The sequence below is a fragment of the Amblyraja radiata genome, chromosome 11, assembly GCF_010909765.2.
Source record: "Amblyraja radiata isolate CabotCenter1 chromosome 11, sAmbRad1.1.pri, whole genome shotgun sequence".
Taxonomy (NCBI): Eukaryota; Metazoa; Chordata; class Chondrichthyes; order Rajiformes; family Rajidae; genus Amblyraja; species Amblyraja radiata.
Window position 1 is genome coordinate 19,591,441 of NC_045966.1, and position 144,179 is coordinate 19,735,619.

Below are 144,179 nucleotides of genomic sequence, written 5' to 3' on the forward strand. Positions count from 1 at the left end.
GGTTGAGCAGGCTAGGACTTTATTCCTTGGAGCCCAGGAGAATGAGAGGTGATCTTATAGATGTGTACAAGATCATGAGAGGAATTGATAGGTACAGTAAATGCACAGTCTTTTACCCAGTGTAGGAGAATTGAGAACCAGAGGACCAGGATTTAATGGGAACCTGAGGGTCAACGTTTTTACACAAAGGATGTATGGGACGAGCTGCCGGAGGAGGTAGTTGAGACAGGTACTATCACACATTTAAGAAACATTCAGACAGGTACAAGGATAGGATAGGTTTAGAAGGATATGGGCATGTGGGACGTGTAGATGGGGGCATGTTGGTTGACATGGGCTTGTTGAGCCAAAATACCTGTTTCTATGCTGTATGGCTCTATGACTATACATCAAATCACTGCAACCTTGTGCTACAGGTGCACAACCTTTTATCCGAAAGCCTTGGGACCAGACACTTTTCGTAATTCAGAATTTGTCGGTCTTCGGAATGGAATTTTTTTAGCGTAGATTTTAATGGCTGGCTCAGTGGTAGAGTGCTCGGCTCATATCCGCAAGGTCGCGAGTTTGCGCCTTGATCCCGGCAGTAAACTCGGTCGCGAGTTTGAGTCTTCAATGTAGTTTTTTCTTGCAGAATAAATGTTTGTATGAAATGCAGTGTAGGAGAGGTGTACTGACTGTGTGGGCAGAACTTTGGAAGTGATTGCCCACCAGTCTAAAAAGCCGCTGTCTCCCTGTCCCTGGGATAGCAGGGGGCGATCAAACAGCACAATACCCCCCTCCCCCTCCAACTCCAGAGGAATCCGCTCCCTAATGGGCCGCTACGGCGACAAGTGGCAGTTTGCCCACAGCCCGAGCTGCGCCCCCTCATCCGCCACCCCAAGAACAAGACGTACCTTGCACACCATCAGCTTCTGCCCCTACGTGTTCCTCTGGAGTTGGAGCGGGGCTGGGCTGGAGTTGCTGCTGGCTGTGGGTCTCTGGGATCTCCGTGCTTGCAGTGGGCCTGGGGGTCGGTGTCCCGTTGGTCCTGACGTCTCCGGCCACCCCCCTGGACTGGAGCTGAGACTGGGAACTGTACCGCCCTTGCCCCCTCCCTCTGCAACGGCAAACAACCCCACTCTCCTGCAAGGGCGGTACAGTTCCCAGAGGATGGCAGGTGGCCGGAGACGTCAGGACCAACAGGAACCCGCTCCCCGATGGGCCCCTACGATGCCCCGAGCTGCGCCCCGTCATCCGCAACCCAGGTTCCTCTGTAGTTGGAGCGGGGCTGGGCTGGGCTGCTGTTGGCTGTGGGTCTCTGGGATCTCCGTGCTTGCGGTGGGCCTGGGGGTCGGTGTCCCGATGAGGGGGCGCAGCTCGGGGAACGGCTTCTGGTGGTCCTGACGTCTCCGGCCAGTTTGCAGTTTTCCTCTGGAGTTGGAACGGGGCTGGGCTGCTGCTGGCTGTGGGTCTCTGGGATCTCCGTGCTTGCAGTGGGCCTGGGGGTCGGTGTCCCGTTGGTCCTGACGTCTCCGGTGACAGTGCAAAGCCCCCGCGCCGGTGCAATGGGCGGGGAGCTGGAGAGGGGAGGGAAGGGGTCACACACATGGCCGGGAAGCAGAGGGGTGTAGGTGGGGTGAAACTGAAGGGAGCGACAATCTGCTGCTGCCTGCCCCGCTGAGTTAAAAAGTTCCCACGCAAGACTCACGAAACACTGTGTATCGTGAGTCTACCATGGGAACTTTTTAATTCAGCGGGCAGGCAGCAGCATATTGTCAATTATTAACCCTCCGGCGCAATATACCCTCACCTTCTCTTTTATGAATGGGGATTTAGTTCCCCTTTCTTCGAGGACCGACCGGAGGTTCCGCTGTCACCTCTGCGGGCCGCCCTCGGTGAACGTTTTCAAGGACCTTTCTTCAAGGACCGAAAAAATGGCCGCTATTCGGAGGTTTTCGTTATTTGGATCTTCGGATAAAAGGTTGTGCACCTGTATATCCAATGGTCTGGCTTGAGCTGCATCCTCACCATCGCTCCAATTAGCAGAAGCAGGTCAATTACATCTCAGTTGCAGTAGTCTAGCTGTTTATTTTAGTGATTTCCTGTTCCCTCCTATGTTTCGCTTGCACCTCTGGTTGCAGCTGGGACTGGAGTTCAAATCTGCCTTTCATGTCTTTGCAGTGAACGACTTCTCATTCTTATTCTACGGCATTATGGAAGATTAGGATGCTTAGATAAGGGGATTGAATATGCTAAAGTAACATAGTGGCTACCTTACTGTAGAGTTGCTATCTTACAGCGCCAGAGACCCGAGTTTAATCCTGACAACGGGTGCTGTCTGTACAGAGTTTGTATGTTCTCCCCATGACCTGCGTAGATTTTCTCCGGGAGATCTGGTCTCCTCCCACACTCCAAAGACGTAAAGGTTTGCAGGTTAATTTGCTTGTTAAAATTATATATTGTCCCTGGTGTGCATGGGATAGTGCTAGTGTGTGGGAATCGCTGGTCGGCGCAGACTCGGTAGGCCGAAGGGCCTGTTTCGTGCAGTATCTCTAAACTAATAAACTAAACTAAACCTTTACTGTGATCTCTGCTGTTTCATAACTTTGAGAAAAGTGAGTTGATGTCATGCAGTATTTAATATGCCAGCCCTGAAAGAATCTCACAAAGTTGTTTGATGAAAACTTTGGCCCTTTATCCCTTATCTGGCAATCTGTTTTATTTCAGCTTGAGTGGTGATGAGTGATTTTTTCTAAGAAGTCTATCTCCCAGAAAAATAATCATTTGTCACCAGTTACATTTTTTCATCTAGATTAACCAGGTTTTTTTTCATTGCTCTTTGGGATTTGACAAGAGTGATGTATTTGATTTAGTTGGTTCCTGTCTAAAGATCTGCAAGATGGAACATGATTTTAATTCTTACAGGAATTCCTGTATTTTAAATTCCAGTGGTGAATTAGAAGCTTAAGTGAAAAACAACTTGGAGTTCTAGGACCAGATGTTTACAAGCAGAAACTGGTTCAGTGTAGTTTCTCAAGGATAAGGGTCTGAAGTTCTCTGTGAGTTTTGAAGCAAAATCCACTGTATTGAAGCTAGCAAATGTAGTGCGATTATATTTTTGAGTAGGTTAATATGAGCAGCTATTACACCACTGAGAAAAGAAGCAGATACATAGGTGACAACGAGCTGCAGCCAAAGCTTGAATTCCAGTTGCTCTAACTGAATGACATAGCAGACATGTACTTTGACCTATAAATTGTTGAACAACTCAATTTGTATTTTGAATACCATTAAATAAGGAGAATTATCTTAAAATTATGAAGAAATGAAAAGACTTTCAGAGTTGATGACTCTCAGGTGAATCCTGTTGCAAGTTCAGTGGTAGTGAGGGACTTTTACATTGAGCAGCAGCTGTTCAAAACTAAAAATCTTTTCACTGTACCTCATCACACAAACTAAACTAAACTAAACTAAACAACTACTCTCTCTCCAGTACAAACACATTATTCCTACAGCTGACCAGAAGTGTGCACAATACTTCAACAAAAAAGCTTTTCAATGTACCTCGGTACACGTGACAATAATAACCTAAACTAAACTAAACTAAACTAAACTACTGCTCACTCTCCAGTACAAACGTCTCGTTCCTACAGCTGACCTGAACTGCACACAATACTTTGGAAGTGGCCTAATTATTCTTTATAAAATTACATCTTAAACTCCCATTAAAAAAAAATATTTTATGCTCTGACCATCTCTGTATGCTTTCTTCACCTCCTTATCTATATACGCTGCCACCTTCAGGGATCTTTGTACATGTACACCGGTCCCTTCAACCTTTAACACTCTATTATACTGAACAATTCATTGTGTATGTCCTGCCCTTATACCTCCTCTCAAAGTGCATCACCTGGCATCTATCTGCATTAAATTCCATCTCCCTATCTTAGCAAATTCTGGCATTATAAAAATATTGTTGTATTCCTTATAGAATGATAGAACTAAGAAATTGGATGTACACTTGCTGGAATCCAGCAGAGATAGTTGTGGTCTTTTAGTTTTGAAATTTATTGAACACAAAAATTACTCAATGTAGCTATAAAGATATGCATCAACAACACTGAATCAATGTAGTTGATGTGTATCTTTATGACATAGAAGGTTCATCCAAAGATAATGTTGGTTATAGTTTCACTTTGTCCAGTCCATCGGTTAAAGTCCTTCACACTACTTAAAAAATCATTAACTTACTCATTCTTCATATTATTTAATGTGCCGACATCTGCTTTGAATACTTCATGCTTCCAGGCTTTCAACTGAAACCAACACTCCTTTGGGGTTTTGCTGGTGCTACATTTTGGAAAGGATAGCGATTAAACCATAAAATGAAAAACATTTTGGCAACAAATCCACAGAAGGTAAAACTTTTGTCATTTTTATCATGACTTGGGTAAACTTGTTTGGAAACATACAAATGAAGTTAACATATTGGTGGCAAACATAAACTTCAAGTCCGGTGTCTTTAGAATTACAAATATTTATCATTCCTGCAATATGGTAAATAACTTGGACAAAGTTAAATGCAATTTGTAAATTACAGTTACAAAACAAGGTAATTTGCTACTTCAAGTATGAAAATTAATCTGGAATATCAATGTCTCTAAAGAAAACAATTTAGTTTGACAGAATTATCATCGTATTTTATAGTCACAGAAAGAATGATTTTTTTGCAGCTCTAGTTCAAATTGATATGTTGATATAGCTGCAATTATTTGGTTGCCATAAATCAATTATTTAAGATTAGCTAACTTTTCATTATATTTTGTGGCATAATTTTCACACATTGAAGTGCACTTTGACATATTTCATGTTTATTTTGTAAAAGAAGTATAAATTATACAAAATTGTGAACGCTATAATTTAACATACTTTAACATGAGTATAATTATATGGTGTTTCTCCATTTTAAAGGCATGTGATGGTTTTTGTGTTTTGTGTTTTAAGCATGGTGTGGCCCTGAGTTTACACTCAAGATAATGGTGATGTCACCAGCAGTTACTACCATTAATGAACAAATTTGGGCAGCAACTCTAATTCTAATTGGGCAGCAATTAATAAGTTTAGTTTAATTTTAGTTTAGTTTAGTTTATTGTCATGTGTACCGAGATACAGTGAAAAGTTTTAGTTGTGTGCAAAACAGTCAGTGGAAAGACAATACATGAATACAATTGAGCCATCCACAGTGCAGGATAAAGTCCAGTAAAGTCCAATCAAAGATAGTTTAAGGGTCTCCAATGAGATAGATAGTAGCTCAGGACTGCTCTCTATTTGTTGGTAGGATGGTTCAGTTGCCTGATTTCAGCTGGGAAGAAATTGTCCCTGAATCTGGAAGTGTGCATTTACACACTTCTATACCTTATGCCCGATGGGAGAGGGGAGAAGAGTGTGGTCAGGATGCGACTCGTCCTTGATTATGCTGCTGGCTTTGCCGAGGCAGCGTGAGGTGTAAATGGAGTAAATGGAATGGAGGTTGGTTTGTGTGATGGTCTGGGTTGCATCCATAATTCTATGCAATTTCTTGCAGTCTTGGATGGAGCTGTTCCTAAACCATCTCGATAAAATGCTTTCTATGGTGCATTTGTAGAAGTTGGTGAGAGTTCTTGGTGACATGCTGTACTTCTTAAGCTTTCTAAGGAAGTAGAGGTGTTAGTGTGCTTTCTTGGCCATACAACTATGTTCTTGGCCATACAAGTTGGAATGCAACTATCCTTGCTCCTTCTGTGTGGATCAGTACAGTTTCTAAATCAAATTGGTTAAAGATATGCAACATTGTGCCATGTTCACATTAAGCTCCAGATACCCATATGAAATGCTGCATTATAGAGTGATAGTCACAGAATCAGGCCCTTAAGCCCAACTTGCTCATGCTGAACAAAATGCCCCATCTACATGTCCCACCTGCCCACATTTGATCCATATCCCTCTAAAACTATCCTATCCATGTAGCTATCCAACTATTTTTAAATGTTGTTTTAGTGCCTGTCTTAACTACTTCCTCTAGCAGCTCATCCCATATACCTACCACCCTTTGTGTGAAAAGTTGCATCTCAAGTTCCCATTAAATTACCCACACCTTAAACATATGTCCTCTGGTTCTTGATTCCCCTACTCTGCGCAAAATACTTTGTGCATTCACCTTATCAATTCCCCTCATGATCTTTTACACCTCTATAAGATCAGCCACATACATTGCAAGGAATAATGTCTTAGCCTGTCCAGCCTCTCCCTGTAGTTCAGGCCCTCAGGCCCTGGCAACATCGTCATAACTTTTCTCTGCACCCTTTCCAGTTTCACAACATCCTTCAAAATAGCAGGATGACATAAACTGTATTGTTTTGGCTTTTTAATACCATAGCAAATTGCTGTGCAATCACCTTTATAAAGTCCAGATGTTATTGAATGATATGTATAGATAAGTATAATGAATAGCTGCCAGTGATGTTAAAATCTGGGCTACTGTAAATAATATGAATTTCTTTGGACAAATTTGACAATAGACAATAGACAATAGACAATAGGTGCAGGAGTAGGCCATTCGGCCCTTCGAGCCAGCACCGCCATTCAATGTGATCATGGCTGATCATCTCCAATCAGTACCCCGTTCCTGCCTTCTCCCCATATGACAGTCCCGCCATCCCGGGAATTAACCATACTGCACTCCCTCAATAGCAAGAATGTCCTTCCTCAAATTAGGGGACCAAAACTGCACACAAGACTCCAGGTGTGGTCTCACTAGGGCTCTGTACAACTGCAGAAGGACCTCTTTGCTCCTATATTTGATTCCTCTTGTTATAAAGGCCAACATGCCAATCGCTTTCTTTACTGCCTGCTGTACCTGCATGCTTACTTTCCTAGACTGATGTACAAGGACCCCCAGATCCGGTTGTACTTCCCCTTTTCCCAACTTGACGCCATTTTCCCAACTTCATCTGCCATGCATCTGCCCTCCCCCCCAACCTGTCCAAGTCACCCTTCATTCTCATAGCATTCCCCTCACAGTTCACACTGTCACCCAGCTTTGTATCATCTGCAAATTTGCTAATGTTACTTTAAATCCCTTCATCCAAATCATTGATGTATATTGTAAATAGCTGCAGTCCCAGCACCGAGCCTTGCGGTACCCCACTAGTCATTGCTTGCCATTCTGAAAGGGACCCGTTAATCCCTACTCTTTGTTTCATGTCTGCCAACCACTTCTCTATCCATGTCAGCACTCTACCCCCAATACCATGTGCCCTAATTTTGCCCATTAATCTCCTATGTGGGACCTTATCAAATGCTTTCTGAAAGTCCAGGTACACTACATCCACTGGCTCTCCCTTGTCTATTTTCCTAGTTACATCTTCAAAAAATTCCAGAAGATTAGTCAAACATGATTTCCCCTTCGTAAATCCATGCTGACTCGGACCGATCCTGTTACTCCTATCCAAATGTTCGGCTATCTCATCTTTTATAATTGACTCCAGCATCTTCCCCACCACCGATGTCAGGCTAACTGGTCTATAATTCCCTGTTTTCTCTCTCCCGCCTTTCTTAAAAAGTGGGATAACATTAGCTACCCTCCACTCCACAGGAACTGATCCTGAGTCTATAGAACATTGGAAAATTATCACCAATGCATCCACGATTTCTAGAGCCACTTCCTTAAGTACCCTGGGATGCAGACCATCAGGCCCTGGGGATTTATCAGCCTTCAGTCCCATCAGTTTATCCAACACCATTTCCTGCCTAATGTGGATTTCCTTCAGTTCATGGTAGGGCTCTTGGGAGTGTTGTAGAGCTAAGGGATCTCTGAGTGCAGGTACATGGTTCCTTGAAGGTCGAGTCGCAGGTAGATAAGGTGGTCAGAAAGGCTTTTGGCACATTAGTGCATTGGCCTTCATCAGTCAAAGTATTGAGTATAGAAGATGGGATGTCATGTTGCAGTTGTATAAGACATTGGTGAGACCGCATTTAGAATATTGCATTCAGTTCTGGGCACCATGTTATAGGAAAGATGTGGTAAAGCTAGAAAGGGTACAAAGAAGATTTATGAGGATGTTGCCAGGAATACAGGGTCTGCACTATAGGGAGAGGTTAAATAGGTTGGGACGCTATTCCCTGGAGTGCAAGAGGATGAGGGGTGATCTTATAGAGCTGTATAAAATCATGAGCGGATTAGATTGGGTAGATGCACAGAGTCTCTTGCCCAGAATAGGTGAATCGAGGACCAAAGGACAAAAGTTTAAGGTGAAGGGGAAAAGATTTAATAGGAATCCGGGAGGTAACATTTTCACACAAAGGGTGGTGGGTGAATGGCTGGGACTATCCCTACATTTAGGTACATGGATAGGACAGGTTTAGAGGGATATGGACAAAATGCAGGCAGGAGGGACTAGTGTAGCTGGGACATGTGGCCGGTGTTGGCAAGTTGTGCCAAAGGGCCTGTTTCCACACTGTATCACTCTATTACTCTATGGATACATAATTGGCTTGAAAGTAGAGACAAGGGGTGGCGGTAAAGTGTTTTCAGACTGGAGACCTTTAACAAGTGGTGTGCCACAGGGATGGGTGAGGGTTCCACTATTGTTCCTAATTTATGTTAGTAACTCAGATGAGAATGTACGTGGCACGGTTCACAATTTTGTACACCACAATTGGTGGTATAGAGAACCGTGAAGAATGTTGTCTAAGATTAATGTGGGATCTTGATCAACTGTGTCAATGGCAGATGGAGATTGATTCAGATGAATGTGAAGTGTTGAATTTTGGTAAGACAAGCCAGAGCAGCACTTACACAATAAATGGTAGGGTCCCAGGGAATGTTGTAGAACATAGAGACATATGGGTGAGGCACACGGTTCCATAAATGTGGGGGCACAGGTAGACAAGGTGAGAATAAATCCCTTGGCATGCTTGCCTTCTCAGGGTACTGAATATAGGAGATGTCATATTACAGCTACACAAGACATTGATAAGGTCACTTTTGAATTACCGTGTACATTTCTGGTTGCCCTGCGGTAAGAAGGATGTAATTCAACTGGAATGACACCAGGTGCATAATAGATTTACAAGGATGTTACTGGGTCTGGACGGTTTGAGTTAGAAGGAGAGGGTGGGTCTTTCATCCCTGGAGTGTATGTGGCTGAGGGGTGACCTTACAGAGGTATATAAAGTACAGTTTTGGGTATAATTATGACATTCCAAGGACACAGACAGGTACAAGCAAGGTTTCGAGTAATATGGACCAGGCGCAAGCAAGTGGAACTAGCTCATTCAGTCAACTTGGGTGGCTTAGTCAAGTTGAGCCAAAGGGCTTCTTTCTATGTTGCTCAGCTCTGTGACTCTATAACTCTACTTGATATTTTCATTAATCATTTGATACATACAAGTAAAACCTTAGACGGTAATTGACTGAAAATGCACAAATATTTATAACAATGTTCTCCATAGATGCTGCTTGACCCACTGAGTCACTCTAGCACTTTTGTCTTTATTGGTAAACCAGCAACTGCAATTCCTTGTGTCACATTTTGATTTCATATGGCTGTGGCAGTAACTGAGAATTTTCTGCTGAGTTAGTTTGAAAAGCATTACATTTTGAAGCTGTACACCCACTTTACAATTGGGCAGCTTTACGTGGCAAAGTCCCATGGAACAAGCTCATGGTGTTGTTGATTTATAGTAACTGATTGTTTTTGATGACAAACCAGATTGATTGCAGAACCCGAGATTGATTACAGAGTCTGAGTTAGCAAACGTGTATTGCCTGGACTTGAATCAACTAATTAACAAGAAAAATAACATGTTCACAAGGTTGGATGTGTGCCTACTCAGTGCTGAAATGAAGTCCGGCTCAATTCAGTGCTGTGAACAAAGTTGTTTACAATTGATATTTTAAATCAAAAACCAATTTCTAAATTTATAAATGTTATTAGATTATTGGGCGGCACTGGGTGGGTGGTGGATGGTCATAAATTGGTATCAATTATCTTGAAAAATAGGTATGTAACTTAGAAATTATTTTCAATGTAGATAACTTTGCAAGGACAATACACTACTTGGGGGAGAAATTCTCAATGATGTAGAGGAGAATAGGAATGGCAGTAAAAAACACACAAATCATTTAAATGTTGCAACACAGATCAATAAGAAAACCAACCAAACATTGGGATTAGTTCTGAATAGAATAAATTAAAAGGTGGAGATGTTTCATGCTAAGCTTGTTCATAACTTCATAAGTCCATAAGTTCATAAGTTATAATAGCAGAATTAGGCCATTCAACCCATCAAGTTTACTCTGCTATTCAATCATGGCTGATCTATTTTTCCATCTCAATCCCATTCTGCCTTCTCCCCATAACTTCTGACACCCGTACTAATCAAGAATCTATCAATCGCTGCCTTAAAAATATTAATTGACTTGGCCTCCACTGCCTTCTGTGGCAATGAATTCCACAGATTGTGTAGATCATGTATGGAGGGCTTGGTACTCTTCCAGTTGCAGTATAGAACTAGATCATGTTGATAAATACTGGCATATCCAAGCGTTTGAATGTACATGTTGTTGAATGCAGACATCCTGAACTTACTGAAAGATAATGTCATCTGTCAACGTGCTCCATTGCTGGATGAGTCCAGTGGTAGAACCCAGTTTCACCCAAAGCCCACGATGCAGAGAAATTATTTCTCACCTCCTGTGCCTGTTCATACTCAGGGTAAGATCCCGCTGGTTTCAATCGGAAGAAAAAATGTGACTACGTTTCAAAAAAGAATGTAAGATTTGTTTGGTTCAATGTTATTATTTATTTATATATATATGTTGAGATGTTTGAGATTAATTTATCTATTATTTTAATAATGTTTGTTGTGATAAAATGCCTGTATGCTATTCCAAATTCATCATAGTTTTGATAGTACACAAAATTGGGGATGGAGATTTGCTAACTGATGAACCCTTGGTGGTTGTTTAGGTTTAAGTTTATTACTGTCGCAAGTACCTAGGTACAGTGAAAAGCTTTGTTTAGCATGCTATCAAATTAGATCAGATGTACCACACATAGATACAATTAGTTCAAACTCAAGTGCAATCGATAGAGCAAAGTGGAAGATATAGAGTACGGAGTTTTATTTTCTGCATTGGCAAATCAGATCACAACCTGGTTTATCTAAGGCCTTCTTACAAACCCTGTGTACTGAGACAGCCTACAACCACTTTCAGAAAGTGGACACCAGAGGCCAGTGAATCACTGAGGGACTGCTTTCAATGCACAGACTGGGACATACTGATGGAGCCACAGGAATTAAACAGCTGTATGGACATCGACAGGATGGCTGGATGCATAACGGACTACATCAACTTCTGTAGGGATGTTGTTGTGCCAGTAAGAACTGTTTGTTGCTTTCCCAATAACAAACCTTGGATTACAAGCAACATTAAGAGCCTCATAAACGAGAAAAAGGAGGCTTTCAAGGTTGGTGATCGGGAAAAAATCAAGCGGGTACAGCACCACTTGAAAAGGAGTATGAAGCAGGCAAAAGGGGACTATAAAAGGAAGCTGGAGAAGAAACTGCAGTACAACAACATCAAAGAGGTGTGGAGAGGAATGAAGACCATCACTGGCTTCAAGGAGAAGAGAAGCCAGCCGTCAGGAGACGTGGACAAGGCCAATGAGTTTAACCTGTTCTATAACAGGTTTGATCTGGTATCCCCTCCAACCTCTACAGGTGCAGCCTCTCCCCCACCATCACCTCCACGAGGCAGCCCCCCCAACACCACAGCTGCAGCACTTCCTATACCGGCATCTCCTCAACTGCTCTTCACGGCGGACGAGGTGAGAGCTGAGCTGAGGAGGTTGCGCCCTGGTAAAGCAGCTGGCCCTGATGGTGTATGTCCCAGGCTACTAAAAGACTGTGCGGCTCAGCTGGCGGAGCCGCTCCAGACCATTTTCAACCTGAGCCTCCAGTCAGGGAGGGTACCAGGTCTGTGGAAAACATCATGTCTCGTGCCGGTTCCCAAAGCAGGGCGGCCGACCGAGATCAACGACTACAGACCGGTGGCCCTTACATCCCATATCATGAAAACAATGGAGCGGCTACTCATTCGTCTCCTGAGACCACAAGTCCGGCACGCACTCGACCCACCACAGTTTGCATACCAGGAGAACATTGGGGTGGATGACGCAGTCCTCTACATGCTGCACCGGATCTACTCCTTTTTGGACAAACCCGGTGGCTATGTGAGGATTATGTTCTTCGACTTCTCAAGTGCGTTCAACACCATCCAACCCCTGATTCTGAATGACAAGCTTAAGAAGATGGGGGTGGATTCCACATTTATCTCCTGGATATACGACTACCTGACGGGTCGACCACAGCTTGTCAAGCTGGGAGACAGTGTCTCTGGCACAGTGGTGTGCAATGTTGGAGCCCCACAGGGAACGGTTCTGGCCCCGTTCCTCTTCACCCTGTATACAGCAGACTTTAACTATAAGTCTGACACATGCCACGTACAGAAATATTCAGATGATACAGCGATTGTGGCATGTGTAAGGAACGGGCAGGAGGAGGAATACAGGAACTTGACCAGTGCCTTTTGTGCCTGGAGTGAAGAGAACTGTCTCATCCTGAACACAACTAAGACTAAAGAGATGGTGGTTAATTTTGGCAGGTCCAAGCTCCCCCTTCAGCCGGTCAACGCTGCAGGGGCTGACATTGAGGTGGTGCAGACATATAAATACCTTGGAGTGCACCTTGATAACAAACTGGACTGGTCTGTCAACTCTGACTCCCTCTACAAAAAAGGCCAGAGCAGACTCTTTTTCCTCAGAAGGCTCAAATCCTTCAATGTGTGTAATGATATGCTGCACATGTTTTACAACACTGTGGTTGCAAGTGTTATTTTCTACGCTGTTGTCTGCTGGGGCAACAGCATTAGTGCAAAAAACAACAAGAAGCTGGTCAAACTGGTTAAACGAGCTAGCTCAGTGCTGGAGGGGAGAGTAGACTCTGGGATGGATGTGCTTGAGAGGCGTATGAGGCACAAGGTGCAGGCCATCCTGAAAAACCCCGGGCATCCCCTCCATGTAATTCTGGAGAGTCAAAAGAGCACTCGGAACAACAACCGGCTCCTCTCCCTGCCCTGTAGAACGGAGCGGTTCAGGAGATCCTTCACCCCTGCAGCCATTAGATTTTATAATTCGGACCGCTAGGCTGTAGGGGGATGCATTTTGCAATTTTTAATTTTTAATTGTTAATTATTGGTCTTTTTAAGTATTTATTGCTCTCAGGTAGTGTCCACATTGTATTCTATGTATTTTCTGTCTGTGTTCGTTTTGAATCTGTGGGTTTGTTGGATGGGGGCTTCTGGACATCTGAATTTCCCTGAGGGGATCAATAAAGTATTTATTATTATTATTATTAATTGTAGCGTATCAGTTCCATAGACAAAGTCCAATGTCCTCAATGGGGTAGAGGTGACCCGGACAGTACCCTTACTTATGGAAGGACCGTTCAGAAGCCCGATAATGGAGGGGAAGAAACTGCTCCTAAGGGGCGTTGGTTCTGTACCTTCCACTAGACGAAAACAGGGAGAAGAAGGAATGACAGGGCTGGGACATGTCATTGATTATGTTGGCTGTTTTTCTGAGATGGCAAGAAGTATAGATGGAGTCATTGGTGGGACGTTTGATCTGTGTGATGGACTCAGCTACATTCACAACTCTCTGCAATGTCTTACTGTCTTGGGCAGCGCTATTCCCAAACCAAGCTGTGGTGCAATCGGACAATCGCATGCGTTCTATGCGTCGGTAGAAGTTTTTAAGAGTCACTGGTGACATGTCAAATGTCGTCATTCTTCTCAGGAAGTAGAGGCATTGGTGTATCTTCCTGGCTGTCGCATCAATGTAGCCCACAACAGATCATTGGTAATATTAACACCAAGGGATGTGAAGCTCTCAACCATTATTACGTCCGCACTATGTTGCTGACTGAGGCATGTACTCACCTTGTTTACTGAAATTAATGACTAGCTCCTTCGTTTTGCTGATTTTGAGGGAAAGGTTATTGTCCTGACACCCTGTCACTAAATTCTCTATCTGCTTCCTGTACTCTGTCTTGTCATTGTTCCTGGGACTTTGGGGGAGTGTTTTGGGGGGGTTTGCTTCTTCAGAGCACTGGTCTTCTTATCGAGTCCGCACACAAGATTAAAGTTGTTCAGCCAGAGCTGACAACACTTCTTGGCATCTGCATACAATGGTGTCTGTCTTGCGCTTCCTGTGCTTCTTGTGCGTGGCGGTGGAAAGATTGGTGAAAACAGGGCCGCGACGTGAACGCTCTTTCCTTGACCCCTTCAGAGCACTGGTGGCAGTTTTCTACCTTCCTTGGCCATGCTTTGGGGCAGTTCTCCAAATCTACACCAAGTAACTAGACCCATGGGGAGATGCTGAGTAGCAATTCCAGACTTCAGGCCTGGAGGTGCAAATTCAGGTTTATCATAGTTAGGATATAATAGGGCCACTCCAGAGGATGCACCAAAGATTGACTAGGTTGTTAGCAGAACTGTAGGATTCAATGTCAGTGGATAATGAATCATGTAGGTCCCTTTACTTTTAAAGAGAGCAGAATGGGAGAGGGTACATACATCTTCTATATTACTAAAAGTCTGTTCTTGAACGGTTTGGGCTTTCTGTGCTGCGATTTCTGAGAGTACGCCGCCACCTACGCCCATCATTTTTGGCCACCTCGCTTAGAGCCCCCCTCCGCCGCATGTGTGCCCAGGATTTTTCCCGCCGATGCAAATTGACAGAGATATTAATGTTTCTACAAAATTCCCCATTCACTCTGCTGCCCCTGCTGGAGGTAGGGGGATGGACTATAAAACAAGAAAGTGGTGTGCCTCAATCAGTCTCTGCAAGTGGTGTGCCTCAATCAGAGCTCTGAATTACACTGACAAATGTCTACAGCACTGTGAGTATCCTTAATTTGGTTTGAAAATAAAAATATGGTTAGAGGTAAAAAAGCACTGCCTGCAAATGGTTGTTTGGGTTTGGGTTGAAGTAAAAAGGCACTCTCTCTCCCCCCTCCCTCTCCTCTCCCCCCCCCCCTCCCTCTCCTCTCCCCCCCCCCTCTCCTCCTCTCCCCCCCCTCTCCTCCTCTCCCCCCCCTCTCCTCCTCTCCCCCCCTCTCCTCCTCCCCCCTCTCCTCCTCCCCCCCTCTCCTCTCCCCCCCCTCTCCTCTCCCCCCCCTCTCCTCTCCCCCCCCTCTCCTCCTCTCCCCCCACCTCTCCTCCTCTCCCCCCCACTTTCCTCCTCTCCCCCCTCTCCTCCCCTCTCCCCCCCCTCTCCTCTCCCCCCTCTCCTCTCCCCCCCCCTCTCCTCCCCCCCCTCTCCTCTCCCCCCTCTCCTCTCCCCCCTCTCCCCCCTCTCCCCTCCCCCCTCTCCCCTCCCCCCTCTCCTTCCCCCCCTCTCCTCTCCTCCCCTCTCCTCTCCCCCCCTCTCCTCTCCCCCCTCTCCTCTCCTCCCCCCTCCTCTCCCCCCCCCTCTCTCTCTCTCTCCCCTCTTCCCCTTCATTAGCGTGAGTGCGGGGGGGGGGGGGGGGTAGTCAGTGTGTGACGCTGCATGCCGCCTCCCCCCCCACAACCGCACGTTGGGGGAACAGACCCAACGGGTCTGCATTTGGTCTAGTCTTTACTAAATGTAGTAAATGTTTTGATCAAGAGGACAGAGGAAGTGGAAACTGGACACTATCAATATAGGAAACTAATCAAGAAATCAAGTAACTAATTTAAAAAAAAACTATATTAATTGAAAGAGGAGAATATGGAACTCGTTTCATTCTCAGGTGTATTGTCCTGTAACATTTAAAGGGGAGTTAGGTAAATGTGTCATGGAGAGGGAAATAATTACAAAATCATTTGTATGCATTGTTAAAGGATGGCCGAGGCTCCAGTGATGTGTGAATGCCAACATTTGGGATTAATGGCCTGTTTCCATGCTGCATATTTATTTAATTTTGCGTAAATCACTTAGCTCTACAGAGATTAGATTGACTGGCTGATGGACAGGGGTGACGGCCAAATCAACAATACTTCACAACAGAAGACATCAGTTTAGGCCATTGTATCTGTGCTTCTGATAGCTCAACATCCCGATTATTGGACAGAAATCCAATGTATTTGCTCTTTCCCTGTGGCAGCATTTTGGCTATCAAGGTGCTGGAATCAAAACTAAGATTTCCTTTGTTTTCAAGAAATGTCCCCATAAAACCCTTGTATTCTACTGGAAGCAATGGCAGGCAGATGTTGCATTTTTCTTTTCTATGTTAATTTATTTTTCATTTGCAGATTAACCTGGACCAGATTGCTTGTCTTTTCTAACCTTGTGTTTAGACAGTGATTGAAGTGAACATGTTACGATTCATCCAGTAAATGGAAAGACAATCTGGATGCGTGAATGCAGTATTGTTTTTCTCATCTATCGGGACAAGTAAAATTGTGATCCCTTTGGGAAAGCAAAATCACTGGACTGATTCATAGATTGTAAGTTAACACGCACACACTCACACACGTGTGCATGCACACAAAACACGTTTGTGCGCACACACACTTGTGCACACAGACCACATGCAGCATGCTTGCATGCAGACATGCATGCACACCTTTTAACAATTATGCTGAAACCAGAATCAGAAACTCTGCCATTTAATCATCTGATCTATCTTTTCCACTCAATCCAATTTTCCGTCCTTCTCCCCATAAACCCATAACCCATGACACGCATATTTGAAATGCCTGATTTGAGAAGAGTAGAGGAGATTTGTGATCATCAGTGCATTCACCTTATCTCTGTCTTAAATAAGTTAAACTATGATTTTAAATAGTGCCCTGTATATAGAGATTCTCCCGAGAAGAAACACCCTCTGCATAATTTTATATGTTTCAATCAAGTCACATCTCACTCTTCTAAACTTCAGCATATACAAGCCTAGTCAGTTCAGCCTTTTCTCATAAAATAACCTCCCTATTCCAGGTATTAACCTAGTAAATCTTCTCTGAACTTTCCTACATATTAACGTCCTTTCTTCAATAATTTGACCAATACTGTGCACAGCACTTCACGTGTGGTCTCACCAATGCCCCATATAACTGAATCATAACCATTTGTACTCAGTTCACAAAGTCTTGGCATCTCAGTCAGACAATTTTCCCCTATTTAGACAATATGTTTATCTATATTACTAAAAGTCTGATCTTGACCACTTCCTGTTGTTCTGTATATTGATTTTAGAAAAAAACGCTGCCACTTACGGCTGTGATTTTTGGCCATCTTACTCAGAATCCCCCTCCGCTGCGCAGGACAAGAGGATTTTTTCCATCGATTAAATATAAAAGAGTTATTAGTGTTTAAAAAATGTTGAGATTCTCTCTCCTGATGGCCACGCCCCTTCCGGAGGGACCATAAAACCCGGAAGTGATGAGTGCCTCAATCAGTCTCTGCAAGTGGTGTGCCTCAATCAGAGCTCTGAATGACACTGACAAATGTCTACACCACTGTGAGTATCCTTAATTTGGTTTGAAAATGAAAATATGGTTAGAGGTAAAAAAGCACTGCCTACAAATGGTTGTTTGGGTTTGGGTTAAAGTAAGAAGGCACTCTCTCCCCCCCCCCCTCCCTCTCCTCTCCCCCCCCTCTCCTCATAACCCCCCCCCCTCTCCTCCTCTCCCCCCCCCCTCTCCTCCTCACCCCCCCCTCTCCTCCTCTCCCCCCCTCCCCTCTCCTCCTCACCCCTCCTCCTATCCCCCCTCTCTCCTCATCTCCTCCCTCTCCTCCTCTCCCGCCCTCTCCTCTCCCCCCCCTCTCCTCCTCTTCCCCCCCTCTCCTCCTCTCCCCCCCACCTCTCCTCCTCTCCCCCCCTCCCTCCTCTCATCTCCCCCCTCTCCTCCCCCCCTCTCCTCTCCCCCCTCTCCTTCCCCCCTCTCCTCTCCTCCCCCTCTCCTCTCCTCCCCCCCCCTCCTCTCCCCCCCCCCCTCTCTCTCTCTCTCTCTCTCTCTCTCTCTCTCTCTCCCCTCCTCCCCTTCATTAGCGTGAGTGCGGGGGGGGGGGTAGTCAGTGTGTGACGCTGCATGCCGCCTCCCCCCCCACAACCGCACGTTGGGGGAACAGACCCAACGGGTCTGCATTTGGTCTAGTCTTTACTAAATGTAGTAAATGTTTTGATCAAGAGGACAGAGGAAGTGGAAACTGGAGACTATCAATATAGGAAACTAATCAAGAAATCAAGTAACTAATTTAAAAAAAACTATATTCATTGAAAGAGGAGAATATGGAACTCGTTTCATTCTCAGGTGTATTGTCCTGTAACATTTAAAGGGAAGTTGGGTAAATGTGTCATGGAGAGGGAAATAATTACAAAATCATTTGTATGCATTGTTAAAGGATGGCCGAGGCTCCAGTGATGTGTGAATGCCAACATTTGGGATTAATGGCCTGTTTCCATGCTGCATATTTATTTAATTTTGCGTAAATCACTTAGCTCTACAGAGATTAGATTGACTGGCTGATGGACAGGGGTGACCGCCAAATCAACAATACTTCACAACAGAAGACATCAGTTTAGGTCATTGTATCTGTGCTTCTGATAGCTCAACATCCCGATTATTGGACAGAAATCCAATGTATTTGCTCTTTCCCTGTGGCAGCATTTTGGCTATCAAGGTGCTGGAATCAAAACTAAGATTGCCTTTGTTTTCAAGAAATGTCCCCATAAAACCCTTGTATTCTACTGGAAGCAATGGCAGGCAGATGTTGCATTTTTCTTTTCTATGTTAATTTATTTTTCATTTGCAGATTAACCTGGACCAGATTGCTTGTCTTTTCTAACCTTGTGTTTAGACAGTGATTGAAGTGAACATGTTACGATTCATCCAGTAAATGGAAAGACAATCTGGATGCGTGAATGCAGTATTGTTTTTCTCATCTATCGGGACAAGTAAAATTGTGATCCCTTTGGGAAAGTAAAATCACTGGACTGATTCATAGATTGTAAGTTAACACGCACATACTCACACACGTGTGCATGCACACAAAACACGTTTGTGCGCACACACACTTGTGCATACAGACCACATGCAGCATGCTTGCATGCAGACATGCATGCACACCTTTTAACAATTATGCTGAAACCAGAATCTGAAACTCTGCCATTTAATCATCTGATCTATCTTTCCCACTCAATCCAATGTTCCGTCCTTCTCCCCATAAACCCATAACCCATGACACGCATATTTGAAATGCCTGATTTGAGAAGAGTAGAGGAGATTTGTGATCATCAGTGCATTCACCTTATCTCTGTCTTAAATAAGTTAAACTATGATTTTAAATAGTGCCCTGTATATAGAGATTCTCCCGAGAAGAAACACCCTCTGCATAATTTTATATGTTTCAATCAAGTCACATCTCACTCTTCTAAACTTCAGCATATACAAGCCTAGTCAGTTCAGCCTTTTCTCATAAAATAACCTCCCTATTCCAGGTATTAACCTAGTAAATCTTCTCTGAACTTTCCTACATATTAACGTCCTTTCTTCAATAATTTGACCAATACTGTGCACAGCACTTCACGTGTGGTCTCACCAATGCCCCATATAACTGAATCATAACCATTTGTACTCAGTTCACAAAGTCTTGGCATCTCAGTCAGACAATTTTCCCCTATTTAAACAATATGTTTATCTATATTACTAAAAGTCTGATCTTGACCACTTCCTGTTGTTCTGTATATTGATTTTAGAAAAAAACGCTGCCACTTACGGCTGTGATTTTTGGCCATCTTACTCAGAATCCCCCTCCGCTGCGCAGGACAAGAGGATTTTTTCCATCGATTAAATATAAAAGAGTTATTAGTGTTTAAAAAATGTTGAGATTCTCTCTCCTGATGGCCACGCCCCTTCTGGAGGGACCATAAAACCCAGAAGTGTTGAGTGCCTCAGTCAGTCTCTGCAAGATGGTGGAGCAAGAGGGTCACGGCTCTCAGTCTGAGCTATGAATAACATTGAACACATGTCTACTAAACTGTGAGTGGTTTTACTGACCTGTCAGTGCCCTTAATGTGGTTTGAAAATATAGTTTGCAAATGCTAAAGCTGTGTTGCCTTTGGTTTGGAAATACTAAAGCTGTGTTGCCTTTGGTTTGCAAATGCTAATGCTGTGTTGCCTTTGGTTTGGAAATGCTAAAGCTGTGTTGCCTTTGGTTTGGAAATGTTAAAGCTATGTTGCCTTTGGTTTGGAAATGCTAAAGCTGTGTTGCCAAATTAAAGTTGCCTTGCCTCATTAAAGTTGCCTTGCTTAATTAAAGTTGCCTTGCCTTCTATATAATTAAAAGTCCAATCTTGACCACTTCCTGTTTGCGCATTATATTGATTTTAGGAAAAACGCTACCACGTACGGCTGTGATTTTTTGCCATCTTAGAGTCCCCCTCCGCTCATCAATAAAGGTTATTAGTGTTTAAAAAATGTTGAAATTCTCTCTCCTGTCAATCATGCCATGAAGGCCACGCCCCTTCTGGTGGGAGGGGGGGAAGGACTATAAAACCCAGAAGGGTGGGCGTGGCTCAGTCTCTGCAAGATGGAGGAGGGAGAGGTCACGACTCGCTGTCTTTAGTGGCCTTGCACCCTGCTTGAAATGGTAAGAAACTGCACTTGAATTTGGTGGCCTTGCACCCTACTTGAAATGGAATTTCAAGGAATAGCCGTGAGTCAACTTCCAGCCCACCAGCCATAAGTGAGTGAGCTGCCAGCACAACAGGCTTGAGTGACTGAGCCGCCAGCCCAAGAATCCATTCAGCCCACAATGTCCATACTAGCCCTCTGGAAACCAGTCCCTTCAGCCCACAACACCCATATTAGCACTCCAGAAAGCCCCCCCCCCTCCCACTGGCCACCAATATTGGAATTGGTGGAGAGGTGGAATATTGCGTTGGGGGACAAGCCCTCCCGTGTGATGCTGGGATCCAACGGGTCCCACTTAGTCTAGTTTTATATATATTTCCTGTCAAAATGATCACACATGAATTTTCCATATTATACTTCATTTTCCAGATATTTGACCACTCATTCTGCCACTTATCTCTTCTTCACAACTTACATTTCTACCATTTTTTGTGTCATCGTTTACTTTAGCAACAATATCTTCAATGTCTTCATCAATTACATAGTTTGAAAAAAGTTGAAGCCAGAGCATTAAATCTAGTGTTACATTATTCATGACATCTTGCCAACTGGAAAAGCCCCATTTATGCCTGCTCTATATTTCATGTTAGCCAAGCACTCTTATGTCCATGCCATTATGTTACTTCCTACACCGTGAGCATTTTATTTTCAGTAATGACTTTTGATGCTGCACCTTTTCAAGTGCCTTCAGGAAATCTAAGTATAGTATATCCATCAGTTCCTCTTTATTCTCAGCACATGTTATTTTCTTTTTAGAACTCTGGTCAAACATGATTTCCCTTACACAAAACTATGTTGACTGTCTGATTACGTTGAATTTTTCTACGTGCTTTGCGATAATATGTTAAATAATAGCTTCCAACATTTTGTCTGTGACAGGTGTTAAGTGGAGTCGCCTTTAGATTCCTGCTTTCTTTCCATTTTGCCTTCTTGAATAAAGGGTCTTTTGCTTGCTGCCTTCCAATCCAAATGTAGGCAATTTTGGGAAATTAAAGCTGACACATCAACTGTCTCACCAGCCAATTTCAGTGAGATCATACAAATAAGTAAGTAGGACCGTGGACGTCATTTCTCTGCTTCAACAATTAGAAACATAGAAGCATAGAAAATAGGTACAGTAGTAGGCCATTCGGCCCTGCAAGCCAGCACTGCCATTCAATATGATCAGTGCTCATCCAAAATCAGTTCTCGTTCCTGCTTTCTCCATTTTTGGAGCATTTCCTGAGTTTCTAACCCCATTTTAATTTTTGATTTTGAATTATTTCTGGGATGTCACTTGTTTGTTCCATGGTAAAGCACCTTTTTATTTCATCTGCCGTCCTTTTACTTCACATTATTAATTCCAAAGATTCTTTTTTTTTTTTTTAAATGACCGCTCATTTTAATGAGGGAAATAAGCAAAGTACGAAACACAGCCAATGACAAATGTAAAGACTGACAATAGGAAGAGTGTGGGCAGCTTTGATGAGGTAATCAGCACCCTCTCTCTCAAGGTGAAAGATCAAATGATCTGCTTGATCTGATCTGTGTTGATGGTTCACTTGGTCTATAGACGACAGATGGCACAATGGGCTAAGTGTTCGGCTGGCAACCGGAAGGTAGCTGGTTCGAATCCCGCTTGGAGTGCATACTGTCGTTGCGTCCTTGGGCAAGACACTTCACCCACCTTTGCCTGTGTGTATCCTTGAGCAAGACACTTCACCCACCTTTGCCTGTGTGTGTGGATGTAATTATGTGAAGCACTTTGGGGTCAATGCAAGTTGACTAAAAATGTGCTATATAAGTAAAGAAATTAAAAAATTTAATTTATAGATAGGATAGACAGTCAGAATCGTTTTTCCCAGGATAGGAATACCAAATACAGGAGGGCATAGGATTTCAGTGAGAGGGGCAAAGTTTAAAGGAGATGTACAGTTTTTTTTACACAGAGAGCGGTAGATACCTGGAACATGCTGCCTGGGATGGTGGAGGCAGATGTGGTAGTGACAGTAAATAGACTTTTGGAGGGGCCAAAGGATATGTGGAGAATGTAGGGATAAGGAAGAAATGTTCAGATTGGTAAGAGTTGGTCTTGGCATCATGTTCAGCTCAGGCAATTTTCTATGTTCTACAACATTTGTATTCAGAGTTGTGGAGCCTTCAGGAAGATATCTTTATATTTTGTTTTTCTGTTCCTTGGCAAGGTACCATTACATATTCTTTATTATAATATTTTATTTATTTCGATTTCGATTATGCTGGAAAGCTAAATTCCACATCAGTTTCTATGAGACAAATAAAGATATGTTACCAGCAGATAGAATCAAATCAGGGATGATATCAATCTCCACACTGCATTTAAAAAAAAAAAAATACTGCTGTAATTAAACGTAACCAAGAGTGACAAAATACACCTGACAGAAATGATAAATGAACCAGCTTGTCTTTCATGATTGTACAAGGATTTATAACTAGTATTCTCAAAAAAGGTAAAAAACAATATATAATTGCTCCAACTGATAACCGTGATCACCATTTGTCAGACAAAAGTTTGAGTTTATGATATCTTAACAAGTTTTCCCTGTTTATAGGGGCAACATCTAAAAGTAGCAAAGGATGACGAAAATATGAATATAGGAAAAAAGTTAGATTATGATTAGAAATGCATTGGGGTTTTTCTGTATCTAAAAAAATTACAAAGCACAATCCATGGCTTTGGTATGCACGTCAGATAGGAATGCGCAAACTTCTTGACCAACTATGCAAGCTATGCTTTCACTTCTTGAACAAACCTGAGATGGGAAAGCTTAATATTAATCACCTTCCCTACACAATATTCTTGTACCTTACAGACTCTTGCATTTGGTCAAAGTCTGAAAGTCAAGTTCTAAAGCCTAAGGTATTGTGTTCTTCAGGCAAAATCTTTGAGTTTGAGTTTCTACTGACGGCTGCTGTGATGCTATCATTGCAAACATGCCCATTATTCTTCTTGAGGCCTTCCAGAAGCTCTGATTTCATGTTCCGTTAGTAAATTACCTTCAACATTATCATTGCTTCCCAACGTGCTGCTTCCATCTACAGTGTATGATTTTGACCTACAAATCCCCCAAATAAGTTCAAGTTCAAGTGAGTTTATTGTCATGTGTCCCTGTATAGGACAATGAAATTCTTGCTTTGCTTAAGCACACAGAAAATAGTAGGCATTTACTACAAAACAGATAAATGTGTCCATATACCATGATATAAATATATACACACATGAATAAATTAACTGGTAGTGCAAATAACAGAAAGTGGTTGCTAATAATCAGAGTTTTGTCCGAGCCAGGTTTAATAGCCTGATGGCTGAGGGGAAGTAGCTATTCCTGAACCTGGTTGTTGCAGTCTTCAGGCTCCTGTACCTTCTACCTGAAGGTAGCAGGGAGATGAGTGTGTGGCCAGGATGGTGTGGGTCTTTGATGATACTGCCAGCCTTTTTGAGGCAGCGACTGCGATAAATCCCCTCGATGGAAGGAAGGTCAGAGCCGATGATGGACTGGGCAGTGTTTACTACTTTTTGTAGTCTTTTCCTCTCCAGGGCGCTCAAATTTCCGAACCAAGCCACGATGCAACCGGTCAGCATGCTCTCGACTGTGTTAAACATATAATAAACATGTTTTGCTGTCTTTTGATATATTAAAAACTCTGGTATCTCTTAGCAGCTATTTCAGCTGGCTGCCTGTTTGTGAAATTACTTGCCCAGTCACAAAATCTGGTTCAATTTACTCAGTTTCTGCTGATTCTCCTCCAATGTGCTTCCTAATGCAATCTGCACAATCTGATAGGCCATGTCTCTGTGTCCAACCACCTAAGTGTTAATTGACTGGTTCAGAATTCACAATGAGGCAAAATAACAAAAAGGTCTCTCAGGACAAAAAAAATCATCAATAAGGCCACAGATTGTTGTGGGATGATGGGCCTGTGCTCATTCCGCTTCTTCTTCTTGTAGGATTCCGGCAGTGTAGACGCTGCTAAGCGTATTACTGCCCTCCACAGGTCAAAGTTTGAACTAAATCCTTACATACAGTCCTGTAACTTGCAGGAATTGAAGAATAGCCCTGGATATCAGTTGATGTTTCTCACTGTGTCCAAACAAAGATGAAACAGAAAAAGCCTCAACTCCAAGTCCTGTCAGTCTAACAAACAATACTTCTCTTTCTACCCTGTACTTTTTACATTCTAGGAAAACATGCTTAACTGTCTCATTACTCCCACATTCACACAAGCTAGAAACATGTTTCCCTACAATGCACAAATAGTAATTTAACCCACAGTGTCCCAACCTCAATCTACACAGTTTAACTGAGTCCCTACGGGACAGAGATGTACAGAAACATATTTTTCTAACTTCAGATTGTATAGAAAAGTAGCGTCTACCCCTGACTTCCATTTCCCATCCTCTCTGCCATTCTTTTGTTAAGCCCTCTTTACCTGTGCTCATTGCAGTATGTCTCTCTATTTATAGAACATTGCCCTCATTCAACGCACACATTAAATCAGCCAGATTTTAAGCTTCGAAATATATTTAGTTAAGATTTATTTATATACCCAATGAATATTTAGAGGTTTGCATGTTGGTAGTTGTCATGCTAAATAGTAAATGTAGTAAAATCATTAAATTAAGTGCAGCATTTGATAATTATTGAGGAACTGTGTATACCTCTCAGGACAATAAAGAGGTGTAATAATAAATTCATCTCCTACACCTGTTTCCTGACGGAGAACCAATGGGCTTCAAAATATTGCTTTTGACACCGTATTAAGAAAATAAAGATACTTATTTTTTATTGAATATGAAAATATGTATATATACAGCTTTTTAAAAATTGACTTGCTGTACCTTCAGTAAATGTATTATTATAAACGATCAAATTTGGAGCTTTTATTGTTATGGCCATTTTTCTCAGATGATTAATGTTGAAGAAATTATGACTTTCTAGCATGTTCCATGCGAGACATTAACATAATTGATGGATGAGTTTGTTGAGCACAGCTGTATTCAATTGTAAAATTAAGGCTTTCCATTGAGGTAAATTGGTCATTATTATTTAATTTGGAAAAGACAGGTAATTAGAGGAATTGGCCTGAAACATTGTATATTCAGGAGTTGTTAATTTGCTCTTGTAGTAAGTGCTGTGTAATGAGTTTTAAAAGTAACCTGTTTTCTTCAAATATATTCTACTGTGGTCAGATCAACTAAAACTAGTTTGATAATAGAGTATAAACATAGCATTGATATTTCAGGAGTTTTGATGGAACTGAGTAGAATACAGACTCCATTGAAGGATCAATCTTATCACACTGTCTGAAGAAGGATTTCGGCCCGAAACGTTGCCTATCTCCTTCGCTCCATAGATACTGCTTCACCAGTTGAGTTTCTCTCGCATTTGTGTGCACCTTCAATCTTATCACAGATGTTCACAAGAAGAAGAAGTGGTAAGTTTAAGGGTCCCAACCTGAAACACAGAACCTGAAGAAGGGGCTCGACCTGAAACGTCACCCATTCTTTCTCTCCAGAGATGCTGCCTGTCCTGCTGAGCTACTCCAGCTTTTTGTGTCTATCTTAAGTTTTTCAAGTGTTCTTCCCTTGAAACATATTAAAACAAGCTTCTAAATTTATGTTATTAACATGTTCCATACTCCACAAATAAATTGTGGGGTTACTGCAGTTAATATTGTAAAGAAAATACTTGTTTTTACTATTACTTACTTACTTATTATTACAGACTCAAGGTCCAGATAAAAGACAAGACATTAGATAGAATAGATTGCATACAACAGCACCATAAATTACACACAAAAGCACAATAAATGGTTTAAGATCACAAATTTTAAAAAATCGATTTCCTACAACGAGACAACTATACCAATGTCTCCACAGCTGGGATTGGTAGTGTATAGTGCTAAACCTTATGTTTGATAAGGCCAAGATGATTTCATTTTCAGAGTCTTTAATCTGGCAAGTAGATTTATACATAAGATTTCTTAAGACAGTTTGTAAAGTATTGACTCCTGCAGCCACAAACATTTCACTTGCACACCACCTAGGTCTCTTAAGTCATTTTCCCATGGCATCGTTATAAGCTACTTTTTAATGTTATTACTTTTTGAATTCTCCTCCACTGGCATCTGACATCCCTTGCTAGTGTATTGAAATCAAACCTGATTTATCTACTTAACAAACTTTTGGGTTTACTAGACAAAACAAATTTCTCAAACAATAATGGGTTTGAAGCATTTCTTGAACAACAATGGGTTTCTAGAATTAAACTCATTGTGCCAATGCAAACGGTTGATGAACCTGAAACTCATTTTGTGTTTTGATTTTATTCTAAACATTCTGTACTTTTTTTGGTCCAAAAAGTTGTGTAGTTTAATTAAAATCTTCTAGAAATACTGATTGTGTTGTTTAATTTGAATACATTGAAATGCACATTTGGATTAAATGCTTAATTATTTTTGGTTTGTGTGCTGAATATTGCAATTGCCTTGTCTGTAAATATGATTGTTGAACTAAATGATGTTCTATTTGCATCGCAACTTGAAAAATGCATTTGTTAGAACGTGTGCTCCTTTTTTTTGTGTTGTCTTTATAATTATGGCTCCATTGCATAGCATCCATAGTTTTTACAATTATAAGTATTATCTTTTTAAAAAGTTAAGCATTTTCATTTGCAATACAGTAAATAAGTTTAGTTTAGGGAGACTGTGAAAACAGGCCCTTCAACCCACAGCATCCACACTAACCATTGATCACAGGTTCCATGTTATCCCACACAGCACACTAGGGGGCAATTTGCAGAAAACCACTTTGCTTATAAACTTGCTCGTCTTTGGAATGTGTGAGGAGACTAGAGCACCACGATGTTACAGGGAGAATATATAAATTCTGCATATACAGCACCTGCAGTAGGGATCAAACCCGGGTCTCTGGTGCCGTGAGGCAATATCTCTACTGCTGTGCCACTGTGCTGCACTTTTTGGTTTATGTTTCTCTTTTTCTTGAGAAACAGTTGGAGGGAGCGGAGGAGTTGGTTTAAGGTGCTACCAGTTCAGTACTGAACCCATTAAGTTCCGGGTTCAGTACTTAATACCGAATTAAGTACTCATTTAAGGACTTAATTTCGTATTAAGTACTGAATATTTAATTCAGTTTTTTCCAGTAGAATAGGGGAAAGGAAAGAGGTGACCTGGCTTGATTCTGTTGATATGAATTTTATAGTCGGGACTAAGGATTTGGAACATCGCTATTGGGCGCAAATTCTTCAGCATCTTTAGTATTAAACAGTAATTGAGCAGCTAACCATCCAGTGGAATTATAGCAAACCAGGAAGTAAATAAAATGCTGTTATTTTCCACAAACTTTTAGTGTCAGTGATCATGATATGAATATTGGAATACACATATCTCATTGAGAGATACTGAAATTACATTTTTTTTTTTAAATGGTTAGATTTCAAAGTTTTATCTAATGGCAATCCACACATTGCCTTTTTTGTTAGAAAGGTTATCAAGTAGAAATTATGGCTTAATGCACCCGCTAAAATTGCCTTTCACATTACAGAAAATAAATCATTTTATAAATGCCTATTCTTAACATTGCAAAACTTTGCACACTGTAAAGGAATGGGGAAATCACAGAATTTTGGGATTTTAAATTAATGATAATGTGTTTAAAATGATGAAACATTGTGCTTTCCTGTTCCAGTTTTAATCTTCCTTGCATTATTTTGCTGGGTGGTGATGAACAGAGGTGGGTGTGTTGAATTCCGAGCCTCCTAAGTAGATCTGTAGATATTGTGAAATCCGTCCTTGATTAAGTGCAATAGGTAGCATTTTAAAAAGGGTTTAGCTGTAATCCTTCATGTCCCATACATCCAGTGATAATGCTATATTTACTACAGGTAGTTATCATCACTAAACCATCTGCACCTTGAGTCTTATTGTTGCCGCAGACTAATAGGCTGTGGGCCGAGCATCAAAAATGTGTCTAGAAATCGGTTTTCGTGACCTACGTCACAGAACTACATGAAATTTTCCACTGATTTAGAAGAAATATAATTGAGAAGGAAGTCATAACTCGTCATTGCCAATAGTTGCACATTATTTAATTAAACTAATTAGAAAATGAGATCGGGAAAGTAAGCGCCATCTAGTGGCCAATGCCCATATTACACCATGGGCAGCCTATTTCCGTGTTGCTGTCCATTTAAACTATATATTATTATACCTATATAATATATATGACGTAAATATGACTCTAATCATATATAATTAAGTATTCCCACGTTTACTGAACCCCACTGAATGCCATAGTGGGGAGAATGGGGGTAGCAGCCATAGTGGGACTGGGGCAGTTCCAGGCTGAGGGACAGTCCTGCAAGGCATCTTCCAGTCGCTTTAATAGGAAATGTAATGGGGAGAGTGGGGGTAACGGCCATAGTGGGACTTGGGCAGTGCCAGGCTGGGTGACAGACCTGTAAGAGTCCTGTCTTATTTCTGATGTAAATGTCACATCCTGGCCAAGAATCGAATGCTCTGATGTTTACTCGATGAGTATTCATTTTAAACTACAATGAGCCTATATATATGATAGAGATGGTGCCTTTGCAAATGTGGGTTATTACCGTTAACCTAATTTAACCTTAAAAATGTTGCATTGTTTGAGTATCTGTAGTTTGTGTGTGTGTGTCTGTGTATACCTGTCAAACATATATCTGTGGATGTAAGTGTGGATGTATGTGTGTGGATGTATGTGTGTGGATGTATGTGTGTGGATGTATTTGTGTGCATGGATGTGTACATGTATGTCTGCGTGCGGATGGATGTGTGTGTGTGCAGATGTACGTGTGCATGTATGTTTGTGCATGCATGGAAGTGTGCGTACGGATGGATGTGTGTGTGGATTGGTGTATTTATGTGTGGATGGGTGGGCTGTTGCACTGTTATTCACCAGCACATCATTATCATAAGTAATTCACTCATTGTTTAAATAATTTGACCAAATAAACAGTGAAACGATCGACACTAAAATAAAACTTTATATAATCATTTATTTCCAAAATGTATTTGTTTACATTACATCTGATATCTGAATATTCTTCATCAGATTCAAAATCTTTTGATAAGTTTTGATAAGCCCATTGATAAGTTATTTCAAGTTCAAGTGGAGGGTCAGGCAGAGGCTACAAAAAAAAAACATCTCATAGTCATTAAGTCTGCATGGACTTCAATTCATAACATTTCAACCTCTTCTTAATGTTAATGAGAATAACACTGTTACTACCATAGATCATTTAGTTCAAGTTCTATGTTTCTATGTTTCACATACACCAATTGATTTCTACATAAACATCAGCCATTTCTGACCATTTCTCATTCCAATGGCAGCCTATAAAGTGCAATGAATATTCCTCCGTTTTTCTCCCGCGGTCAGGGCCTGGAAACGGACGCTACAGACGGCATTATGTACAGCCCCCCCCCCACGGAGATGATCCGCGGCTCCGCGATCGCGAATCGTCCGCTTTTTAATTGAGACCGCGGCTTCGCTATGTTAAGTACATAGGCCCCGCGATCGGAGCACTTTTTGCCGGTAAGTTATTGCAGGCAGCTCCGAGATTAGATGTTAAAGACTTATTAGACTACAACAAGCTGGCATTAGTGGCAATGTTTAATTTACCTTGTGTTATGGATACACATAGTTTAGGCCCTCAACTTCATGAGTGAACGAGTGAACGAGTGAATGAGTGAATGAGTGAATGAGTGAATGAGTGAATGAATGAATGAATGAATGAATGAATGAATGAATGAGTGAATGTACAGCCTCCAAATCTCATTTTTTCATATTATAAAAGGGTGCAATTAAATTAATTAAAGTCCATACAGATTAATTTTCATAAATTCAGACTTTAGATCTTACCTTACACTGGTTTCACAACTTTGTGTTGCAGCACCTCAGCAGGGACTTTGTTTTCAAGACTTTCTTCCACTTCTATCCACTTAGCTGCACATTCTTCAGTCTTCTTAATGATTTTCTCACTAAATTCAATTAACCTGCTGCAAGTTTCCATGACATGCATTCCACAGAACTAGAAAGAACCTTCATCGGAATCTCCAGTAAAACAGGCATCAGTGAAGTCCTCTCAGCCATGTTGTGTGCTCCCTGCCTAGATAGCCTGAAATAAAGCGCGTGATTGGCCAACTGGCATACAACTCAATGTTAAACGTGCTTTGATTGGACTAAAAATACCTGAAGGTTTTCCTTTTGTTCTCTAATTTAATAAAAATGTGCAAGTCTTGTTCATGATGAGTTTCAGGGGTGATTTATATAATATTTTTACACAATATGTGAACATTTCATGTAGTTCTGTGACTTGGGTCACGAAACACTGGAATAAAGCTCCTCGGCCCACAGCCTATAAATGTTTCAAAGTATCCTGATATGTTATGATGCAGTAAAGCAGGTCCATGCATGACTCCTGTGCCAACAACATCACAATATGAATACACTCATAGATACAAAGAGTGGGACAGCGGTAGTTGCTGCCTTGCAGCGCCAGGGACCCGGGTTTGATTCTGAGTAGGGGTGCTGTCTGTATGGTTATCGGGAGAGATTTGGTAAACTAGGACTTTATTCCTTGTAGCATAGGAGGCCATAGGGTGATCTCTACAAAGGGTGATAATATCACAATGGAAATTGAAAGGGTGAATGCACAGAGTTTCTTGGGCAGGGTAGGGGAATCAAGAACCAGAGAACATAGGTTTAAGGTGAGATGGACAAGATTTAATAGAAACCTGAGGAGCAACCTTTTCCACACAGGGTGGTCTGTATATGGAATCAGCTGCCAGAGGAAGTAGTTGAGGCAGGTAAAATAACAAAGTTTAAAAGACGCTTGGATGCGAATGAATAGGAAGATTTAAAGCGATATGGGCCAGATGCGGGCAAATGGGAGATGGGACATTATAGTCGGCATGGACGAGTTGGGCTGCTGGGCCACTTTCTGTGCTGCATGATTCCATGAGGATGATCAAACTTGGCTGCATAGCCGAATCACAATACCAAATAATGTATGGTAAATTCACAGTCACTGCGATTTAGGATAACACGGATGTCTGCTGTGAAATTGAACTGTGATTCAATTTGGGAGAGTAATTAACAAGCAAGTTCCCCAAGCTGCTGGATTTCTAGGCAAGTAATCTTTCCAAATAATGGAAACAACAAGCAGAGCGTGCGTACCATGCTGAGCTGGCTATGCAAGAACTCGGAACAGACAGATGTTTAAGTATCTCCTTGATCACAATGGCAAAGAATTGTACCGTACCATAAAGCCCACAAATGATGCTCTGGGGAATGTATTAGAAAAATTGAAAGCACATTGAGACCTACTACAAATGACGTATTTCACTATAACTGGTTCATGCGCACAAAAAGCAGAATCCTTTTGTCGGTTAATGGATATAAAGCTGTTAGGAGGTAACAAGATGTTGGTAATTGAAGGACTTGGTCATCAGAGAGTAAATTATTTATGGTATCAGGAGCCCAACAAAAGCAAACAGACCTAGAACAAATTAACAGGAGAATGGTGAAGGCAAATGGATTAAATAAGTTGACTGGCTCATAAAACGGTGCAGTAACATTGATGAACAGGTGCAGGTTATGGGAAGTTGGCATTCATTGATTTAAAACATGTGCACACTTTTGATTTGGTTCAGGGTGGAGCAGGTAGAGATTTGATTGCACAAAGAGCATGATGGAAGGAGCACTTGTGAAATGCATCGGAAAAGCCCAAAATTGCAAATGTTGGAAAACTGAAATTAATCAGAAATGCTGAAATATTCAGCAGATCCGTCAACATCTGTGGAGAGGAGCAAAATTAACTTTTCATATCGATGACCTTTCATTAAAATTAGGAAATTTAAAAATAAATTAAACGTGTTTTAAATTGTGAAGAAAGGGAAGGGGCAGAGCAGGAGTAAATGTGTTGACACCAGAGTGCTGGTACCGATGCATGTATTACTAGTGAGGAGTGAAATATTCTCAAAAGCAACAATCTGGAGGCAGTGGAGTCATAAATAGAGTCCTAGTGATACAGGTGGAAACAGGCCCTTTAGACCAATCTGCCCACACTGACCAACATGCCTCATTTACACTCGTCCCTGCTGCCTGCATTTGGTCCATATACCTCTAAACCTATCTTATCCATGTACCTGTCCAGACGTTTTTTAAATGTTGTGATAGTACCTACCACTCTTTGTGTGTTTTTTTTAAAGGTTGTCCCTTATTAAATCTACCCCCCCCCCTCACCTCACTTTGCACCTGTGACCTCTAGTTCTTGATTTTCCCAGCATAAGTATAAGTTTATTATTATAATTAAAAGACTAATGAGTTGTATGGCATCGGTGTACCAGAAAGTGACTGAAGCTAGCTGGGAGTTGCTGTATGAAAATAGTGAATCCAAAGTATAACGAGATAAGACATCAATATCATTGCAGCTCAGTAAATATTGTGCCATAACAGGATTATTATTGTATTAACAGAACATTAGCTATGTGATTTTTATTTGCATAATAATCACGTATCTTTTTTGGCGTAGGGTAATATGAATGCAAATGGCATATTCTTCCCAGATAGTCTTCCCACAACAAAGATACCAGAGACTAGATCGCCAGTGTCGGAGCTCCGACCAGCACGGCCTGTGGACTTCGGGAGCCGCGGTCTCCGGGGAGAAACGGCCGTTCCAAATACTCCAATGCCGCAGAGGAGTGTTCTCCCGTCGCTGGAACTCCATCATCCGGCGAGAGGGCCTGTAACATCAGGCCTCAAATAGGCCCCAACCTCGGATTAACTAAGAGGAGGAGGAGGACTGGACTTTTTAGTGCCTTCCCTCACAGTGGAAAGTGCTGATTCTGCTGTGGGGGGACGTTCATGTTAAATTCCATAGTGTGTTGTGTCTTTTTTTATTTTTTTATTTTATATGGATGTGTGATAATCTGAATTCTTCTCTGTAAAGCACTTTGGCTTCAATGTGATTTGATTTAAAAGTGCTATATAAATAAAAAAATACTTACTTACTATCAGGGAAAAAGTAAGGGGACAGAGACCAACTTAAAGCAGAGATGTAGTCTTGGTAGATACTCAAATCATCAACTTGATATCTGTTGAGAAATTAAGTAGCAAGCTAAGAATTTGCCTTAATCCAAGGGTCCCCAATGGAGCTCTGAATAAGATCTGTTAACCTATGATTCAATGGAAGATATTTTGCTGGACATTCAGGAGACTAAGAATGCTCAGTGTACTGAATGAAAATGAATTCTGACAAGAAGAACTTGACCACAGAATCTCATTAACCAGTTTGGATTAACACGGCACCAGAGGAATTTTAATGAGCATTAATCTGTTGGATATTTCTGGAGTGCAGCGTTTCTGAGATTTGCCAAACACCAAAGCAATTTCTGCTGTATCCGAATGATATGCTGTGAACCACGGACATCTTGTAGTGGCCATTTGGCTTAATTTTGTCACTATTTCTGCCCGGTGGTGTGGCGGCGCCTATTGGCAGCAGCTCGACTACAGTCCGTCTGTCTCTTTTTACATTTTTCTCTTGGTAAATGTATGTCTTGAGTCTAGTTTTTATTATTTTTCTTTAGCTGTGTATATGTGGGGGGTGGGGGAACGTTAGGGGACCCGACTTTTTCCCTGTCGGGTCTCCGGTGTCGTTGGGCCTAATATCGTGGAGCCGGCGGCGCCCTCCGGCCGGGACCAACTGAGGACTCAAGTCGCGGAGTCAGCGGACCTGTCATCGTGGAGCTGGCCATCTTCAGAACGGGAAGAGCTGTGGTAGTGCGCGGCTGCGACCCAACTCCGGACCTTCGGAGGCTCCGGCCGCAGGCCCGGTTGACAGGGACATTGGAAGCTCACAGGTCCCTGGTGGGAGACCGCTTCTCGGAGCTCCCGCAATGGCAACTTCTCCCGCTGGAATCGTGGGGTTTAAAGGACATGGAGCCGGGCTTAATATCACCCGGCGTGGCTTAAACAGCCACAGGAATTACCATCGCCCACCGGGGGCTTTAACATCGGGAGCCCCGTTCGCCTCGACGCTGCAGTTGGACTGCTGGGCCGCGGGAGAAGAACAAAGGGAAGAGATAAGACTTTGCCTTCCATCACAGTGAGGAGGCGTTTGAGATCCACTGTGATGGATGTTTATATAAACTGTGTTAAGTGTGGATCTTGGGTTTTTTTGTAATGTAAGACTGTAGAAAATGCAATTTTGTTCAAACCAAGCTGTTTGAATGACAATAAAAGGCATTCTATTCTATTCTATTCTATTCTATATGGGTGGGATTTATTACATAGCCGGAGGTGTGTTTGCTGCTGGGTTTCTTGCGCAGAAGCTGTTAATTTTTTTGTTTAATTTTGGAGCCAAGATGGTAGGAAGGAATATCCTTCGACCATGTGGAGCTATGCTGAGACATGAGGAGTTTTCTAACATTTCTAAGCGACATGCTGAAGTTTGACGAAGATTAAAGTGTACGAGTCAAAGAAGAAGGTTGGATGAATATCTTTCCGTTTTTCTTCAACAATAAAGAAACTATTGATCAAAAAATGTTATGAAGATTTATCTTTCGAGAAGCTTTGAAAGTCTCGTGGAGAGCTCACATGCGTAAAACGACATTCTCCTAACCCCATGCTTTCTCCTAAGTGGCTCGAGGGTGCAATCTCTTGAACGATATAATAATCTGCCACTATACATCTTGCCATGAAAATTGTGGAATGATACTGTTGAATGCTTGGGAATAAGTGCTCAAACAAAGTTCAGAGAACAGTCACAGCAGGGCTTGCATTAATGTTCCTAGTGATGTAACTGATGTTATAGGCAGCCACACAAGCAAAAGACCTTGGAGGATTAACATTGCAGTTTTTAAGTATGTTAGAAGCAAAAAGGTAGCCAAGGAAGGAATAAATCCTCTGGGAGATGAGAGGGGTAATCCATGCATGTAGCCAGGGGAAATGAGCATGATGCTAAATGAATACTTCTCATCACTATTCACCAGGGAAAAGGACATGAAGGCTGGGGCAATTGTCAAGTCATATTTGTTGTCATATGCACAAGTATAATGAGGTATAGGTACATTGAAAATCTTGCTTATAGCACCATTGCAGACAATGCCAAACAAGGGTATGTGTATTATAAAGTACAGGAATTGCACAAGACTCGGGCAAAAGAAAGACTGTTTGTAAAACAAGGCATTAATGCAAAAACAGAAATCCATGGTAGTTCAAAAGGTGGTCTGTGGTGTTCCATTGACGAGGTTGGATTAGGGTTGAGCAAGTCAGTTTAATATCTTGATAGTAGTAAGAATGTAGCTGTTCCTGCAACTGGCAGTGTGGGGCATCTGGCTTCTGTACCTCTTGCTCAATGTTACATAGAGATGAGGACATAACCAGAATGATGGGGATCCTTGTTGAGAAATGAGAGCCATGTTGAGACAGCACCCACCATAGATGCTTTTGATGGTGGCGAAGGCTGTGCGATGATCCGGGCTGAGCACCTCATTTCTGTGTGTAAGAATAACCATTTCTGGCTGTAATGCAACTAGTCAGGATACTTTCTACAGTTCATTGATAGAAGTTTGTTAGAGTACTTGGTAACATGTCATATCTATAGAATTTGAAGAAATGGTGGTCTTTCACCCAGGGCAGTGAATATCTAGAATGAGTGGTCAGTGGTGTTGGAGGCAGATATACACTGTAATTGCAATTTTTAAAAGGCAATTGTGCAAGTATTGGATTAGGAAATAAATCGAGAGGTATAGGCTAAATGTGGGCAAATGGTATTAGCATAGATGAACGTAAAGGTCAACCTAGATGAGATGGCCCATGTGTGTGTGTTCATGTAATGAGTTAACAAGGATAATAACTCAATCAAAGATGAGCAATGGAATCCTTTTAAAGTGTGTTATAAACCAGAATGTGAGTAAAGCATTTGTTTTAATAGATTATTCAATGGCCAATGGTTATACCAAAGTACGCATGGAGCATAATAGCCTATTTTTCAGCTGAATGAAAAGTCTTGATTCCAAGTAGTGGCTTTCTAATGCGGAATAATATATTATTTTGAACTAGAATGTATAAATGTTGATGTTTATTGCCTTTTCTATATGTCCTTATTTTCCAATTAATTTTGAGTTTCTCCAAGTTGAAAAACCCTCCAAAGATTAACATCAGCTTTTAAACATGGTAGTGATGTGGTTAGCATTACTGCCATGTAAATCCAAGGATCCAGATTTAATCCTGACTTGGGTGCTGTCTGTGTGAAGTTTGCACATTCTCTCTGGCTATGCCATTTTCTCCTGGGTGTTATGGTTTTCTTCATCATTCCAAATGTGTTGGTTGATACATTAATCAGACATGATGGGAATGTAAAAGGAAAACATGGGACCAATGGGCTGGATGGTTGATCAACAGGGATGAATTGGGCTGAAGGCCCATTTTTGTGTTGTGGAGGAATAATTTGTGATTTGTGCATCAATGACTATAGTAATTGCCTGTAATCCTTGATCAATTCCAATCTTTGCTATTTAGTCTTGTGCATTTTCCTTCTTTTTCAATTGTGCACCTAATCCCCTTTTGAAAGTTGCTACTGAATTGTTTCATCACACTTTCAGTGTACATTCCATATCACCATATTTTAAACCCTTCATCTCTCTACCCTGATTTCTTGGCTAATTATTTCCCAATCTACAGTCCACAGGAAAAAGTTTCTCCTTTTTTTTTTCAAGCAAAATTTTAGCTACTTGAAGTATTAAATCTACCTTGATCATTACAGTTCAAGAAAAACATTCCTGGTTGTTCTTGTCACAAAATAGGAATGAAATTTCCATTTTCTTGATTGCTTCAGCTCTACTCTCTCTTTGGCCTCATGTTGGTATAATAAGATGGCCTGAATTAGCTCAATACCGAGGGCTAATTACACACAATTACAAGGGTCCTAAATACATTTTAATTAGCTGGTCTCATTGCCAAGAGTGATTTAAGTTAACCTTGGAAAATGTGCAAGCATGGTGCTGTTTGGGATTGTTCTTCCAAAGCATGAGTTCACTTTGTAGAAAGTCGGCAGTCTGTACGCAATAAGGAAGTGCCTGGTTTGGTTTAATGAGATGGACAAAGTACTGAGGGGATGTGCAAGGGTTGGAATGCACTTTGACATGATATGTGTTTATAAGCTTAATCACTTTGGAGAAAGATGATATGAATGTCTGTGAATGGGGAAGGAAAAGCTGTAGAACTTTGAACTGGGAACTTGGGGGTCAAAATTAGCAGTGACTTCTCTTTCCATAAAGCGTCCAGTTAGAAAAGGGTTACCATGCCTGGGCAATTTTCTTTTATGGCGTCTTATTGTAAACCTACATAACAGCTCCTTGCCTGGTAACTGGCGGATGTGAGTTCCTTTACCATTAACAGGATGCAATAGCAAACCTTCAGCTGAATTCTCCAGAGCTCTTCCAGAATTGCTCACAATGCAGATTTATTTCAGGATGCCAGTACTCCACTTCTAAGATTTCTGAAGGCAACATTGTTCTCAATGTTTCCCTGCACACGTGCCTCGGTTGTAAACGATTATTTGCCATGGTGATTGAAATGCAGCTGACACCGAGGTCTGCACTGACATTTTGTTCTCCAACTCTCCTCTGCATTTTGTAACTTAGAATATGCTCTCTTTTTTCTGCTATGGAAGTTTGACCTGATATGTTAACTCTGTCATAAACTCAGTAGGTCAGAGAGAGTATTTTTTGTTTGGTTCACAGTTGAAATGCAGTTGGTTTAGCGGACTGTCGGAGAACCTACACATTTTGATTTCCATTTGTAGTCATGCATCAGCTTGATAATGATATGGTGGAATCTACAATCTTCTTTTGTCAGAGGTTTTTGTGCATGCAAGGTATTGTGTATACAGTCAATGTGTACCATATTCCCATAGAAAATCTTACCAAACCTTGGAATTGTGAGAGAACAGTCCCACACTACAGGCCACACAGAATCGTGTGACCACCTGTTCTGTTCACCTTCTCTGGCTTGCTTTAGAAAGCGATCAATTTGATTCTTTGCATGGAGTGCTTCAGTGATTTCCCTGTGGAACACTCCTGCAGATTGAGAAATGTTTCCAGAAGTTGTTTGGAAGAAGTCTAGTCATGGGCACCATGGTCTGTGGCACACTGAGCTTGGCATTTATGACTGCTGCAGATGGCTGATTTCGATGACCCCTCTGTAGGGTAGAAGTCTTGGCTGTTGGTTGACCATGAAGTTTGTATTGATCCTCAAACACCTTCTGCAGACCCTTTGCCTCCTAATAACATTTAGTACGGTTCTGTTGGCAGGTACAAGCCGTTATACTGCATCCATATCCAGAGGCAATCACTACATTGCCAACATCCTTTTACTCAACTGCCACCACCTATCTCGATGCTATATCTCCTCCTAGAGTTGGCCAAGAGTATTTGTTTCATAAGAACCGAAGCAACGACATTTGTACTTGCTGCAATTCTACAAGTACATGAGACATAACAATAAATATACATTAAATTATTAGTTATTCTATGGAAGCTAGACTATGATATTGCAAACCCCCCCCCCCAAAGAACAGCATAAAAACATAGAAAATAGGTGCAGGAGTAGGCCATTCGGCCCTTCGAGCCAGCATTGCCATTCAATATGATTACGGCTGATCATCCAAAATCAGTACTCTGTTCCTGCTTTCTTCCCATATCCCTTGATTCTGTTAGCCCTAAAGGGCCTGTCCCACCAGCATGCGATTGCATGCGTCTAGCGTGACCAAACGTGGTGGCTTGAGGCGTACGGCCTCGCGGGGCCGGTCCCACTTCCAACCGCGGAGGCGTATGGAGTTGTGCAGGGCTGGTCCCGACATCATACTCACCAATCAGCTGGGCAGGAGGTGGGCCAACTGAAATTGGACGCCGCACGGCGTCGGGCGGTTACGTTATCACGCAACGGCACGCCGGGCGGTGATGTCATCACGCAACGCCGCGCACTAGTTGAGTCATTGAGTACGACGTCGAGACGCTGTATATGGCATCGAGATGCTGCGTACGCCCGTCGAGGCGCTGCGTACGGCCTCAATGCGGCTGATGACCGACAGGCCATTACCGCGCAGGATTTTTGGATAGTGTCAGTTTTTCGGAGCCCCGCTCGATGTCGGGACCAGCCCCGCACAACTCCATATGGCTCCGGCGATCGGTGGGACCAGCCCCGCGAGGCCGTAAGGTTCAAGCGACCACGTTAGGTTGCGCTAGCCGCATGCTGGTGGGACAGGCCCTTAAGAGCTTTATCTATCTCAGACTGCGACCATAGTAGTGCAAAGTCCATAGTGGTTTGGTGCTGAGGTAGGGTTGGAGTTAGTGTTGTGCAGGATGGTTCAAGAGACTGATGGTTGGTGTAAAATCTATTTTTGAACCTGGAGGCTTTCAGGCTCCTGTACCACCTTCCCAGTGTTAATAATGAGAAGCATGGTCAACGTATTGTGAGTCTGTGATATTTGCTGACGCCTTGGTGCAGTGGCTCCCATAGACCCCTACGATGGTTGAGAGGTCAATGTGCATGATTGATTGGGCAATGCTCACCACTTTCTGAAGCCTTCTACATTCTTGAGCATTCGAATTTCTAAACCGGACTGCAGTGCAAACAAACTGTATTCTCCCTACCATATATGTGCAGAAGTTCGATAGAGTCCATTTCTTCTTCTTGCGTATGGTGTGCACAGCCTAAAGTTGTAGGACACCTTGTTCTATTTGATCTTATTTGATTGTGCACGCCAGGTTGATTGTATTCGTTGAGACAGGGCCGCCCACGTGAAGGTTGCAATCTCCCACCCCTAGAGTCCACTAAAGCAGCATGAACCTCCACTGCTTTGCCAAGACTCTGAGTGGCAAATTTGCCCATTAAACGTGTGAGTCGAGATTTGGTGCAGGAGTCCCCATTGAAATGAATAGTTGCATCAGCTGCCATGGAGAAAGAGTAGTTTAAAAACAAATGTGATGTAGTTGGTTTTGACGATTTTCTGTGTTTGAATCAATTTTGTTCTAATTATTTTTATCTATTTATTTATTAAAACATGCAATGAAGAATGAAAGTTGATGGGACAGCCATCAATTCTAAGACTGTTCCTCACTGCATTTGGCAGAAGAATGCAGCCATGGTCAAAATGAAATGTATGGTGTGATGTAGGAGCATAAGGCTATGAGACAATCTGCTCGTGGCATTCAGCCGAGGAGAATTAAGGGAGGACGGAGGGTGGAGAGCGCAGTTCAAATGGAAATGTGTCCAATTAGTGTATATAATTGATGGCTGGATATAATAGTCATGATCTGTCCACTGTGCATATTGCTGGATGCATGTGGCAATTAATGCACACAATGACAATTACCGGACTTAGATTCTATCTTAGATATTTGACACTATGCTTTAAAAAAAAAAGCAGTGAGCCTAATTTTTCCCTTATTATATTTGAAAAGCAATTGTTATGGTGCAAATGATTTCTATGGAGAGGAAGGTGGTGACTCTTTTATTTTTAATTTATGGGTACATGTAGTACTTGGCAAACTGACTCTTGCAATTCTTTCAAATGTTTTGTGAATGGGAATGTATGTTTGTACACTTTTTTCTTTTCTGGAGAATTGAGTGTTTAATTGTCTTGTGTGCCAGGGTAATTAAATTATTCCTTGCTGCAGCTTGATAGGCACATTAACATGAGAACACTGCAAATATACAATAAACAATGATACTATAAATTATCTGCTATACTAGGTAACTTGACCATGATAGTGCATATGCAACTTTATAATGTAACCTTGTATAATGTCCAAAGTAGTTCAATCCCAAGTTGTTGGTTTCACATTGTAGGGTATAATGCTGTGCAATCGCTGCCATGTGTGCATCGTTAAATGCCCATCTGCTTCTTCACTTCAGGCCATAATTATCTTGTAGAAACAAAGAACTGCCGATGCTGGTTAATACACAAAGTGGCACAAAGTGCTGGAGATACTAAGCAGATCAGGCAGCATCGCTGGAGGTCTGAAGAAGGGTTTCGGCCCGAAACGTCGCCTATTTCCTTCGCTCCATAGATGCTGCTGCACCCGCTGAGTTTCTCCAGCATTTTTGTGTACCTAGCATCCCTGGAGAACCTGGATAAGTGACGTTTCAGGTTGAGATCCTTCCAAACATCTCAATGGGTTCTTGTTGAGCTGCTCTAGCTCTGTACCCGAGCTACTTGTATGATCCTATATTCGCCAGACTTGACTGCCTGAAATTTGGTTCTCTGTGGATTGTGGACCTCCCTTTTCCTAGTTTTAGTTTGTTATTTTAGTTTTACAGCCCGGGAGACGTTGGAGCAAGAGAAGGAGTTTCCGGGTGGTGAGTTTTTAAATCGGGCGCGGGGCTTTACTCCACAGAGGCCCGCGAGACGTTGGAGCAAGAGGAGGAGTTTCCGGGCGGTGAGTGTTTAAATCGGGCGCGGAGCTTTACTCCACAGAGGCCCGCGAGACGTTGGAGCAAGAGGAGGAGTTTCCCTATGGTGAGTGTTTAAATCGGGCACGGGGCTTTTACCAAAATCTGTAACATTCCACACTTCATAGGAAGGGTTCTGGTGGAAGCCGCTGATTGGTGGAAGCAGACTAGAGGAAGCAGCTGATTGGGTGCAACCTCAGGTTAGTATTTCTGCTTTCTGGTTAAAGGTACAGTGGTTTTTTTTTATTAAAGGTACAGTTTAAAGGACAAGAGGGAACAGCTGATTGTGAGTCAGATCCCTGCTGATTGTATTGTATTGTACTTGTATTGTATCCACGGTAAGGCGGGAGCATGAGGCAGGGCAGTTTACTGTTCGGGATGTCAGATGTGGGAGGTCATGGAGTCGGATGGCCCTCCAGACGTCCACATCTGCACCAGGTGCAGAGAGATGGGGCTCCTAAGGGACCGTATTAAGAACCTGGAGCAGCAGCTCGATGACCTCTGTCTGGTCAGGGAGAGTGAGGAGGCCATAGAGGAGTTATAGGGAGGTGGTCACTCCAAAACCACGGGAGACAGACAAGTGGGTCACGGTTAGGAAGGGCAAGGGGCAGAGGCAGGGACTAGTGAATACCCCAGTGCCTGTACACCTGGAAAATAAGTACTCCTGTTTGAGTACGGTTGGGGGGGGATAGCCTGCCTGGAGGTAGCGACAGCGGCCGGGCCTCCAGCACAGAGACCGGCCCTGTTGCTCAGAAAGGTAGGGAAAAGAAGAGGAGGGCAATAGTAATTGGGGACTAGTTAGGGGGTCGGATAGGCGATTCTGTGGACGCAGTCAGGAGACCCGGATGGTAGTTTGCCTCCTTGGTGCCAGGGTCTCGGATGTGTCTCAACGCGTCCAAGATATCCTGAAATCAGAGGGAGAGGAGCCTGAGGTCGTGGTACATATAGGTACCAATGACATAGGTAAAAAAAGAGAAGAGGTCCTGAAGGGAGAATATAGGGAGTTGGGAGGAGAGTTAAGGAAAAGGACCAAAAAAGTAACAATCTCAGGATTATTGCCTGTGCAACGCGCCAGTGAGAGTAAGAATGGAGCGAGGTGGAGGATAAATGCGTGGCTGAAGGACTGGTGCAGTGGGCAGGGATACAAGTTTCTGGATCATTGGGACTTCTTTTGGCGAAGGTGTGACCTGTACAGAAAGGACGGGTTGCACTTGAACCCGAGGGGGACCAATATCCTGGTGGGGATTTTTGCAAAGGCTACTGGGGAGACTTTAAAATAGAACAGTTGGGGGGAGGGACTCAAATAGAGAAAGCTAGTAGACAGAGTGTGAGGCAGGAGGCAGAGAAGGGAAGCACTCAGACCCAAAATCTAGGGGAGAAAGAAGAAAAAGAAAATAAACCGAGAATAAGAGGCGGTGGGTTTCTTAAATGTGTATATTTTAATGCTAGGAGCATTGTAAGAAAGGATGAGCTTAAAGCCTGGATTGACACCTGGAAGTATGATGTTGTGGCAATCAGTGAAACATGGTTGCAGGAGGGCTGTGATTGGAAACTAAATATTCCAGGATTTCGTTGCTTCAGGTGTGATAGAATTGGAGGGGCAAGAGGTGGGGGTGTTGCATTGCTTGTCAGGGAAGATATTACAGCAGTGCTTTGGCAGGATAGATTAGAGGGCTCGGCTAGGGAGGCTATTTGGGTGGAACTGAGAAGTGGGAAAGGTGTAGCAACACTTATAGGGGTGTATTATAGACCGCCAAATGGGGAGCGAGAATTGGAAAAGCAAATATGTAAGGAGATAGCAGATATTAGTAGTAAGCACAAGGTAGTGATTGTGGGAGATTTCAATTTTCCACACATAGACTGGGAAACACATTCTGTAAATGGGCTGGATGGTTTGGAGTTTGTAAAATGTGTGCAGGATAGTTTTTTGCAGCAATACATAGAGGTACCTACTAGAGAAGGGGCAGTGCTGGACCTCCTGTTAGGAAATGAGATGGGTCAGGTGGCGGAGGTATGCGTTGGGGAGCACTTCGGATCCAATGATCACAATACCATTAGTTTCAATATAATTATGGAGAGGGTCAGAACTGGACCTAGGGTTGAGATTTTTGATTGGAGAAAGGCTAACTTTGATGAGATGCGAAAGGGTTTAAAAGGAGTAAATTGGGACATTTTGTTTTATGGGAAGGATGTAGAAGAGAAATGGAGGACATGTAAAGGGGAAATGTTAAGAGTAGAGAATCTTTATGTCCCTGTTCGGTTGAAAGGAAATAGTAAAAATTGGAAAGAGCCATGGTTTTCAAGGGAAATTGGACACCTGGTTCGGAAAAAGAGAGAGATCTACAATAATTATAGGCAGCATGGAATAAATGAGGTGCTTGAGGAGTATAAAGAATGTAAAAAGAATCTTAAGAAAAATTAGAAAAGCTAAAAGAAGATATGAGGTTGCTTTGGCAAGTAAGGTGAAAGTAAATCCAAAGGGTTTCTACAGCTATATTAATAGCAGAAGGGTAACGAGGGATAAAATTGGTCCATTAGAGAGACAGAGTGGACAGCCATCTGCAGAGCCAAAAGAGATGGGGGAGATATTGAACAATTTCTTTTCTTCGGTATTCACCAAGGAGAAGGATATTGAATTATGTGAGGTAAGGGAAACAAGTAGAGTAGCTATGGAAACTATGAGAATCAAAGAAAAAGAAGTACTGACACTTTTGAAAAATATAAAAGTGGATAAGTCTCCAGGTCCTGACAGGATATTCCCTCGGACATTGAGGGAAGTTAGTGTCGAAATAGCAGGGGCTATGACAGAAATATTTCAAATGTCATTAGAAACAGGAATAGTGCCGGAGGATTGGCGTACTGCGCATGTTGTTCCATTGTTTAAAAAGGGTTCTAAGAGTAAACCTTGCAATTATAGACCTGTTAGTTTGACTTCAGTGGTGGGCAAATTAATGGAAAGGATACCCAGAGATAATGTATATAAGCATCTGGATAAACAGGGTCTGATTAGGAACAGTCAACATGGATTTGTGCCTGGAAGGTCATGTTTGACTAAACTTCTTGAATTTTTTGAAGAGGTTATTAGGGAAATTGATGAGGGTAAAGCAGTGGATGTTGTCTATATGGAGTTTAGTAAGGCCTTTGACAAGGTTCCTCATGGAAGGTTGGTTAAGAAGGTTCAATTGTTGGGTATTAATGCAGGAGCAGCAAGATGGATTCAACAGTGGCTGAATGGGAGATGCCAGAGAGTAATGGTGGATGGCTGTTTGTCAGGCTGGAGGCCGGTGACCAGTGGGGTGCCTCAGGGATCTGTGTTGGGTCCACTGTTGTTTGTCATGTACATCAATGATCTGGATGATGGTTTGGTAAATTGGATTAGGAAGTATGCAGATGATACTAAGATAGGTGGTGTTGTGGATAATGAAGTAGATTTCCAAAGTCTACAAAGAGATTTAGGCCATTTGGAAGAATGGGCTGAAAGGTGGCAGATGGAGTTTAATGCTGATAAGTGTGAGGTGCTATATCTTGGCAGGACAAATCAAAATAGGACGTACATGGTAAATGGTAGCGAATTGAGGAATGCAGTTGAACAGAGGGATCTAGGAATAACTGTGCATAGTTCCCTGAAGGTGGAATCTCATGTAGATAGGGTAGTAAAGAAAGCTTTTGGTGTGCTAGCCTTTATAAATCAGAGCATTGAGTATAGAAGTTGGGATGTAATGTTAAAATTGTACAAGGCATTGGTGAGACCAATTCTGGAGTATGGTGTACAATTTTGGTCGCCCAATTATAGGAAGGATGTCAACAAAATAGAGAGAGTACAGAGGAGATTTACTAGAATGTTGCCTGGGTTTCAGCAACTAAGTTACAGAGAAAGGTTGAATAAGTTATGTCTTTATTCTTTGGAGCGCAGAAGGTTAAGGGGGGATAGAGGTCTTTAAAATGATGAGAGGGATAGACAGAGTTGACGTGGTATAGCTTTTCCCATTGAGTGTAGGGAAGATTCAAACAAGAGGACATGACTTCAAAATTAAGGGACAGAAGTTTAGGGGTAACATGAGGGGGAACCTCTTTACTCAGAGAGTGGTAGCTGTGTGGAATGAGCTTCCAGTGGAAGTGGTGGAGGCAGGTTCGATTTTATCATTTAAAAATAAATTGGATAGGTATATGGATGGGAAATGAATGGAGGGTTATGGTCTGAGTGCAGGTAGATGGGACTAGGGGGAAAAAAAGTGTTCGGCACGGACTTGTAGGGCCGAGATGGCCTGTTTCCGTGCTGTAATTGTTATATGGTTATATGGTTATACGCCGGGGACGCAGGCCCTTTGGCCCACTGAGTCTGCACCAACCAGCAATCCCTGCACATTAACACTACCCTGCACATTAACACTACCCTACATTTTACATTTATACCAAGCCAATTAACCTACAAACCTGTATGTCTTTGGAGTGTTGGAAGAAACTGAAGATCTCTGAGAAAACCCACACAGGTCATGGGGAGAACGTACAGTCAAGCATACATAGTCGGGGACGAATCCGGTTCTCTGGCGCTATAAGGCAGTAGCTCTACTGCTGTACCACCCGCCATCCCTGGTTCATCAAAGACCTCGAGTTAAGGAACACCAAATGATTCTGGTTCGGGACCATTCGGACTTCAGTCTGAAGATGGGTCTTGACCTGAGATGTCACCTATAAGATTCTCCAGAGATGCCGCCTGACCCAATGAGTTACTTCAACAATTGTCTTTGTTTGTTAACCAACATCTGCAGTTCCTTGTTTCTGCCTAGATAGTTTTGGTAGGATCATGGTATTACATACATTTTCTTGTGAAGATGGTAACACCCACGGCGTATTAATTCAGGTCTGTTGATGAGTCTTTTCGATGAGCTGCCTTACGAAAGAAATGTGAATTTTACTTCGGAGTCACGTGAGTGACTACGTGAAGAACCCCGCCAGGACGCATGCGTGTCATATCACTACACGCATTGCGAAACGTCAGACGCGGTGGAAGGACGTTCCTTCTCGGCGGCAGTTTTTAAAAGCCGCTAATTGCAGGTAAGGGTTTACTCAGCGGTCTTTTTTGTTTCCTTTCCCAACTACAGACAGGGAAATGGAGAAAACAAAGAAGACAAGGGCTGCGACAAAGCTGGTGAGGGAGGACCGCGGAGCAGCGGGCAGCCAGCAAAAGCAGCCGACTGCACTTGGATCACCCGTAGTGGGATCAGCTGTGCCCGATGTCGCCACCGCACCGGGCAAATCCACGCGCCAGGCGGCAAGGCAAAATACAAAACTAACAAGGTCGAATGGAGCGGTGTATGGAGCATTTGCTCCAACGTGACAGACTCTGGGAGATGGAGTCGGGTCACTGTGGGCCCTATGACAAACCCACAGCAGTACCTTTTCAAGGGCTGCATAGTGTTTCCACCTCATCGGAGGGGAGCACTGCGGGTCAGTTCTGGGCTGACCTGGAAGAGGGGTCCGCAGAAGAACAGATAAGTGTGCATGGGTGCGAGAAAAAGAGAACTTGCTGGACATGGTGGCCAATTTTATACAGCCGGAACAGACTGGGGAAAAATCTGGAGCCAAAACTTGCTGCCAGTATTGACTACATGTCACTAAACCAGTTACAAGAGCAGGCTGTACTGGACATCACAGGAAGACATCTGGCACCGGGCAATTTCATTTCCCTGAACATTGCAATTATCAACAACTGTATATGGAAACACATCGGAACAGGGGTCAGGAGTATGGATGTAAAAAGTACTGAAATACTGACCGCAGGGATAACAGCATTTGCCCGTACAGTGGATGATAGGAAAATGTCCCAGGACCAACAAGATGCGCTGGCACTATTCTGTAACACCCAGCACGAAATAATAACATCAGGAAAAGTGCCATACAATCCACACTGAACCCAAAATTCGCGGGACTGTGCAAACCTGGGGCCACGAAACCACCCATACTCTTGTTCGGTGACAACCTATCGAAGCAGGTAAAAGAGTTCGATGAGGAAGCCAAAACCTTGGGATTAATAAAAGGAACACCAACAAAAACCTACTACAACCAAAGACAGCATCCCTACGCACCCACCAGCAGAACTGGTGAAAGCTCGAAGGCACGGTATTCCAAACATGAGTCTTTTTAGGCCATGGCCCAGGCTGGCCTTCTTGGAAGATGTGAAGAACCCCAACGCCAACACCAACCAACCCGAAAAACCAGGCACCAGCGCAACAACAACAGCGGAAGAACTACAAAAAGAAGTAAACCTGCCAGTGCACTTGGGTGGGGAGCCACCAATACCATCACCAGCTGTGGAGGTAGATGGACAGCAAGGAGACATCTTTCTTACTCACACTGGGCATAAACTACTTGGAAATGTTGGGTGCATTCCATGGCCTTAAGTCATATTGTACTGGGTCATATCACCAGCACTATTCGCATCCAGACTAAACAACCAGATACCTAACTATGTTTCATGGGAACCAGACCCCGGGGCAGCAGCAACAGATGCATTTTTGCTGCATTGGGGGAAATTGTTTATCTATGCATTCCCTCCTTTCTGCCTCATCAGTCGGGTATTAAGGAAAATACAACAAGACTCTGCGTCTGGTATTTTGGTAGTACCCGATTGGCCTACACAACCATGGTTCCCAGTGGTGCAAAACATGGTATTAGAACCATGTATTACCATCCCACATAGACCAGACTTGTTGCTACATCCCGTGACAGGGGATAGCCATCCATGCCATAAAAGCTTGAACCTGTTAATTTGTAGAGTTTAAAAACACCACTTCTACAACTGGGACTAACGGACCAAACAGCGAACATGATCTCGGCGGCCCAAATCAACTAAAAAACAATATCTGGTCTACATCAGGAAGTGGGAAATGTACTGTCATAAGAACAACATCACCAACAGAAACATGAACATCCCGTCTGTTCTGGAATATCTGGCAGGCCTCCACTATGATGAGGGGCTCAGCTACAGTGCCATCAACAGCGCCAGAAGTGCCCTGTCGACTTACCTATGGCAAGGGACAGAGCGTTACACTGTAGCGACTCACCCTCTGGTAACAAAGCTCATGAGGGGAATATTTAATACAAATCCCCCAAAAACCAGGTACTCCCAAATTTGGGATGTAAGCATTGTCCTGAAAACGCTCAGGAACTGGTCTCCAGCATCAACTCTGTCCCTACACAGACTAACTTTGAAAACAGTCATGTTAATGGCACTGGTCACGGCACAGAGGGTTCAGTCACTGCATAAACTCAGACTGGACAACATGACCTCCTCACCTGACGATATTACGTTCCACATCTACGAACTGGTAAGCAGAACAGACAGGGATCAGCAGGCCTCAATATACAATTTAGGTCATACCCTTCAGATGACCGTCTCTGTATAGTTAGACACCTGTCATTATACATAGAGAAAACAAAAATCCTAAGAGGCAATGAGAAGGGACTGCTGATCAGCCATAAGCAACCTCACAAAAGAGTGACGGTACAGACCACCTCGAGATGGCTGAAACAGGTGCTGACACAGGCTGGGGTGGATACTAACGTTTTTAAATCCCATTCCACCAGGGCTGCAGCTACATCGGCAGCAGTACAACTGGATGTGCCCATGGACCAAGTCCTCGAAGCAGCAGGATGGTCAGGGGAAAGAACTTCCAGTTATTTTACAATAAACCAGTGATGAAATCTGGAACATTCGTAGAACATTTTTTAAGTTCTGTAAATTAATTAAACCCATAAAAGTGGTTATAATTTGTGTTAACAAATTTTATGATTTCAATGACGAATCATGTCCAAATTATGTTAACACTATTCCTCCCACAGTCAGGGCAGCGTAATGCATGGACTCGTTTCCATGGCATGAAATCACAGAGCTTTAAAATCTTCACATAGTCACTCACGTGACTCCGAAGTAAAATAGTAAGATTAAACGAGAACTTACCAGTTTGAAGTTTGATCTGTATTTTATGAGGAGTTACGATGAGGGATACGTGCCCTCCACTCCCACCCTGATCATATACTTAACTGGTATCTCTTCTCTAATCTTACTATGTTTAGTCATTACAGTTATCTGTGATTTCACACCGCTGCTTTGAAGAATGACACGCATGCGTCCTGGCGGGGTTCTTCACGTAATCCCTCATAGTAACTCCTCATAAAATACAGATCAAACTTCAAACTGGTAAGTTCTCATTTAATCTTACTATTAACCAGTCATATAATTCACCCGTTATTTGTTTGATGCAGCAGTAAAGCCAGTTGGTTGGCTAATCTTCCAAAATGATATGTGGTAAGCTTAAGTGACCTTGACATATGTTGAAGATTGTATTTTGCTTACAATGGTGGATAAAGCAGTTCTTTTGAATTTCAAAGTTTCTGTATTATTGCCGTGCCGCTTGGCTCATAGTTGAGGTCAGCATAGCCTTGCTTGCTGGATCTAATTGTATAGTGCTTGGTGAACCCTTTACTGTTCCATTATTTTACATGAAAATCCAGAAATAAGCACCATAGGTTGCTCCAATATCAAAAGATGACAAAAATAAATGGGACCAGAGGAAATAATGCTAAACTTTGTCATATGTTTTCAGTTGAAAAATGCATCAGAAGCATAATCGCCCAGTAACAGAAATTTCACTTTTTTTCTGGTATTTTGAGTCCTATTTGCAGGTATTCTGCCACATTGATGTAGAACAGTACCAGGAAATACTATGAGTATTTAAATCTCATTAATATATGGCGAGTACAGCTACCATCACAGCAGGAACATAATTGTTCCAGAGTTGTTAGAGTACCATTCTTCTGAAACAACCATTATGCCAGTAATCTTCCATAACCAGTCACCCATATATCTGTAGACACAAGGAACTGCAGATGCTGGTTTACAAAAAAGACTGAGTGCTGGAGTACGATACAGATTTCTCAGCAGTTGAGCCTTGCAAGAGTTTTAAGTTTGTGCGATCTCCCCTCCATCATCTAAACTCTAAAGAACATAAGTCTAGCTACCCTCTCCTACTACTTCGGAAATCAGTCTGGCAAATCTTGTCTGCTCTCCCTCAAAGTATGTCCTTTGAATAAAGGAAGAAGACTTCACATAAATGTACTCCAGATATAGCTTAATACTAGACTAAGTGGGACCCGTTGGGTCCCATCATCACACGGGAGGGCTGGTCACCAACGCAATATTCCACCTCTCCACCAATTCCAATACTGCTCGCCAGTAGGGGGGGTGGGGGGGGGGTAGCTGTCTGTTGCGCTAATATGGGTGTTGCGGGCCAAAGGTACTGGTTTCCAGCGGGCTAGTACAGACATTGTGGGCCCTATGGATGCTTAGGCAGACATCCAACTGTTGCAAAGATTTTAAAAGCCAAGCCAAGGCAAACAATTGGGCTGCAGCCACCCGACAGCAAAATTCATTTTGTGGACAGAAACTCGTCAAAAAGGCAAGGGAAACAATTGGGCTGCAGCCACCCGACAACCAAAATTCACTTTGTGAACACAAACTTGTCAAAAAGGCGAGGCAAACAACTGGGCTGCAGACACCCGACAACCAAAATTCATTTTGTGAACACAAACTTGTTACAAAAGGCGAAGCAAACAATTGGGCTGCAGATACCTGACAATGCAGCCACTTTATAGCCGCGTCGAGGGGACTCACCGTGGAGTAGACATGCGTTCAGTGTCATTCGCACCTTCTCGCTTCCTGGTCTGGCACAGACTGAGTGAGGCACGAAACTTCCTGGTTTTATAGTCCCTCCCCCTGCCGCCAGCAGGGGCAGCAGAGAGAATGGGGAATTTTGTAAAAACATTAATATATCTCTCATTTTTCATCGACGAAAAAAATCCTCCGCACTCATATGGTAGAGGGGGGCTCTAAGCGAGGTGGCCAAAAATGATGGCCGTAGGTGGCGGCGTTCTCTCGGAAATCGCAGCACAGTCGACCAAAAGCGGTCAAGATCAGAGATTTAGTAATATAGATGTATTATTTTCAAGTTTGTTCTCTTTGACTTGCAATTTTCATGCTAGAGCATTGTGCTAGAAGTTATAGGTGTGCTTTGTTTTCTTGATGTTCTGTTTTCTTTTTAACTTGTTTAATTCTGATGGCCACTCTCAACATATCCTGCCAACTGCTTGGTTTGTATCAGTTGGGAATGCTTTAGTGATCTTTGTTTTGCAGACTTGTGTGGTGAGAATAAATCAAATCAACCAGCTAAAGTGGTGTATTTTAATGTAGTTAACTTATGTGCATCTGTCTAGGATAATACACTGTTTGGGTAAAGGTGAAAGATAATTTGGGGATGTCAGTTAATTTCCATTTGAGGTTGAAAAGCTTAAACACTAATGACCTCTCATTTGGTCTGAGCTAATATATGATGAGCCGTTGGTTAAAGTTCAGCAGTTCAATCGAAAGGTTAATTTTTAACCAGCAGAAGAAGAATGCTTTTCTTTCAAAATGGAAAAAAATGCAGCATTGTTTCAGAGTTTCTCTTGCATGCAGCTTGCCAAAGGGCTCTAGGTTTCATAGACCAGAATGAGGGATACTTTAAAGGTAATGGACTTCATCTCTTGATGTGCTGTTGTAAAGGACCTGTGTTAGATTGGATTCACTTTTCATGAAATTAACAAAACCGGGTAATTGTGGGAAGTTTGAGTATTGAAGTCCTTTTTAGTCTTTGTTTGCTTTCACTGTCAACCAGTGCACAATAGGAACTTGCAATCCTTTATAAAATGACTTCCTTAATTTGCTTATGTTAATTAATGCTTGTGATTCTGATTTTGCATATTTTGTATTAATGTACCCTACCTATTATCCCACTTTCCACAGTGGCCCCTGCCTCCTTGCACCAGAGACCCAGGTTGGGTCTGACCTCGGGTTCTATCTGTGTAGAGTTTGCATGTTCCTCCCTACAACTGTATGGGTTTCCCTCTGGTTTCCTCCCACATCCCAAAGATGTGCGGGTTTGCAGGTTGATTAGCTTCTATACAAAAATGTTCCTAGTGTGTATGGAGTTGTTGCGAAAGTGGGTAACATAAATCTAACGTGAATGTTTGATCGATAGTCGGTGTGCTCGGGCCTGCTTTTATGCTGTATCTCTAAACTAAACTGAAGCTGCGTTGTTTAACAAGAATTTTACTGAGGATCTATTTTTATGCACTCCAAGTGATGAGTCACCAGTAATGTTATGATAATAATCTAAGTGTGAGGCAATTGGTACCTTAAACGTTTCAGCTCAAGGCTATTTCAGAGTCTAATCCTATCCATGTCCTCGTGACCTTTCAAATTTCACTGTTGCCATAAATACCCTGTCGAGTAGGGGTTTAGTATTCGTCGTGTGTAACAAACAGGTCAGAAACTGCTTTCCTTGCAGCAAGGGAATTGCCTTTTTGCTTCTCTGTATTTCCAAAATCTACAACGCATGAGTTGGGACGGTGGAATACTCTCCACTTGCCTGGTGACTGCACCTTAGACAACACTTCACATGTGATGGCATTCAGAACAAAGCAAAGTTGGCGAATTCCATAATTGTGATGACATTAATTCATCCCCAATTGGAAGTGTGTTCTGTATTGTTTCTGAAATTCAATTTCATGGATTACTAGAACATAATATTTCAGCTCCTAACTAGTGCAACAAACCGGGCATGAATGTCTAAGTATGCCCTACATCCACCATTCACTCCCATCCCAGTCTGTGAACAATACACACGGCAGTATCTCTCCATACTGCGGCCTTTGTGGCTCAGAAGAACCAGGGGAACAGCTGCATGAAAGCACGTCCATAGACAAACTTTCTTTGTGATGTTGTATGCCATTCTAATTTGGAAATGCATCCGCTAATCATCATTGTTGCAAGTCAAAATCTTGACACTATCCCCTGCAGCAGTAAGGAATTATAATTGGGATAGGGATGTAATGGTGAAGCTCTAAGCTGCTGGTCAGGCTGCATTTGGAGTATTGTGGGCAATTTTGGGCAATTTTGGGTGCCATATCTGAGGAAGATATGCAGAGGGTCCAGAGGAGTTTCATTGGGGGTTCAGTATTGATGTGGATAGAGAACTGGCTGGCAAACAGGAAGCAAAGAGTAGGAGTAAACGGGTCCTTTTCACAATGGCAGGCAGTGACTAGTGGGGTACCGCAAGGCTCAGTGCTGGGACCCCAGCTATTTACAATAAATATTAATGATCTGGATGAGGGAATTGAAGGCAATATCTCCAAGTTTGCGGATGACACTAAGCTGGGGGGCAGTGTTAGCTGTGAGGAGGATGCTAGGAGACTGCAAGGTGACTTGGATAGGCTGGGTGAGTGGGCAAATGTTTGGCAGATGCAGTATAATGTGGATAAATGTGAGGTTATCCATTTTGGTGGCAAAAACAGGAAAGCAGACTATTATCTAAATGGTGGCCGACTAGGAAAAGGGGAGATGCAGCGAGACCTGGGTGTCATGGTACACCAGTCATTGAAAGTGGGCATGCAGGTGCAGCAGGCAGTGAAGAAAGCGAATGGTATGTTAGCTTTCATAGCAAAAGGATTTGAGTATAGGAGCAGGGAGGTTCTACTGCAGTTGTACAGGGTCTTGGTGAGACCACACCTGGAGTATTGCGTACAGTTTTGGTCTCCAAATCTGAGGAAGGACATTATTGCCATAGAGGGAGTGCAGAGAAGGTTCACCAGACTGATTCCTGGGATGTCAGGACTGTCTTATGAAGAAAGACTGGATAGACTTGGTTTATACTCTCTAGAATTTAGGAGATTGAGAGGGGATCTTATAGAAACTTACAAAATTCTTAAGGGGTTGGACAGGCTAGATGCAGGAAGATTGCTCCCGATGTTGGGGAAGTCCAGGACAAGGGGTCACAGCTTAAGGATAAGGGGGAAATCCTTTAAAACCGAGATGAGAAGAACTTTTTTCACACAGAGAGTGGTGAATCTCTGGAACTCCCTGCCACAGAGGGTAGTCGAGGCCAGTTCATTGGCTATATTTAAGAGGGAGTTAGATGTGGCTCTTGTGGCTAAGGGGATCAGAGGGTATGGAGAGAAGGCAGGTACGGGATACTGAGTTGGATGATCAGCCATGATCATATTGAATGGCGGTGCAGGCTCGAAGGGCCGAATGGCCTACTCCTGCACCTAATTTCTATGTTTCTATGTTTACAAGAATGATCCCAGGAATGAGTGGGTTAACATATGATTAGCGTTTGATGGCTCTGGACCTGTACTTGATGGAGTTTAGAAGAATGAGGTTGTATCGATTAGTGAAAGGTTTGGAAAGAGTGGACGAGGAGAGGATGTTTCTACTAGTGGTAGAGTCATGGATTAGAGGTCATAGGCTCAGAATTAATGGACGTTCCTTTAGGAATGAGATGAGGATTTTCTTTAGTCAAAGGGTGGTGAATCGGTGGAATTATTTGCCACAGATGGCTGTGGACGCTGTCAATGAATATTTTTAAGGCAGAGATAGATAGATTCTTGATTCGTATGGGTGGGGTGAGGGGAGGAGAACGGGATAAGGAGGGAGATAAGTCATGATTGAATGGAAGAATAGACTTGATGGGCCGAATGGCCTAATTCTGCTTCTATCACTTATGACCTTATAATTTCAGTAGTTCAAGAATATGGCCCACCATTATATCAAGGACAATATGAATGGGTATTAAACTATTGCCCTTGGCAGCATTGACTGTCCCATCAATGAATTAAAATACAATCATTTTCATTTGTTTCCTACAGATTTCAAGTTTGATTTTAATTCCTTTAAGTTTTGTCAAGTGCTGGAAAAATCGTATTGTATTTCTCCATTGTATTTGTTGTCAGTTTGGTTTGAAAGCCAACTGCAGAAATTGTATCTAATAAAATCCTCATTGGAGAGGGTGGGAAAGCATGGTTGTGGCTTACCTGGCATTTCAAGCTTCCCATTAAGTTAATGGTGTGGTTAGACACTGACAAAGGTAAGGTGCTGTGTGAAGTAACAATGTGGCGTCTTGTTGAACTTGCCAAATTAGTTCTTTGTAAACATTAGGACAAGCTGAATTCATCCCGGTCATAAATTTTGAATTGTACATCCTCCATTTGCTAATAAAGACAGCATTTGCAGAATAACAATTGTAGGCAAAAAGTATTCAAACCCGTGGAGAGAGAAATGGAGCTTTTGACTAGAAAACATTAATGGAATTTTCTCCTGGTTGCTGCCTGACCTGAATAATTCCAGTGCATTTCCTGGATTTGCAGAATTTTGACAAAGGAACTGAATTTTATTTAAGAATGGTCATTCTTCAATGTTGTTCCATAATTACCTGACTATTGGATGCAAATCTGAGCATTTACAAATAACAACCTGATAATACAATTATATGCCAATGATAGTAGTTGAAGAGGGTGACTCACTTCATTATTTTTTGTAGTTATGGGAAAGAGCTATGTATCTCTGTACTGTACTTGGGTATTTTCTACGTGAGATTTGTAAAGGTCTTGCATCATTAAGGACTGGTTACTGAAGGCCACCACTGGCTAAGTAGAAAAGCTTTAACATTTCATAAGCTTGTATAACTTTAAATAGAACCAAGCTTTCTGTAGACACAGAGCTAAAAATCCAACTGCCTTTGGTAAATATATGGTTACACTGATCTCGACTTTTCCTTTCTTGGGTAAATAAATATGTCCTATTTTCATTATATTTTGCTGCACTAAAATTGGATGTCATTTTAAGTAATATAATGCAATCGGAAAAAGCAGGTAGTATATTTAATAACAAAATTCATGTAACTTCAGTGCATTTGTAGAGTGTCTTCAAAACCTTGCATTAATGACATTCTTCTAGAATTTTTGCACTCGTTATACTCAGAATTAATTGTTACAAGAAATTTAATATTGCTTTATTGGACAAGATGTTTGTTTATACAGTTGGACAATTATATTTATTGTACAGCTGTTACATAATAGGGGAAATCTATGCATGTCCAAAGTAATCATGTTCAGATGTCTCCAGTTTATATTCTGACTTCTGATTTCATGTCCAAGTAATGTTCCTATTCTTTGCACCAGAATGGGATTCCAGGCCTTTGTTATGATGAACTGTCAGAGAACAACATACCTGTGGATGGAAGACTTCAAAGCAGAAGTGACAAGGTAAGTTTCAAACTTGAACTTGGTTGCTGGTAGCTATAAAACTTTACAGCATTGAGAGAAAACCAATTGATCCTTTTTGTACCCAGATCTCTTTTTGCTTTAAGCTCTATCCTGGTGTTATCTAAGTCCCACAGCTCAGCCATTTCTCTGTGAACCTGAAAATTATATATTTCAGCTGCACTTCCAATTCCAAATTCAATTCTGAATCTGAAGAAGCATTTGGACCTGAAGCATCACCTATCTACGTCTTCCAGAGATGCTGCCTGACCCGTTGAGCATCTGCAGTTCCTTGTCTCCATGTATCTCCCAATGCTGTTTTAATAAAAGTGTGAAAGCATTTTGATGCATTAAAAAAAAAAAAAAATCCCATAGCTTTTTCCTCATTTGCCCTTTAATTACTTTGTTAATAAGTTGAAGAAGTATGAACCATCTTTTAAGGATTTTCCAACAGCTAAAGGAAATGAACATTTCTGATCATTATCAGCATCTTGGGCCAGGTACCTTTTATCTTGTTAACTTGTTCTCTCCACAAATGCTCTCTGACCTCATGAATATTTCTGGAATATTCTATCCTTCATCCCCAGAATTTTAGCATGTTAATTTTCATTTTGGAGCCAGACGAAGAGGCCTGTTTTTCCTCCTATTAAGATAGTGTAACTATTTTTTCATCCACATATAGAAGAAGGTTGTCTGGTATGGCATCTTGTTAAGAGAGTAATCAAAGTTGTTTTCAACATTACTGGGGGTGCAAGAGACTGCACATGCTGGAATTTGGAGAAAAAGTGAATGAGCAGCTAAAGGAACTCAACCGGTCAGACTGGAGGAAATGGACAGATGATGTTTTGTCGAGATCCTTCATCTAGACTGAAAAAGGAGCGGGAAAGTTGCTCATGCTGTTGGGTTGTAGATTATCAAGAGTCATGTCCCAGATAAAACAATGAGATTCTTATTTGATGCACCACAGTTTTCAGGCTCCTGTACTTTCTTCCCGATGGCAGTGGCGAACTGAGTGTGAGGCCAGGACTGTGTGGGTCTCTGATGATGTTGGCTGCCTTTTTGAGGAAGCAACTCCAATAAATCCCTTCAATGGTGGGGAGGTCAGAGCCGGTGATGGACTGGGCAGTGTTCACAACTTTTTGCAGTCTTTTCCGCTCCCGGACGTTCAAGTTGCCGAACCAGGCAATGATGCAACCAGTCATAATACTCTCCATTGTGCACCTGTAGAAGTTCAAAAGAATCCTCTTGACATACCGAATCTCCGTCTTCTCAGGGAGTAGAGGTGCTGGTGCATTCCTTGTAATTGCATCAGTGTGCTGGGTCCAGGTGCATCAGTGTGCTGGGTCCTGAAGGATTGTGAGGTGCTGTTCCTCTAGTTTGAGCTTGTCCTTGCCTTGGCAGTGGAGGAGGCCAATGACTGACAGTGTGGATATGGGAAGAGGAATTAAAATGGCTGGTGCCCAAGAGATCCAGATAGCCACAGTGGACAGAGAGCAGATCCTTGAACAGTCACCTAGTCTCCCATCTGTAATTGAATTTTCCAATTTCAGATGCCCAATTTCAGTCACTCTCTCCCTTTCCTCTTTCTTCCAATCTACTCTAGTCCTCTCTCACCCCTCTTCTTCCCATCTTAACCCCAGTTCCCAAAATATGGTGACTGTGGATTTGTGGATTGTTCAAAATAATTTTTCTGTGCATACGTGACAATAATGAACCATTGAGCTAATGTTTTCTTCCCAAGTGATGTTACGTAATTTAAGTGAAGTGAAGTAATTTATTTTAAAATTCAAGGTTGTTGTGTGGAGAACAATTGGATTTTCACCAATTTCATTTTCCCAGCTGCCATTGTAAAGTTTGAACTTTTATTTCTGAATTGTTTTTTCAAGTCTTTGGGTTAATAATAGTAATGTTACAATGACATCTAGCACGGATCAATAATTCTGTAAAGGTCCAACAAAATTCCCTTTATTTAAAAAATATCTCTGAATTGTTGATTTGTCCATGCGCTTTCATGGCCATCCATTCACATGGCCTTCAAAGATTTGAGATCCATTAGCTCATAGCCATTCAGGTCAATAGGGTGATGACAAAGCTTTTGGCACCTTGCCTTCTTTGATCGGGGAACAGAGTATAGTGGTTGGGATGTCATGTTCCACCTGTACAGGTCATTGGTGAGACCACACTTGGAGTACTATGTGTTGTTCTGTTTGCTCAGCTGCAGAAAGAATGTTATTAAGCAAGAATGAATGCAGAAATTATTCACAAGGAGATTAATGGAACTGGAGGGCTTGAATTTAGAATCCCTTTAGAAGAATTTAAAAGCTGAATTGGAGTTTAGAAGGTTAAGGGGTGACATTGAAACTTACAGAATATTAAAAGGCACAGATAGGGTGGATGTGGAAAGGATGTTTCCGCTGGTGGGAGAGTCTGGGACCAGAGGTCATAGCCTCAGAATTGAAGGGTTCTCATTTAGAAAGGAGATGAGGAGGAACTTCTTTAGTCAATGGTAGTTAATCTGTGGAACTCATTGCCACAGAGGCTGTGGAGGCCAAGTCAGTAGACAGAGATAGACAAATTCTTGATTAAAATGGGTGTCAAGGGTTATGGGGCGAAAGCAGGAAAATGGGATTAGGAGGCAGAGATCAGCCATGAGTTTACTTCGGAGTCACGTGAGTGACTACGTGAAGAACCCCGCCACGACGCATGCGTGTCATATCGCTTCACGCTTGCGAAACGTCAGGCGGGGGGAGCGTTCCCCCGCAGCGGTAAGTTTGAAACCGCGACCTGCAGGTAAGAAATTTACTCTGCGGTAGTTTTTGTCCCCGCGCTGTTTTTACACAGGGGGGGGGGGGAAGCTGGACAAAATAGTGTCCACAAGTGCTGCGAGTGAAGCTGGCTGGGGAGGACCGCGAAGTTGCGGGAGCCAGCAGCAGCTGAAGGCACAAGCCCCGTAAGGGATCAGCTGTGCTGACTTTTGGTCCCGCGCCGGCCAGAACACCACGGCCGGGCGGGAGACTATTCAAATGGGGCCGTCGACTTTTGGACAAGTCGAAAACGGCAGGAGACGGGGTGGAACGACGTTCCCCCGTAGCGACAATTTTAACCTGGACCTGCAGGTAAGAGCTGCGGTCTTTTTTTGTGTTTTTCCATGCTAATTACAGGTGGAGAAACCAACGGACTGCGACAAAGCTGGAGGACCGCGGAGCAGCGGGCAGCCAGCAGCAGCCAGCGGCACTCGGATCACCGATAGTGGGATCAGCTGTGCCCGATGTCGCCTCCGCACCGGCCGGGCGGAAAGGCTAGACACAAAAACAAACAAGGTCGTGGACTCAGAGGAGTCCGACTTTGAACAACCGCGGGCGGCCAGCGACCGAGAGCGCTGGAGCCGGATGAAGCGGTGTGTGGAGCATTTGCTCCATGTGACAGACTCCGGGAGATGGAGTCGGGTTACTGTGGGCCCTATGATAAACCCACAGCAGTACCTCTTGAAGGGCTGCACAGTGCTTCTACCTCATCAGAGGGGAGCACTGCGGGTCAGTTCTGGGCTGACCTGGAAGAGGGGTCCGCAGAAGAAAAGACAAGTGTGCAAGGGGTGCAGGAACAAGAGAATAATAAAATGGACTCCAACAAACACTACAGCCAAAGACAGCACCCTACGCACCCACCAGCAGAACTGGTGAAAGCTCGAAGGCCCGGTATTCAAAACATGAGTCTTTTTAGGCCATGGCCCAGGCCGGCCTTCTTGGAAGATGCGGGGACCTCCAACGCCAACCAAACCGAAAATCCAGACACCAACGCAACAACAGCAGCGAAGAACCTACAAAAAGAAGTAAACCTGCCACTGGTAACTATGGAGGTAGGTGGGTCTGGTTCCCTACAAAATACAGGGAGCATGGAGGTTGGGGGGCGGAGACTACATCTCTTCTGAATGCATGGTGCATGTTAACAACCGATACTTACATCTTAAGCAGTATCCAGGGATATACAATAGAGTTTATACATAAGTACAGCCCTCCAGTTCAACATATACCGAACCGAATGTTCGTGCCTTCTGATAAAGGAAAATCAAAAGCGCAAGCTGAACTGGAGCGGCTTTACATAAAAGGTGTAATTGAGAAAACTCAACACGAACCATTAAAATTCGTGTCCAATATATTTATCAAAAACAAAAAAGATGGTGGTTGTCGCATCACCATAGATCTGACAAAATGGATACCTTTGTTACTGCTAAACAAATAATTCCAAAGGTTACTTCATGGCCAGCATCGATTTAAAAGGTGACCACAGATGTTACTTAAAATTCAACTGGATGGGCAACTCTGGCAGTATAAAGCACTACCAAATGGGTCATCAGCCCCAGGCTGTTCACAAAAATTTTGAAACCAGCCCTAGCGTTTCTACGGAAACGTAAACACATGGTCATGGCATATTTAGATGACATACTCATTGTGGGCAAAACTTTGGAATTGGCCAAACAAACTGTAACAGCCACAAAACAGTTATTTGAAAAACTGGGATTTATTATCCATCCAGTTAAATCTAAACTAACTCCTTCCACTACTAAGGACTATTTGGGGGTTTCACCATTGACTTTGTTCACATGTCGGTGACTCTGCCTAAGGCAAAGGCTAGAGAGTTAATAGAGGCTTGCAATAACCTCATTGACATCAGTAAACCATCCATCAGATTGGTAGCAAAGTAATTGGCAAATGGTGGCTGCCTTTCCAGCCACACAGTTTAGACCTCTACATTACCAAAACTTACAGAGAGCAAAAATACTAGCACTCTAAATTAATGCAGGTCACTTTGACAGACCTATGAAACTACCAATCAAGCTAAAATGAAATAAAATGGTGGATAGATAACATCTGGCTTTGTTCCAATCCAATCATTGTCAGTAACCCTTCCATGGTACTACAAACTGATGCCAGTGCACTTGGGTGGGGAGCCACCAATACCATCACCAACTGTGGAGGTAGATGGACTGCTCAGGAGGCAGCATTATTACTCACACTGGGCATAAACTACCTGGAAATGTTGGGTGCATTCCATGGCCAAAAGTCATATTGTACTGGATCATATCACCAGCATGTTAGACTACAGATAGACAATACCATCGTGGTAGCATACATAACCACATGGGTGGAAACATATCGACATCATGTGACAATCTGGCTAGTACAATTTGGCAATGGTGTATTCCAGAGAGATATTTGGATATCAGCCACTTACCTACCAGGAAGACTAAATTTAGTGGCAGACAACAGGTCATGCAAATTTAATGAAAACACCGAATGGATGTTGAATAAAAAAGTATTTGCTGATATTACAGCAAAATATGGAACACCAGACATCGATCTATTCACATCCAGACTTAACCACCAGTTATCAAATTATGTTTCATGGGAACCAGACCCTGGGGCAGCGGCGACAGATGCATTTTCGCTACATTGGGGGGGAAATTGTTTATTTACGCATTCCCTCCTTCCTGCCTCATCAGTCGGGTATTAAGGAAAATACAACAAGACTCTGTGTCTGGTATTGGTAGTACCCGATTGGCCTACTCAACCATGGTTCCCAGTGGTATTAAACATGGTATTAGAACCATGTATCACCATCCCACATAGACCAGATTTATTGCTACATCCCGTAACAAGGGATAGCCACCCATGCCATAAACATTTGAACTTATTAATTTGTAGAGTTTTAAAAACACCCCTACTACAACTGGGACTGACGGACCGAACAGTGAACATGATCTCGGCGGCCCAAAGGCAGTCAACCAAAAAACAGTATCTGGTCTATATCAGGAAGTGGGCGATGAACTGCCATAAAAACAACATCACCTACAGAGACATGAACATCCCGTCTGTTCTGGAATATCTGGCAGGCCTCCACTATGATGAGGGGCTCAGTTACAGTGCCATCAACTGCGCCAGAAGTGCCCTATCGACTTACCTATGGCAGGGGACAGAGCGTTACTCTATTGGGACTCACCCACTGGTAACAAAACTTATGAGGGGAATTTTTAATACTAATCCCCAAGAACCAGGTACTCCCAAATATGGGATGTAAGTATTATCCTGAAGATGCTCAGGAATTGGTCTCCAGCAACAGCTCTGTCCCTACACAGACTGACATTAAAAACAGTCATGCTAATGGCATTGGTCACGGCACAGAGGGTACAGTCTGCATAAACTAAGACTGGACAACATGACTTCCTCAACAGGAAATATTACATTTCATATCTGTAAGTTAGTAAGCAGAACAGACAGGGATCAGCAGGCCTCAATATACAATTAGGTCATACCCAACAGATGACCGTCTGTGTATAGTAAGACATCTGTCGTTATACATGGAGGAAACGAAAATCCTAAGAGGCAATGAGAAGGCACTTTTGGTCAGCCACTAGCAACCACACAAAGAGTGACGGTCCAGACCATCTCAAGATGGCTGAAACAGGTGCTAACACAGGCTGGGGTGGATACTAATATTTTAAAATCTCATTCCACCAGGGCTGCAGCTACATCGGCAGCGATACAGTTGGATGTCCCAATGGACCAAATCCTCAAGGCAGCAGGATGGTCTGGGGGGAAAAAACATTCCAATTATTTTACAATAAACCAGTAATGAAACCTGGAACGTTTGCAGAAACAATTTTAAGTTCTGTAAATTAATTTAAACCCATAAAAAGGGGTTATAAATTTGTGTTAATAAATTTTATGATTTCAATGTCGAATTCATGTCCAAATTATGTTAACACAATTCCTCCTACAGTTATCAAGACAGACGTGATGCATGGACTCGTTTCCACGGCATGAAATCACAGAGCTTTAAAATCTTCACGTAGTCACTCACGTGACTCCGAAGTAAAATAGTAAGATTAAACGAGAACTTACCAGTTTGAAGTTTGATCTGTATTTTATGAGGAGTTACGATGAGGGATTACGTGCCCTCCGCTCCCACCCGTGATCATATACTTAACTGGTATCTCTTCTCTAATCTTACTATGTTTAGTCATTACAGTTATCTGTGATTTCACACCGCTGCTTTGAAGAATGACACGCATGCGTCGTGGCGGGGTTCTTCACGTAATCCCTCATCGTAACTCCTCATAAAATACAGATCAAACTTCAAACTGGTAAGTTCTCGTTTAATCTTACTATTAAATGGCAGAGTGGACTCGATGGGCCAAATGGCCTAATTCTACTCCTATACTTGTGAACGTGAATTATAAGGAAAGACAGGATAGGCTGGTGTTTTATTTTCCTGGAGGATCGGAGGCTGAGGGATGATCTTATAGAGGAAAATAAAATCATGAGGGTTGTTAATAAGACGAATGGTCACAGTCTATTTTGCAGGATGAGGGAGTTCAAAACTAAAATGCATAGGTTTAAAGTCAGATTGAAAAGATTTAAAAGGGACCCAAGTAGCAACCTTTTCACACCAGTGGGTGGTGGATACATGGATTGAGATGCCTGAGGACGTGGTAGCGGGTGAATAATTACAATATTTAAAAGACATTTGGACAGATTTGTCGATAGAAATTATTTGGAAGGATATGGGCAAATTATGCCAGATATTATGATCATCATGCCAAGAGTAGGGCTGCAAGACCTGTTTTTGTGCCATATAACTCTCTGATTCTTGTACTGCACTGTTATTACCCCCCCCCCCCCCCCGCTCCCCCCCCCCAAACCCACCTCCCACCTGCCTTTTTATCCCCACCCTGAAGTCATTTCTGTTCATATTCTCTTGGTACTCTATCTCTTTATCTCATGAAGTTCACCAGCTACATACTTCACTTTGTCTTCCTATTTCATTGGGGTTTTTATGTACTCTTGAAATCTTGTTCATTGTTAATAGGCTGCCTAATTTTGCACCACATATGGACTTAAATTGTCCTCCTACACCAGCGGAGAGCTCCAATCAGAAAGGCAGTGAATCTTAATGCTCCAGAAATCTTTGAAATACCATATTCCTGAGTTAAACCTTCCTAAACTTTAGCATTTGGCCTGATTAATCTGACAGGAATGAACTTTTTGTCCACCAGGGATTATGGTTGAATTTGATAATTACCATGAAAAGGGGACGTTACTAAAATGTAACATTTTGGGAGGGTTTCTAGAATATGACGGTAGGAAAACTCTTTGCTTTTTCACATGAATTATGGCAAATTTTTGAAAGAATTTTGTTTAATATATTATCATGTGTCATTTAACAAATCTAAGTCAGATTTCAGAAAATAAATGACATTTAAACTGAAGAATAGACAAGTGTAAAGAAGATCATAAATGGAGAGAGAGATATGCAATTTTTAACAAAAAAGATGACCCATTCCAAAAAAGAATACAAAAATATCTACATATCAGTGGCCATTTATATACAAAGCATTAAAACTAAAGGAGGAAAAAAAGGCGATGATGGAGTAACTCAACAGGTCAGGCAGCATCTCTGGAGAACATAGATGGGTGATATTTCATGTTAGTACCCTTCTTCAGACTGATTGTGTTGGGGGGTTGGGAAAGAAAGCTGGAAGAGAGGAGGGGCAGGACAGCCTGGTGAGTGATGGGTAAATACAGGTTAGGGTTTATGTTGATAAGTAGATGGTTGGACAGGCCAGAGAAGAATGGAGGAGGCCTAGGACGGTCAGTGCGGGAATGGGAAGGGGAATTAAAATGTTTGGCAAACCGGAGATCGGGTAGGTCCAGTCAACAAAATGATCGCTGGTCTACGTTTGGTCTTACCGATGTACGAGTCCATATCTTGAACAATGGATACAGTAGATGAGGTTGGTGGAGGTGCAAGTGAATCTTTGCCTAACCTGTAAGGACTGTTGGGTTCTTGGAAAGATTGTCAATTCGCTTATTTCTATAAGAGGCAACATTATTGAATAATTTTGTTAATCCTCACAGGAAAAGGTAAATGTACACACATTTTGGGATGTTGATCATAAATCCGGAGCAGAAGCTAATGTTCAAATGTCAGCAAAATAACTTGTTCATATGAAATGACAGATCTAAGGACTAACAAATCCTCAGAATTTAATGATCGCTACCACTGGGGTTACAGGAAGGTAGTGAGGATCTTTAAAATCTTCAGGGCATATTATTCCAAGCATATTTCATTCAAGAATTATCCCTTTTTTAAATTGAAAAATGTAGCTTTTCTCTCGAATGTTGAATCGGTTTATTGACTTGCTGATGTACTACAGTCTGGGAAAGAAAATGACAAAGCAGTGAGTGAGCCTTTAGAATATAAAGTGCTTGGAAAGAGCCAGTATTGTTTTATCCAGAAGATCATAACATGTGAACTTGATTTTTTTTTTTCTGAGGCATATTTATTGGTGTAACCTATATGGACATTTAGCAGAGGCTGATGGCAATGCTTTGAAGCTGAAAGATTAGAACATTTGTTATGCAGCTATTAAATGTTATTTGACCCATGGTTTTTGTACTTAACAGCGATTCAGGTTGTCCTCCTCTAGTTTTTCCCCATAAAAGCATATTCTTGCATTTTTCCTCTTTCAAATAGTAAATAAGTCTCCCTTGAATAGTTCAAAGGTTGAAGTATTCCAATGGTATTGGGGAGTGCATTTCAAGTCCTAACTACTGATGTTTTGGCCCGTCACCTTTTTTCAGTGATTTTTGGGGTTACCAACTCTTCTTCACCCATTGTAAGCTTTTGATTTACTTGATGAAAACCCTTCTGCTAAATACCAACCAAACTTCATTATATCTCTTCTAAGAAGAACGAGCCCAACAGATTTGGACTATCCATGTAACTGTAAGCTCTAGTCAATGGAGCTAGTCTGATGTATCTCCATCCTCTCCAAAACATTTGTGCTTATCTGACTGTGTGATGACCAGAATTGAAATCAAGATACAAGCTACTGTGCCTCTGTTAATGAAGTTCACATTCCCAGATCTCTTACTAACTCACGCACACTCTCACATTATTGCAAAAGCCCCCCTGATTGCTCGGTTTGTGCCTTTCCTTTAAAAATGCTGTCACTTATCACATAGTGACAGCTGTTTCTTGTTTATTTTCTGCCAAAAAGATCACCTTGTTTAACACTGAAGTTTGGCTGCTCATTTCATTACCTCATCTCAGAGGAAACTCATGAGATCACAGAGAGAACATGCAAGCTTCACACAGACACGATCCAAGGTCAGGATCAAACTCTGGCCTCTGGCACGGTGAGGCAGCAGCTCTACCAGCTAGTAATTAACTGGTTTGGATTTGTGCCTCTGTTTTTAATTTCAGTTTTATTAACAGTTTTTTAGTATCTTGGAGTGGCACTGTGATATAGTTTGTAGACTGCTGGCTGATGAAAACGCTCAAATTCTGAGTCTGTGCCTGAACATGAATGCCCGCTGTGATCATTTCCAACATGGATAATATGGGGCTGTGTCGAGAGACATTGAGCTACGTAAACCAATTGGGAAAGTGCACATTAGGACAAATAAAGCTGCTCGAAATGTTGGATTTCTCGGCAAATACTTTTGTCCAAGAAATGGGACATGGAGGAAAAGTCTAATTGTCTAAAACAGCTCAATGTTTCAGAACCAAAGAACAAAAGACAACAGTGTATATCACTGGCGATGAGAGAAATAAGGTGTACTAATCTTCATCTTTTGAAATGACTAATTTCCAACAATCCAGGGACCCAACCATGCTTCCCAGGTGAAACAACAAATCGCACTTTGCCACGATCAATCTATCGATCCAGCCATCCTGTGCCCATTCAATCACAGATATTGCGTTTGTCCTATTCATTCCTTTCATCTCAACTTTTTCCACAACTTAAAAGTGCTTCTTCTCTGTTCTTATGAAAGGACTTTGACCTGATGATGCTGTTCTGTAGCTTCGGATGCTGCCTGGCCCCTGACCATCTTCGTATGGCTGTATGGTGACAACACATCTCACTGTACCAATTGGTACATGTGACAAATAAATGTATCTTGTATCTATTTCAAGTTTTGTGTTTTTGATTTCAAATTTGCAGCATCTGCATGTTTTTTTGAAGAGTTTGAATGGAAAATATTCCTTTGAATATTTAGCTTACTCTCTCACCTAATGTCCAATTTAGTTCCCAAACATCTCCCCAGTTTTTCTAACCATTTTTAATCACTAAAATGCTATTTTTTTTTTTTTGCATTTTAGTAACTGCTGACCTCTTTTATAGTCTATTCCTTGCCAAATTTTTTTTTAATCGAGCACCGTCTTTTAAAAAAAAAAAATTGTTTTGTACTAGGTCTGACAGGAATTAATGTGTATTCGGAGTTGACTGTTAGATTCCAAAGGATTTGAGCTGGGACCTAGTGTTCATTGTTTATTAATGACTTGGCTGCTTGCTGATGTCGCAGTGATGGAAGGATTGTAGACTGGAGCATGAAATAAAACGTTGATAGATTAAGTGAGTGGGCGAAATTATGACAGACAGATTTTAATGAAGTTGAGTGTGAAGTAATCTATTTGAAGTATAGCTTCCAGTGCACAAAGCACAAAGTATAATTGGCAGAATCATTTAAAAGGGCAATGGAATGTTGACACTTGGATCTCAATTATCCAGGAGCAAATTTTGGTACCATCCCTCAACATAGAAACTTGGTAGGTCAACCACTAACTGTGGGGAGAGATGGTTAGCTTTTCAGACTGATGATCATTCATCGTAAGTTCTGATGAAAGGTCGTCATCCTGATATGGTTAACTCTGTTTCTCTCTCCACAAATACTAACTCCAGTGCTTTCAGCATTTTTTTTTCCTCTCTCTGTAGGGGTAATATTTCCCTGACTCTGTGAGCAGGCAAAACTCTGGGTTATGCAACAAGAATTGATGTCCATATTTTCCTCTTGCTTGCAAGTACTCTCACCCTATCTTTTCTGTTTTCTAGATTGAGCCATATTGTTCTTTCACCCTACATTTTCCTTGAGTTCTGACAGGTTCTACCACTCACCTGTTCAAAATGAGCAATTTAATGACGAAACATGTGCAGTTACAGGGAGAATATCCTTGCAGACAGCACCCAATATCAGCATTAAACCCAAGTCTCTGGCATGTGAAACAACAGCCCTACTTGCTGTCCTGCCCTGTTCTGGACTGTTTAGTTGTTTCATTTAAAACTCCATTAGTACGTTCCTAGTAGACAGAACATAATTGTTCTGTCCCAGGCTATCTGGTTGGTTTCAACACAACACCAAATCTAACAGATTAAATCAATGCCTCATGTGCAAGCTTTAAATATAATTATCTTTCAATGTGTTTATGCATGGTAATCATTTTGATTATAGTTTGCTTGTCTTTATGGTAGACAAAAGTCAGTCCGAAGAAGGGTTTTGGCCCGAAACGTTGCCTATTTCCTTTGCTCCATAGATGCTGCCGCACCCGCTGAGTTTCTCCAGCACTTTTGTCTACCTTCGATTTTCCAGCATCTGCAGTTCCTTCTTAAACACATTGCTTGTTTTAATGTTGTTTTAACTGCATTAATGCCACTTCTAATTGCTGGATATATGTGTGTATGTATATGTGTATGTGTATGTGTATGTTTATGTGTATATATATATATATATATATATATATATATACACATATATATATATATATATATATATGTGTATATATATATATATATATATGTGTATATATGTGATATCCCAAAACGGTACACGATAGCGCCACAATGTTTAGCCCACCTTACTCACCATTGTCCTAGGATGTAAATGAAACGATTTTTGTTTGGAATTATGTTATATTTTACAGGTTATTGACATTTTTAACTTTACAAAAAACACTTTTCAAACCACTTTTCCACTTGCCCTGCCCGTCAGCCACATTACAATGGCGTCACAATGGGATCCCGAATCTCATTTACGTTAAAAAAACAAGATTAAAAAAAACATTGTGTTTAGGTTATTTTAAAGAAAAATCACGATTTTTAATTGTGGGGGGAGGTTTCATTTAAATAAAACATTACCATTTTCATTGTGGGGGGGTGGGATAGGTGGTAGGTGAGGAGTGGGGTAGCAGGGAGATAGTGGGAGAGGATGGGGGTAGGGAGGGGAGAGGGTTTATGGAGGGAGGGAGTGACTGAGGGTAGGGGAGAGGGAGGGAGTGAGAGAGTGGAGGAGGAGAGGGGAAAAGAAGAGGGAAGGTGGAGGAGGGGGAGGGAGTGCTGAGGGATGAGGGAGAATGGAGGATGATCGGGGTAGGAAGAGGGATGGCGAGGCTCAGTTGGGGGAGGTTTGCTGTGACTTGCATCACAACTGGGATCTCTGGCGTCGCAACGGGAACCCCTCAGCCTATTGCACATAGATTTTTACAAATAAGGAAGCATTTGATTAGCACCGATTTACTAATTGATTTGACAATGGGGCCATGGGTTATTTGGTTGTAGGGTAGATTGCTGAGAGAGTACATGACTGCCTTTACACTTGTTTCCCCAAATCATAACTGCTTGTGTATTGAGGTCCTAGGAGGACAAAAGTGGCAGGATCACGATCACCACTCTAGGCAAATGGGCTGAAACTTGGGGATAGTATTGTGGGTAAGGAAATAATTAACTGGCCATGCCTGAAAATTATGTTGCAGATTCTGCTGTCAAAATGTATCTGGTTTTAAATAGTCAAACAAATTCCATTCCTAATAAATGTTGGAAAATAACTTTTTTTGCTGTTTGCCAGGTTGTGAAAAATACTTGGACCTAGATCCGAATCTAAATATAACAGACTGGAATTGTTGAAAGATGTTATAACCTTGTTTTCGCTCTGTGTCTTCCAGACTAATGAAACCAATGTAACTGATCCAGCACAATCCACACTTCCTAACAGCAGTTTTGATATGATCTACAAAATAGAAGATGTTCCTCCTTGGTATCTTTGCATTTTGCTTGGATTTCAGGTACTTCTGTTCTACTTGCATGTTCATTTTGTAAATGCAAATTGTGCTTAGTACATTTTAACTTTGCTCTCTCAATGATATTCTGGCAATTACTGCTGTAATGTTCCCTCATCCCCTGGATCTTTGCCCATCAGGTATGTGTGGGTTGTGTCTTTTTTTCAGCTAATTCCTGTGTCTGATATTTTATTGAGTTGCCCTTGCTGGAGGTTTTCTGCTAAAGTGTTCTCAAGGGGATTAAAGGAATGACACTATTTATAACAACCCCAAGCGACATATCACTGGCGTCATCTGTCTGCCAGGACAGGAGGTGGATGGTTCTGCTTAGTTGAAGCATTTCTGAAATTATTTTTAAAGCTTTTGGTGTGGGAGTGCTGCCTGCAGAGGTATTGACATATTGCCTCATGGATTATGAGGTAGAGAGGTGACACAGTTTCTGGTTGCTGCTTCACCTCCATCATACTTTTGTGCACAGAGTAAAATATTTATCACAATGTTTTATAAAAGGTTTTCTGGTTACACCTGCTTGCAATCTTGGCATGAGTCCTAGAGAATTGATATACTGGATTTTAACACAAAATCCAGTTTATTTTAACATAATATAAACATAAATCATGTTATGGCGGTTTTTCCACCTGCAGCAGTAACTTAGATGAATTTGAAGTTTCCTTCAGCTTCACATCAATCTTTGTCTTAACGTTTACATTTCTTTGGCCTCATTGCAGAAAATATTGTTATTTCTACTTTTCTGAATCTGTAGTGTTTGAATTTTGCAATTAATTTCCAAAAACTAGAAATGCCTTCAGATGACGTTTCAATGACAATCCGCTCATTGCCCTCTCTCCGGTCCTCCCCTCTATAAAAAAACCTTACAGATATCCATTCCGCTTTCCCTGGTTTGTAAAGCTTCTTTTAGCTTTGAGTTTTCCCAATACAGTCATTCATCTCCAATGTTAATTAGTTTCTCTCTACAAATGATGCTTTTTCCCTTCTGTGCATTTCCATTATTTTCTCTTTTGTTTCAAATTTCCAGCACTAACTTTTATTTGAGGTGATTTATTTGCATGTTAGCATTTGAAGGAATTACTGGTTGATAAAACTTTGATTTTGGCCCTTCAGCACTACCTGACCTGCTTTAGTGGAACCATAGCTGTACCCTTTCTGCTAGCTGAATCTCTTTGTATTGGAAAAGATCAGCATGCTGTCAGTCAGCTGATTGGTACTATCTTCACCTGTGTTGGAATCACTACACTTATTCAGACAAACTTTGGATGTAGGTATGTTACCCCTGTATGTTTTTGAATTGTTTTTACTTTTTTATGATGGGTCCCAACATTTATAAAAGATTTAAGTAGTTTGTAAGTTGAATGAACTTCAATTACTGCAGATTATATTTTTCTCTGATTTCTGAAAAGGTCAGTTACACAGGCAATCATTTCATTTGTAGAAACAAGGAACTGCAGATGCTCGATTACAAAAAAAACCATTGCTGGAGTAACTTATCAGGTGACATAGCATCTGTAGAGATCACAGATAGGTGACATTTCAGATCGGACCCTTCTTCAGACAGCATCAGTTTGAAGGGTCCCATCCCAAAACGTCACCTATCCATGTTCTCCAGAGATGCTGCTTGAACGGCTGTTATTCCAGCATTTGGTGTCCAGTCATTTCATTTTCTTAACTGGGTCTGTGCAGTGCAGATACTGTTTGACATATTGAGTATTTGGAGTATTTCTGCTTTTGTTTCAGATTTGCTCTATCTCTGCACTCTTTTCCTTCCTAGTCCATCAAAATTATTCTTCCGCTTTAAAACCATGCAATACTTAAGTTTGAACCTAAGGAACAAAACATTATTGAAGAGTGCAGACATTTACATGAACACCTACATCTCCAATTTTGGTAGCATCTTTGGAAATTATATTCGGAATCCTAAAGGATTGAAAACAACACAGGTTGATATGGGTACGGTACAAACTGATCAAAGTAAGCAGTTGTGATGGAATCAATATTACAACATCATCCTAAATCCCTCTTTCTTGATGTGAGTGTCATGACTTATCTGCAGCCATCCATTCAATCCGACCTCGTCTTTACACATGACCAACACAATTGTAAGAACATTTTAACTAAAAATACCAGGTCCTTAGGAAGAGATGGTGTCCCTGATGAAACGGAGGCATGAGGCAGAGTTCCAGCTATCAACTTGTTCACTGACACCCAAGAGTGAATGGGCCTTGCTGTCATCATCCACAAGGTAAAAGTCATCTTCTGACCTGCCCCAAACTGCAACACCACCTATTCATAATAATGGTTACAATAAAGCCCTGTGACATGTGCAAAGCCTCTAGTATCTCAGCAGCTGCCTCTGGACAAAAGCAGACATTAAATGTGGTGGTATTTTCATCAACAACATGCTAGCACAACATTTTTGGTCAATTGAAGGAAATGTGTTTTTGAAGATGGAGATCTTGAGGACTGACACAAAAGTTGGATCATTGCTGATTATTTTATGCCTGTTTTTCTATATAACCATATAACCATATAACAATTACAGCACGGAAACAGGCCATCTCGACCCTTCTAGTCCGTGCCGAACACGTATTCTCCCCTAGTCCTATATACCTGCGCTCAGACCATAACCCTCCATTCCTTTCCCGTCCATATAACTATCCAATTTATTTTTAAATGATAAAAACGAACCTGCCTCCACCACCTTCACTGGAAGCTCATTCCACACAGCCACCACTCTCTGAGTAAAGAAGTTCCCCCTCATGTTACCCCTAAACTTCTGTCCCTTAATTCTCAAGTCATGTCCCCTTCTTTGAATCTTCCCTACTCTCAGTGGGAAAAGCTTATCCACGTCAACTCTGTCTATCCCTCTCATCATTTTAAAGACCTCTATCAAGTCCCCCCTTAACCTTCTGAGCTCCAAAGATGCTTCTGACATTTCAAGGCACTAGAAAAATGTTGCCAACGCTGTCGCTAAATTCACTGGAAGGATAAATGAATCAATGTTGACATCTCTCTGCAGGCTTGTTTCCCCAATAGAGATTCTTGTTAGACAGGTGGCTACATTAGCTTGTGCTATGTCAATTGCATGTCCAACATCAGGCTGCTGAAATCAACACAATCTGAAATGTGGAGTAAAGACCAACGGCCAGATGGCAAAAAAAACGCAACATGCCCATGATGGTCAAAGAAATCAGAGCTTGAGGGATGGTGTCGCAAACATAGAGTCCCATGTTTTGGCAGCGGAGGTCCAACATAAAAGATGAAATGAGTGCTCAGCTACCTACCCACATTCTGTCAGGTTCCTCTGGCCAAGCTGTGGAAGTGTTTGTGGTTCCAGCATTCACCAGTTGTTTCAAAACACGAAAACTAGACTAGAAGCGAGTCCTCCTCTATTCTGAGGGAACACACAAAAAATAAAATATTGAATTTCTTCTCCTGTTGTTCTTTTCGTGCTCTCTCTTCTCATTCTTCTGAATTTCTTAAAATGCTGCAGCTCAAAATTTATTATTGGCCCTCGTGCACACAAGCAATAGTATCCTCCCAATAACCCAGCTACTCAGAATGGTGATTGTTATCCCAGATGTAGTTACATGTCAATGCATTCCACATCAGTTAACAAATGAGCTTGTATCCCTTGGGGATTGTATTTTAACAAAGGGAAGCAGAATGAGTGTCAGAAAAATTAGCCCAAAAATAAAACAGCTTACTATCTAACCTTTAAAAACATATGAGATCCTTAATTATGAATTACTTCTCTAATTAAACCTGATAACCAACAAAAACAATTAAAACTGGATTGAAATGTAATTATTTTGTGCACAATGCAGGCAATAATTTACCGATCATGATCACCAGAATCACAGCTGCTTAAAGGTTTTGTGTAGGAAAGACCTGCAGATGCTGGGTAACACCAAAGATAGACACAAAATGCTGGAGTAAATCAGCAGGACAGGCAGCATCTCTGAAGAAAAGGAATGGGTGATGTTTCAGGTCGAGACCCTTCTTCGGACTGAAGAAAGATCTCAACTCGAAATGTCATCCATTCCTTCTGTCCAGAGATGCTGCCTGTAACCACTGAGTTACTCCAGCATTTTGTGTCTATCTTCTACTTAAAAGTCTTGTCTGCTTTATTGATTTGTGTAGGCTTCCCTTATTTCAAGCGAGCGCCTTGGCTTTTCTTGTGCCTGCCAGAGCTATTCTTGCTCTCGACAAGTGGAAGTGTCCAACCGAAGGTATTTAAAGCTTCTTTTGTTAAGAATTAGCTGAGCAAAACATTTGAGAAAATCTGCTAATGTGTAATTGTAGTGGGCTTCTGCTTGCATCTCAATGGCTGAAACAGTGATCATTTTGGACTTGTTGCATCTCGCTGGCATAAAACGTGGAACATTGTGAAAAGCACATCTGAGGATATTGTCAGGCAAGCTTCTCATTGCATTATGCACACAGTGATGTGAAGCATGTCAATGAGCTGCTATGTTTTAGAAGGATCTGTGCGTTCTTGACAAGCACTAGTTGTAATCGTTTTGGGCATTAATTAGATTCTGTAACAATGCACAACCTGCCGTGCCACACCACTGTGCAGAATGGCTGAGCTTTGCCATTAGACTGGACAAGCTACCTGTACATTGGAAGCTTAGAGAGGGTTGTAGACATATTTTCATAAGGTGTGTTGGAACCATAATTCACCATTAATTTTCATTGTTAATTTACAGAGGAGATATATGGAAATTGGACTTTGCCATTCAACACATCCCACATATGGCATCCAAGGATACGAGAAGTAAAGTATCAAAAATTAAGCTTTGTTAATGCCTATAACAAAGTCGACTGCTGGTTCCAAATGGAATTAACTATCAATATTTTTTTTTCCTGTTGTCCAGCATTTGGTGTTTGAATGCTAAATAGCTCCATGCTAATTTTTATTGGGGAAATTGTCCACTGCCTGGAAACAAGAGTAGAACCGGGGGTTGAGCTGCTACCTCACAGCGTCAGAGATCCAGGTTCGGTCCTGATCTTGAGTGCTGCTTGTATGGAGTTCACATGTTCTCCCTGTGACCACGTAGGTTTTCTCTGGTTGGTCATAAGTGATTGGAGCAGAATTAGGCCATTCGGCCCATCACGCCTACTCCGCCATTCAATCATATCTGATCTATCTCTCCCTTCTAACCCCATTCTTGTGACATCTCCCCATAACCACTAACACCCGTTCTAATCAAGAATCTGCATATCACTGCCTTAAAAATATCAATTGACTGCCTCCAAAGCCTTCTGTGGCAAATAATTCCATAGATTCACCACTCTCTGATGAAATAAATTCTTCCTCATCTCCTTCCTAAAGGAACACCCCTTAATTCTGAGGCTATGACCACTAGTCTCAGACTTTCCCAATAGTGGAAACATCCTCTCCACATCCACTCTATCCAATCCTTTCACTATTCGGTAAGTTTCAATGAGGGCCCCCTCCCTCATTCTTCTAAACTCAAAGTGAGTACAGGCCCAGTGCCGTCCAATGCTCATCATATGTTAACCCACTCATTCTTGGATGCTCCGATTTTCTCCCATATAGCAAATATGTGCGAGTCTGTAGGTTATTTGGCCTCTGTAAATTGCCCCTAGACTGTCGAGAGAGGATACAAAATGGAGAAAGTGGAGAACTAATGTGAACAGGTGCTCTGAATAGCAGAGACTTGGTGGGCCAAAGAGCCTGTTTCCATCCTGTATCTTTCAATCAAACATACTTGGTGAAGAACATTTTTTTCTTTAAAATCTAACTACTTGCATGGATGTTAGATAAGAATGATGGGGTGACTGGGGGCACATGATTAAAATGGAAAGCAATATATTTAACTTGTCTTTAAGTAGTTTAAACATTGAATTGATAGATATCCATGATCGGAGAGTATTTTAAGCTTATAAACCTACTTTTCATCTCTCATTCTTCCCCTTTATAAACATGCAAATTTAAACATGCACCTGTGAAATATTTTTTGGCAGTCATTAGAAAACCTTCCATTTTAAGCCTGTAGATGTAATGCAGATTATCCCCAGGTCAGTGAACTGTGTCCCATGATATTTCAAGATGAATAATGCATACCTCCTTAGCATATCTTTTAAAGACTGAGGAATTCATTTCATCTTGTAAATAACTAACTTTTCTATCAATTTCAAAACCCTTGCTACAAATCAGGATACATCTAAGGTTGCCTTAATGCATATAATGGTCATTTCAATGAATACTGAAACAAAATGGAAAGCACAATTATACAATGGACAGTAGAATCTCACGAATATGAGTAGAAAGCCAATGGATGGAATCTCCTTTGGGCTCTTCACTTAACTGTTTAACAGCGTAGATTAAAATTATTACAAGTTAATGAAAAATGTAGAAACGAAGAACTGCAGATGTTGGTTTACAGCTAAGGGCGCAGACTGCTGAAGTAATTCAGTGGGTCAGACAGAACACGTGTAGGGTTGGGATTCTTCTTCTCAAAAAAGGTTTTGACTCGAAACGTCACCTATCCATGTTCTCCAGATATGCTGTCTGACATTTTGAGTTGCTCTAGCACTTTACGTCCTTCAATGAAAACTGTGGTGTGATTATCTTTGAATCATTGAAAACTATAACACTTACTTTTGAGGGAACAATTCAATATCTCATAATAACGATTTGATGATTCTGGTGATGCACATTATAATTTTAAATACTTTCTGTCCTAAAGTGCATAATTTGATACTGTGCATTGGTATTTTAATAAGCCATAAAGCACAATAGCCCCATGTCCATGTTGGTCATCAATCACCCTTTTACACTAATCTTGCATTATTCCCATTTTATTCTTCACATGCCCATAAACTCCCTGCAGATTCTATCACTTGCTCACACACTTAGGGTAATTTATAGTAGTCAAGTAACCCACCAAGCCTCACTATTTTGGGGGTGTCAGAGGAAATGGGAAGAACTCGTGTAGTTTCTGGCTAAAACTATAAATGAACAATATTGCAGTAGAATGCTATAAAGTTAAATTCTTAGGATATTTTGGCTTCTTACATTAAGTCTCCAAATCTTGGCTTTGTGGGCTTTGAAGGATATGTTGCACGTTCAGCTGCGTCAACATAAATTACATTCTAATGTCCCTAATGCAGCATAAGAATGATTCATATTTACATTCTACTGCATTTTATAGTAATGATCAAGTGCATACACAGGTGATGATTTTAAATGCCAATGATCAAAATTCTTGTGGCCTTCATTATTTTTTTGATAATGTGGATTAATTTTCAGAGACCTGTGACATTCTCAGTCACTCACAGCTGTTCTGATAAACAAATGTCAACAGTAATTGTCATCAGTATAGGAAAAAACAAAACAACCATATTCTGACTTCCATTTTTAAACTACTTTTTGCCATAACATAATGGACAAAAAAATATTTTTCAAAGATCAATAATATGATTTTTCTTACTGAAATTGGGGCAAGTGTGATATTTACACTTTTTCTGCAAGCACTATAATTTCTGTAGATTAGGAATTTTCTTGTCTAGTTTCTTCCCCACTGAGTTCTTGTGGGATTGAGATCATGTCATATAAATTATTTGTGAACAATTAGGCATCTGTAATTGTAATGTGTGTACTCTTGTGGGTTCATAATTAAGTAACGTGCAGAGTAATATTTGGCAAACGGATCTTTAAAATGACTTGGTTAATTTTAGGTAATTCTCATTCAGTGCCCAATGATACATTGTGCGGGGATTGCTGGTCAGCATGGACTCGGTGGGCCGAAGGGCCTGTTTCCACGCTGTACTCTCCAAAACTAAAACTCTCGATAAAATATGTCATACATGTAAAAAGAGGCAATGCAATGCATGTAAACAAGAGGGGGATTGGTTTAAACTTCTAAGTTCAAAGGTGTTTCACATGCCCATTGATAAAAAAAAAACGGTATCAGTATTCAATTGTGCTGCTCTTGGAGACTTGGCATTTGTTGTTGCATTCACAAATGTGTTTTTCGAAGCTGTCAGTTTGTGAATTTATTCAGTTATGTTTTATGTCAGTTCTTCAACTGCTGCAGATTTCACTCTCTGTGTATATTCAAGCTGCCATCCTTGCTATTCTCTTGGGAGTTTTACCCTGTGATTGAGCTACCTAAACGTTGTCAGAATCTCTGCCTCGGTTTGAGATAATTCTTGCAACTGTATATCTCTGATGTCTTTGTCCTTGTTTCTGATTCCAATCTATCAGGAGGTCTTGTCTCATTAATCTTGTAATGTAAATCTCTTCCCTTTGTTTAATGGAAAGTATGATGACGTTGTTTTTGGTTTGTTTCAACTTGCTTTTTGTCTATCCTCCTTCAGATTCAGCTGACCCAGATTCTGCATCTTGTCTTCTAAGCATCAGCATTCCTGCAGCAGAGTATTCTTTAATGGAGTGTGGTGTTGATTTATAGCTCGGAAAAAAATCTGCAAGTCATTACTTTGTAGAAGTACCTAATCTGCCATCAATGATTTGCTGCTTTAGTGTCTTTTGCTGTTCACGCTGATCTTTCATCTTTTCCATTAGAAGCTCGGCGATAAGAAAATGTTAAATATTTGAACCCATTTCCTTTCACAAACTTTTCAAATTTGAAATAACTGGAATTCTGGACTATTTTATCTGATACAATTTCCTTTGCTGTAAAGATGGATTGGAGTTCTTTTTAGTGTACTTGGTATTGGTACTTAGCCCCATATGCCTTTTGGAAGTTTAGTTTGAATGCTATTCACCATACCTTTCTTATCATAGCCAATGTGGACACATTAAATAGCCATGGGATCACTCTATGTTTAGCAATAGTGTACTATGCATGTATCTGCAATCATGAGAAAACAACATGCACTTTTGACAATTTCAGATCCTTGTCCAAGTCAGCCTCTGTTCAGACCCATAATATTTTGACGATAACCATGCTAAAATGTTCCAAGTGAAGCCTTTATTCTTTTGTTGTTCTTTTGGGCATTACTACTCTGAAACTCAATTTTGACGCAGTGATCATCTGTGAGCAACTCAAAATATCCATGATAGAAAATCGCTCTTAAATCTTGATCCAAACATGTCTGAATCAGCCACTCGCATGTGCTCACATGCATTGGTACTGGGATCTTTTGCACCAATCTTACTATCTTCACCAGTGCTAAAAGAATGCCATCCCCTGTTGTCTGGAGGTTGTATGTTCTGTACTTGCTCCAGTGGGTTTAGGAAAGCTGACTTGATGCATTAGCAGAATCAATCTGTTTGGATGTTTGATATTAAATGTGATAGCACTGGGACAGGACACAATTCATAGCTGTGTTCATGAGGCAATTGCAAGATGGGTCCAAGAATACTAATAAGGGTTTGTGATAAGTGGTGAATTGGACTGATTTGTTTGACAGACTGAATGAAACCTTGTAATACTTAATATGGTTTTCAATGTTCTCTTCATTATCCGAGTGAGGTTCTTCTTATGCTTTTATTAGTGCACATGATGCAAAAGCAGAGCCTGTCCTTGGCATTATCCATAAAGGTGTTGCATTTTAATGCTCCGTCCATAAACAGCTGTCCTTTGTGTGAGGCAAAAAATGCATGGTCTACCAGATCACCATAACCCCTGCCTGTCTATAAGCTTCTGAAAGGTGGACCACCTGCAGCATGTATCCTATGACACTGAAAATATGCCAACACTGTCTCTACAAAGTTGTCAATTCATTAGAAGAGCAAACAAACCAATGACAGTGTCCTTTTCAAGGCCAGCATTCCCAGTTTAGAGGACCTAGTAGCATTGGCCACTTTGCTCCCCTGCTTGATTCCTAATTCCCAAATGAGTCGCTATATTTTGAGGAACAAGCAACATCTCTGGGTGACGATTTAGGTCTGAAGAAGGGTCTCAACCCAAAACATCACCCATTCCTTTTCTCCAGAGATGCTGCCTGTTCCGCTGAGGTACTCCAGCATTTTGTGCCTCTCTTCGGTGTAAACCAGCATCTGCAGTTCCTTCCTACACAATATTTTGAGCTCTGTTATGAAAAGAGATTGTCTGTGGATCTTTCGGTCTGTCGATCTGATGTGTTCAAAGCTTCCTTGAAGTAATGTATCATTCCCTACTGACTAGAGGAATTTACGACCCTTGGTATTTAAAGAAGAGATAGAGCACCTTGGAATGGTATTGAGAACCTTGGTGTGTAAGAAGGAACTGCAGATGCTGGTTTAAACCGAAGATAGACACAAAAAGCTGGAGTAACTCGGCAGGACAGGCAACATCTCTGGAGAGAAGGAATGGGTGATGTTTTGGGTTAAGACCCTTCTTCAGACTGGTTAGGGAAAAGGGAAATGAGAGATACAGATGGTGATGTGGAGAGATAAAGAACAATGAATGAATGATATGCAAAAATGTAAGAACCTTGATGTTGGATTCAATTACTCTTGTCCTCAATTGACCAAAGACAGCCTTGACATCAATCATAGGCTTGGCCATACATTGGGAGCACACTAGGCCCTGCATATAGTGCAAGAGTGAATGAAGTGACAAGCTACACACTGGTGTGTCTGGCTATGGATGAGTCTAAGTTGCTCATATTGACACTACCGATACCTCAGAACCTATAAAAGCAGAATGTAAGTAAAGGGCCTGTCCCACTTGGGCAACATTTTCGGCAACAGCCTGAAAAGAGGTTGTCGGGGCGTGACGCGGCGTGACACGGAGTGACGCATGTAGTGACGCCCGGTGTCTCCCTGTCGCCCCTGGATTTTGGTATGTTCAAAATCTTCTGGCGACATCTGGGTGTCTTTCATGTCGTGCACCCTGTCACACGCTGACGTGTGCTGTCCTGCGGGTGATGGCTGGTGACGCCCCACACCTGCAACTTTGCTGTTTTATGTCTTATGATATATACACATGCAACTCGGCACAAGGTGAGAATGACTAGCGAGGGTAATCATGTTGCTGTTGTAATCACAAAGATCGACACACGTGCAATGATTCGCAATTTAAAGAGACCCCCAATAACTAGTGAGGGGGTCTGAGCAGTTCACTAGGATGAACACAAGCTTGCTTGTTTAGATTGAAGCCGGAGGAGAATGCTTAGAAGCAGCGATCTCGGGGGTCAGGACTGGGCGCCGGTTGCTTAAAGATTATTGGCCTTGGTATGTCCAAGGGAAATGTTACTGAATGTAGAGGGAGAGGGGCGGAATTTACGAACGGCGGGAATTGAAAGCAGAACGATATCTGCAGCAGAGATCCAACTCGACTGGGAGAACGGGAGCGGAGCGTGGTGAGATAGAAACAAGATACTGCTGGGTCGAAACAGAGACCTCGCAGAGAGCACCTCATACTTAAAAACCCCAGAGCGCTATTTGTTCGAGCAGCGGGCAAACTGACAAGGAAGCAGGTGCTCATTTCCAATGTGATTATTATACTTCAGTGTAGTGTGAAGGCGGGTAACGTGCTTGACGTGTTGGTGACGCGGAGTGTCATACAATTTGATGGTTTTTAGGGCGTCAGTCACTAACGTTCGCAGTCGCTGAAAAAATCGCAAAGTGGGACAGGCCCTTAAGAGTATCCTTCAACAGAGAGATTGCCCAAGCAGAATTGAAATTGAAATAATTGAAATAATTTAATTGCCACACAACCAAGGTCGGTGGTATTTGGGTTGCCAGCAGCGGTACAATAATAAAGAACACAACCACAAGAACCAAGAGAAGATGGTGCTCTGACATATCAGGAGGGACTTACTTTTATCACACTTGCAGAGTTGTGCACCCTTAGCTGGTCCTTTCTCTGATGCCACTGTTTGTTCTTCAGCTGTTGGTGAAGTGATGTTGATTCAACGTTTGTGATCCTGCCAAATTCTGGCATAATTTTGCACTACATCTAAATTAAAAATGAAGCTTAGTGATACTTTTGGGCGTTCTGCACTTCTCTGTACCAAAAAATCCTTTCACTGCTCTAGCTTAATCTAAGCAAAGGACAATGATCAGCTCTTCAAAAATCCACACTTTCCTCCTCTGTGCTAGTTGTAATAATAACAATGGCATCATGGATGCATATAGTGTTGTGTTCTCTTTAACTTCTAGTCCAAAACAGCCTGGAATACTTGAATGATTTGTGCTGTAAGCATAAAACCTCTGTAAAGAGTGTTGATCACTTGATTGTTTTGTCTTTTTTTGTTGAATCTTGGGATTGGCCTTACACATTGACACATTGTATACTTTTTATAGCTGAAGAACTTCACTCCTTCAAATTTGTGATGTTTGATGCACTTTTAACAGCTCTTTTTGGTCTCTCTGCTGAACTTGTTCATGTGACTTGGGGTTGATAGCAGTGCTCCATTTTTTATGTTTGCTTTATGACTGTACACAGTGTTAACACGGTTATAGACAAGCCAGAATGATTTGGCACTCTTAGAATCATTCCTATCATGGCTATTGTACATGGGTCATCAATTACAAATTCTCCATCACAGCTATATTGGTGTAAACAAGCACTTAGATCTCTCCTTGAACCATTACCTGCTGACCAAGGATTTAATGCTGGGTGATTAAATTAATCTGAGTCATTATTTTTGTGTGGCAGACAGAAAGTTGAACGGTCCTCCTCGGTCATACATTTTCTATTGTTTGGATAATCTTGCCTGGCGTTTGGTTTCTCGTCATGAATTCAAAATCCTCTGCACTGAAGGTCTAAAGCAGTGATTCAGCAATTTATCTGTCTCATCGAATAAACCATATTTCAACTACAGCATGAGTTGTGTTTAAAACATTTCCATGTCAGTGAAAGGGTTCTCTTGAATTTTCACACGGCTGAGCAGTTACCATTTTACTCTTCCTCATTCCTCCTTAATTTCAACAATGCTGTTTGCTTTGAAATATATGCACGCATTTTGCATGAAAAGAGAATTGCCCGCATATTCATTGAGGCGCTCTGACTTCTAATATAGCCAGAATGACTTGGAGCTGCAGTCTTGCACCTTTTTGTTAGGAGATACAGCGTGGAAACAGGCCCTTCAGTCCAATGAGTCCTCACCAACCAGCAATCCCTGCACATTAACACTATCCAACACACACCAGGGACAATTTACATATTTTACGAAGCCAATTGGCCTACAAACCTGTAATGGGGCTGTCCCACTGTACGAGCTAATTCAAGAGCTCTCCTGAGTTTTAAAAAAAATCAAACTCGTGGAAGCACGTAGAATGTACGTAGCGGGTACGTCGGAGCTCGGGACGTCTCTTAGCGGCTCGTAACGCTAACGGCAGGTACTCGGGAAATGCGGTAAGCTCGGGAAGACTCGTGAAGAATTATCAACATGTTTAAAAATGTCCACGAGAGCCCCAAGTACCTATGAGCGGCTATTACCATAATCTCCGAGTTCGAATCAGGGGAAACTATTGAATTAGCTCGTACAGTGGGACAGCCCCATAAGTCTTTTGCGTGTGAGAGGAAACCGAAGATCTCTGAGAAACCCCATGCAGGTTAGGAGGAGAACACACAAACTCAGTACAAACAGCACCCGCAGTCGGGATTGAACCCGCGTCTCTGGCACAGTAAGGTAGCAACTTGGACCGCTGCCCCAGCATGCCATCCTCTCTCGTTTTAATAGTTGATCACCCCCCAACACTATGCTTTAATTCTTCTGTGTTTGAGTCTGAACATGAACTTCATTGCCAACAGTCTTCACAAATTATAACAAATCTCCTTACTAATCTGAGTGCACAGCTGCTCAATGTCTTTTTGATGACTTCAATACTTTAAGGTTTCAGTTTTTATTTTTATTCTTGTTATTAGTGCAGTGTATGTTTCCTTTGAGTTAATATGAAGTGATATGCAAAATACATAAGCAAGAAACTTTGGATTACTGTTGTTAGTTCTAGATTTAGTTTTAGAGGTACAGCGTGGAAACCACCGAGTCTGTGTGACCAGTAATTGCCTCCACAATAGGGACAATTTACAGAAGCCAATTAACCTATAACCTGCATATCTTTGTGACGTGGGAAGAAACCGGAGCACCCAGAGGAAACCCACGTGGTCTCAAGGAGCAACATACAAATTCTGTACAAACAAGCACCCATGGTCAGGATCGGAGCCATGTCTCAGACACTGTAAAGCAGCAACGCTACCACTATGCTGCACTTTAATATTTTATTTATTTGAATTAACTCAATAGACAGTAGTTGCAGGTGTAGGCCATTCGGCCCTTGGAGCCAGCACCGCCATTCAATGTGATCGTGGCTGATCATCCCCAATCAGTACCCCGTTCCTGCCCGCTCCCCTTATCCTCTGACTCCGCTATCTTTAAACTCCTCTAACTCAAACTGCACATTTGCCCAATGAATGCACACAATCAAATCTGTGATGCAGAGCAGCTGAATGCAGCAAAGCAGTGAAAATATCTTGCATTTTTATCGTTTTAAGTAGTTCTCACAATTTACGATGTTAAAGTTCAACGTGCACCATCTTGGCATTAGATTACATTGTTGTCCCCGTCTTTAATTTAGATTTGCTTTTACTACAAAGTATGGCTTTTAACAAAAAACATAACATGTAAAATTTCTATCTTGGCATGTAGTAATTAACCCTTTGCTACTATATTCTCATATTTCCCTCCCATTAAGTTAACAGTTCTACGAAAAAAAAAATGTTTTAGTACTCTTGAATATTGGGCCTTTGTCTAATATCAATACTATGATGTAATCCGCACCATTCTTGAATATATATATATTGTTCCATTAACCTTTTCTTGCCTTTCCTTCCATAATACAGATACAAGGTGCAATTATAATATCCAGCTTGGCTGAAGTGCTGATTGGCTTTGTGGGCCTTCCTGGAGCTCTGTTAAGTTATATTGGACCACTCACTGTCACACCTACAGTCTCCCTTATTGGGTTGTCTGTATTCCAAGCAGCCGGAGAGAGAGCTGGATCTCACTGGGGTATTTCCATGTTGTAAGTAGAGTTTCTGATTTGCCTTTTAAAACAGTCATACACAAAATGTTCCGAAATGTATCGGCTTGCCTCTACAAATAGCGCCACGCCCCAAGCCCACCCTCAAAATAACCTCAGGTCTTTGAACTCAAGATTTAGGGGGTTGAAATAATTATCATGGTTTTTAGTCAATCCTGTCATTTATAAATCATGTGAGTTTGCCTGTAATGTAACAACACTGGACCAACAAGAGATCACATTCTCAAGTTTAAAAATGCCTGGATGGAGTGAATGTGGAGAGGATGTTTTCACTAATGGGACAGTCTAGGACCAGAGGTGATAGCCTCAGAATAAAAGAATGTACCTTTAGGAAGGAGATGAGGAGGAGTTTATTTAGTCAGTCAGTGGTGAATCTGTGGAATTCATTGCCACAGAAGGCCGTCAATGGATATTTTTAAGGTGGAGATTGATTGTACTTAATTAGTTCGTGTCAGGGGTTATGGGGATAAGGCAGGAAATTGGGATTGAGAGGAAAATATAGATCACCCATGATTGAATGGCAGAGTAGCCTTGATGGGCCAAATGGGCTAATTCTGCTCCTATAACATGAACTTATGAGTTACTATTATATTGCATCTGACATCAACCATGATTTAGTGTTGAGCCCTAACTTCCCCCTTGCGATGTGCAGTTGGGGAAGCTGAGATGGTACGCGATGAGGGCAAACTAATGTTCTCCATGTAGCCATCGGCTGTAGGCGAGTAAGTTTAGACCCATTGCCACAGGTATTTTAGCATGAGAGGACAACGACATCCTTTTTCATTTCAAGATATCTTGGTCTCACTACAATGACTCCAGTAAATGTTCACATTGAAATGAGTGTGAATACCTCTTTTCGCTTTCACATTATTACGCAAATTACGTCACTAACGTCTCCAATTTAAATGTCTGTACAAGCTGGATTAAAATGTTTTTAAAATGTAGGTTTACGCACTGGTCATAATCTATCATCATGATCACTGGCAGTTATTTGCAAGCAATCAAATAAGTCAATTTTACAAATGGCCTTGGTGTGTACACAACATTTATAAGTAATTTTTCTTCACTTTCTTAGAACAATTGTTTTGATCGTACTATTTGCCCAGTACCTGCGCAATGTGAATTTCTTAATGCCTGCGTTTAGGTTTGGAAGTGGATGCACAACAGTGAAGATTCAAATTTTCAAAATGTTTCCGGTAAAAACTACTTAACTCAAGAGATACTAGCCATAAAATTCAATCGCATTCCAATTTTATTGGTTGTTACTCTGCCTGAAAGCTGTGAAGATTTCTATTCAAATTTTGAATTATTCTTTAGTATTTGAATATATGTTGATGTTTTTCAAAAATGAAATATCCAAAATCAATAACTAAATCAACTAAATAAATCATGCAACTCAAATGCAGTTTTAAATTGATTTTCTCTGTAGCTGTACACTGATCAAAATTGAAGCTCTTTGCTAATCCGGATAACTTACTTTTATATAATGATATCTCAAACTGACTCTTAAACAGCAAAACAAAGTTTAATTGTATCAATGTGCACACGGATTTTCAGAGTTGAAATCTGACAGAAAGCAGCTTATTTTTCAGACTTTGTGCAACGTTTGAGGAATTGCAAATTCTTAAATGTATTCTTCCAGCCATGTGGATAATCACATGTCTTCTCTGGAAACCATTTCACTTGCTGAGTAATATCAGGCATGGATTGAGAGCTTTGACGGAGAGCAGTGTGACATTTGTAGACATGAGCACATTTGTCCTCATTCTTTAGGAAACGGGGGTTCCCCTCTTCCATTATAGATGAGGCTCTCACTAGGATCTCCTCGATATCCCGCAGCTCCACTCTTACTCCCCCTCCCCCCATTCGTAACAAGGACAGAGTCCTCCTTCTCCTCACCTTCCACCCCATCAGCCGTCGCATACAGCATATAATCCTCCAACATTTTTGCCACCTTCAATGGGATCCCACCACTGGCCACATCTTCCCATCTACACCCCTTTTTGCTTTCCGCAGAGACTGTTTCCTCCGAAACTCCCATGTCAACTCTCCCTTCCCACCCTTCCCACCCCCTCCCCAGGTACTTTCCCCAGCAACCGCAGAAGATGCAACACCTGTCACTTTACCGTCCCCCTCAACTTCATCCAAGGATCCAAACAGTCTCTACAGGTGAGGCAGAGGTTCACTTGCACCTCCTCCAAACTCATCTACTGTATCCGCTGTTCCAGGTGTCAACTTCTCTACATCGACGAGACCAAGCGCAGGCTTGGCGATCGTTTCACTGAACACCTCCGCTCAGTCCGTCTTAACCTACCTGATCTCCCGGTGGCTTGCACTTCAACTTCCCCTCCCATTCCCAATCTGACCTTTCTGCCTTGGGTGTCCTCCATTGTCAGAGTGAGGCACAGCGCAAACTGGAGGAACAGCACCTCATATTTCGCTTGGGTAGTTTACACCCCAGCGGTATGAACATTGACTTCTCTAACTTCAGATAGTCCTTGCTTTCTCTCTCCTTCCCCTTCCCAGTTTTCCCACTAGTCTTACTGTCTCCACCTACATTCTATCTTTGTCCTTCCCCCTCCCCTGACATCAGTCTGAAGAAGGGTCTCGACCCGAAATGTTGCCCATTCCTTCTCTCTAGATATGCTGCCTCACCTGCTGAGTTATTCCAGCATTTTGTGTCTACCTTTGATTTAAACCTGCATCTGCAGTTCTTTCTTACACACCTGACATTTGTAAATGTTGGAATTGCATTGGATTGATAGAATAGGATGAAATCTCTAATTAAACAGTAGTTTAGTTTATAGTCACGTATCGCGGTACAACTTTTTTGCCAGTCGGCGGAACGACTATACATGATTACAATTGCGCCATGCACAGTGCTGTTACAGGTACACGATAAATTGAATCATTTTTTGTGCAAGTTAAAGTCTGATTAAAGATAGTCCAAGGGTCTCCAGTGAGGTAGATAGTAACACAGGACAGCTCTCTAGTGGTTGATAGGATGATTCGGTGGCCTGATAGCAGTTGGGAAGAAACTGTCCCTGAATGTGGAGGTTTGGGTTTTCACATTTCTGTACCTCTTGCTTGATTGAATTGGGGCGAAGAGGGAATGACTGGGGGTGAGACGTCATTAATTATGCTGGTGGCTTTGCCGAGGCAGTGTGAAGTGTCAATGGAAAGGAGTTTGGTTTGCGTGATGGTCTGAGCTGCGTCCACAATTCTCTGCAATTTCTTGCCATCTTGGATGGAGCTGTTCCCAAACCATCTCGATAAAATGCTTTCTATGGTGCATCTGTAGAAGTTGGTGAGAGTTATGGATGTCTGTTTATATACACATCTAATTCCTTTCATTATTGCCTTTAATGAAAAATAAATATTGCAAGGTATCTGGAGGTTATTTGTGTCTCCATGGATAGTGGATTTGTCATTGTTCCACCCTGATGTTGATGTCTAGTACCTTCATATAACTGCCAAGTATCAGCATGCCTTATTAGAGAATTCTCCACACACAAGCAGTTTATGGTTGTGCTTTAAGGTCCTAACATGATGTTCTCTGGTAATTTCCCCATTTTCCCATCTTTCATGTTTAAGCTGCAGTTATCAGTGCAGGCAGCAGAATGCCCAAGGCTGGTTCGTACTTTTAAAAATGTATGCATACATTCAACCTGTCTATTAGTGCTTAGGTTTAAAAACCCAGCTTCAATGCTTGCCCTCAGCTTTTCACTTAATACTTCCAAAGGTGGTACAAATTAAACCTAGGATGATGTGCAAGGATCCCAGGAAATGTGGAACAAGTTTTGAGGATATTTTCTTGCTTATTATGAGTAGAAAAAATCGGCACTGTATATCCAGGTAGCCTGATTTTCGCTACTTTATTTCTGGGTTTGACCTGTTCTCCTCAGTAACATGAAAATTGCCAGAGACTATGGATCAGCTCCATTGGGTAGAAGGGTCTACTTGTCTCTGTCCCCAAAGACCTGTATGTGCATGAACATTAAACACACGCTGGAGTAACTCAGCAGGTCAGGCAGCATCTCTGGAGCATATCTGATTGTGTTGCACATATGACCATAGGAGCCGGTCTCCTGGAAGTCTACATGGTCACTGATATAAAAGCATTCCCTATGACCAGTTATGGACTCCACTCATTGAAGGAGGCTGATACTCCTGGTGGGTATATACTGGGGACATTATTCCGCAGAAATACGGGTGCAATTTAGGTTGGCACTGAGCACCTTACTCAATTTAGGTTGGCACTGAGCATCCAACCTCTCCCTAATAAATTAAGTTACCAAGTTAATGACATCCTCCCTATAGTTGGGCAATCAGCACTGCATAAAGAACGCCAAGGGTGGTCTTGCCAATTACTTGTACAGATGTGTCATAATGTCCCAACATTTATACTATATACTGCACCCAATGAAGGCAAGTGTGCAAAATGCTGCCTTCACCAACCTGTTCACCTGACTATTATTTTAAGGGAACTATGTACCTGTAGTCCATTTATCTGTTCTACAACACACTCCAGTGCTCTACTATTTACTGTGGAAGTCCTGTCCTGTCTTGACATATCAAAGTGCAACACCTCATTTGTCAGAGGTGAATTCCAGTTGCCCCTCCCAACTGAACTAATCCTATTGCAAACATAGATATGCTTCCTCTCTGCCCACTATATACCTCCCAGTTTTGGTGTCATTTGCAAATTTACTGCAATTTACAGTATATTACAGTAATTACTGCTAATTTACAATACATTATTATCCAATACTTTGGCTTCCATGATCTTCAGTATAAACGGAAGAAAAATATTAATTTAATATTCCTTAATTCTTCTGACTACATATACTGATCTTTAAGTGGACCTATTCTTTCCCTAACCACCTTTTACTCTCGATATAGTAAAATCTCTCGGGATTTTCCTTTCTTGCCTGCCAGATCCATTTCATGACCACTTTTTGCCCTATTGATTGTATTAAGTGTACACTTAAACTTACAGAGGTGTTTGCTTGTTGTTGACTCCTAAATCTGACACATCAGTCATCTTTTTCCTGAGCAGAGCCTCAATATCACTCATTAACCAGGGATCCCTGAATTTTCAGCTAGCTCTTCACCCTAACGGGAACTTGCTGCCCTGTATTGATAACTCACTTTTGATGAATGTTTACAGGACAAAGTGGTCTGACTGTTCAAATGTACCATATGGAACTTTTGGATAAGAAATGGCATAATTGACTTCCACCCACTCTGCCTCTTGCAAAGATTCCATCCCTTACTCTCACTAACACTCCTCCCCTACCCCCAATTTTGTTCATTTAAAATTATAATTTTAATGTAACTAATTAATGTCTAAGTATTGGATGTTAAATACAAATGTTTACAGTGCAATGTTCAAAGCTGTTGGACAGGAAAATTGTTAGTTTAAAGATAAAAAGAGATTATGTAAACACAAGCAAATGTAAACAATGCACATGTTAGTCAAAATAAATACAAGACTTGAGTTTTGAATATTTTAACTGATCTGAATTGCATAAATGCATCTAATATAACCCTTGGCAAACATTGCCGGATTATGTAATTTTTCTCTTCCTTTACACCGCCGCCCTCTTTTTTTCCCCCAACACCTAGTCTGAAGAAGGGTTCCAACCCAAAACACCACCTATTCCTTTCCTCCAGAGATGCTGCCTGACACGTTGAGTTACTCCAGCATTTTGTATCTATCTTCGGCCCTCTTTTTAAATTTACTTTGGTATTGCAAATCCTGCCAGAAGACTTTCACCTGGAATAATTGTCCATTTACTGTCCATATCTCACTTCTAGATTATAATGGCTATCATGGTTGTGTGGCTAATTTGCTACGTTTTAACGCTCACCGATGTATTTCCAAAAAATCCTGAACAGTATGGATTCAAAGCCCGAACAGATGCTAGAGGTGAAATAATGTCAACGGCACCTTGGTTCCGTATGCCGTATCCTTGTAAGTACTGAGGCAAAATAAAATGTTTTTTTATATCTTGCTGAGCAGGGGAATCGTGCAGTCACTGTTTCATGTAACTGAGCACTCGTCAAATTGGTCTGTGCTGGGAGCTGAAAATGAGTGGTCTATTTTACATTAAAATTGAATGTGATAGAAGTCAGTCTATCTTATTTTCAATTTTATTTTACTATCTTATTTTCCAATTAACTAGTTCTGTACATTGATAGAAAAGGATAAATTAAATGAGATCAAACATGAAATGTTACTATTATTATTTTAAATAATAAAATAACAAAGCTGTAAAGGCTTTAAAAGAGGTGCAGAAGAGAATTGCTAGAATGATTGCAGGGGTAAGGGAGCTTGTGTGTGTAGATTTGCTGGTGAAAGTGGATCTGTTCTCCTTTGAATGGAAATTTGAGAGGAAATGCAGCAGCAATATTTATAACTGAGGTTGAGAGTTTAGTTTAGAGATTTAGGTTTAGTTTGGAGATACAGTGTGGAATCAGGCCCTTCGGTCTACAGAGTCCGTGCCGACCAGTGATGTCTATACATTAACACTATTCTACACAGTGGGTGCAATTTACAATTTACAATTTCCAGAAGCCAAATTAACTTACAAATCTATACATCTTTGGAGTGTGGGAGAAAACTGGAGCACCAGGGGGGAAATCCACAAGGTCGTGGGTAGAACATTTAAACTCTGTATAGACAGCACCCATAGTCAGGATCCAACCCGGGATTTTGGTGATGTAAGGCAGTAACTCTGCCACCGTGCTGCCCAACCAGATTGTTCAAACAGAGTTGATGGAATGGAACTGCTTTTATTGCTGGAGTGCTCAAGAACCAGGGGTCTTATGATCTTGTGATTATAGAATGACAATGACATTGGAATTAAAAGTGACTTGCAGGCAAACTTTACGGGGCAAATGGTTAGAATCTGGAACACACTAACAGGAGGACCAGTGAAGATAGATAGCCGGGCCATGAGAGGGTTATGGAATGGGACTGGTTGGATTGGTCTTGCCAAGGGTCAGCATAGACTCTGGCAGGATGTCATCCGGTGATGTGGCTGTGAACGCTTAATTTGAATTGAACGAGATGAAAGATATGTTCATTTTGCTAAAGGAAGGGATACTCTCAAATGTTAAAGATAGACACAATGTGCTGGCATAACTCAGTGTCAGGCATCATCTCTGGAGAAAAAGGATGCATGACGTTTTAGGTCGGGATCCATCTTCAGACGGAAGGAGGGTCCTGACCTAAAATGTCACCCATCCTTTTTCTCCAGAGATGCTGCCTGACTAGCTGAGTTACTCCAGCACTTTGTGTCTAACTTTAGTATTAACCAGCATCTGCAGTTGTTTGTTTCTACTCTTAAATGTGATCACATTTCACTGTGCCAACTGGCACACGTGACAATTAAATGTATCTTGTATCTTAAATGTTAACTTTGTTTTAATTTAATCAGGTCAGTGGGGCTTGCCAACGATCACAGCAGCTGGAGTGCTGGGAATGTTCAGCGCAACGTTAGCGGGTATCATTGAATCTATAGGTGACTATTATGCCTGTGCTAGGTTGGCTGGAGCACCACCTCCACCTATCCATGCCTTAAACAGGTACACCACCTTTCTGAGGGCACATTTGTGCTGATTTTAATCATTTGTGTAATAGTACCTACAATTCAAGATATTTGACAAAACTCAACAGTAAAGTACTGAACATTCCTTTCCAAGGTTGCAAATAAATTAACTGAAAACAGTTGTACAGCAACATATCTCTGGAACATTATAGAGATTAGAAACAGGCCCTTCACCAAACTTGCCCCATCTACACTAGTCCCACCTGCCAGCGTTTGGCCCACATCCTTTTAAATCTATCTTATCCGTGTACTTGTCCAAATGATTTTTTAAACATTGTGATAGTACCTGCCTTGCATACCTCCTCTGGCAGTGCGTTCCATATAGCTATTACCCTTTTGTGTTTCAATAAATGCTCCTTGGGATCTATTAAATCTTTCCCCCTCACCTTAAAGCCCCTGTCCCACTTGGACGACCTCCACCGCGACCTCTGGCGAGTTTGCCCGCGACCCATAGTCACGGCAAGGTCGCCACAAGGTCGTAGGAGGTCTTCGTCACTCTCCTTCATGGTCGAGAGAGGTCTCCGCGTAGTCGAGGCTTCAGCTACGTCGCGGCGCATTTTATAAGATGTTAAAAATTGACCGCTACTAAAAATAGGTAGCTGTGGGAAAAATAGATATTTTTTTAGTCGTAGGTTTAGTCAAAGCCGGTCGTAGTAGGTCGTGATACTAGTCGTAAGTAGTCGAAGGTGGTCATAGGTAGTCGAAGGTAATAGCTCCAGGGTGAAAAAAAGGTCAGTAGAAAAAAAAGGTGATTTCAACAGCAGAATGTCACCTCTTTCACTCCAAGGCATGCTCATTCATAGCTGGAGCGTTTTTGGAGAGGAGATTTGTGTTTTAGAGATGGCACCAAAAAGGCAGCAGCGCAGGGGGAGGGCGCAACCCTAAATAAAAACAGCCATGCAGGTGTTGCCCACCCAGGAGGAGGAGTGGCAGGAGGTGATGCCACAGGAGGTGATAGTGCAGGAGGAGGTAGCCCTGCATGAGAGACCCCTGGAGGAGGAGACCAGGGTGGTAGTATATGTCCCCACCACCACTCATTTGAAGGCAGCAAAGCAGTCCTTTCTCCTGTGTCTGACACAGCCTCAGAGGCAGATGCCCCATTGGTGGTGAGGGAGGGCTGGAGGAAGGTTATGCCCTACACCTTCACCAGGCAGCAGGAGGGGGACCTTGAGGCATGGTTCCAGCAGAATGTCATCCTGTACGAAAAGGAAAATGAGGGGTACAGGGACAGGGATAAGAATGACATGCTTGCCATCCACTGCCCCACATGTGTGCTTAAAGTTCCATCATTTGTCAAAGCCCAGCGCCACTCTCTTCCAGTCATCTGGTGTACTAGGACAGTCTGTCACATCATCTCCATTCACCCATTGATACCTCTTCTTGTGCTTCCTCTTCACCCTTGCTCTTCCCCTTCTGCCTTTCTTAAAAGGTTGCTGAAGCAAAAGGGCTACTGCAAACAGCAGTAGTTGTATTTTTACTAACATTCCTTGCTTGCACGGTTCAGGATGATTTAAAAAAAAAACTTGGGAGGCATTTTATTGTGAGAAATTTTTATCAGGTGATCATTTGAGCTGCAGACATTCATCACTGGTCGTTGTTGGTTTTTGGTTTGCTCCTCTGAGGTGGAAGAGGGTCGTGCTCATTCATGGACCAATTTGCCAGAGACCGTCCTCAAGTAAAACGTACATGGTCGAAGCCAGTCTTCAACATAGTTGAAGGAGGTCGAAAGATGTCTTCTTCATAGTCGAGGAAGGTCTTCAACATAGTCGTAGGAGGTTGCACGCATAGTCGAGGAAGGTCATAGGAGGTTGTAGGTCACCGCGACCCTTTTAGTCGCTTAAGGTCGCGGTGGAAGTCTCCCAAGTGGGACAGGCCCTTTAATCTCTGTCCTCTTGGTCTTGATTTAATGACTGCCAATTACCAAAAACCGTCTTAATAACCCTATCTACCTGTGTTGAGGGGAGACTTGATAGAAGTATATAAAATTATGAGAGCTATAGAAATGGTAGATAGTCAGATCCTTTGTCAGTGTAGAAATGTCCAACATAAGAGAGCATAGCTATAAGGTGAGAGGGTGAAAGTTTAATAAAGATTTGCGGGACAAGATTTTTAAAAAAAAAGAATGGCGAAGGCCTGGAATGCGTTGTCAGGGGTGATGGTGGTGGTGAATGTATGATAGTGGCTTTTAGATAGGAACATGAAAGTGCAGAGAATAGAGGGATATAGATCATGTGCAGGCAGATTAGGTCAGTTTAACTTGGCACCACATTTGCACAAACATTGTGGGCTGACGGGCCTGTTCTTGTGCTATACTGTTCTATGTTCTAACTAGCTAAATATAAACAAAGTATATAAACAAGGTAAATATAATACTTTCTAGAAATGGACGTATCAACTTTAGCATTAGATCAGTTGATGGAATTAGTACTATAAAAGACATCAGAAGGATTTTGGAATATATCATTTAGCCTCCTTTTTCAAAAGCTTAATAAATTTAAACTCTGCTCATTATATCTTAACTGGATTGACTTTGCCTGCAATGTTTCTTTTTCTCTTCCAGAGGGATCTTCACTGAAGGAATATCTTGTATCATTGCAGGATTATTTGGTACAGGAAATGGCTCCACATCATCCAGCCCAAATATTGGTGTCCTTGGCATAACAAAAGTACTCTTTTTTTGTTGTTCATTTTAATGTTTTCTCTTTATTTTCTAATGTTTGTGCACTCCTGTTGTATTTAATACATGGAGTGTTTTCTTGTACATATTCCTGGAATCAAAGTACAAGACATATTACCTTATTTGCATTTTGCTTACTTTACAAAACCAAATATTGACGATAAATTTACATGAAGGATTGGATTTGATTATTGAAAATTGTGCAGAATGACATTGAAATGCTTGCCACTTTGTGCAACAGGGAATATTTCTTACCATTACTTCAAATAGTAAATTGGGCATGTATTCACAGTCTAAGTAAATGGAACTAACAGTGTTCAGCACTTTCTACTATTGATGAAAGAATGGTTCAAGAGTTTGGATTCTGACATCAAAAACAAAAACCATTTTGTGGTGATTATGCGCAATAAGACTAATGCTGGCTTGGAAATTTGCTGATGTTTGCTGTGATGTTTTTTAATAAGCTTTGTGGCAGTGGGTCTGCCACTGACAAATTTATTGTGTGGGAAGGAAATGCAGATGCTTGTTTACATTGAAGATGGACACAAAATGCTGGAGTAACTCAACGAGACAGGCAGCATCCCTGGAGCGAAGGAATGGGTGATGTTTTGGGTTGAGACCTATTTTCAGACTTGAATAAATTGAAAATGTATTGTTGTCTAGGGTAATAATGAATAGGCCTAATTCACTACTCTTTGATTTTCCATGTAAAATGGGTAAAATAATTGCAGGGGAGTTAGCTTGATTGATTGCTTGATAAATTCAAGGAGTTTGGACTATTCCTTGGAGGCAATATCTTTATTTTACAAAACAAACTGCATAAATATTTAAATATCATAATGTGCAGGGCTTTGGAGCAAGAGCTGAAAGAGGGATGCAGTTTTACTGAGTGTTTTTGGACCGGCTTGAACATAATTGGTGGGGTGGCATCTTCTGTATTGTGAATGTCAGTGGTTATTTGTTTTAGTTTAGAGATGCAGCATGGTAGTAGGCCTTTTAGCCCTCCCGAGTTCATTCCAATTATTGATATCCCTTTCGCTCTAGTCTATTATGCCACTTTCTCATCCAGTCCTTGCACAGTAGGGGCAATTTACAGCGGCTAATTGACCTCCGAACCTGCATGTTTTTTGGGATGTGGGAGTAAACCGGAGCATCCGGAGAAAACCGGGAGAACATGCACAATCCATACACATAGCAACCAAGGCAAGAATCGAACCCGCATCTACCAACTCCACCACTGGGCCGCCCTACAGTCAAACAAATGAATTGAACATTTCGCAATTGCATCGAGGCTAAATGGCAGTTGTTTTATCTATACCTTAAAGCATTTGGAAAAATACTAAAGAAACCTTTTTGTGATTCACTGGTGAAATACAAATTCAAAACCCACTTGAGCTATAAACTAAACCCCATGAGATGAAGTTAATCCCCGTCCTTCCATATACCTTTGGTAAATAGCTCGTTCTAAGCTTCCCCCCAGTCTAGTTTCAGTCAATAAAATACTGAGTCAAGCACTTGTGTATCTAAACTTTATTTTGGAACATCACAATAACAGTTCCCCACTACTATACCTAACCACCGCGGGTTCGATCCTTGTATCTGCTAGGCCAAACCCTCCTAGCCTCGTGCAAGCAGAGACACTCCAGAAGGACACCCAGTCTAAAGCGTTCTCCCAGAAGATTGACACAGGACCTCGTGGGAGAAGCCTTTTATAGGTCCCCGAACCTTGAGGGGCCAACCCACATGGGGGTGGTCTCTAAACTGTCCAATAACAGATATCGATTAACACAATACATGATAGACATTTCCCTAACCCAATAACACAGTAACTAATATATTGTATTCAAACGGAGCTTCTGGAAGAAAGCAAACAAGAATAAACAATGAAACATGTGCCCTGACATTCAAACAGTTTCTCCAAGGCTCAACAATTTGACCAATCATCAACCAACAGGATGAACGTCTCGCAACATTATTTATGCTATTTACAAAACCATTGCAGCGATCCAATCGAAATGATGCATTTAGGGTACATTTGCAAAACTATTACACATTTTATCAATTTAGGAGAAACAAGGAGATCACCTGGACCCCTCACCATCCTGCATACCAGTCTGAGCCTAGACTGGCTGGCGCCATCCAAAGCCTGTATATTTCAGCTGACAAGGGTTAAGCAATTCTGACAAGTGCAGGAAACCTCCATTTTATGGTGCCTTTACTTTGGCCAGTATTAACACTGTATAATACTATTGAAATTTCAGAAGAACATATACGTAATTCAATGTGAAATTTTAAAACCTAGTTGTATTACTACAACATGATCTTTGACTTCTCACCCTTGAGGTTTTATGTTTTGCTGCTGAATTTGGACACCAAATGCTTCACAGAAAATCAATTCTTGCTGTTACAAGCATACTCTCCTATTAATTTTTAATGGATGTCAATCAAACATCCTGGCTTGGATATTAGGTTTAACAAGTGCAATGTCATAACATTTTGATTTGATTTTTTTGTTATTGGGGGAGGGGAACTAGTATTTTTTTTAAGGATTTGAAAGCTTTTGAGGAAAAAATCTCAATATAAACATTTTCATTTTTGCTTTCTTTCTAACTTGGTTGAATATATAGAATTAACTTTATTTAATTCCCATTTTGTTTCTACTCCTAGCGTTTAATTTCTAATCTTAATTCTTGTATTTATTGCACTGTTTAATGAGCACCCAGGTAGCACAATTTGCATTCAGAATATTTTGACTTGAAGGTTGCTGGAGAGCATCTAACTGATGCAAACCATTGCTAAATTTCCTTCTTGCAATATATTCTGGCTGCTTGGTGGGGCCCATTGTGTTTGGGGATCCGTTGAGATCCCAGACGAGAATCTACCTTGAGTTTCTGATTGATGCTACCTCACTTTATGACGGCATTGAATGGGAATCGGGCAACTTGTGTCCAAGAAGAAAAACTGGATATTCTTTGGCAATTAGTTAATAAAATATCATCCTGGAAACCTGCTAGATCCCATGTTCGTTCTTTTTTTTTAATGGAATGATTAATCATAAGAATCTTTAGAGGGGAAAACTTATGGTTAAAGCCTTAACACAACCATTAATTCAATGGTACTTTAGTGTCACATGTACCTAAATTCCGTGAGATTTGTTGTTTTGCATTTAATTTTAGTAAAATCATACAATGCATAAGCATGATTAATTGCAGTATAGGAATAGTACAGCACGAGGTAGTTTATAAAGAGTTGGCACGTTTCCAGCATCATCTTATGTCCGTTCGTAAAAGTACAGAGTCTTACCTTGGCCTCTATGGTCTGTTGTCCTGGAGGCAGCACTCAGTCGGTGTTGCATGGGTTGGCTTGGTGATGCTGTCTGTCTTCCCCACCAAAGTGGGCATCAGCATTTTGATTTGGTTCCATTTAAAGAAAAATATAAAAATACTTCTGATTAAATGCTAAGCTTAATTATAATTTTTAACCAACATAATGAAGATAGAATTATTATTATTGCATATTATAGATTAGAAGATTTGCAAATAGTGTGGGCTGAATTGATTCAACTAATACCAACCCTGAAACACATTATATTTTAACTCAAATGTTGAAAAGGTCAAATTTCTTATGCAGTTGTGTGTTTTGAATGGAACCATTCTTATATTAATCATTCAAACTTTTTTTAAAGCCAGGGTTGATTTCATAAGGATTTTGCGAGGTAGAAAAAATGTCACCACTGAACTTGGATTAATTTGGTATATTAATTAATCGTATAATTAAAATTTGGTGAGCTGTTAAGTCAGGAACTGCTTTACAATTTTCAGCCAACCACTTATTATGAAGAAAGATTATCCTGATCTTTGATTCATTTCGGTTATATTTGCAATGCAGAAAAAGCCAGAGGCAGATGTGACAGAAGAACATTGTGCAATAAACATCAATTTCGAATCACAGTAATTAGTTTTCCCCCTGGAATATTGTTTTTGTGTTTAAGAGAATAATTGGATGAGAGTTTGTGTTTATTAGGTGGCATTATATGTCCATACGGGGTGTGGCGATCACACTGAAGTTGCAGCTCGTGTCAAGTTACCTTGGCAACAATCTGACAAAAGTGCAATTCACTCCAGTAAAATTTTGCAGAGCCATCTAATTATTTTTGAGTTTCTTTCATATACAACAGCTGGCTAGATATGATCTAGGAATATTTTTGAAAATTCATTAATTGTTTAACTGATTTGCTGCAGTTGCAGCTAGAATTTGTTTTCCTGAGGTTTGTTATTAGTGTAACATATGGCCGCAGCCTTGTCCAGTTTGTATCCAGTTCATTATTGTTCAGATATTATGGTGATGTGTCTGTCCAGGTAATAGCTTTCTGGTCAGAGGTGAGCTCTTTGTAATGTTGTTACTTCAAAAATTGAGTTGAAACTGTGTACATGATCTTCTTTGATCTGCTTGACCCAGATACCTCCCTTGATCCCATTCCTCACATCCTTCTTGTGGCTGCACTGAGAACTCATGGTTCAAAATTGTTGGAAATCTGGCCTGCTGCACCCATCCTACAAGGTTGAATGAGTTGAAAGTGTTCTAGGCTGGTGTGGGCCGAGCATCAAAAATGTGTCTAGAAATCAACATTTGTGACCCAGGTCTTGGAACCACATGAAATATTGCACAGATTTAGATAAAATATAATTGAGAAGGAAGCCATAACTCGCCAGTGCCAAAAGTTGCACATTAATTAATTAAACTAATTAGAAAATGAGATCAAAAGTAAACGCCATCTAGTGTCCAATGCCCATATTACACCATGGGGAGCCTATTTCCTTGTGGAAGTCTATATAAACCATATTATTATACCATATATACACACACACATATATATATATATATATATATATATATATATATATATTAAATGAATATGACTGTAATCATATATAATTATATTATATAAAAATTATATAATTGTGAGTGTGTTTTTTGAATGAGACTGCCACAGAGATCCCACTCCTGAACCAGCCTAATAAATGGGTGAAGGCAGTTCCTGTGGGTTCCCCTGCTTACTGAACCCCACTGACTGCCAGTGTGCAGAGTGGGGGTCATGGCCATAGTGGGACTGGGGCAGTGCCAGGCTGGGGGAAGGCTAAGGCATCTTCCACTGACAGGAAAATGCCTAACCCTAACTCGCCTCCCCCTTCCAGAACTGCCCAAGGCTGGAGCTGGAGCCGCTTTGGGACCGGCTGCGGGCTCTGTACGTGTGGCCCCGCAGCGTGTCCACCTCAGCCAGCATGCCCTTCTCGATCATCGTGGTGATGATGGTGGGGAGCAGCACTGCCCTGCACGCCGACCGGGCCGCCTTCAGCATCACCATAGCACCGGCTCCGTCAGACTGCCTGCTCGCTCGCTGCAACACCGGCCTACCGACAGCCTGACCAACCCTTTGCGGCACCCACCAGCCATCCGACCACTCGCAGCACCCACTGGTGGCCTGGTCACTCTCACGGCCCACCGGCGGACTGACCACTCTCACTATCCACCAGCGGCCCGACCATTCTCACCGCCCACCGGCGGCCCGGCCATTTTCACCGCCCACCGGCGGCCTGGCCCTGCTGACTGCTCTTATGACCCACCAGCGGCCCGGCCACTCTCACCACCCACCGGCAGCCCGGCCTGGCCGACCACTCTCATGACCCACCGGTGGCCTGGCCACTCACCACCCACCGGCGCCCCAATGGCCCGACAGCCTGACTGATCCTCCACAGCATCCATCGGCCTACTGACAAGCCAGACTGACCGACCGACTCTGACCCTGACCCTGACTCTGACCTTACATTTGTTATTTATCATTTTTATTTAACAGTTCACATCATCACATCATAATCAATTGAAAAACAAAATGATCAGCAAGGTTAGCATTACCTTTATTCCTTGGAAACCTTGTTATTGTTTTGATGTAATGAGGAGGCAGCCATGATCCCAGGGTCCTCGCTGCCTAGCGACCATAAAACAAAGCGTGGGATTGGTCAATTTGCTTCCGACCTCAATGCCAAACGTGCATTGATCGGAAAATTGAAAGTATTTGTCAGTTTTTTAAAAATGTGCAGGTTTTGGTCATGACGAGTTCCAGGTATGATTTACATAATATTTTTACACAATATGTTCAAAATTCAGGTAGTTCCATGAGTTGGGTCACGAACCTGAACGTAAAAGGTCCTCGGCCCATAACCTATTCATAAGGTCCCTGGCAGTAGATCTTGAAGACCCACTTTTACAATGTCCTGCTGCCTTTTATACAGGATGCTGCAGGCAAAGGTCTTTGAATGGCTCTCAAATAATCTGAGCTTCATTTAGAAACTGCGTGAAGTTAACGATAAATGAACAATAAAATAAAGAAAATAAATGTATTTAGTAAATCGTGTTTGCAGCCTCTTTTATAGCTGGTATAAAACTGTGGTGCTGGTTGTGAAGGATTTTGAGCTCCTGGGCTCAATGCTTATGCTCAACCTTGGACTCTGCTCGGTGCACTGGTGGACAGCAAAGGCTAGTACAGAGTGTATTCACTTAAGTAACAGTTGGAAATGAATACCTTTTGCCCACTCTTGGTCCATACAGGATTTACTCGGGGTAAATTTTAGTTTCCAATTTCTTCATTGATTACTTGGTTTTGGAGTGTTACAATTATTGATACATTTTTTTGAAAAGCAGAAATGTTCATGTGAAGAAATTTAGATTGCAACCATAGTATTGTGAGCTGTGTGATCCACTTGTTATGCAAATAGAATGTGAATGAGAATTGTAAACTTGTCACTGATTGATCCATGTAACTATTTATCTTCTGATTCAGGAAATATAGCTGCTATTACAACATAAATCCACCTTTAAAAGTTTCTCAAAGCTAGAACAAATTGATTTGCCAAAGACGCCACCTCTGATACAGTATTCTATATAATACATTGAAGATCTAGATTTATATGTTCAAATGTTTGGAGTAGATCTTAAACCCTTAAAATATCAATCCAAATGTTGTGTTTTTAATGAACAAAGCTGACTGTAATGAAATATCGGTCCTGCACACTTTAGATAGGCTGTACAACTACTAGATGGCACTCATTGCATTTTTTAAACTTGTGACAATTTTATTAGATTGCTACAGTTCCACACTGTTAAAGAATTTAGAAATCAATCAATGAGAGTAAAATAGAGATACATAGGATTGTAGTCAGAAGTTGATTTGATTAAATAAAAATTATTATTCCACTGTATTGCCAATTCTTAGTTGTTTACAATGTTAACAAAGAATGCAACAAAGTAAACTTTGAAAATCTTTCTCAACACATTTGATTGAAGTTGAAGGTCTATTTTATAAAGCTCATCGTCCACTTTTATTAATTCCCACTGGCATGCAAGAAATACAGTTGGTTATTTATTTGAAATGGTTAAGTATTTTGCTATACATTGCACTAAGCAGAATGAATAGTCCACTAACATTTAATTGAGGAATGATTCTTTTACTGAATTTTAGAGATTTTTCTAAATCTTGGAGGTGCAACTGAGATATTGCATTGCATAGTGTGAATGTCTTTTCAATTCAAACTTTTTGGTTGGATAAACCATTTAATGTCACATGCAAGTCATATTTTATTTGAAGACTTGAATAACTTCCATAGACATCTTCACATTGGATTTATCAAATTGAGACTTTGATATTTGCAATTGGAAAAAGATAATATTTCTTTATTTTCAGACACTCGTTATAAGACAATGGCATAAAAATATAATTTAACTCTTCCACTAAAACCATGGCATTTTGTTTCTGTAGGTTGGTAGTAGACGAGTGGTCCAATATGGTGCAGTAATTATGTTGATCTTGGGGACTGTAGGAAAGTTCACTGCCCTGTTTGCCTCGCTCCCAGATCCCATTCTTGGTGGCATGTTTTGCACTTTATTTGGTAAGATGAAATATTTAATATGTAATTCACTTTATTTATATTAGTTTTAAAAAATGTGATTCAATTTTTTCAGAGCCTTGTTACTCTGCAGGTTTGGAGATGGATTTTATCAATGAATTGTATGGTGCTTGATCATGAGCACGTTGATGCGATGATATAACAATTTACTTTGCATGAAGCACATCCAGAGCAAATACATGAACTTTGATAAATGAACATCTATACTGATGACGAATACTTATTTGTTCATGCGGCTACGATGTGCGGATAGAAGATTAGATTAGATTAGATTCGATTAGACTTTATTAATCCCCTTATTCAGGGGAAATTCAGATATCCTTGCAGCACACTAATAAAAATACAACATAGCATTCAAGAAGTTCAACATCAAAACACAAAAACATCCCCCCACAGTGGTTCCCACTGTGGGGGAAGGCACAAAGTCCAGTCCCCATCCTCTTGTCCACCCAGAGTCGGGCCTATTGAGGCCTCCACAGTCGCCGCCACGGCGCCCGATGTTCTCGATTGGCAAATAAAAACACTTTAGCTATTCATGCTTAAACTTTAATGAACTTAACTGTCGCCTGTCAAGTGATAACTGTCTGGCCAGATCTTAAAGATGTGTTTCTGCACCTTTAACAGTGTTGATGGCAGACCTATTTCTTAAAATCAGGATTTCCCCAGCTCAGTCACTGGTTGCTAAAGGAAAAAACACTTCTTTAAAAGATAAATGAGACTCCAATATAGACAGCATTTGTAATTTATTATGTACTACTCTTCTTTCCTTTAATGGCATTTCAGATGAACATTAGCTCATAAATTAGACCAAACTTGCTGAGTTAAAAATACTTTGTTAATTAACTGTTGAAGTTATCCTACATAATTTAAGTAATATTTAGAATTGGTGTCATTTTAATTTGTAATTGTTGCTGGTTCATTTTCAGGAATGATCACGGCTGTTGGACTTTCCAATCTCCAGTTTGTAGATATGAATTCCTCCCGCAATCTCTTTATTTTGGGGTTCTCCATGTTTTTTGGAATAACATTACCAAGTTACTTGGATGATAACCCAAATGCCATCAACACAGGTAAGTTAACCAGCATGCACTAACAAATGCAGGATTCAACTAAAGTTGCGATTTGTCTGGTAAAGGATCTAAAGTATCTAAAGGATCTAAACCATAGGATCTTCAGCACAGTGGTACAGATAGTGGCCTCACAGCACCAGAGATCGGGTTTGATCATGACCTTGTGTGCTGTCTGTATGGAATTTGCACTGTGACAACATGGGTTTCTTCTGGATGCTCCAGTTTCCTTCCACATCAGTTTGTAGGTTAACTGGCTGTTGTAAATTGCTGCTAGTGTATAGAGAGTAGATGAGAAAGTGGGCTAACCTACAACTGGTGTGAGTGGGTGATCAATGATCGACATGGACTTGTTGGACCGAAGGGCCTGTTTCCATACCGTGTCTTTAAACTAAAATAAAGACCCAGTGTCTACAATTTTAAGTAAAGGAACGCACTTCCTTAATGGCCAATCACTTGAAGCACATCTGCTCTTCAAAAGTGGCAACTACATCTTACTTCCAGCTGAGACAACAGATGGGATTTTGGCTTAATGTTTGATTTGAAGTACATTACTTCTGTTAACTTCTCCCTTAGTTAAACATGTCTAATTTTTGCAGAAAATAGCTGATGCTTTTGTGATTATTGATTCATTCATTGATCTATCCCAGTTTCTGAGGATGGTGTTTTTTCTTTTAAACCCATGGAGCAATTGACAGTAACTTATTGCAGCGAAAAGCAACTTGCATTTCAGAAATATTATAGTTTTTATTTGCTTGTGACTGTATGTGAAATTAAATTGCTTTCACTGTTGGTTATAAATGGCATAAATATTAAAAATAATAATTTGGAAATGGACATTTTCCTTATGCCTGTAGCGATTCTTTTCTCATAATTTGAAGTCCTGCTCTCAAGTATGCAAGGTAATTAACTCACAATGTCTGAAGAAGGGTCTCGACCCGAAACATCACCCATTCCTTCTCTCCAGAGATGTTGCCTGTCCTGCTGGGTTACCCCAGCATTTTGAGTCTATCTTTGGTTTAAACCAGCATCTGCAGTTCCTTCCTACATAACTTTCAACATTAACCACATTTCTCTCTCCACAGATGCTGCACGACCTGCTGAGTAGCTCCAGCATTTTCTTTCCATCTCTCATGTCCTTTGCTCTGTTCCCAGAAGTGAAACTTTATAAATTCAGAATTTAAACCCAATGTTATTGGTTGTCTAATGTAGCCCCACTTAACATTGGAATCTATCATCTGTGAGTCCATCAGTTGATCCGAGTTAGCATGGTTCATAAGAAATGTATCCAATCAAACTATACTTAATAATTTTCTTTTGAGGCCATTATTTCTCCATTTGATATTGGCTTCCATTGCAGGGTCCAAAATAGCAAAGTGTATCCTTTTGTTGAAAAGGACACAAATATATTTAAATGATTCCTGGTGTATAGTCATCCAGGCTCAATACAATCGTAGTAAGACATCTTTACTCTGGTGCTCAAATCCTCCTTGTAAAAAAGGCAAGCATACCATTTGACATTCCTGACTGCATGATGCATCTGCATGGTGGCTTTCATGACTTTTGTACTCGGGAGGGGCTCTTTGCACAATTTATTACCCTGCCCCTCATCCTTTAAAAACTCACGATATGCGTTTTCTCTCTAGTGGATATGTTACCTTGTTCCGCTGCACTCTTGTGTTGTTGCCCACACATTCAACTTGTCTTTATCATCTTCAACCCGCTTTACAACCTCATCACTACCCACATCCCACAATTTTGTAATCTTATCAATTTAAAAAAAAGTGTGTTTAGTCCCTGTGGCTAAATAATTGAGGTAGATCATGAATAGTTGCGGCCTAAAGACTGATCCCTTTCTGATCCGTCATTTCTGGAACATTTATCAAGTCTTCTGAAAATCCAAATGCTTTACATACCCTGGTTCTCCTTGAGTGCTCCATGAGATTTCAATAAATCAGCCAAATTTGATTTATCTTTCATAAATCCATTATGATCCTCCATAGACATGCTGTTATTTCAATGCTAATATCACGTCCTTTATTGGGCATCGCAGCACATTACTAATAATTTCTCTCACTCGCTGGATTATTTGGACGTACTCGTCGACGGGGCTGTGGCTGCGTTCAAGGTCTTGAGATGGAGGAGGACTCGTGGGAAGCGCTCTGGAGCACTGACCCGACTCCGGTGACGAGGATCACGCACACCACTCCCGAGCAGGTTCCTGGCAGACGTACGTTCTCTCAATAAGAAAGTGAACGAACTGCAACTCCTGCGCCGGACAAACAAGGACTTCTCTTGTGCTGCTGCCCTGTACTTCCCAAGACATGGCTGTGTGAGTCGACCCAGGACAGCGCGCTGCAACTGGCTGGCTTCCAACTTCACAGAACAGACCGCGAAGTGGAGACAGCGGGGAAATCAAGAGGCAGTGGAATATGCTTGTATACCAACCAGGACTGGTGCAGCGACATCACAGTACTGTCAAAGTTCTACTCTCCCAACCTAGAATCCTTCTTTATAAACTGCAAACCCTTCTACTGTCCGAGGGAATTTAACTCCTTTATTCTCACTGGAGTTTACATTCTCCCCAAGCCTGCACAACTCGCTGACCAGGTAATGAGGTTAGAGAGTGACTTCCCGGACTCCATGGTCATTGTTTTGTGGGACTTTAACAAAGCTAACCTGAGCCGTGACTTTCCAAAATACAGACTTCATGCTACCTGCCTCACCAGAGGGGAGAGAACACTTGACCACTGTTCACGTCAATCAAGAACGCATATCGCTCTGTTCCCCGGGCAGGTCTGAGTTTCTCTGATCGTTGTCTAGTTCACCTTATTCCGACCTACAGGCAGAAACTAAAACCTGTGGTCAGAACAATGAAAAGGTGGGCATTGAGAACCTACAATCCTGCTTTGACTGCACAGATTGGAATGTGTTCAGGGAAGCAACCACAAGCCTCGATCAGTATACAGACACTGTATCATCATATATCAGCTTTTGTGAGGACAGTTGCATTCCAACTTGGACCCAGACCTGGTTCAACAACAACAAGCCCTGGTTTACTGTAGAACTCAGACAGCTCCGACAGTCTAAAGAGGTGGCCTAAAGGAGCGGGAATGCAGACCTCTACAGGCAGGCCAAGTACAAGCTGAGAAGAGGAATCAGAGCTGCCAAGGAAAGGTACTGGGAAATTGAGGAGCAAGTTCTCATCTAGTGAGCCTTCTTCAGTTTGGAAGGGCTTGCAAGAAATTACCAGCTACAAGAGGAAAGCCCCCTGCTGTTTGGACAATCATCAGCTGACCAATGACCTGAATGAGTTCTACTGCAGGTTTGACAAACAGAAATGTAACACTGGTACCCCCACCCCCCTCTCCAACAAACACAGCCAGACCCCAGTCTGCATTGTCCAGGACTGGACAATGTTTCTCCCTCTACTCTCAAGCTCTGTGCCGACAACTGTCACCGGTTTTTACAGACATTTTTAACCAGTCCCTGCAAACCTGTACTGTCCCTGCCTGCTTCAAAGTTTCCACTATTGTCCCTGTACCCAAAAAGGCAAGGATTACTGGTCATAATGACTACAGGCCTGTCGCACTGACCTCTGTAGCCATGAAGACCCTCGAAAGGCTTGTGCCGGCCAAGCTGAAAAATATCACAAACCCCCTGCTGGACCCTCTGCAGTTTGCATGTCGGGTCAATAGATCTGTGGATGATGCAGTCAAACTGGGCCTGCAGTTTATCCTCCAGCACCTAGACTGCCAGGGGACCTATGCGAGGATTTTGTTTGTTAATTTTAGCTCTGCATTCAACACCATTGTGCCAGAGCTACTACACTCCAAACTTTCCGAGTTGACTGAGCCTGAACCCTTCTATCGGTGGATCACCAGCTTCCTGACAGGAAGCAGCATGTGAGGCTAGGAAAGCACATCTCGGACCCGCAAACCCTCAGCATAGGAGCACCACAAGGCTGCGTACTCTCCCCTCTCCTCTACTCTCTCTACACCAATGACTGCACCTCCACTGACTCCTCTGGCAAACTTCTCGACACAACCCTGATTGGACTGATCCAGGATGGGGAGGAATCTGCATACAGACAGGAAGTGTCGCGGCTGGCATCCTGGTGCTATCGCAACAACAAGGAGCTCAATGCTCTTAAAACAGGGGAATTGATTGTAGACTTTGGGAGAGAACCCCCTCTCCTCACCCCACTCACCATCAACAACACCACAGTCACATCTGTGGAGTCTTTTAAGTTCCTGGGAACCATCATCTCCAAGGACCATAAGTGGGGGGCTGCCATCGACTCCACAGTCAAAAAGGCACAACAAAGGATGTACTTCCTGCGGCAACTGACACAGGCAATGATGGTCCAATTCTATACGACCATCGCAGAGTCTGTCCTCACCTTTTACATCATGGTCTGGTTTGGCTCAGCCACCAAACATGACACCCGGAGGCTGCAGCGAATCGTCCGATCAGCTGAAAAGATTTTTGGCTGCAACGTTCCCTTCATTGACGAACTGTACACTTGAAGGGCCAGGAAGCGTGCGGGTAAGATCATCTCTGACCCCTCTCACCTTGGCCACATTCTCTTTGAATCACTTTCCTCTGGAAGGCGACTCCGGACTGTCAAAGCTGCCTCAGCCAGACAGAAACATAGAAAATAGGTGCAGGATTAGGCCATTCGGCCCTTCGAGCCTGCACCACCATTCAATATGATCATGGCTGATCATCCAACTCAGTATCCTGTACCTGCCTTCTCTCCATACCCCCTGATCCCTTTAGCCACAAGGCCCACATCTAACTCCCTCTTAAATATAGCCAATGAACTGGCCTCAACTACTTTCTGTGGCAGAGAATTCCACAGATTTACCACTCTCTGTGTGAATTTTTTTTTCTCATCTTGGTCCTAAAAGACTTTCCCCTTATCCTTAAACTGTGACCCCTTGTTCTGGACTTCCCCAACATTGGGAACGATGCTCATAAAAACATCTTATTTCCACGAGTAGTAGCTCTACTCAATAACCAAAAATCTGTAGCCTCATTTTGCTCTAGTATTTTATTTAATTCACATGTTTAATCAATAATGCTTTATTATTAATGTTTAATGTTTTATGTATCATTTGTCACTGTATGTCATGTTGTCACTTGTGGGTGGAGCACCATGGCAAATTCCTTGTATGTGTATAGTTGGCCAATAAACTCATTCATTCATTCATGTGCACAGTTTTAGTTCATTTTCTCTCTTCCTCTCTTTCCAGTGACTGGTTAGCATGCAACAAAAAAAGCTTTTCACATGACACTAAATGCTCCAAATATGTAGGAAGGTAGAGAACTTTGAAAGCTGATAACCAAAGCAAATAAGATGTCTTCACAATCTTTAAGGTTACCACATCCTTGATTTTTTTTTTTAAGTTATGTTCATTAAGGTCCAACAGTATTTCTTTCCCAATACTAATATCTTTTGCTATTTTGCTTACACTTTACTCTTTGTACATCAATAGGGTTTCACTGTCGTCCATATAAAGCAGACATAAAGCAGTTTAATTTCTCTGACACTTCATTATTCCACACTATAAATTTGCCCATCCTGCACTGTAAGAGACTTTTGTTTGTTCTTGCTGGTCTTTTATTCTTTTGCAATCTGTTTTTATCTCTTTTCTTAGTTTTATTATTCTATTTTTTCCATCCATCAATTTCTTGGCTATCCTTTGATTTCTGAAACTTTTTCATTGTTCAGACCTTCTACTCCTTCTGGCAGCTTTATAATTTATTAGATTCAACACTATTTAATTTCTCTAAATAAAATCTTTGCTTAATTCACTTTTTCCCGGTTGTGATTTTGTGCTTTGCAGCTAATCAATCTTTAAAACAGAATACTAGCTTTTGCTTGTTTCCTGTCATACACTTTCACAATTTATTACAGCCCATCTTCCCTCGTACTATTGTCGTTTTTTGTGTTTAGATTAAATCTCTGTTTTAAGATTATGAATAATAATATAAAATATAATATAATAAACAACAATTTTAATATAAAATTCTAAAATGTTATGCCAAGCTCTCTTGGGTCCCATAACTAGATTTTAATTAATCATTTCTTCTCAGTCAGCAATTGATCTTGCATAGCCTATTCCATGGTTGGTTCCTCTTCAACTAGAAAAATATTGGTTCACTTGTGGTGGAACCAAGCTCGTGAAGATAAGATTCCTTCAGTTTACTTATCCAGGGTAAAATTGCAGGTGGTGCAAGTTGCGGATCACCAATGCTCTACTTAACATGTTGGCATTGAAATGTTTTTGGTGGGATTTTGGTCCACCAGCAAGGCTGGTAATTATTGTCCTCCTTTGACTGTGATGGTGAACCTCTCCACCTGCATCACTCCAGTCCTTCTGTTGTAGGTACTCACACAATACTATTCGTTATGCAGTTCAAGGATTCTGTACTCCCAAGAAGCACAGGGAATACACATCCAATCCAGAAATGGTATGCAACGAGGAAGGATGCATACAGGTGGTGGTGTTCCATGCACTTGCAACCCTTAACCCTTCTGGTTATAGAGTAGCTTTGGCAAGCAGCTGCAATGTATTTTCTGTTGGCACATATTGCAACTACTATGCCTCACTAGTGGAGAGAATGAATGTGGTGATTGGCGCTGCTGATTGAAACGACTTAAGGTTTGGGCTTGGTCAGTGTGTTGAGGAACACCTGTAATGATAACCAGGTGCTGGGATGATTAACCTCTATTAACAAATTGCCCATTTGTTTATGGGCTAGCAAATATTTAATTATCTGTCCCTACTTAAATGGATGAAGTTTAATTTTCCTCCAGTCATGACCCGGTTATCCCGATAGATAAACTCATGGAATATCAAGTATGTCCTGATATACCATGGTATTACAATTGAATCTCTGGAGCTTGGTTATCACTAGACATGAACGTGGACAAAGGGTCAAGAAAAATAAAGTCTTCGAATTGGAAATAAGGAAAACAAATTCTTAATTATTCTAATAATTCTGACAACACATTCTAATCCTTTCCCCAATGACTTTTAAAATTAAATTTCCCCAAACTTCTCAGTTATTAAAACAATAAAAATAACAATGATTACAATGACTAAATCTTTTTTCTTGAGCGTAATTTTAATGCACATGAAATGTACCCATTGGAACAGTTTTATTATGTTTAGTGTGTATTTTTAAGTTTTGTTTTTATTTAATAATTTCAGGCCAAGGCTGTAATATTTTTTTATGAAGATGAAAACAACTCACCAAAGTTAATTAGTTTTTACTGGCATTGTGCATTCTACTGTACAATCTAAAGCAACATGACTTGGCACCTGCTCAAGACCCAAGCCAATAAGTGTTTTTTTTTCCAGTGTTAGGTTTTTAATTCTGAGCTTCCAGTTAATCACACAGTTGGACTCCAGGAGCTCATCCATCAATTAAAAAATATCACTCCCTCAACTTGCTGGCACAGCGTGCATCCACCCTTTCTTTGCTTTTCTATTTTAATGATTTGTTCCTTAATTGATTTTATAATATCCTGGAAGAACAGTTTTTTTTCTTGTAAAGAAACACATGCTGGAGTAACGTGACAGCATTTCCAGAAGGGTCTCGACCTGAAACGTCACCCATTCCTTCTCTCCAGAGATGCTGCCTGTCCCACTGAGTTACTCCAGCTTTTTGAGTCTATCTCCAGTTGACGTGGATAGGTGACATTCTTTAGACTGTTTCTGCTGACTTCTCTTTTGCAGGTATTCCAGAAGTTAATCAGATTTTGACTGTCTTGTTGACAACAGAAATGTTTGTTGGAGGTTGCCTTGCTTTCATGTTGGATAATACCATTCCAGGTAGGTGGATTTACATTTGACTGAAAGCTATTTAACATTTTAAATCATTCTGCATGAATCAAATCTGTTGTTTTTGTCCCTTGCTGTTTAATTTTGATTATGCATGTTGTTAGTCACAAACAAACAATTGGGTGTAAAATGGTGTTGGGTGTGGATGGGACTGTATAAGAAGACACCTGTTAGACATCCGATGAGGATGATGGGAATATAACTTCTTAGACTTAGACTTAGATCCTTTATTTGACATTCAGACCTTTTGGTCTGAACGAAATCTCGTTGCCTGCAGCCATACATATAATAATAAACAACATAACACACAATAAACACAAATTAACATCCACCACAGTGATCAAGAAGGAACTGCAGATGCTGCAAAATCGAAGGTACACAAAAATGCTGGAGAAACTCAGCGGGTGCAGCAGCATCTATGGAGCGAAGGAAATAGGTGACGTTTCGGGCCAAAACCCTTCTTCAGCGCTCCATAGATGCTGCTGCACCCGCTGAGTTTCCCCAGCAATTTTGTGTCCCTTCTTCAGACTGATGGGGGGTGGGGGGAGAAGGAAGGAAAAAGGGAGGAGGAGGAGCCCGAGGGCGGGGGGATGGGAGGATGGGAGGAGACAGCTTGAGGGTTAAGGAAGGGGAGGAGGCAACAAGGGCTAGCAAAATTGGGAGAATTCAATGTTCATGCCATCCGGACGCAACTACCCAGGCGGAATATGAGGTGCTGTTCCTCCAATTTCCGGTGTTGCTCACTCTGGCAATGGAGGAGACCCAGGACGGAGAGGTCGGATCGAACAAAGTTTCGCCGAACACCTCCGCTCAGTCCGCAATAACCTACCTGAACTCCCGGTGGCTCAGCACTTCAACACCCCCTCCCATTCCCAATCCGACCTCTCCGTCCTGGGTCTCCTCCATTGCCAGAGTGAGCAACACCGGAAATTGGAGGAACAGCACCTCATATTCCGCCTGGGTAGCTTGCGTCCTGATGGCATGAACATTGAATTCTCCCAATTTTGCTGGCTCTTGTTGTCTCCTCCCCTTCCTTAACCCTCGAGCTGTCTCCTCCCATCCTCCCATCCCCCTACCCTCGGGCTCCTCCTCCTCCCTTTTTCCTCCCTTCTCCCCCCCACCCCCCATCAGTCTGAAGAAGGGTTTTGGCCCGAAACGTCACCTATTTCCTTCGCTCCATAGATGCTGCTGCACCCGCTGAGTTTCTCCAGCATTTTGTGTACCATCCACCACAGTGAGTTCACCAGGCACCTCCTCACTGTGATGGAGGCAAAAATCTTAGGGTTGCTGTCTCTTCCCTCCTCTTCTCCCTCTGCGCTGAGGCGATACCCCACCGGTCAGTCAGTCCCGTGGCTCACCGAGCTCCACGAATGGGCCGGTTCAAGCTCCGCGGCCTGGGGTGGTCGAAGCTGCCGCCCTCCAGTCCAGCGGACGCTGCTGTTGCCGCGGGAGCTCCGGAAAACAGGCACCAGCCTGTGACCTGCGAGCTCCTGACGATGTCGTCCACTGGCCCGCGGCCGAGCCCCGGATTCAGGTCGCCGGCACCAGAACGCCGCTTCTGCCACCGGAGCGCCGTCCCAGCCCCGAGTCGTGCCGCTGCAGTTGGAAAGCATCTTTCCTATATCTGCAGTCAAGCCTTCCAACCAAATGAAATTGTCTTTTGACTTGGCCTTCTCCTAATCAATATTTTTATAATTTTGAGGACCTCCATCAGGTAACGATATTCCTGATGTCAAGGCAAATAAAGTGTATTGTCATGTGCACTAGAATAACAAGGTACAGGTTCAATGAAAAACTTGCTTGCAGTAGTAGCACATCCACATGAATGCAGACAAATGTAAAAAGCAAGTTATGCATAAATGAAGCATGTTTCTACATGACAGTAAAGGGGTAATCCTGACCGGAAAATGTGGATTTGGAAAATAGGCTACCAAATCATTATTTTACATTTTTTTAACTTTTTTTGTCCATTTCAATAACTTCCCTTCATCCTATCATCAGTTTTCTGATTTAATCTTTGGATAAAGGAAAATCCTGTTTGGTGGAATGTAGCAACCTCTTTCTTTTGAAAACCATATTTCTGTTTGTAAAAAGATTAGGATTTGTGATAATCTTAAAACTGCAAAACGAGAAAGGCAGCCTGTAGTTTTTGTTTAATTGAATCGATTTCTAATATTTTGTAAATCATTATTATTTTTTAATTAGGTACAGAAAAGGAGCGTGGACTTGTGCAATGGAAAGAAGGGGCACTTGCAAACAGTGACACATGTGTAGATGTAAAGACTTATGACTTTCCATTTGGAATGACCTTATTGAAGAAAGTTCAGTGTTTACAATACATCCCCATTTGTCCAGTATTTAAAGGTTTTTATTCAAGGAAGAAGCGCAATGTTGACGTGGCTGAAAATATAAATGGAAATGGTGACCATTTTGTTGTTTGCACAAGAGTGTAAGAAGACTCTGTCTCTCTATCTATCTTATTTCTGCAGACACCACAGTGGCTGCACCACAGAATAGCTTTCGCGTAATTTACATATAGTACTTCTTCAAATGACTGAGATTAAAAGAAAAAGTTAATCTTGCATAATCCATAATTGGATCTTGTTTTAAACTTTTAAAAAGTCCAAAGTCTGTATCAATGAGGATAGTGGTTATTTATAATAAGAGGTTTTCAAGCCTTGTGGACTGAATGAAAAGTCACATTTCTCAATAAGCCACTGTAGATCCATAAAGGCAGATGTGAGACAAAGAAAAACTTTTCGTGCCAGGTTACCTTATGGATCTTCGATTGTTTTATTGAACTCTATTTCTATTAATTAACAAACAAATATGGTTAGACAGAATTGACAAGCATATGTGACAACTAAAACTTTCAGCTTCCTTTTGGAGTTTTAGTACGGAATAAATATTTTAATGTCACAAAAACTATTTTATACTCTAGTATGTCAAACAATATTTTAATAATGGCAGCTTGCTTTGGTGAAATCAAATAGTACATCAGTTCAACAACACTGTTCATTAATCTACAGTGAGTTTTCATTCCTTGAAAGAAATATTGCACACCTTGTAAATCCTATACATTTAAAGAATATTTTCTCCCTTTTTGAAGTGTTGTCAGCATCAGTTAGACTAATGGCTGCATACACAAGTCGTTCATTAAATGTATTTTTGATGTCTGTATATATGATATTTAACTGTTAAATTGTATTTTCAGATATATTCAGTTTTTTCTTTTGTTTATAATGTTCGTTTCTAACTGCCCGCTTTTGAAAAACTTTTAGTTCCATACATAGCATATGTGCTAAAGATCAAAGTAGTTTTAAATTGCTTGACACCAGCACAGTGCAGTCACTACATTTACATGATTCCACCACTTGGATAGACGCAAAGCATGTCGGCATAATCATGCATGAAATTTGAGAAATCTTCACTTATTTTGGGAAAATATTAGGGTTTCACTTCTGGTACTGGTTATTGCATTGAGAATGAAATCAATACTCAATTTAATATTTAATTATGTGTCACATTTCAATGGAAGCAATTTGACAAATTTGGTGTTTTCAACAGTAAAACAATTGTGATAAGTTTAATGTTATTCCTACTTAACCGTCTACTCTACCAAAAAATTGCGTTTGGGATTGTTCTAGGATCTACATAACTTGAGTGTGGAAAGAGGCACCAGAAAAGTCTGTATCATGCTAGCTATTTATTTGATTGCTACAAAGTTAGATACATTTGAGATTGTCTTTAGTGTACCTTGTTTTATGACATTGATAATGGGATATAGAATTTTAAGTGATAAGGATGGAAAACTGCTTCTGAATGGATAAATACATTTTTTTTCCTATGTGCCATATCTGTAAAGCATACAATTCAACCAGATTTGCTAAAACATTCATATCTAACTGATGCATGTTTTAAGTATCTTTTATTAGATCTAGGAATGATTTTAATGATAAAAGTCACTAATAAATCTGATTTTTGTTTATCCTTGGATGTTTTGATATGCATTTCTAAAAAAAGATGGACTGTAGGTTTTCAAATTATGTTAAAATCAGTCTTAATTGTGTAATGTTCTTGTTTTTCTTTCTGGATAACTGCATTATGGTGATGCATCAAATTAAAGATTGGATTTTGTTAATAGCATTTATTACAAGTCTGTTTCATTGGATTATTAACTAAACTGACTGATTATGAAATTATGAAGCAAAGAATTAACAACCTGCTGGTTTGTTTTTAATAATGTTAAACTCCAAATATGTTTAAACCATTAATTTTGCCTGTAAAATGTTACAATTTTATGTTGGTCTGCAATTTATCAATAGATTTGGGTGCATTGTATTTTCTCTGGCAGGCTGCATTATAGGGAAAGTAAATGCTTTTGCACAAATATTGATGCTAGGGATCTAACTGCAACCATGTAATAAATCAAAGAGCATGTTAACAATGAGAGAAAGGTACTAATATCATAAAGATAAAGAGATTGTGCTTGAAAGGGATATAACAATTCAGTTGATAAAGCTAAAGGTCACACAAGTAATAAGGACAAAAACAAAGTCTATATCTGAACAGATAGTATTCAAAATAAAATGGATGAAATGAGCAACACAAGTTGATAGTTGCTGCAGATTTTTATGATTGGGACCTATATGTTGAAAGGCAGATGATACCAGGGAAAAGGCGCAGGGTGCAAGTGTGTCTGTGATATTGGCTTATTGTAATCACGTGTACAATGATGCAATGGAAAAATAATATTGTGTTCTTTCCTGTCAAGGCTTAGCATGCATGGTACCATCAAACCATGCACAATTACAGTAGGTAGTGCAAAGAGAAAAATATTCCTGAACCTGGTGGTGCATGCATTCAGACTTTATATCCTCTGCCCAACAGGAGAGGGGAGAAGAGGGAATGACTAGGTCCTTGATTATAGATAGACACAAAATGCTGGAGTAACTCGGCGGGACAGGCAGCATGTCTGGAGAGAAGGAATGGATGATGTTTCAGGTCGAGACCCTTCTTCAGACTGATCCTAGATTATGATGGGCGCTTTCCAGATGCAGCGGGAAGTGTAGATGGAGTCGCAAAGAGAAAGAGTCTGGTTTGTACGATGAACTGGGCTGCATCCACAACTCTCTGATTTTCTTGCACTCTTGGGTAGAGCAGTTGACAAACCAAGTTCCGATGCATCTGGATAGGATGCTTTCTAATGAACATCTGCAGAAATCTGTAAGTCATTGGAAACACACTGAATTTCCTTTGGCTTCTGTGGAAGTAGACACATCAGTGTGCTTTCTTGGGTGCTTCCTTGTAGGGTCAAATTTAATTAATGATGCTCCATGTGCAACAGCATCATCATCATCATCATCATCGTTGAAAACATCAACGGGATCGGTGCCTTACAATGCTATGTACGACAGTGATCGCAACTTCTACTGAAGTGGACCATGGGCTCACCAGGAGCTCATCCGCCCTTTGACAGGTCTTGTTTTTGGCTCTGCTGGGGGTCCACAGCCCCCTCCTGACCTGGCAAAACAGGTGGGGGACACGGTTTAGTCGCTGACTATCCGACCATGGAGCAGGTAGCACGGGATTCCATGGTACCCCCGACCTGACTAACAACAGAGGATTCACCCAAGTTTGGAAAAGTAGATATTAAAGCAGCTTGGAGATGAGACAGAACAAGAAATCCAATGAGAATGAAATTTTGTTAACGGTGCTCCTTCTCTTAATTAATGCTACATTTCAGAAATGGGCAGGGGTTCCTTGATGTAGTAATTCTGCCATGCACACACATGTCAATCAAGCTTTGGATATAGAAATATTTCAGTTGCTTGCCTGTAAGTGTAATTTGTCTAATTTTAACAGAGAGAGATTTTGGGACAAGTTAGTTATCAGTGTAGTCTTTGCACTTGTCTTAAAGAAAATGTGGTGATTTAACTGTGAAATTGTAATCAAGTACATATTTATATAAAAGAAAGATACAGTCTCATTGTCACTAGTAACTGTACCTTCATTACAATGGGGAATCTATCAATTATCTTAAATAATTGCATTTGTAACCTTATGAATTAATGATAATTGTAATTTCCTTTTGAATGCTTGGATGAAGCACCCTGTAAAATCATATTGTAAAATGTCAATTAATTATTTACAGCAGAGTTGGGATTGCAAAATAAATCAAAATCATACAATCATTATCATGGGCAAGATTACTTTCCTTGTTGGCTCAATCATCCAGAAACAATTCTCAAAACAAAAAAGTTATTCACCTACTGAAGCGGCTATTTCCTTAAATGTGTCTAGGGTGTAAATCAATTTGAGATCTTGATGTTCTTTGGGGGAAGAATTTCCTTTTTATCCTCTTTGTTATTTTCTTTTAATTAAATATTCTGGATGTATCTGTTCCATACTTTCTACAAGCTTTATGGGTTTTTTTGTGCTAGCTGTAAAAATCAGAGACAGGGTGGTAATCTATGGAATTCATTGCCAAAGAGGGCTGTGGAGGCCAAGTCAATGGATATTTTTAAGGTGGAGATTGATAGATTTGTGGTTCGCACAGGTGTCAGCGGTCAGGGGTTAGGGGGAGAAGGCAGGAGAATGGGGTTGAGAGGGAACGATAGATCAATCATTTTTGAATGGCAGAATAGATGATGGGCCGACTGGCCTAATTCTGTTCCTATAACGTATGAACATCTTGTTTTTCTCATGCAACCCTAGAAAAAAGTTTTTTTTATGTTTGAAGCTAATCAAATAAAATTTGATTTTACCTGGAATAGATTGGGCTCATAATTTCAGAGTGAAATTGGACCAGGTGCCTACGGTCATAGCTCTGACCATTTCCCAATATCGGGATCATACCAATAATGTTGTTCTTCATTGTTTTGCCCAATAAAACTTGGGTTGTACTTTATAACTCCACAATATGACTGTCATGCTTTGCTAGAACTAGAATACCAGTTGTTGGAGACATGAGACTGCTGGAGTCTTGAGCAAAAAACAAACTACTAGAGGGACTCAACAGATCAAGCACCTTCTTTGGAAGGGAAATGGACTGATGACATTTTTGCTCGGGATTTTCCTTCATTGTCATCTGCTCAGTCCATCGAGCAGTTGCTCGTACTAGTTTGCTGTTTTACTGGTTCAGTGTGGTGATCTGCTACCAGTGAGAAACCTAACTGACAGGTTAACTGATCATACCTTCATAATCCCCCTTATTTAGACTAAGCACCCTAGCCTGAGTTTCAACCTGCTCCCCTTCTATTTGAATATGGAATTCGACCATATTGTGGTCACTTGTTCCCAACGAGTCCCTAACTATGACATTTTTAATTAATCCTGCTTCATTACACAGGACCAGATCCAAGATTGCCTCCCCCCTTGTCGGTTCTGTGACATACTGTTCTAGGAACCCGTCTCTAATACATTCTATAAACTCTTCCTCTAGTCTACCCTGCCCAGTTTGGTTTGCCCAATTAATATGAAAATTGAAGTCCCCCATGATTACAGCAGTTCCCTTTTTACATGCGTCAACTATTTGCAGATTTATGTTCTGACTAACAGCGTCACAGCTATTTGGAGGTCTATAAATTACACCCACTAGTGTTTTTTTCCCCCTTGTTATTCTCTATCTGTACCCAAGCTGTTTCACTATCCTGATCCTTCAACGCAATATCCTTCCTCTCTATTGCCGTTATTCCCTCCCTTATTAAAAGGGCCACCCCTCCTCCCTTTCTTTCCTGTCTATCTTTTCTAATTGTCGAGTACCCCTCTATATTTAACTCCCAGTCCTGATCCCCTTGCAGCCATGTCTCCGTAATGGCCACGATATCCTAACTATATATACTTAATTGCACCGTTAATTCATTTATCTTATTTCGAATACTCCGTGCATTTAGATAAAGCACTTTCAGATGATTTTTACTACCCTTCTTTTCCGTTTTTGCCCCTTTTACATTTAGAGCTTTATCTTCACACATTCTGGATCCTCCTGTCACATTTTGATTTTCCGCTTCCCCACTGATACCCTGCTCTATTTCCTCTACCCCTGCCGTTATTACCCCCCTTGATACCTCCCCCCCGCTACTTAGTTTAAAGACCTCTCTACTGCCCTAGTTATATGATTTGCCAGGACCCCAGTCCCAGCACCGTTCAGGTGAAGTCCGTCCTTACAGAACAGATCCCCCCTGTCCCAGTACTGGTGCCAGTGGCCCAAGAAACCAAACCCATTTTTCCCACACCAGTCTTTGAGCCACGCATTCAGCTTTTTAATTTTACGTACCCTCGCCGATTTGGCCCGTGGCTCAGGTAGCAATCCGGAGATCAGTACCCTCGAGGTTCTGCTTTTTAATTTATTCCCTAACTGCTCAAACTCCTTCAGCAGATCCTCCTTCCTCGTTCTTCCTATGTCATTGGTCCCCACATGGACCACGACCACTGGATCCTCCCCCTCCCTCTGCAAATTTCTCTCCAGCATCGCAGAGATATCCTTAACCCTAGCACCGGGTAGGCAACACAGCCTTCGGGACATGTTCTGCTGGCCGCAGAGAACCCTATCTACCCCCCGAATAATACTATCCCCTATTACAACGGCATTTCTTCTAACTCCCCCCTCTTGAATGGCCCCCTGATCCACGGTGCTGCAGCCAGGTTGCTCATCCCTCCCACAGCCCCTGATCCCGTCCTTACATTGAGTAAGAGCCTCGGTCATGCTCGTCAGGGACAAGGGCTGTGGCTCCTGCCGCATCTCCTCCTGGTTCCCCCTACCTGCCTCGCTTATGGCCACACCTTCCTTTCCTTGCTCACTGACTATTGAATTAGTTAAACTGGTCGGTGTGACCATCCCCTGGCACAAAACATCCAGGTAATACTCCCCCTCCCTGATGTACCGCAGCGTATGAAGTTGGGTCTCCAGCTCATCAATGCGGAGCTCGAGTTCCTCTAGCCTCAAACACTTACTGCAGCTGTAGGGATCTTCTACATCAATGGTGTCGACAAATTCCCACATCTCACAGTATTGGCACATCTCCTGGCCGCCCATCTTATATAAGTAATTAACTGGTCCTATTTAAGAATCCCCTACCCGGATTACTGTATTGATACACCCCTTATTTATATAATCCTACCTCCTATAAATGGGAAAGTACTCACCCCAGCCGTAAATTACCTACTGGTTTGGCTGTCTAGTGGTAATTCCGTCCGCTCTTCCTGTCTGGTCCACTGCTCCCTTGCAGTGCGTGGCAAACCTCTTAGCCTCTGTTAGTCTCTCGAGCCGCGGCTCCGTCCGTCCTCCCTCGGCGACAGCTAACTGAACAGTTAACTGAACTGATCAAAGTTGACTGGGATAGCAGACTCAAGAATAAGACGGTACATGAGCAGTGGTGTACGTTTAAGGATCTACTGTATAACCTTCAAGAAAAATTTATTCCTATGAAGAAAAAAAGGGGTAAGGGTAAGAACAGCCAGCCATGGCTCAGTAAAACTATAAAGGATAGTATTCGGCTGAAGGCAAGGGCATATAAGGTAGCCAGAGATAGTGGGAGGGTAGAGGATTGGGAAGCATTTAAAGGTCAGCAAAAAATAACTAAGAGATTAATTAAGACGGGGAAAATAGACTATGAAAGGAATTTAGCGAACAACATAAAAACTAATAGTAAGAGTTTTTATAGCTATATAAAAAGAAAAAGGGTGGCTAAGGTGAACGTTGGTCCATTGGAGGGTGAGACTGGAGAGTTGTTGGTGGGGAACATGGAAATGGCAAAGGCATTAAACGAGTATTTTGTATCAGTCTTCACCATAGAAGACACAAAAAATATTCCAACGCTGGATAAACAGGGGGCGGTAGGAATGGAGGAGCTAAATACTATTAAGATCACCAAGGAGGTGGTATTAGGGAAATTAATGAGACTGAAGGAGGATAAATCCCCTGGGCCTGATGGATTACATCCAAGGGTCTTGAGGGAGATAGCGGTGGGGATTGTGGATGCATTGGTGATAATTTTCCAAAACTCCCTGGAGGCAGGAACGGTCCCAGTGGATTGGAAAATGGCCAATGTAACACCTATATTTAAAAAAGGAAGTAAACAGAAGGCGGGTAACTATAGACCGGTTAGTCTAACATCGGTGGTGGGTAAAATGTTAGAGACAATTATTAAAGAAACACTAACGGGGCACTTGGATAAACATGACTTCATCGGACAGAACCAGCATGGTTTTGTGAAGGGGAAGTCCTGTTTAACGAATCTGCTCGAATTCTTTGAGGAAGTAACAACCCGGGTGGATAAAGGGGAACCGGTGGATGTGGTATACTTGGACTTCCAAAAGGCTTTTGACAAGGTGCCACATAAGAGACTATTGCTAAAAATAAAAAATTATGGGATTGGGGGTAATATATTAGCATGGGTAGAGGATTGGCTAACAAATAGGAAGCAGAGAGTGGGGATAAATGGTTCATACTCGGGATGGCAACCGGTAACTAGCGGGGTTCCGCAAGGGTCGGTGCTGGGACCCCAGTTGTTCACAATTTATATAAATGATTTGGAGGAGGGAACCAAGTGTAATATATCAAAATTTGCGGACGATACAAAAATGGGAGGAAAAGTAGGGGATGAGGAGGATAGGAAGAGTCTGCAAAAGGATATAGATAAGCTAGGTGAGTGGGCAACAACTTGGCAGATGAAATTTAATACTAATAAATGTGAAGTCATTCACTTTGGGGAAAAAAAATGATAGGGCAAGTTATTTTCTAAATGAGGAGGAGCTGCGTTGTAATGCAACGCAAAGGGATCTAGGGGTATTAGTACATGAATCACTAAAAGTTAGTATGCAGGTGCAGCAAGCAATTAGGAAGGCCAATGGAGTTTTGGCCTTTATTGCTAGGGGGATTGAGTATAAAAACACGGAGGTCTTGCTGCAGCTGTACACAGTATTAGTGAGACCACATTTGGAATACTGTGTACAGTTCTGGGGTCCATACTTAAGAAAGGATGTACTAGCCCTGGAGGCAGTGCAGCGAAGGTTTACAAGATTAATTCCTGCAATGAGGGGATTGACATATGAGGAAAGGTTAAGTAGGCTGGAACTCTACTCTTTGGAGTTTAGAAGAATGAGAGGCGATCACATTGAAACATATAAGATCGTGAGGGGCCTTGATCGGGTGGATGCACCGAGGATGTTCCCAATGATCGGGGAAACTAGAACTAGGGGACATAGTCGCAGAATAAGGGAGGGCTCTTTTAAAACTGAGATGAGGAAGAACTTCTTCACCCAGAGGGTGGTTAATTTATGGAATTCACTGCCCCAGGGAGCAGTGGAAGCAGAAACGTTAAATATATTTAAGTCTAAAATAGATGTTTTTTTAGCTGCCAAGGGGATAAGGGGCTACGGGGAGAGGGCAGGGATATGGACCTAGGTATGGTTAGTATAGTAAGACCTGAGTGATCTCCTGGACAAGTGTCGATCGCCTGGATTGGGGTCGGAGAGGAATTTCCCGGATTTTTTTCCCGAATTGGACCTGGGTTTTTATCCGGTTTTTTGCCTCCCCCAGGAGATCACGCGGTTCTTGGGGTGGAGAGGGGTGATAGCGGTATAAAGGGGAGGGTAGTGTCTTGTGTTCTGTGTCTTGTGTCTACTGTTTGTGGGTAAGTGTGTCTGTTTAGTGTTCAGCCATGAGCGAATGGCGGTGCGGGCTCGACGGACCTGGTGGTCTACTCTCGCACCTACTTTCTATGTTTCTATGTTTCTATGTTAAGAACTGACATCAGATACATTCTTAAGCCTGTAGAATTAACTTAAACAATTAGTTTTCTTCAGCATTTAGCTGCTGAGGTGCTCATTCCATAGATTCCCCATTGCTGACACCACTGGCAGCTCCCCATTATTGGAGGCATGTTCTGACTCAAATGTCCATTCTCAATGAGTCAGTGTTTTGATCTTATCTGCTGGAATTTAATTTGCCAGTATTCCTGGCTTACTATGAGTGCAATTGGCCTTAACTGTACTTTAGACTTTACTTTAGAAATACAGCACATAAACAGACCCTTCGGCCCACTAGTTGATTGTGTTGACCATCGATCACTCCATCGATCACCCCATATTCTAACCCTATCCTACACACTAGGGACAATGTTACAATTTTACTGAAGCCAATTAACCTACCACCTGTATGTCTTTGGAATGGGGGAGGAAACTGGAGCAGCCAGAGAAAACCCACGCAGTCAAAGGGAGAATGTACAAACTCCGTACAGCCAGCACCCGTAGTCAGGATCAAACTGGGTCCCGGTGCTGTAAGGCAGCATTCTACCTACAGATACGACGGGTTGCTATGGCCAGATGCCAAGCTGAGAGAGTGCTACCTTGCTTTTGTGTTGTATGTTGGTTGCATTTCTGAGAGGATGATGGTTATTGATTAAGTGATTGGTATGAGGGTTCAAAAGCCTCTCAAATAAATATATAACCAGAATTGGTTAAAAAGGCACTATGGGAAGAAGAAATGAGAAGACAGCAGATTGAATCATTCTTGACATAACCAGGGCCGGTGCTAGGAATTGCGGGGTCCAATTAGAAAACTGATGGCGGGGCCCCTACTCTACAAAAGTAAAAATTTATGTATGTTTATATTTCGTGTAGTATGCTCGTCTTTAACCAAAAAAAACATTAAATGCTTGATATACTAAAATTTTGAAAAACTATATGAAAGTTTTATTTTTTTTAATACAAAGTAAGGCAATTACAGACATACTGCTTATACACAGGCCTTTTAGAAAAATACTTTTCTGGCTTTTTTATTTGCAAAGTCTCTCAAAATATTTTCAAGGTCAATGGTTTTAGCAATGTCATTTTCTATAGATATCATTGCCAAATTGTTTAGTCTCTCTTGTGAAATTGTTGACCGTAAGTATGTTTTAATCAGTTTTAGTTTTGAAAATCTTCTTTCACCTGATGCGACTGTTACAGGCATTGTTAAGTAAATCCTCAAAGCAATAAAAACATTAGGAAATGCTGTAAATCGATTGTTTACTACCAGGTATTCAAACAGAGCATGAGGCTTAATGATACTGGAGGGAAGAAAAGTTTTCAGAGCTTCAAGTTCTTCAGCCAATAGGCTATGTTTACATTCATTACAAACATTCATTACAAACAGGTGATTCCTAGCCAAACCTACCGCTAGATAAATTTTGAGTCATCTAACGAAACCAAACCAAACCAAACCTAACCTGCGATTGCACTTTTCATAATATAGCATTAATTTAGGCCACATGTCGCGGATCTACTTACCTGGGCAGAATGATTTGCCGACGGTAATGCGGTGCGTTCCCCAAAAGTAAAAACTACCCTATATAAGTATCCATGGAACACGAAAAATAATCATTATATTCAGAATCAGCTATTCCACCCACAAGCCATTTTTGATGCATTGTTTACATTCATGACAGCTGATCGTATGCTAGACATATTTCCATTTCCATGGCTAATTTCGTACTGTTCTTATGTAGTCTTTCTCTATGATATCCCAAACACTCTCTAACACTGTCATATCATTATCATGCACTAAATATATATAAATATCCATGGAACACGATAAATAATCGGTATATTCTGAACCAGCTGATCACTCACCAACCATTATTTCGCCTTCGGAGACGCACAATATTCACACTGTCATATGTCATTTATATGGCTAATTAGCCCACTCTTTCAGTTTCGTTTTTTTCTATACACTAATGTTTTGTAAAATTATGTTGTTACAGCACAATATATCCTTAAATACGTGACAAAACACGATATATCCAAAGAGCAATGATACTCACTTGAAGAAAACAGTCTTTACACAATATACAAGGAACTTAAAGTACGACACATAAAAAATGAGTCACCATTCAGATAACAGTCTACTTTCCTGTTTTTGCCACCAAAGTGGGTAACCTCACATTTATCCACATTATACTGCATCTGCCATGCATTTGCCCACTCACCCAGCCTATACAAGTCACCTTGTAGCCTCCTAGTTTAAACAGTTTAGAGGGCTTCAGATGGGTTTAGAAGTGTTGTAGAGGGAAATAGGGGGGAATAGATGGGGTTTAGAGGTGTTCAGAGGGTCCCAGAGGGGTTTAGAGACGTTATAAGCCCCCTGTAAGAAATTGTATTTCTCTGAAATTGAAGATAGACATAAAGCTGGAGTAACTCAGCAGGACAGGCAGCGCAACGACTCTGGAGAGAAGACCCCTCTTCAGACTGAATTGAACTCTCGTCGGTGAGAGTACTTGTGATTGGCTGAAGAAGGGTCTCGACCAGAAAGGCAACCCTCTCCCCAGAGCCGCTGCCCGTCCCGCTGAGCCACCTTCAACTTCAGAGCCAAACAATAAACACAGAGTGCTGGAGGAACTCAGCGGTCAAAGCGGCTGCCTCACCCGCTGGGTTTCTCCAGCATTTTTGTCTACCGCTAAACGTCAATGATTCCGGGAATGCTGAGACAGGGTGATAGAGAGGGAGTGGGAGAGCTAGAGAGAGATGAGATGGGGAGCGGGAGAGAGAGCAAGAGAAAGAGGGAGGGAGGGGGAGAGCAAAACACAGGGAGACACAACGTGGGTCGGTGGGTGAATGACTAACCTGCACACCAGGAAGAAGCCCCTTCTCGTGGTCCGGGGCCCTCACTCATGATGGTGAGTTTAAAGAAATTCTCAATGTGTCATCGATCTACATTCCTCAGTAAATGTAATTGTGTTTTAAATAAGTATTATTGACGCCGCGTGAATTTTATTCAAATGAACATGGCGCCATTAATACTCATTCAAAACACAATAACATTTACTGAGGAATGTGGATGGATGCAGATTGATATAACAACTTGTTAACTACTTCATGTTAAGAAGTGCTAACAGTACTAGTTAACAAATCGTTTGTGTCTGATTGCCGTGCAGCGGTTGTTATACGTGTTCGTTTTTAAAAAAAAATCCGCATGGCGAATTTAAAAAAAAAATCTTTATTTAACAAAGAGAATTCGTATCTCCGTACGAAATACGGAACAGTAGTGCGGGGCCCCCATTAGGCGCGGGGCCCAATTGGGGGCAATCGGTCAAATCGGCTTAAAGCCGGCCCTGGACATAACCACAGAAGGGATTTAAACTCCCTTAGTGACCACTGAGCATTGAGCTGAAATGGTAATATTTTACAATCTGTTATACTGTATGCATTGTAAAAAAATTCCCAATACTATTTTACTAGAATAGTGTAGATTTGATGCATTAAAAACTACTTTTAACTGGAAAGATACTTCCAGTCCAAACCTGAATTAAACAGGAATTTCAGAGTCCATGTGTTTGATGTGCTGTGTTTTTATATTTGCCCAATAAATTTCAGCTCTTATTTTTTAGAATATGAATTGGAGCGTTGGGATACAATTAATTGAGTGAAATTACATCTTTGCAGAAATGCGAACATCTAAAACATTTAGTTTAGAGATACAGCGCGGAAACAGGCACTTCGGCCCACTCAACCCGCACTGACCACAGCGATCCCCGCACACTAACTCTATCCTACACACTAGGGACAATTTACATTTATATACACGCCAATAAATCTACAAACCTGTACATCTTTGGAGTGTTGGAGGAAATAGAAGATCTTGGAGCAAACCATGTGGTCATGGGGAGAACGTACAAACTTTGTACAGACAGCACTCGTAGTCAGGATTGAACCCGGGTCTCTGGCGCTGCAAGCACTGTAAGGCAGCAACTGTACTGCTACGCCACCATGCTGCTCTATGCATGTAGCAGTTTTATCTCTGGAGCCTAACACAATTTTTCTCATTATTCCTGCAGTATGGGATGAATTTCACTTAAAGTCGAGCTGTGAGGGCCACCAATGTGACTCTGGCACGCCTTAGTAGGCAGATTATTCCCCTGGATAATGGGATAGGTTTGCAATGAAGAAAGGTCTGTCCTAATTGCACATACTTAGTTCTGTTAGCTTTATTCAGTAATCCTCTATTGAAATAACTTGAATATATTCAAATATTTAACTAAACTGATATTATAATATTCATCAGCTTGGTTTCAAGCTATTAAGAACATATCTTTTGGATTTATAAATTTTGAGTTTTCTTTTTCAATCAGTGTTACACAGTTTCTTAGCAGCACTTTTCCATAATATTTTTGTGAATAATACTTAGCTATCATGAGGAAATTCGAAGAGTAACATATCACTTGCATTGCAACTGGGCTTTCTGTCAGAGGATTGTTTAGAACAATAATTATCCACGCTGATTAGATTGCTCAAAATGGTATCTGCAGTCTCAGGAAACAAAGTGGAAATGAATTCAATCTGAAACATGCAACAGCATAAAGAAAGCGGTGGCTTTACTTTAATCACTTTGAAATCGTGAAACTGTTTCCTCCCACGCACCGTGGGCAAGTTGATGAGCAAGCAAAAATAAAACTGCTGCCAGGTACTTGCAGCAATTTATGATGTTTTTAGACAATCAAATGCAGAAGCATAACAATCAGTTCTTGCATTGGTACATGGGATGTGTCTGAATGAGATATAATGAACTATAGCTTGCTATGGAACAACTTTATTAGTTGGTTTAACAACATTAAAAAAACAAAATAGGAAAAGCTGGCGTAGGGTTTGTTGAAAAGAAAGTCATTACCCTCATGAAACTCCCCTACTTTCAAGAACCATAGCCAACTGGTTTTGTGTACGATTTCACCCAAATGATTTAGGTACCTCCTGTAGGGTTGAATCTGTGCTCAGTGCTCACTATGCATTTATATCGATGGTGAAAGGAACAAAGCCAGAGGCAGAACTGTCCCATTTAGGATGATACCAATGAAAGTCACTTTATCTTTCCACTTTATTGCTACACCCCTCTTCAATCTTCTATAGTGTTCTAGTAAAATTCCATCTAAGCTGGAGAAACTGCACCTCGTGTTCTCAATTTTAACATATTCAGATCATGACTATCATCATAGTTTTCAGACAGCAGTTGGAGGTAGGGGTCCTCTGTCTAGTAATTTGAACACACAACGCTAATTATTTAAATGTGAATATTTAATGTTTCAATATATTTACATCGATTCTAGACCAGACATTTCATACCACAAAAAAACAGTAGTGCATCTGTCATCTGTGCATGTGGTGGTAAATGACCTTCAATTTTAACTCTTGTTCCAACAAGAGGCAAACTATGTAACAACTTGGCATTTCTATACATATTAAAATGCCTTTGCTGAGATATCAATATTAAGCTTGCCACTACCATCATTATTTGCTGCAATCCTCTCCACATGCATGACTAACAATGATCACAGCCTCTCTCAGTGCATCTCAACGTAAAATGCTGTGCTCACTGGTCCTCTAGGTCAGGCACCCATTGCAAACTGTTGTATGGGCTTTTTATCATACCGCAGAGCATGGTCCCCTTTTTTCTCTCCAGCTCACCCTTCTTCATCATCCCTCAGCATACCAGTATTATTCTCGGTACCCGGATGTGGCGTCGAAGGACGAGAAGCTGAAGCAAAAAAGTGGAAGCCAAATAACCGAATGGAAACAAAGCCGAAACACCAACTAACCAAAAGCAGGCAGTGAAGAAAGCGAATGGTATGTTAGCTTTCATAGCAAAAGGATTTGAGTATAGGAGCAGGGAGGTTCTACTGCAGTTGTACAGGGTCTTGGTGAGACCACACCTGGAGTATTGCGTACAGTTTTGGTCTCCAAATCTGAGGAAGGACATTATTGCCATAGAGGGAGTGCAGAGAAGGTTCACCAGACTGATTCCTGGGATGTCAGGACTGTCTTATGAAGAAAGACTGGATAGACTTGGTTTATACTCTCTAGAATTTAGGAGATTGAGAGGGGATCTTATAGAAACTTATAAAATTCTTAAGGGATTGGACAGGCTAGATGCAGGAAGATTGCTCCCGATGTTGGGGAAGTCCAGGACAAGGGGTCACAGTTTAAGGATAAGGGGGAAATCCTTTAAAACCGAGATGAGAAGAACTTTTTTCACACAGAGAGTGGTGAATCTCTGGAACTCTCTGCCACAGAGGGTAGTCGAGGCCAGTTCATTGGTTATATTTAAGAGGGAGTTAGATGTGGCCCTTGTGGCTAAGGGGATCAGAGGGTATGGAGAGAAGGCAGGTACGGGATACTGAGTTGGATGATCAGCCATGATCATATTGAATGGCGGTGCAGGCTCGAAGGGCCGAATGGCCTACTCCTGCACCTAATTTCTATGTTTCTATGTTTCTAAAAGCGTACGAAGCCGAAACGCCAACTAACCAAAAGGGTGGGATGCCTAAATGCAAACAAACCAAAAGGGCGGGACGCCTAAAAGCCAACTAACTGAAAGGCTGCGTCGCCTAAACGCAAATTCACCGAATGGCTGCTCTGCCGAAATGCCACCTAACTGAAAGGCTGCGTGGCCTACAAGCCAACTAACCGAATGGCCGCTCAACAGAAAAGTAAAATAACGGACATGACGTCGCCGGGGAGGGGGGGGGGGGGGGTGCGGGACTTGTCAGCGATTGGTCCAGATCCCCGCATCCATCACATCACTGCCCGGTGGAGACAGGAGGGTGGGGGTCGCCACTGAGACGGGCTGTGGGTCGGGTGGAGCAGAGGTGTGGGAGAGGCTGGTCCCTCCGCCCACCCAGAGTCACTGACTGCAATGCACCGCCATCGGACCCCACCCCCCACATCAGGGTGTTCCCCCCCCCTTCCCACACGACGGGGTGTAAAAATCAAAAAAGAGTTTCATTGATTTAAAAACAAATATTTTATATGTATAAATAGTTCTTACATTCGGGAACCTGGTTATTAAGTGGTGGGATTATTTCCCTGTCCTAACTATGCCTTTGCTTTAGCCGGTGGTCACATTCATTCCATCCCTCCCTCGCAAAGATGTGAGATTTCATAAAGAGCACACGTATATGAATAGATGCAAGCGGCATGTAAAGCGTCTCTTCCATACGCGCAATACATGAAGCCGATGAAATGACACAATTGTCACACCAAAGATAGACACAAAATGCTGGAGTAACTCAGCGGAACAGGCAGCATCTCTGGAGGGAAGGAATGGGTGGCGTTTAAGGTCGAGACTCTTCAGACTCAGTCTTCAGGTCTGAAGAATGGTCTCGACCCGAAACATCACCCATTCCTTCTCTCCAGAGATGCTGCCTGTTCCGCTGAGTTACTCCAGCTTTCTGTGTCCATCTTCGATTAAAACAGTTTACAGATTATCTGGTGTTTTGTGCCTGGGAGCTTGTGTGCGTTACGCAGGCAACCAGTCGGTAATCACCCTGGTGGGGGGGTTGGGGTCCGATGGCGGTGCATCGCGGTCAGTGACTCTGGGTGGGCAGAATGACCAGCCTGTCCCACATCTCCGCTCCACCCGACCCACAGCCCATCACAGTGCGTTCGCACGTGGGAGACGAGGCAGAGGGCGGCCGTGGCCATGGGAGAGTGGGGGCAGTACTGAGGGATGCGCTCCTTCGGCTGCTTACAACTTGGTGCTCGGGTTCAGAGTGCCCAGTCACCTATGGCTTGTGTTGGAAAATGACTCCAACCCTCCCGTCTCCACTGGCCAGTGATGTGATGGACGCAGGGTCTGGACCAATCACTGACAAGTCCTGCCCCCCCCGGCTACGTCATGTCCGTCATTTGACTTTTCTGTTGAGTGGCCATTCAGTTAGTTGGCTTGTACGCCACGCAGCCTTTCGGTTAGGTGGTGTTTCGGTAAAGCGGCCATTCGGTGAGTTTGCGTTTAGGCGACGCAGCCTTTCGGTTAGTTGGCTTTGAGGCTTCCCGCCCTTTCGGTTAGTTTGCATTTAGGCATCCCACCCTTTTGGTTATTTGGCGTTTCGGCTTCGTACGCTTTCGGTTATTTGGCGTTTCGGCTTCATTTCTATTCGGTTATTTGGCTTCCACTTCTTTGCTTCGGCTTCTCGTCCTTCTAGGCCACGTCCGCACACTTTATTCTCTACCTCAATAGTAGATTTTATGCTATTGTACTGTGACTGTCAGGGAGAGTGTACTTCATGGCTCTGCCATACGTCCCTGTGGACAGAGTAGAAATAATACAATAGTTGCAAGCTGTGCATTCAGCTGCCATTGAGAAACATTCATGATATTTTACTGAAGGAATTAAAGTGCAAATCACGAGCCATTTAAAAAAAAAGATTTTACACATTTAGCAATATATCTCTTTGTTGTGGGCATCCTGATAGGATATGAATTGAAAAAGTGCATCCATGTATTTTGTCATAAATGGATGAATTCCAGTTTCATTTGTGTATCCTCTTCTTGCACCTGGTCAGGGCAATCAGGAGAGAAGGTCCATGGGGAGGAGCGAATGCCACCTGAACACTAGTCGTGGTCTGATCAACCACGGCTGGGTCGCCTGGGTGAGGGTGTCTGATGTTGAAAGACCCGAAACACCCAATGACCCCAGGTTACATCACTGATGATGTGTTCAGGAACATCTATAGATGTATTTGTATCAACTTGAACCCATTTTTGTTACTTTGCGCATCATTGGTCTTTGCCTTGGAACTTCATCCATCCCTTTTTCCACATTCTCTCTCTTGTCCTGCACCCTATTATAGACTTGTGTGTGTCAATGTGATGATGGCTGACATGCATGCAAGCTTACCTGGCTGCTCTCATGGAGAGGTTGCAAGCAATTTACCTTAGTTTTGTAATTATTTATTTTGATTAGCAACACTCTTCCAAACGACTCATACAGGTCAGCAGTTACCACTATCATTTGGAAAGATAGACATAAAATTTGTGATTCGTGAACAGTTATATTTCTATGAGGAAACAGTATCCTTCCACTTAAAAATTATAGTATTACGTCTTATAACCTTTGGCTTCATACAAATGACTGGTTCCTTTAAAAAATAAAAAAACAGACAGCCTTTGCATTTCGTATGTTTTCTGTATTGTGCCAATTAACACACTGATCTTATGTGGAGTTTGATAGAATAGAAGTGGAATATGTCAGATGCTTGGTTAGATCATCTTCCTCATTAGCAATGTCTTTAGATCTGCACTGAATGACCTTGTGCCTGAAGTATTCTTTGTCATTGTTCAGAAACAAGCAATAAAAGTGTACCGAGAAATGTCTCTGTAGGACGTGGTTAGTTAATATTGAGGTTGAAAAACTAATGGACTGAAATATGTGCAGGCTTGTCATTGTATTTTGGTAAAAGAAAAACCCTGATAGCTGTGTGTGATAAAACATTTTCTGCAACGGGACATGGCCTACCATTAACATTTAAATAACACAGAATCAAGTGTTTCATACAGCCTTCAATTCAAAGTAAAATAGTTACCCTTTTTAATAGTGAATAGAATGCCCCAAAAGAACCTGAATCTGAAAGATTTAGCTCCTTTTTTAAAATTTGCTCCTGGATGCAGTTGGACAGTAATGATCGAAGAGGGAAACACCATCCACATAACATGAATTGTGCTGCTCCGAAGTTCACTGCTCTGTAATCCGATTCTATTCACTAGTGTACAGAAGGAAGTTATTACTTCATTGCCCTGACAACATGATCACCAGTACATCTATTGTTAACCACACATGTGGGATTTATAAAATCAAAGAGTATAGTAATCAATTATTCTGATATTGAAAGAATGGAATTGTGAATTAAGATTAATGCATTGCGAGTTAACACTTGCAATTAGAAATGGCGATATATTGAAAATGTCTGCAGTGCGGCGAAAATGCCTCAGTTAGAAACTTGCCAGCTGTCAAATTTGCCAGTTAAGGCGCTTGCCAGCTGTTAAAGTGGTCAGGGGAGTTTTGGGGCTGGGTTTCTCCATTAAATCATATTGGCCTTGTTACTCAGGGTCTTGTTGATAGAACTGCAGATGCTGGCTTATACCAAAGTTAGATACAAAGTGCCAGAGTAACAGTGGATCAGGCAGCATCTCCAGAGAAAATGGCTTGGTGATGTTTCGGGTTGGGACTTTTTGTTCAGTAAAAGAGTCCTGACCCGAAACGTCACCTATTCATTTTTTACAGAGTTGCTGCCTGACTCATTGAGTTACTCCAGCACTTTGTGTCTATCTTATCAATGGACTTGGAATGTCTGGGAAGAAAGCAAGAATGTGTCTTCCCATCCACATTAGACAAGTAAAGCACCTGTCCCACTCTCACGACCTAATTGGCGACCTCTGCCGAGTTTGCCCTTGAATCATACTCGCAGCATGGTCGCCACGAGGTCGTAGGAGGTCGTAGGAGGTCTTTGTAACTCTTCCTCATGCTAGTGAGTGGTCTCTGCGTACTCGTGGCCTCAAGTAGGTCGCGGCGTTTTTTCTAGCCTGATAAAAAATGGCCACGAGTAAAAAAAAGTCGTCATGAAAAGAAATTATACTTTTTACTTGTAGGTAGGTCGTAGGTAGGTCGTAGTAGGTCGTGTTGTTAGTCGTAGGTAGTTGTAGATAGTCATGGGTAGTCGTACGTAGTCGTAGGTCGGTATCTGGCCCGAGAAATAAAATGCAAACATGACGTCATTTTATCATGTGATCGTTTTCCATTCGTAGCTAGTCGTAGTTGGTCTTAGTGTGGAAGACTGAGGTCGAGGGGGGGTCATAGGAGGTCGTAGACATAGTCATAGGAGGTTGTAGACATAGTCGTAGGAGGTCGTAGGAGGTCTTCCAAGTGGGACAGGCCCTTTAAGGTGAGGGGTGACAGGGGGCAGTAGGCCTGAAGCAGAAAAATTTAGGCCAACATTTCCGGTCCATCAAAATTATCTACTCGCCCTGGCACCACTCTGGTTTTGGAATGTTTGTTCCTGAGCTATCATGAGATAACCATCCTTTACAGAAGCTGCAAATCTGTAAAAGGCTGTATAACCAGGAGGGGGCAGCACATTTTTAAATGCCCTTAAATGGAAAAATCTATGTCCTCATTGGTAACCTGGTCAACAATGTTGGTTGATTTGTTTTACATACATTTGACTCTAACCCAGTAAAATATCTCCAAGACCTCAACGCCGTACGCAGCGTCTTGATGCTGTACGTCACGCGCGAACTTCCCGCGGACTTCGCTCGAACTTCACGTCTCTCACTCGACCTCCGCGCGGCCCCCGCTTCCGGTCTGGCTGCGCTTGCCGCATGCAGGTCGCATGCTCGTGGGACAGGCCCTTTACATTCAGTGCATTAGAACTTAACTGTCAGGAAATGGTGTTAGGTAAATTGTTGAGACTGAAGGCAGATAAATCCCCAAGGCCTGATGGTCTGCATCCCAGAGTTCTCAAGGAGGTGACCCTCGAAATTGTGGATGCGTTGGTGATCATTTTCGAATGTTCTCTTGACTCTGGATCAGTTCCTGTGGACTGGAGGTTAGCCAATGTAACCCCACTTTTTCAGAAAGGAGGGAGAGAGAAAATGGAGAATTATAGACCAGTTAGCCGTACATCAGTAGTGGGGGAGTGCTGCAGTCGATTATTAAAGATGTTATAACAGCACATTTGGAAAGCAGTGACAGGATCGGTCAAAGTCAGCATGGATTTATGATGGGGGGAAATCACGCTTGACTAATCTTCTGAAATTTTTTGAGGATGTAACAAGTAGAATGGATAAGGGAGAGCCAGTGGATGTAGTGTATCTGGACTTTCTAAAAGCCTCTGGCAAGGTCCCACACAAGATATTGGAGGTAGGACATTGACATGGATAGAGAACTGGCTGGCAGACACGAAGCAAAGAGTAGGAATTAACGGGTCCTTTTCAGAATGGCAGGCAGTGACTAGTGGGGTGCCGCAAGGCTCGGGACCCCAGTTATTTACAATATAAATTAACAATTTGGATGAGGGAATTAAATGTGACATCTCCAAGTTTGCGGATGGCACAATGCTGGGTGGCAGTGTGAGCTGTGATGAGGATGTTATGAGGCTGCAGGGTGACTTGGATAGGTTGGGTGAGTGGGCAGATGCCATGGCAGATGCAGTATAATGTGGATAAATGTGAGGTTATCCTTTTTGTTGGCAAGAAAAGGAAGGCAGATTATTATCTGAATGGTGTCAGATTAGGAAAAGGGGAGGTGCAACGAGACCTACTTGTACATCAGTCACTGAAAGTAAGCATGCAGGTACAGCAGGCAGTGAAGAAAGCTAATGGCATGTTGGCCTTCATTGAGGGAGGATTTGAGTTTGGGAGCAAGGAGGTCCTACTGCAGTTGGACAGGGCCCTGGTGAGACCGCACTTGGAGTATTGTGTGCAATTTTGGTCTCTTAATTTGAGGAAGGGCATTATTGCTATTGAAGGAGTGCAGCGTAGGTTTACCAGGTTAATTCCTGGGATGGTGGGACTGGCATATGATGAAAAAATGTTTCGACTGGGCTTGTATTAACTGGAATTTAGAAGGATAAGAAGGGATCTTATAGAAACATAAAATTCTTAAAGATTTGGACAGGCTAGATGCAGGAAAAATGTTCCCGATCGGGGGTAGTTTCCACTGCCACGGGTACCATGTAATCCCGTGCTACCTGTTCCATGGTCGGATAGTCGGCGACTAAACCATCTCCCCCACCTGGTTTGCCAGGTGAGGGTGGTGCTGTGGACCTCCAGCAGGACCAAAAACATGACCAGTGAAAGTCTGGGTGAGCTCCTAGCGACCCAACGGCCATCCACACTTCAGTAGAAGTTGCGATCACTGTCGTACATAGCATTGTAAGGCACCGTGCCCGTTGATGTTTTCAATGATGATGATGATGAGAACCCAGGGTCACAGTTTAAGAATAAGGGATAGGTCATTTCGGACTGAGATGATGAAAACAAATGTCACCCAGAAAGTTGTGAATCTGTAGAATTCTCTGTCACAGAAGGCAGTGGGACTAATTCACTGGATGTTTTCAAGGGAAAGTTAGATTTAGCTCTTAGTGGTAAAGGAATCAAGGGATATGGGGGGAAAAGCAGGAACGGGATGCTGATTTTAGATGATCAGCCATGATCATATTGGCGCTGCCTCGAAGAGCCGAATGGCCTACTCCTACACCTATTTTTCTAGGTTTCTGTGTTTTCAATGTTTTTAAATATGTAAAGTGTGGTTACTGCTAGCTCCTTATGAACCTGTATTTATTCTTGAATAACTAAACATTATTCCCTTTATTATGTATCTGTACACTGTGGATGGCCTGATTGTAATTATGTACTATATAGGGTTACCGCTGACTGGTTATCACATAATAAACGCCTTTCACTGTACCTCGGTACACGGGACAATAAACTAAACTACCTATCAATGTAATCTTTAGGTTACTGTTGAAATCTGGGTGTATGAGGATGCGGGAAGTAACTGGTGTTGAGATAGTAAAGAAGCAATGATCAGGCTGAATGGCGATGCATGCTTGAGGAGCTGAATGATCTTCACCCATTTTTCCTGTTCTTTATAACTAATGTAAATAACAGCATGCTAGCAGAATACAGGAGATGGTGCAAATCTAAAATTAAGTTCTTCAAATTTTCTGACTTGCAATGTAAATTTTGATTCTTTCTCCACTGACTACGCTGAATGTGTAATGTATTTCCTGCACTTTCTGCTAATGCATCTGAAATAACCAATGATTTAAGGATTAAAAAAATTAAATGAGTACTGTACCACTTCTTCCAATTTTTCCTGAAGTATTGTTGTGAACATTCGATTCATAAATATAATAATAAATACTTGAAAATTTTTATTTGAACAAACATCTCAAGATTAGGACAGTGACTGATAGTGCACAGTCATACACATAAGGTAAGAATGAACCCAGAACCAGACTCTGTTCTAATCTTTTACTGACTTATGGGGCTGTCCCACTGTACGAGCTCATTCAAGAACTCTCCCGAGTTTAAAAAAAAATCAAACTCGTGGAAGCACGTAGAATGTATGTAGCGGGTATGTCGGAGCTCGGGACGTCTCTTAGCGGCTCGTAACGCTAACGGCAGGTAATCGGGAAATGTGGTAAACTCGGGAAGACTCGTGAAAAATTTTCAGCATGTTGAAAAATGCCCACGAGAGCCCCGAGTACCTATGAGCGGCCATTACCGTAAATTTCCGAGTTTGAATTAGGGCAAACTCAGGAGAACTCTTGAATGAACTCGTACAGTGGGACAGGCCCATAAGCTTCCAAACTCTTGGTTGGCATTAATATTGTCCACTCTTGAGTCTGTTGGGAATTCCCTAGTATGGATGGCACCCTGTTAAGAAACCTGTTAGAGAGCAGATACAAAATAAAAGGACGAAGAAGCAAGTAGTTTTTTTTAACTCAACGTTGTCGGAGATACAGATTTCCTTTCAGAATATGTTAATGATATGTGCAGCTCTTTAAACATGCTCTCCTAAATTGCCAGCGTGGAACTAGAGTTTAAATGACAGTAGCACAGCTGACAAGTGTTGATCTGCTGTAATCCAATAACACAGGCAAGGTTTGCTTGACTGGGAAGCGTCATCGAAAACAGCACAGCCTATGTACTGTATGTCCACTTGAACAAACCTCCCCAGTCATTTATCACTTTTCAGGTTGTTATAAGCTGGACTGTTGCAGTGATAGAGGCATCAGACAGACAGATTGATGAGGCAATGGTATAGATCTCGGTACACTTGTCGGCTTAACAGCATTTTATAGAAATATTGGTAATTTTCCAAATCTCGGCACCATTGAAAAGCACTTTTTGCAGAGAGCAGTAATCACTGTTATATGGCAGGGAAATGAGAAACTGAGAAGAGCTAGTTTGCACAGATCATGCAACAGCAGAAATAATGCTGGATAATCTTGCCTTGTACTTTTTATTTTGATCAGGGAGACTGCTGCATTTTTTTTATCATTAGATCTTTATAACCATCTTCATTTAATGTTCTATCTGACAACGCGGTGGCGCACTCAGAACGTCAATCTTGATTATGTGATTAAATTGAACAAGGTAGCCATAGCAACACTGACCAAGTAGATTGAACTAATGTCAGTGTGTCTATCACTGCTGGGAAACACATTGCAATTTAAGGCAAATAAATGGGTCAGAGAATTGAGGTGATAGTTTGGGAGCACTGACACTTTCTTCAATCTCTTGGCTGGATATGTTCCTTTCTCAGAACACGGCATTTCTACATTTGGCCTAATATACATTGGATTATTTATTTCAATTAATTGGTGAATCTCTGGAATTCTCTGTCACAGAAGGTAGTTGAGGCCAGTTCATTGGCTATATTTAAGAGGGAGTTAGATGTGGCCCTTGTGGCTAAAGGGATCAGGGGGTATGGAGCGAAGGCAGGTACAGGATACTGAGTTGGATGATCAGCCATGATCATATTGAATGGAAGGGCTGAATGGCCTACTCCTGCACCTATTTACTATGTTTCTATGTTTCTATGTTAAAGACAGCAATTACTGAATATTCAAAGCATGTTCTCAACTGAAACAGTGAGGCAAAGGTTAACACTTCAAGTATAAACATTGAACTAAACATAGCAAATCAACTGGAACAAGAAGGGGAAGAACTGTAATTGCTGGAACCAATACCAAAGATTTAAAAAAAATTGCTGAGAGCATTGATCTGGTCTGGGAGCATCCACTTTCAATTTAGAATGTATTTCTGGAATGAACCCGCTTGAAATCTGAAAGGTCATCAACTAACAGCTTCAAGAGATTCAGAAAAGGGGGAAGCGGTTTACAATCACAATCAAACATGCAAAAAACCCCGCAGAAAAGGTCATAAAATTGAAGAAAGATAATTAATTAATTAATTAATTTGAATAAAAAGACTATGTCTATTCATCAGAATTTTCCCCTAAAAGTGGGATTGCAGGTAGATAGAGTGCCGAAAATGTAATAACAAGGGACAGCAGGTGCTGGTTTAAATCAAAGATAAACACTAAAAGTTAAACTCAGTGGGACAGGCAGCATCCCTGGAAAACATGCACAGGAACAGTGGACTGGTAAACTCAGCTAATCCAACCCATTAATTTCTCCGGTTACCTGCCTGTTTCTTTTTCAGAAGGAAATAAGCCACTCCTCAAATATAAAGAGTACTTTCTTTATATTGACAAGCAATTTTTGCCTGATGACAAAGATGCAGGCATCAATACGTTGCATCCAAGGGGTAACTGTTGCCCAAGTAATAACACCAAGATTGCCCAATGCTGCCTTGACAAATAAATAAAAGTGGTGACTTTGGTACAAAGTAGGTGGCATTCCCAATGAACTGCACTGCAGATTTTCCCAATAATCTTACAATGTTTTTGGGAGGTCATTTGGTAGAAGGGAAATAATGAATGAGCAGACAAGGGAAAATAGAAGTTGTAGTACATTATATAACCATATAACCATATAACAATTACAACACGGAAACAGGCCATCTCAGCCCTAAAGGTCCGTGCCGAACACTTATTTTCCCCTAGTCCCATCTACATACACTCAGACCATAACCCTCCATTCCTTTCCCATCCATATACCTATCCAATTTATTTTTAAATGATAAAATCGAACCTGCCTCCACCACTTCCACTGGAAGCTCATTCCACACAGCTACCACTCTCTGAGTAAAGAAGTTCCCCCTCATGTTACCCCTAAACTTCTGTCCCTTAATTCTGAAGTAATGTCCTCTTGTTTGAATCTTCCCTACTCTCAATGGGAAAAGCTTATCCACGTCAACTCTCATCATTATAAAGACCTCTATCAAGTCCCCCCTTAACCTTCTGCGCTCCAAAGAATAAAGACCTAACTTATTCAACCTTTCTCTGTAACTTAGCTGCTGAAACCCAGGCAACATTCTAGTAAATCTCCTCTGTACTCTCTCTATTTTGTTGTCATCCTTCCTATAATTGGGCGACCAAAATTGTACACCATACTCCAGAATTGGTCTCACCAATGCCTTGTACAATTTTAACATTACATCCCAACTTCTATACTCAATGCTCTGATTTATAAAGGCTAGCACACCAAAAGCTTTCTTTACCACCCTATCTACATGAGATTCCACCTTCAGGGAACTATGCACAATTATTCCTAGATCCCTCTGTTCAACTGCATTCCTCAATTCGCTACCATTTACCATGTACGTCCTATTTTGATTTGTCCTGCTAAGATGTAGCACCTCACACTTATCAGCATTAAACTCCATCTGCCATCTTTCAGCCCATTCTTCCAAATGGCCTAAATCTCTCTGTATACTTTGGAAATCTACTTCATTATCCACAACACCACCTCTCTTAGTATCTCTCTGAGATACTAAGAGAGATACTAAGAGATACTAACACCACCTCTCAATACCTCTCTGACCTGCTGCTACCATACACTCCTTCCCGGTCACTTTGTTCCTCCTCAGCTGCAATTTTAACTGTCCCCACATTTAGATCAGCACCATGGGTGCCAGAGCCTTCAGCTGCTCTGCTCCACGTCTCTGGAACACTCTCCCACCTCCCATCCGTCACCTGGACACTATCGATCAATTCAAATCACAACTCAAAACACACCTGTTTAGATTAGCATACCCGACATAACTTCCACCATGTTCACCCTGATTTTAATGACTTAAAATGTTTTTTTTAGTTTTTTGTTTTTAATCAACTTGATTTTAATATTGATAAATGTATTGTGATTTTATGTCCTGTAAGGTGTCCTTGGGTGTCCAGAAAGGCGCCAGCAAATAAAATGTATTATTATTATTATTATTATTATTATTATTATTATTATTATTATCATCTGCATACTTACTAATCCAATTTACCACACCATCATCCAGATCATTGATGTACATGACAAACAACAGTGGACCCAATACAGATCTCTGAGGCACCCCACTAGTCACGGCCTCCAACCTGACAAACAGCCATCCACCATTACTCTCTGGCATCTCCCATTCAGCCACTGTTGAATCCATCTTCCAAATAGACATATAGATTGGGTGAATCAAATTGGCAAGGGTGCTGAGGAAGAGGATTTCTTGGAATGTATGCGGGATAGTTTTCTAAACCAACATGTAGAGGAACCAACGAGAGAGCAGGCTATTCTAGACTGGGTATTGAGTAATGAGGAAGGGTTAGTTAGCAGTCTTGTTGTGCGTGGCCCCTTGGGCAAGAGTGACCATAATATGGTTGAGTTCTTCATTAGGATGGAGAGTGACATCGTTAATTCAGAAACAAGGGTCCTGAACTTAAAGAAAGGTAACTTTGAGGGTATGAGACGTGAATTGGCCAAGATAGACTGGCGATTGATTCTTAATGGGTTGACGGTGGATATGCAATGGAAGGCATTTAAAGACTGCATGGATGAACTACAACAATTGTTCATCCCAGTTTGGCAAAAAAATAAATCAGGGAAGGTAGTGCATCCGTGGATAACAAGAGAAATCAGGGATAGTATCAAAACAAAAGATGAAGCGTACAAATTAGCCAGAAAAAGCAGACTTCCAGAGGACTGGGAGAAATTCAGAGACCAGCAGAGGAGGACAAAGGGCTTAATTAGGAAAGGGAAAATAGATTATGAAAGAAAACTGGCAGGGAACATAAAAACTGACTGCAAAAGCTTTTATAGATATGTGAAGAGAAAAAGATTAGTTAAAACAAATGTAGGTCCCTTGCAGTCAGAAACGAGTGAATTGATCATGGGGAACAAGGACATGGCAGACCAATTGAATAACTACTTTGGTTCTGTCTTCACTAAGGAAGACATAAATAATCTGCCGGAAATAGCAGGGGACCGGGGGTCAAATGAGAGGGAGGAACC

The 144,179-nt window shown here is 41.7% G+C and overlaps 1 protein-coding gene across 2 annotated transcripts; it reads left to right on the forward strand.

The window, feature by feature from the left end:
- Positions 1-4,279: 4,279 nt before the first annotated feature.
- Positions 4,280-117,612, forward strand: slc23a1 (solute carrier family 23 member 1). 2 transcript variants are annotated; one of them, XM_033029468.1, is made up of 15 exons: positions 4,280-4,397; positions 57,333-57,416; positions 71,193-71,312; positions 72,429-72,586; positions 75,465-75,553; positions 76,034-76,101; positions 86,093-86,274; positions 87,368-87,488; positions 92,113-92,269; positions 93,738-93,885; positions 96,469-96,574; positions 104,399-104,528; positions 105,473-105,616; positions 113,365-113,460; positions 115,675-117,612. In XM_033029468.1, exons 1-15 carry the CDS (start codon positions 4,365-4,367, stop codon positions 115,920-115,922), a joined length of 1,884 nt encoding a protein of 627 aa, XP_032885359.1. In that variant the 5' UTR covers positions 4,280-4,364; the 3' UTR covers positions 115,923-117,612. The 2 variants fall into 2 exon arrangements, with proteins under 2 accessions (XP_032885359.1, XP_032885360.1); XM_033029469.1 differs by lacking the exon at positions 4,280-4,397 and adding an exon at positions 52,744-52,842.
- The last annotated feature ends 26,567 nt before the right edge of the window (positions 117,613-144,179 follow it).

Bases quoted from the DNA above. Each gene is read 5' to 3' on its own strand.
- slc23a1 (XM_033029468.1), top strand. From the start codon at position 4,365: ATGAAAAACATTTTGGCAACAAATCCACAGAAG. The intron at 87,489-92,112 runs GTAAAAACTACT...TCTCACTTCTAG, and splicing joins AAATTTTCAAAATGTTTCCG to ATTATAATGGCTATCATGGT. The intron at 113,461-115,674 runs GTAGGTGGATTT...TTTTTTAATTAG, and splicing joins GTTGGATAATACCATTCCAG to GTACAGAAAAGGAGCGTGGA.